General features: G+C 38.5%; 2 protein-coding genes across 3 annotated transcripts; both read right to left on the reverse strand.

Moving 5' to 3' along the window:
- Positions 1 to 8,977: 8,977 nt before the first annotated feature.
- cd82b (CD82 molecule b) lies at positions 8,978 to 43,986 on the reverse strand. Its single transcript, XM_036561671.1, has 9 exons — positions 43,846 to 43,986; positions 29,576 to 29,651; positions 26,106 to 26,178; positions 19,328 to 19,452; positions 18,417 to 18,491; positions 14,872 to 14,970; positions 14,350 to 14,523; positions 13,252 to 13,335; positions 8,978 to 10,982 (listed from the first exon to the last, which is right to left on the reverse strand). The coding sequence occupies exons 2-9, from the start codon at positions 29,636 to 29,638 to the stop codon at positions 10,905 to 10,907; spliced, it is 771 nt and encodes a 256-aa protein (XP_036417564.1). The 5' UTR covers positions 29,639 to 29,651; positions 43,846 to 43,986; the 3' UTR covers positions 8,978 to 10,904.
- A 14,611-nt stretch (positions 43,987 to 58,597) lies between these two features.
- Positions 58,598 to 121,263, reverse strand: tp53i11b (tumor protein p53 inducible protein 11b). 2 transcript variants are annotated; one of them, XM_036561619.1, is made up of 7 exons: positions 121,120 to 121,263; positions 76,187 to 76,324; positions 69,557 to 69,615; positions 67,998 to 68,046; positions 66,491 to 66,587; positions 64,935 to 65,036; positions 58,598 to 61,717 (listed from the first exon to the last, which is right to left on the reverse strand). In XM_036561619.1, the coding sequence occupies exons 2-7, from the start codon at positions 76,313 to 76,315 to the stop codon at positions 61,584 to 61,586; spliced, it is 570 nt and encodes a 189-aa protein (XP_036417512.1). In that variant the 5' UTR covers positions 76,316 to 76,324; positions 121,120 to 121,263; the 3' UTR covers positions 58,598 to 61,583. The 2 variants fall into 2 exon arrangements, with proteins under 2 accessions (XP_036417512.1, XP_036417513.1); XM_036561620.1 differs by lacking the exon at positions 121,120 to 121,263 and adding an exon at positions 120,170 to 120,318.
- Positions 121,264 to 121,896: the final 633 nt, after the last annotated feature.

A 121,896-nucleotide genomic window follows, 5' to 3' on the forward strand; every position in this document is an offset into this window, starting at 1 on the left:
CAGTTTGTGTTGGTCATCCTCTAGTCCTTCATCAGTGGTCACAGGACGCTGCCCACAGGACACTGTTAGCTGGATATTTTTGGTTGGTGGACTATTCTCAGCCCAGCAGTGACACTGAGGTGTTTAAAAACTCCAGCAGCACTGCTGTGTCTGATCCAGCACAACACACACTAACACATCACCACCACATCAGTGTTACTGCAGTGCTGAGAATGATGCACCACCCAAATAGTACCTGCTCTGTGAGAGTCCATGGCAAGTATATGTATCTGCAGCCCAGAGAACCAGTGGGCGTAACGAATGGGCGGAGGCACTGTCAATCATTTCTGGCATCGGCCAATCTTATAACAGAGATGGACTGTCAATCAAAACTTGCATTGGCCAATCACAAGAGTGAATTACCTGTCTCTCGTTTTATGCATCAGCCAATGGTTTGAAGGAAAGTGCAAAAGGCGTTCCATACTGTTCAGGCATGCGGAAGTGGGAAGATAGTTTGAAGCTTTGAAGTTGCCTTAAATATCACCTAATTTCTTATTTCAGATCAATACATTATTATAAGTATTGTTTCACCTATATGTATGTATATATATATATATATATATATATATATATATATATATATATATATATATATATATATATATGCACACACACACACATGTAATTCCTTGCTGTACTTAATTAGTTTTTTCATGTATCTTTACTGAAGTGTTTCTATTTTGGATTTTTTACTACATTTCAAAGTCACATATCTTATTTTTCAATCCACTACACAGTGTGAAATCTGTCGTTCCTTTTGTCCTATCTGTGCATGTGTACATGCTTATATGTACATGCTTAGGTCTCTTTGGCAGATAAAGCAGGACGGAGTTCATGCAAACACTGACTGACCATCACACATAAAAGCATCAGTAAACTGATAGAACATGTTCTTCCTGACTTTGTGGGTAAATACATGAACACAATATAGAAATATGTGCGCATATACCGTTCTGACTGGCGTGTCTTTTTCTGAGTTTATTCAAACACTGATTCCACCTAAACTTTGCTTGTTCACAAAAAGTTATTTCATAGCCACTTGGTTCCTAATTGGAACTTTGCCTTCAGTGTTTTGTGCTTATGATAATTTTAGGTCTCGGGTCTGCAGTATTCTCCATCTCACAACATCTGGATTACACGGTAACGTTTGGCTGCTTCTGCTTAGCAATTTCATCACTTAATCCATTTATCGTCCAGAACACGGCTAGAGAACTACATTAATTTACCTACCAGTTGAAAAAAGTCATACAACCCATTAAAAGTGTCTGTCGGTTCCTGGTGGTTTTCAGTAGTCTAATGGTGTTCTGGGTTGATATCACAGGGATTCAGATCATTTGATCAGCTGTTCTAGGACTGATTCCATATACAGTTGTTCGGTTCCTAAAGTTCTCTAACGGCAACCATCAAGCCAATTCCCGAAGCAGAACCATCAGGTTTTATTCCTAACGGCTCTAATCATCTTCAGTCTGGCTTTCCTGAGTTTCAGCAGTAGTCTGTGTTCCTGCGAATGAACCCGACATTATGTTTTATCGTCGTGGCTTTATTTTGAAAGTTTCCATATTTACTTATCACTATGAGAACGTTAATATACATTCAGTGTAACTCTTGTTGCCCAGCAGTTCGTGTTTCACTGTTTTTCCCTCATAAAACCATCAGAAACTCGTGTCAGAGCAGCGCTGATGCCATTATCAGGCTGGCGGTGCAGGTCAGGCTGAGAGTGCAGGTCTGCAGACAGACCCTTAGATTGGCTAATGCAAAAAATGACGGACAGCTCGTTCTAATCTGCGGTTGGCCAAGGCAAAATGTGATTGACGGCCAAGAGTAGTTATTTAATTGGTTTATGCTAAAAATGATTGACAGACTCCCGCCCCCAGTTACCTCCCCTTTAGGGCTCCTGCAGCATTCTCCTTCTCGTCCATGGGGGTCCTGACCACTGAAGATCAGGGTAAAAGGGGGCTAACAAAGTATGCAGAGAAACAGATGGACTACAGTCTGTAATTGTAGAACTACAAAGTGCACCTATATAGTAAGTGGAGCTGCTAAAATGGACAATGAGCGCAGAAACAAGGAGGTTGTCATAATGTTATGCCTGTTCGGTGTATTTTTTGATTTCCTGCAGATGACAAATTCAAAAAGCTGTTAAATTTGAGTGTATTTTTGTGATAAAAGGTCAAAGTTAGTGACTGATTCTATTTTTATTCTTTAAAAATAGTGAGCTCCCACCTGTAGTTATACTGGTACTCAACAGATTAAAGCTTTATTGTTCCTGTAAAATCTTGATGGTAATAGGTACAATTATGTCCAAACCTCATGAAATCACATACACATTTAATGTAATTTATCAGCTGTTTTGTGGCTGAGAGTTTCTCTGTCTAATTCACTTATTTGAATAATTTTTACTTTAATATATTTTAAAATTGTCATAATGTGTTTATCTTCTTGTTTCCCAGCTGAAGATCGGGGGCATGTAGATGAGAGGCTCCCCACATTTCATCACACCTGTCAGGGTCTTCAGAGAAGAAGGACTTTAACAATCAAATTTAACCACAAATGTAGTGCAGACTTCAGGCATCATAATGTCTGTTACACTGTTGTGTTCAAGACTTTTGTGCTACCTGTAAGACATATGAGGCCCTATGACCAATTCAAAAGGGTTCTAATAGAAACTTTATAACTAGGCCAAGAAATGAATACTATGTCAACAAATGCCAGCAACTGACTGTTTTTAAGATTAGATTACAACCTAAATGTTTAGCACCACCTGCTACTGTTTATTGTTCTGTTAAAGAAACACATTTCCTAATGTGTAATACATTTCCAAGATCTTTCCATGTTTGAAAAGAGAAATTAGTCAAGTAAACAAACACTATTGTTTCATGGCAGCACTGTTGAACGATTATAAAAGACAAATAAATGATTTGGAAATAAATCTTGCACATTTCAGATTATTTACATGTGGCGTTTCATTTCTAGATGGCTGGCTAATTTTTGTCTCGTCTCACAAACATTTTGTTGCCCAGAACTCTGAGAAGCAGAGTTAAAATCTTTATCCATGTGGCTTCACTGTTAGTCACAACAAATAAACATTTAAAATGCATTCATTGTTGGTGTTAAACTGATTAAACCCTTGAAACACAATGTTGGTGTCTAGGGTCCTTGATTTAGTACATAGTTCAATACAGCTAAATAAATGTCTCGCCTGTAGGACTGGAAAGAAGTGGAAATAAAAGCATTTTACCTGTAAATGTATGTAAATACAAGTTTGTTTACACCAAACCTTTTTTTTTTACATGATATAAGTTGGATACTGACAAGTATAGATCCTTTACAAGAACTTGTGCACCATACAGCAAGTATAGCAGTAATGTTAGACCCATATCTCTCATTTTCAACTGTCACCATCTCTCTTTAACTCTATAAGTAATGGTTATTGGTGAAAATGAATTACATTTCATCAGAAGCATCAATCCCTCATAAAATAACAAGACATATCTGTTAAAGAAAACCACAAAATTCAGTTTAAGATGGTATTTGTATCCATTTAATTGCTGATGCAAAATAAGTGTTAAAAATGGGATTGTGAACTTGTCAACCTTAATTTTTAGTGTATCATCCTGTATTTAGCCAAACTATTGTACATCTAAATAGCAGGTAAAAACAAATGTATGGTGAACCTGATGAGCTGATTTGTGTCGATATGTACCAAGTGCAGAGGAGCCGGAACAGAATGTGTCCTCCTTGCAACTCACCCCATTCTTGTCATTTTTGAGAACACCAACAGAGTCAGGCCTGGATCATCAAATTATTGGCCCCTGGGCACAAATGTCTGGTGGGCCCCCCACCTCACTACATTCTTTAGAGGCTGGGAATAAACAAGAATAAACAAACATCTCTTCATATATTACATATTTTTGTCATTCTTGTCATTTTATGATCTGTGAAGCAGCTCCACTTGTTATGAAAGTATGTCAAATCGCATTTATTTCAACAAACCTTGTTTATGTAAACATGGCTTTATAACACTGATTTCCTTTTATTATACCATGTGCAGTAATTGTGCACTGTTTATAATTATTATTATTTTTTTTTTACTTCTCAAATTATAGTGGGGTTTCTTTACTGATTACTTTCTGGAAAAAGAAACTTCACAAATTATCCAAAACCTTTGACAAAAATGGGAAAACAGTTTTTTTCTTCTCATTTCTTACAATATATTTATGTAACTATATATTAGGGGTGGGTATCTCTAGGCACCTCATGATTCGATTCAATTACGATTCAGAGGCTGCGATGCGATTATAAACGATTATCTTGATGCATCTTTTATATATATATATATATATATATATATATATATATATATACAGGATTTCTATTTTCCTACTGTCTGAGGACTTGGTAGTTTTAAAGCAAAGTATTTGTAATGATCCATAATGAATTTACTTTCAATATCTTTTATTAATAAATCAACCGGAAGCAATATGCCAGGTTAACTGGAAGGCTCTCATTTCATTGCTGTTTGGAGCACGAGACGCTGCTGCCACTCATCTGCGTTAAAATGCGCCGCTACGGTGAAATAAGATCCTGTGGCAATGGATGTCCACGCAGCAGATTACAGCTATTCTATCCGTTTTTCCTCAGTGATTCTAGCTATAACTGCGGTTTTGGTCTCGTTGTGAAGAGTGTGGGGTGGTCGCTGTGTCAGTAAAATATGTTCGAGACGGGACGCTGTATCTCGGCTCCAACGTGTGCAACATAGCGCGAAAGCCCTCTTTCTCAACGACTGAGAACGGATGCAAATCCTTGCCAATAAAAGTTGCGATAGAGAGTGTGGTTCGCTTCGTCCTTTCCGAGTTTGGTGGAAGTTTTGACATAGCTTACTTGATGGTCCTTTGGTTGGCAGTAACTACAACCGGGCGGAAAATGGGTGGAAACGTAATATGGTTTTCCTCAACTCCATATAAGCCAAAGTGCTTCCTTATTCTGGCTCAAGGGTCGGCAACCTGCGGCTCCCCATCAGAATTAGATTTCTAGGTAAAATAAAATAATCCTCCTCTGCAGTAAAATAAAGCTCTGTTGATCGTTCAAACACAGTTTTAACAATAAATGATATTAAACGCTGAAATGAACGTAGCCTATAACTGCTAGTTCACCTAGCTAGTAGCTAACGAAAAGGCAAGAGAGAGATTGAAGACGAACATCGATAATTTGGAGATGTGATGATGACTACGACCGAGTCACCATCACCAGACACGTTCTGCAAGGCCACACCTCCTCAGAGGAAAAGAGAACTGACAACGGACTTGACATGACGAAGTATAAGGACGTGATTATTCGTTTAAATGTCTCCGTGAAGAGAGTGTACATATCGGAGCGGGCGGCATAAACTTTCACTTTTAAAACACGTGAAATGACAAAATTCAAACATCTAACTTGGTACACACAACACACAAAAGAGGACGATAAAAAAAAACCGTATACTTATCTTCAGACCCCGGGGAAAGAAATTCAAAAGGACACGCGCGCGCTGAGCACCGTCCTATGTGGGGGGGAGTAGAAACCACCCGTTTTCCGCCAGGGGGGAGCGGTTTGGTTTTCCGCAGCTCTCAATACGAAGTGGCAAACGAGCAAGGAGATTATCACCGCTGGGTGGTACAGTCCGATCACGTTTGGCGGGGAGAAGAGTGCATAAAAGCGACAGAGCTTAACTTAGAAGGAGAGGGCTTGCTCGAAGCTGAAAGGAGGTGGACTGAGCGGACCAAGTCTTCCTTAAGTGTCCTGCAGACAAACAACGGCAGCTGTTGTGAGAGGACAAAATCTATAGACTAAAGCCAGAAGTTATCGCCGTCAAGCCCTAAGTCGTGGGGATAAATAACTTGTATTAAGGCTGCATTGAGCCTCATTTATTGTGTAAATTTATTTCAGTTTTTGTTTGCTTTTTTTCTCTTTCGTTTACTCTCATCACTTGTAAATAGTGCACGTAGTTGGTGGGTTCAGAGAACTAATAAAAGGCGTGGCCGTTAAACTGGAACTCCTAGTGTCCTGGCTTCCCTAGCACCTCCCCTTGGGCGCTATGACCACACGCTAAAAGTACCACCGGAGACGAATAGACTTATTTGCATCTATAATCACTCCAGCTGGTTTCCTGATACGTTTAATCTACAACGAGAAACTGTCAAACACTAAACAAACAGGTGAAACTGAAGTCAGTTTCCCATTCCACCTTAAATGGTGCAGCAGTTACATTCTGGCGCCTCAGGCACCATTTAAGGTGGAACGGGAAAATTCGAACGAGAAGCTGGAAAATGAGAACTTCAGCCTCGTAAAAAATACATTGAGAGACGTTTTACAAGAAACTTTTCTACTTTTCTGGTGAAAGGTTTCCAGCTGGTGATGCAAGAAAAGCAGCTGCAGCTGAGCTAAAGCTTTAAGCAGAGCAGAGTGAGTCTGCGTTTTTGTTTGTATTAACATTTTTAGCCTGTACTAGGACATTAGCACGTACAGAGACACGTACAACCAAGATGGTAAATTGGACTCAAAAGGTTGTGGCTCCCAAGGTGGTTTGATTTTTGATGAAAGGACAAAATGACCCTTACTAACATTTAGGTTGTGATCCCTGCACTAGCTTTTAATATAGTGCGCCGCCACAGATTGTCCGTGCGCTGCACTTCCGCACTTTGCAAAGTTGCGCTTTCTTGCGTTCTGTCAATATTACGTTATCAATTAAAATTTAGAAAATCGATTTTTGACATTTGTGCATCGATTCAGAATCGTCCACGTCTGCATCGCGATGCATCTAAGAATCGATTTTCCCCCCACCCCTACTATATATATATATATATAACACTGTAAAATAAATAATAATATATTTATATATTTATATTTATATAATTATGTATGATACCTATGCTGCTGCAGGACAGGCTCGAACTATGTAATTATAACCAATGCTTCACGGGGTTCATTTTAGGACATTCTCAGACGTCAAGAACGGCATCATTCTTCGTACTAAAAGACTTTGAGTCTCGAGAAAAACCATCGTTATGTCTCAGATCTGGTGTAACTGAACATCAGGTGTAACCTCGCCTAGTGTTAATTAACATATATTTACATGTTGGTCAACATGAAAACGAACAAGCAAAGGTGGAAGTGAAAAGTAAATCACCAGCAGGTGGCGCCTGTGTTCATTTCCGTTTGCCTTTTTATTCTGACACAGCGCGTCCACACCGAAAACTGAATCGCAAACTATCACTTCGCTGTTAATTTATCCGTTTTACATTTTTATGTTGTCAGATATGCAGACTATTGCTATGAAAAAGAAATAACAATGTAAAAATTGCATTTTTAATTTTAGTTTTGACCCGTATTTTGCATTTCATGAAGAAAAGGCAACGCCAAAGTGAAGCTTGGATTTTCTTTTCTCTATTAGCTTTTCCCTGTGATGGACTGGTGACCTGTCCAGGGTGTATCCTGCCTTCTGCCCAATGACAGCTGGGATAGGCTACAGCACCCCCGCGACCCACAAGGATAAGCACTTTAGAAAGTGTGTGTGTGTATTAGCTTTTCCATTTTAGATATGACCATGAAATACCACAATAATGACTAAAATGAAATATAAATAGCTGTTGTACATTTATTTTTATTTTTGTCACAAATGACTCGTGCTTATGTGAAAAATGAAACTGCAAATGTAGGTATTTCAGTTAATTTTTGAATTTGGCAGGATATTCGCATAGATGCTTGGAAAAAGAAATAGCAAACAGAGGTTTGCATGTGTGTGCAATTGTATGCCTTTGTCAGCAACAGGTGGGAGAAGTCACCGATTGGAAGGGGTGTCGATACGTCTGGACAGTGCATGCCAATGGAGTTTAGACAAAAGACTGTATTTTGGCGAGCAGTAGAGATTTTAGAGAGAGAGGGAGTCTCTGCATTATTCATTGTAAACTGAATTTGGGTCATGGGCTTAGCAGTGTAGCAGACATAAGAAATTGTCTGGAAACAGACAAAACTCAGTGTTGGTGACACAGAACCTCAAATCTAAATTCTGTCATACATTCTGAGATATTGCACTCTTAATTGGATGAATATATCCTGACATTTTCATTTTTCTCTCGGTGATTTATTCATCCAGTGTTGTCTGTTCTTGTGCCTATTTTTCAAAACTAGAGACAATAAAAGGGCAGATTCTTAAATTTATTCAAGCACTTCTACCCAGATTGTTTAATCAAATAAAGCAAGCAGACCACAAAACTACACATCTGCACTCGGTAACAGCCACAGGCAGGTAACAAGGAACAAGAAGGCTGGTGGCACTCAGTGGTAAAACACCCCAGATCTCTCAGGCATCTCTCATACAGTTGATCCTAATATTAACAGTAGTACTTCAACCTTCCTCTCTTCGCTTGGTGACTTTCAGCTGGCCATGGCATTTATTGATCTAAATAGCTCAAGGGTTGGAATTCTACTTACAATAATACAGAATACAGAATTCGTCTTTGACATTCATGGTCTGAGAAAGAAATGGCAGGAACACAACTCAATACTTTCAGTGCCTCTTTTGCATTGCCCTCTACTGGTTACTGCCGAAACTGCAGTTTTTGCAATTTCCACAAACATGAAAAAAGTTTTGGCAGTTCTGATCAAATCACATTTTGGACTTGTACTCTTACTTAATTTCCAACAGAAAAAACCCACACATTTTCACTTTCACGTTTTCATTTAGACCTTCACAGAACTCAAAGGACATATGTTTTTTCTTTTACAATTTTTCACTTTTTCTGATCAGTCGAGTTTCATGTAACTTTTACCAAAGCTATGTTATAATATCTCTGTTCGTTGTCACTGTTGATATTACAGAAAAATCTCAGCGTAAAACATGAACATTAAAACAATTGAGATTACTTTTACACAAGAGGAAATATCACACATTACAGCATGATGACTTTAACAAACTCTGTTTAATTGTTCGGCATAAATACTTTTGGAGTGGATGTAAAAAAATACATTGATTATTAACAAACTGGGTTCCATAAAAAGCAAAAATTCCAATTAAAAAGTAAAAGTAAAAAGCCTTCATCTTCACTGTCGTAAGTCCAACAGAAATGTACAGCAATTTTGTAAATAGTGCTATATCATCAACTTCTTACAGGGCATTTTAATAAAGACAATTCCAGCCAAGCATATATAGACACACCTCAGTGTGATTAAAAGTGATGTTTTCACAGACCTGGACACCAAAAACATGAACAGACAAGACCAAACAAGAGAACAGGAGAAGTCTTTTTCTGAAGTGTTCTCAGATAAATTTACTTAAAATAACTGCCTAGTAAAAGCACTGAGGTTGCATTTTTGTGCAAATGCAAGAGAAAACAGCTCACACAGTCAGACATGTATAACTCCTGAATATGTTTAGATGAATTTCTGTCCAACATTCCTGCTTATGTTCCAAAGTTGTTAGAGTGAATTTAAAAAAAGAACAAATTAGAGACACTAAGAGAGAGGAACAAGTAGCTGAAAGCAGTTTTCTCTGCAAAAGACTCCATGGCTCTGTTCATGTTTAGTACAGAGTTGCTTTCACTTTCCTCCCGGGGTTAAGCAAATACTGAAATCTGCAGCAGTCATGTTTTAAGCAGGACACTTTCATCTGCAGAACTATAATTTAGCTCAATAAATTCTTGTTAGACTAAACTCAGTAAAGGTGTATGTGTTTTTTCCACTCTATTTGACCAGGGCTATAGTCCTAATCACCACCTTATGTTTTTCAGCTTCTGAAAAGCATAGCCTATCACAATGACTTAAAATAGAAAACAGCAATAAAGTCAATCGATTTTTTTAAAACAATGACCATCTTAAGTAAGCCAATCTATCTTCAAATATTCCATTAAATAATCCATAAGTCTGAGGGAAGGGGTCTTTGGAGGGGTTACTGTGGTCATGATTAATTTATATGCTACACCACAGTGGAGTCAAAATGTTTAAGACGGATAAAGTAAACCCTACTTTTTTTGTGGCAACTGAAGACTGTAACTGGTCAGACACTAGTTCTGGCAATTTCCCATCAATACCTTGCTATGCTTAAAATATAATGCATTAAATTTATACTATTAATACAATGAAAAATATTAACAGAATCTATTAATGTGGGAAGGATGTACATTTTTTTTCCATGTGTTTTATTTATTTTTTTATTTTACCTTTATTTAACCAGGGTAGTCACACTGAGATGAAAAATCTCATGTGCTCAATATATCGTGCTCACAGAATGTCTGTGCCCTTCAGTGTCATCTGACCCCACCCATAGGAAACCTTTCCCACCCTGGCATTATCATACAGCTCCCTCTGGAAACCTGCCAGGAGCGTTTGCAAACATGGACACCCCAATTAAGTGCTCTACTACATGCAGTTTCTAATCATTTAAATGACCTGAACATATTGAGACCACCCTGACATGACAATTTTCAGGATATATCGCAAGACTGGCTTTGCATAGCTTTCAGTACATTTATGGTTAAGGAGGACCGTATCACAGTCTACACTTCCCTTACAATAAGTGCTCCTGAATGGAAACACATGGAAAAACTAAAAACCTGAAAAAAAAAAACATACATAATACAAAGCACACAGAGCAATTACAGCAACAAAACAAAACAAAAAATCATTCCAACTAACACAAGTTTCTAACACAAACACAAAATAATCTATCTTGCACAGGGAATAAAACTGAAATGAAAAGCAAGAGGGTAATAATACATGGACTGTTATAACTATTTGTTTTATTGTGGCAAAATGCTCTGCCAAAGTAGGGAGTGTATTTGCTTGTTTGTTTGTGTGTCTATGTGTGTGTGTTGTGTGTGTGGTCTTTACTCTCAGTACTTGGGTACTTTGGTGTAGACCTCCTGATGGACACTCTTGCATAAGCACATGGACAGCACCATTCCCAGTAGCTGGAAAAAGAACAGAGCTGTGAGTAGTCCCTTTCTCTGCCCCTTACACATACACAGTCGAGTCACATTATTATGACCACTTCATGTCCACCAGTTGGTGATGGCAGCATTATGGACTGGGGAATGTTTTCTTGGCCCACTCATCCATATGGCACAAGGCACTCTCAACTGATTTGGGTATAAATCCATCCTTGCAGATCGGGTACACCCATACATGCTCATTGTCTTCCCTGGGGCAGATGAGATCTTCCAGCAAGACAATGCGACGTGTCACACAGCTAGAAATGTCCAACATTGGTTAGAAGAGCACGACCTTCCAAGTACTACCCTGGCCCCCTAATTCCCCAGACTTGAACCCAATTGAGCATTGTGGGACCACCTTGATTGTCGTTTTCGCTCTATGGATCCTCCCCCACACACCCTCCAGCAGCTGTGGGATGCACTGCAGTCAGCATGGCTCCAGATACCTGTCACAACCTACCCGGACCTTATTAAGTCACTCCCAGCCCGTCCCAGCTGTCTGTGCTGCACGCGGTGGTTACTCTGGATATTAGCTGGTGGTCATAATAATGAGACTCGACTGTGTACATGCAGTATTTCTTTATCAAAATAAACAGAGGTATGTTACCTTTCAAAATTTTGGAATCACCATTCAAAACTTCGAAATCACTTTTCATTCATATAAAATCAATTTGTTAAACATCTAAAATTTTACTATGAAGATATGATACTACTCTGAATCTTAACAGGTTTCAATCATTTGTAGGAATCCAAAATGGTTTTAGAATGCAGGCTGAATAGGCAGGTTTTGTCATTTAAGCTGAGGAATGTTTTTGAATTGTACACATGAGGGCGCAACAGGGAGTGCACAGCTAGAACTAAGTGTTTGGGAGCATTTTTCAAAAGCATGATAGCTACTACAACAATATATCACACAAATGACAAGATGGAAAAACGTTTCGTCCATGTTCTCACAAAAGTGTGATGCATGAGGGTGTGAATAAATCACATGTGGGTGTGTAAAACTATAGCAAAGTGTGTTATCAATGGCCAGTGCTTTCCAGAGATTGTGAGATACAACGAGCATGGCTTCATACCTGCCTAAAATTTCAGAACTGGAAGTATCCTTTTTAGAACTGATGTAATGATTAATTGCATGACTAATGATGATTATCGGTCAAAAGTATTTGCCCAATTTTGCATTCCTAGATTCTATAATAATTGAGAAAGCCGGCAGAGCATCAATAATGTAGTTAAATAAAACATCCAAAATACCTCAGCTTAGAAGATTGGTGATTAAATCTTAAGGCACATAATTGATCAAGAAACTACGATAAACAGATAATTGCAGTATATATACAGTGGATGTTCATTTAAGCACCTCAGTATTGCCCAAAATAGTGTCTAGTGCATAATACAATCATCTTATAATATGAACAACACAATTACTAACATAGCAAATGATTCCAATTTTTTACTGGTAGTGTGTATATAGAAATATGTGATGCACATTTGCAAGCACTGCAAATTAGAGTCATGCTGAATTAAATATGCACACAAAAGCACTTAAGAAGGTGATGCTGAGTTGGCTTTACATGTAACTTTTGTGAAACATGATCAAGCTACTCGTGCTAGCATTTGTTCAGTGTTTTTAGGCTGCTACACGATGATCCTAGCAATGTTATTGATTTTCTCCTTTCTTGACAAGATGCTAATAGGCTAAATAACTACGACAGATGAGAGTATATAGCAAAAACAATACAAATATTGCTAATTTGTAGAGTAATCAAATGAGTTGTACAGAACTTTCATTATTTTTGATGTGCTTTGTGTAAATGGAAGATTTAGCGAGTTCTGCCAGGAAGACTCGAATGCTGCATCATTACATTTGACCAAGCGCTGGCCTACACCTGTCTTTAAAACGACTCAATTTATAAAACTATTGTGCTGCTTTTAGGTGCCAATGTTACAACGTTCCCTCCTTCCTCCCCACCACCACCAGTTGTCCGGGGGTAGTCTCCACCTCTGCCATCTTGATCCGACAGGATCTGTGAGGGTCTTGACTCTCCAAGACCTGGACCGAAGACGGGGCCTACACCAAAGACGGTTTAGTTTATACTGAATTGTTATGTCAACTTGTAAAATCCCTTCGAGAATTAAAACTGTCTCCTGCCTCCCGAGTCTTCCTGGTAGAATTGCTGAGTTGCACAGAAATTATGATACAGGCAACTTGTAACCGGCTGCCTACACAAGAGCTCTTTAGATGTACCTCAATCACTGCCACTCCAATGCAGACTCCCAAAATAACACCACAGTTACTCAGGAGCCAGTCCTCCACACTGGATATGCAACCCTACACACAAAACATGAAGACAGTAAGAAGGAAGCACAAATAAGAGCAATATGAACAAAGAGAAATGGAGATGATCCTGAATGGGCAAAATGCAAGTCTTGCCAGAAACACCTGTTCTTTAGGAATACTCAAACTAAACAGAAAAGACCACAGAAAAGGAAAAGTTCCTGGAAAACACTCAGTGGCACAGCTTAAATCAGCTGTAGATTCTGGGTAAAACAAGGCTTGTTTAAACAGCATGTTCGCCTGGCAAACAATTAGCTCAGGAAAGGGCATGACGGTCAAAGACGGCTAAGCAGCATCTAATTATTACTTTTGTATGGCTGCCACTGATGTGAATGTAAGCAGGGAGTATGTATACTAGAGCTGCACTATATATTTTGCTTTTTAGTAGGAACGAAGACATTAGCCTCTGTCTAGCCAAAAATGACATGGCCTTGGCCCTGTACCTCAGCAGCATGAGTAAAATTAGTAAAATGTTGATTTAAACATTTAGTAGCATGTTTTTTTTTTGTGGATTTTTACTTAATTAGTCATTACCAGTTCCTATCGCTAGTATGGTCTCCTGAATCACACAAAGCTACCAAACTAGGAGGATGAAGGTTAGCATGTGCTTCCTCTGTGGGTTAGCATATGCTTCCTCCTTGTGGCATCACCAGGGATCAAATTCACAAGCTCCTGATGACAGGATTGACACTTCTAGATTTTAACCCTGATTTCTCCCTTTCCCAACAAATATTCACAATCTGAAGTGGCTTCCATGTCAGGAGCTTGGCTGGCAGCAACTGACAATGTAGATGACCTGGTAGTGTGAGAAGGGAAACAAGTCGATCTTTAGCCTGCCAATCTAACGCAGGTGCACCACATGGAAGCCCCATAAAATGTTCGGTTGAGATGATACAAAGTATTCACCATGGGTATATTAACATACTGGAAGGTATACTGTAACTGTAGCATCTAGCAATATAATTGCAGTATGGAATTTCTTCCAGATCATGCAGGTCTAGTGTGTACCTTAGTGTAGACAGGCCAATCGTGAACCAGACTCTGACACAGGCCTGTCTCCTGAACCTCTGTCCCAGGAATGGATGCATTCCTACAGGAGCATGGATACAGTATCTGTGTGCTGTTCCTTATCCACACATTCTCAGTCCAGTTAGATGGTCCAGTCCAACCACAGCACTGAATCTGAAGAGACATAGAGACAGTCAGACAGACAGACAAAGCGAGCAAGAATTATATTAATTATATTATATTAAGAATTATATGTGAAGGAAGGAGAACATAAATTTCACACATGGTAAACCTGCAGACTGAAAAAGTTAAAAAAATCTTACACTGTTTCAATGTGTTCAGCGTACATGCTGAATTAATAAATTAGCAAATCGAAATGTACGGGCTATAATAAAGGCCATCATGTATTAGGCATGCTGCAGATTTTCAGTATTTAAAAAAAATGAAAGAAAAAAATATGAAAAACCTAGGTTCATCCAGAATCAGAGACAATTGCTGGGGAAAAGGTCAGAAAAGGCTTACCGTTCTCTGCAGGTAATCCCATGCATGCTCGGATGTCTTGTTCTGACCTGTATAATTCACCAGAATTTTGTTCACAATGCTGGATATCTCATGCTTCAGCTGAGAGAAAGGAGAAAAACAGATGAATAAGCAGATAATACTGCTGTAGCCATAATGCAGAGTCTTTAACTACCACATAACAGCCTGATACCTACTGTAAAAGCCAAAATGATTATTATGTTTTGGAGAATTATTCCTGTGAATTCATTACATAACCTTACCCTGTTATGCTCAAATACAGTTTGCAAGGCAAAAAAAAGGTTCCAACAACTTAAACCTTTTGGGAAAACAACTTAATGACATAACCATGCATTTCATGGGAGCGATGAGGTAGAGTAAGAAAAGGAAAACGAACAGCTGGGCGTCCGTGCCGAGAGGAATGAAACCTCACCCTGTTCTTAAAAAAAGCACTGCCACCCTGCCCTGTGGTGAACCATAAATTGAGAAAAACAGAGCATGCCCAGGCAAAGGCCTGAGCTCCCTCCTCTATAAGACTGGTCATACAGGTAGTTTGTTTTGGAGGAGAATCATAACTTCTATAGCTTGTATTATTGCTCACAATTATCAGCATAATGGATTGGACCCTTCTTTCAGGATTGACATTTTCAAACTTTTTATTAAAGGCTGTGCAGGCCAAACTGAAACTGCTTTTTTCCCCACCCTTTTCCCTAACTCCATCTCTCTGTTAATGCCTATTGGAACCACAGGCAGGCACCAAAGGCAACAGTAAATACTAAAAGGTTAATAATATAAAGATTAAAATCATAATTAAAAACCACAACTTAATTGTACAGGTACTTGTGGACACTGTCAGGAAAGTCTGCAATGAATAGTCAGGATTTTCCCCTTGATCCGTGTTAAAAGAACACATTCAAGCAATGGGAAATTCATAGTTCTGTCCTGCACCCCAGAGAAGCGCTAACATAAGTGTTATGTTAATGAATAAAAGGTGTAGGTGGGTATGAAATAGGGGAGAATGTGCAAATTTTGATGCCCTGGAGCTGTAAGTCCAGGCGAGGATACCTATGTAAACCACATGATGGACCATTCTTATTCACCAAGCATTAATGGTGAGGAGTTCAGATAGTGTGTGTAATTACAGTTAGTATACACTCCCTCAACTACAACACTACTGCACCTTATCCCACTTACCAAAACCCCCCTAGAACAGATCAATATAGAGTTACTGTGGTCAATTAAACCACAATAAACAGCATATATAATGACTGACAACAGCAACCATTTGCACCATTTTGCATCAGTTTGAACCAGTTTGAAAAATGTGTAACTGAGCAGACAATATTACGACAATACTGTATCTGGAGTCTTATGTGCTTCACCAGCAGCTAACAGTGCGCTGATATCCAACTTTGTAATCCTTAAATTTTAAGGTCATCTATAAGCAAATGGCGGCTTTAGTCAAGGTAAAGACTTCCTTAAGAGTGCAGGCACAACACTATGGCCCTGTGTACATTTTGCATTAAAATGCCACCCCTTTCTGGATGTTATCCATATGTATTTGAAGAGTATCTGTGTGCGTGTAAACATTGTAATCAGACTGTGTTCAGCATGGCTACGTTCACAGTCTAACATCACAAGCACATATGAGCAAAATGTTTTGGCGGGGGGGGAATACAGTATAAAAGCCTGTCTGTTAGAATTGCTGTCAGACAGGGCTACTCCAGACTGATGGACAGCATGCTCTTGAATGAAGACCTCATCAACATCTCAAGTCTCCTGGCTCTCATCCTTGGCTATATATATTGGCCTATATATTCAAAGACAAGTTTAAACGCATGGTGAACTGAGAAAAGGGCAAGTCTAAACACCCTGCTGTAATCACAAATGCTTCACATGACATACCGCGTCTCATACAACAACTACAAAAGGTATGGGTTAATTTGTAAATGACTCTGGAACACAGAGTAGTGATAGATATGGCAGCTTTTCCCTGGAGGGAGAAACAGGTACATCAGACATGCATGCATGTTGGATCTTATAACTAAAGTGGCTCTTCAGTATTGAACATTCTCTCATATATGGGTTTCCCAAAACTAAACAAGAAGTAGTTAATAAATCTATGCCACAAGAAAGTGGTTTTACTAAGCTCTTTTGAGGGATGAACAGTCACAACGGTAGCGGGTGCCTTTGCAATTGATAAACAGAGATGGTGTTTTTATTACTGTTTCTGTCACTGCGCGCCTCCACAGGAGATGAGCGTGAATGTGTTTGCATGCCGTGGCATGAGGTAAAACAGTTTTCGAGCTTAAATTATTTGTCTGACTGCTCACGTCAGGTTTAGTCACGTTCAGAGGTCAAATATCTGTAGGGCTTAAGTTAGGCTCAAAATTTCACCTTTAGGTTCTCAGAGCCTGCATCTAACTATTTTATCCTGCTTTTCTCCTGCTTTATTTTTTCTCCACGCTTTATTCCGCTTCCCAAATTTCATTACCTTAAAACAGTTTTTTATCTGGCTTCAATGCTGGAGTCACACAGGCTTGTGAGAAAATAAATGTGCGAGATATAAACCAGCAAACTGATTTAGTAATTTTGCTGATTATTTTTAATACAGTATATAATGGTACATCATTTTTAAATTGATTTGATCATGACAACAGCTATAACTGATGCTACAAAGTAATTTAAACCATGCTGTTATTAGAAATATAGGTTTTTATTCAGCACTTTTGGTGATCACCGGCTGATTAGAGTCAGTTTCAAACAAAATTTTGTTGAACTCAGGTTAATTTCAGGTTGTTGTTTGGATCGAGTTTGATTTGGGTTTGGACTCAATATTTGGTGCTGTGGGTGGGGTCAGATCAGACTGGTTTGAACCAAAATTTCAGGTCTAATTAAGGGATCTACAAAGACTGCTACCTTTTTAGTTAATTTTATGCTTATGTGAATTTATGCTTATACCTTGTCACATGTATTTAATATGCAAACGAGGTGACAGATCCACTAAAATCAGTGCCATATCCAGTCGTGGAGGTGCCAGATTCAGATCCAATTTGTTTTGGCACAAATAACACCCTGGTCTTATTCAAATATAGCAACACATAACTGATCATTTAACTTTAAAAATACAGACACACACTCATTTATAGTTGCTAGAAAAAACGGTGGCATCATCTCCTCCACCTGCAACTAACCACTTCCCCCATGTCTAAACCTCAGTTTCTACCCTAACACATTCTGCACCCATCTGTTGAATCACTCACACTTACTGAACGGGCAGCATGTTGTGTTAAAGGCCTGGGATTTAGAGATTAAGTATATTGAGGCTTAGGGAAAAGGGCTGTTAACGAGTTTGCAGAAGTGCAGAAGAAATAGCTTGGTTGAACATGTCAGTCCACAGTCAGAAACAGTCAGTTAAAACGTCACATAATACATGTGAAATCATCACTTCTTAGCTTGCAATATTTATCTGCTCTTGAAGAGACAACTCAGAATAATGGCTCTTTCAGTCTCTACCCAGTCTAGCAGATTATGTCAATAATACTTACCAAGTCTCGCTGGAAGTAAATGAGCACAGCTGCTGTCACCTGGGCAATGAGGATCAGCAGGAGACAGGTGAAGTACTGTGAAATAAGGAAAGTCACACATGACATACGTTTCAATTAAGCATTCATCTTGTAGCTCATTTACAGCTTTGCATTTGACTCTTCTGCATGCTTGACATAATCATAACTACTTTAAAATGTTTATGCCTCCTTGACAGGGGAGCTTATCAATACAAAGCTGTGTTATCCCACACTTTATATACAGAGGGAACGACAGCTGGTCAACCAGTGCAAAGGCACTTATCAACTCCAAAGCTTATTTAACCCTCTAGAAGGTATGAGTTCCCCTCATGAAGCCCCTCTAAACCTCCCTGGCTTATCCCTGTCACCCCAGCTCAGCAAATCCACTTGCATCCTCAAAAACCCATTTCACACAACCTCTTTATCATGGTAACGGCACGGGGCTTTTATGAATGTCCCCCCAGCATCTATTCATTTCTGTTTTTGGATAGACTTTCTTCATGTTACCATCCTTGATATGATGACAAGCATAAATGTTTTACAGCAGAATTGTAAGCTTTTGGATCCAACTCAAACAAATTGTGATCATATTTGCAAATTTAACAGTCATGTGATGTCTTCTGCAAAGTTCAGTTCCTGTTAGGTTATAAAAGAAGCATTTCATCCAATTTTTTGTCTGAGTTGTCTGTCCGTAGTATTAGAGAGAAAATCATGTTAAATTTTTACCAAGACAGAATATGCTAATTTGCCAGGTTTGATTTTATAATTAATATTGAGTAAAAAAACATTAATTTGGGTCATTTGTTTCAGAAACTACATCCACTTGTCACATAAATGAAAATAAACTAATTTTAATCAACTTTTAAGCAACTTCATATTCTTCGCAACCTCACCAGTCCTAGTAGACAACGGATCTCGTAGATGGCCCCAATGCAACCAAGGAAGCCCATGAGCATGGAAAGAGAGCCCACGCCAATCAAGATGTAGGAGCCCACCTTCAGCGTGGTGGAAGATTCCTCTGCACACGCATGCAACAGAAAGACAACAGACAGATGTTAGCTTTGCGGGCGCACATCACACTTCCCACACCCGCCCACCTATCCACACACACAAAACAATCTTCCATATTACAAACCAAATACTAAGTACAGAAAGCTGGTTAGAAAGCTATTTTTTCAGCACACAAGTACCTTTTTTAAATGGCTATACTATATTATTTAGTTATATTCTTTTAGTAATATTGGCTATAGTCAATTCTTTCAATTATTATTCGCGTTTCAGCTTTGTGGGTGAGAAACTGGTTTGCTGACTTCCTTTTCTCGTTAAAGGCAGCAATCTGAGCAGAAGCCTATTTCAAATGCTGACAGAGTGATTTAATCTTTGGCTTTTACAGCATGTGAAGACTGTGCATTAGACCCACATAACCTCCAAAAAAAGCATGTTAACAATACGTAGAGGAAAGTTCTGGAACCAGATAAAGAAGACTATCAATGGGTGCAGAAGAAGGGAGGGCATGGTGCATTATTACAGTAGTACTCAGCTTTTTGCTTAGTTATCTTATTCTTATTAGTCTTATTCTCCAGTGGTATACAGACTTGCCAGTTTATTAGGTATACCCTGTCCCACCTTTCAATGGCTATATTATCAGGCACTCTTACCATATAAGTGCATTTTGTAGATATATAATTACTGATTGTAACCCGTCTGTTTCTATGCACAATTTGTCAGCCTCTGCCCCACTCATCCAAGGACAGGGACCATCACAGGACCACCTGCTGACTAGATATTACTTTTGGTGGTAGCCAGCATTAGGCAGAACACACAGTCCTGAATGTATTCAGCAATGTTTTCCATTACAATACATAAAAGGTCTTCTGTTGATATGTTTCACGAAAAAAATGCTTAGACCCGGAAACATAGTTACACAATTTTTCACTTAATAAAATTAATAAATAAATATTTTCTACAAACAATTCACAATATCCAAGTGACCAAAACTTGCAAATTTGATTATAAAGTGGGTAGGGTGATTTTTATATAATGAACATGGATGCTAAACTTATTATTTGTGAACACATCCACTACTGAGGAAACAGAGCAGTAGAGCAGTAATTCTGAGATAAATATTTAATGTTTAATGATAAATATTTAATATTTAATGCTTTAGCAGGAACTTCAGAGTTCGTAAAGACGCCATTGGTTGAGCATGAATGTCACACACAATGCGCTGATTTTAAAATGAATAAATCAATAAATACATTAATGGTGTTTCTTTTGAAGATGGTATATTCTGCTTTTGTTATTCAGTAAGTATTCTAAAAGTATTCTCCTAATTTTGAATATTCAGAATTGTACCCATGGACTGAATACAGATATTCAGTTTCTGAATTTTGAATACTTGTAATTTGTATATCTTAACCCCGGAGGTGGACCAATTTCAGCACTGCAATGACACTGACACGGTAGGTAAGTTAGTGAACACTAATTTTATATTACAGCAGTTAAACCCAATTCAGTGAAATCCAGCATTTGCTCATGTTTTGTAACATGTCCCACAGACCAAAGCTCATTAATTAAAGGAAAACTGCAGAACTTCTATGATGTACTTTTTTCACTCTGCTTATGAAATAGCAGAGTAACCTATAAAGTGTGGCTCCATTCAGCCTCATAGAAGATGTCCGTCTCTGTTTCAGAATTTAACCTACAGAGCATACCCAACCAATGCTATGTATAGCGCAGTACAAATCTGACGTTCTGTGATAATTAAAGGAAAGACTGGGGCTCAAAAGAGTAGAGAGCAGGGTCTGTAGGCTGGGTGTATATGACCTTTGAGGTTATAATTTAAATGAGAAATGAGGAGCTGTCTCTCAGTAGCTCCTGGTTCTGTGTTCTAATGTTGGTAAAACTCTCGAGCAGAGAGTGTGAAGAGCAAAGAGAATGCTTTCATCCTCCAGCTACACATGCGCATTTAGTGGCTGTGACAGCCCACCACAAACAGATGTTCAACTTCATCGGTGGGGCGGAGCAGCAGAAGTGTGTCTCTGTAACCACATCATCTGTAAACCTGTATAAACATTTAGCCCTTACCGCATGCCTGTTAAAAGTCAGTAAAATGATGAAATAAAGCTGCTTACGTGTAAACGTACATTTGATCCATACTGTCTTGCTCAAGTTCATTTGTTTGGCTAATTTTCACTTAGTCTAATACTTGACTTAAGGCACAGTGTATGAAAAGAATATGCCCAAAACTGGAGAGTAGATGTATGATTAGCCATAATAATGGTGCACTAATGCTATTTGTGAGGTTTGTCTTACTCAAGTGAGGCTTATTGGAACACTGGGCTGCATTGTGGTATCTAAAAGAGCCATACATATTAGGCTGAACGTCTTACAAATAGCATTTCCAAGGTTTTCAACAGATACAGTGGTGTGAAAAAGTGTTTGCCCCCCTTCCTGATTTCTTATTCTTTTGCATGTTTGTCACACTTAAATGTTTAAGATCACCAAACAAATTTAAATATTAGACAAAGAAAACACAAGTAAACACAAAATGCAGTTTATAAATGAAGGTCTTTATTGTTAAGGGAAAAAGAAATCCAAACCTACAGGGCCCTGTGTGAAAAAGTGATTGCCCCCCCATTAAAACATAAATTAACTGTGGTTTATCACATCTTTGGAAAGCTGAGTTCAATTTCCCTAGCCACACCAAGGCCTGATTACTGCCACACCTGTTCTCAATCAAGAAATCTCTTACATAGGACCTGTCTGACAAAGTGAAGTAGACCAAAAGATCCTCAAAAGCTAGGATATCATGCTGCGATCCAAAGAAATTCAGGAACAAATGAGAAACAAAGTAATTGAGATATATCAGTCTGGAAAAGGTTATAAAGCCATTTCTAAAGCTTTGTGACTCCAGTGAACCACAGTGAGAGCCATTATCCACAAATGGCAAAAACATGGAACAGTGGTGAACCTTCCCAGGAGTGGCCGGCCGACCAAAATTACCCCAAGAGCGCCTCGACGACTCATCCAAGAGGTCACAAAAGACCCCACAACAACATCCAAAGAACTGCAGGCCTCACTTGCCTCAGTTAAGGTCAGTGTTCATGACTCCACCATAAGAAAGAGACTGGGCAAAAATGGCCTGCATGGCAGAGTTCCAAGACGAAAACCACTGCTGAGCAAAAAGAACATAAAGGCTTGTCTCAGTTTTGCCAGAAAACATCTTGATGATCCCCAAGGCTTTTAAGAGAATACTCTGTGGACTGACGAGACAAAAGTTGAACTTTCTGGAAGGTGTATGTCCCATTACATCTGGTGTAGAAGTAACACAGCATTTCAGATGGTGGTAGTGTGATGGTCTGGGGCTGTTTTGCTGCTTCAGGACCTGGAAGACTTGCTGTGGTAAATGGAACCATGAATTCTGCTGTCTACCAAAAAGTCCTGAAGAAGAATGTCCGGCCATCTGTTCGTGACCTCAAGCTGGACCGCACTTGGGTTCTGCAGCAGGACAATGATCCAAAACACACCAGCAAGTCCACCTCTGAATGGCTTAAGAACAACAAAATTAAGGCTTTGGAGTGGCGTAGTCAAAGTTCTGACCTGAATCCGATTGAGATGCTGTGGCATGACATTAAAAAAAAAAAATCCTCCACAGCTCTGTAAAAAACTCATTGCCAGTTATCACAAACGCTTGATTGCAGTTGTTGCTGCTAAGGGTGACCCAACCAGTTATTAGGTTTAGGGGGCAATCACTTTTTCACACAGGGCCCTGTAGGTTTGGGCTTCTTTTTCCTTTAATAGTAAAGATCTTCATTTATAAACTGCATTTTGTGTTTACTTGTGTTATCTTTGTCTAATATTTACATTTGTTTGGTGATCTGAAACATTTAAGTGTGACAAACATGCAAAAGAATAAGAAATCAGGAAGGGGGCAAACACTTTTTCACACCACTGTATATCAACAGGACAAAGACTTTTAGCAAACTTATTTTACCACTGCCTACCCAACATTTTCAACATTAAACTGTTGAGAATGAAATGGGGGTGATGTTTTTTCAGCTAACTACCAACAGGAAATACCAATATATTCATTTTTAATATGGCATTTAGATGACATTGCTAAAGAATTTATGAGTGTAACATGGGGGGAAAAATACCCTACATAAGGAACGAGCAAATCAAATGAGAGCTTCATGTGCCTCTTACCAATTTCTGGCCTAGACTCAAAATACTCTCATGAATAAGACAAATAATGCTTAGAGCTCACTGCCATCTGCTATCCTGCAGAAAAGCCATTCACCAAAAGAGTGTCACTAAGCTTGACAGCTTTGGCTTGTATTTCAAGACCAAGAGTGACCTGCCCTGGCCTTTATTCCTAACTATAACCTTGACCTAACCTCTCTACATAGTTTATAATGTTTTACTGTACAATATCACTGGATGACTTGAAAGGCACTTAAAAATAAAATTTTATTATTGGATCATTATAGTCTGTACTCTTATCAAACCTCAGATGTCTTTTAAAACAATCATCCAGTGGTCTCCACCAGTGTACTGTAAGTCAATGTTGGTCACTAATTTTATTAATACTAATACTATTAATATATTTATTAATATACACACATTTACTACACTGATGAGAACAATATTGCCATGTAAGTTTCAGTGCTGTTTTTCCTGAAAAATATTCTTTTAAAGTCTGCTTTTATTTTTTGGAAATATCTAGCAGCAATGTGTTTGTCTTTCCCAGGAATGAAAAGCGCCTGTGAGAAAATGTTCTGAAGGGCCCCTTTTATCATGACTGTTTTAGAAAGCTATTGTTTTTAGTATCCAACTGTCCCTCTAGAGATAGCAGAGACTCTGGCTCTTGCTCAACTTCAGTACCATGAGGATATCCTCATACTTGGGGTGGCCTTGCTCCGACCCCATGTCTCTGGGCAGGGTCCTCTGTTCTACCACTACAGGGGCTGGACCCTGCTACGCTTCGCCCCTGTAGTGCTGTATGTGGAGGCCTGTCTGTTTATTGACTTAAGCGGTCTTCGCTCTGAGCTTCCATTAAGTTCGGCCAAAAACAGGATCTCTGTGTGTTCTCAGTTTCCATGTTGCGTTTTCTTCCCCTGCTTTTGGTCACGGCCTTATTTATAGAGTGTCTCGCAGCTACACGAAAGAGAATTTCATTAATAACACTTCTTTTTGGTTGTAATCTCTACTGCAGTTTTCTTTATAACTTCACTTACATGTCAATAGTACATTTGTCTGCATCACAGTACATTTTATCCATAAATACACTAAAACATACATCACTGTTAACACAGAGAGTTTGGAATTTGAGAATGGAAACTATGAGTGTACAATGAGTGACAAAACACAGATATTCATATTCACTAACTAGAAAACTGACACTTCATTCACAGTCAAATGAAATTCAGTCAGCACTTGCTTAGTGTGTTACAATAATTACATTAAACTTTAATCAGAGTAGTCAACAAAATAATTCTGATAGGGTTTGTGCTATTTGCCCTTCAGTAGATTCAGACTTCTATTACTCACTGTTATAACTAAATAATAATTCTATCATGCTGCACTGTTTTCCATTAAGTTACTAAATAACAGGGCTTAGAATGTAGGTGGCTAAGAACATTAAAGGGTTTAAAACATTTCCTTGATAATGGAAGGAAGCTAAACGGTGAACAAACTAATGTCCCAGTCGCATGCAAAGGAGCAGGAAATGGGATGTGGCAAGAAATCTCGGCACCTACTTTCCTGGTCCTATACCTAATCTCCAGTGTTGTGGTAAACACAGCATGCATGTACTGGAATACATTGTACAGAGGAAAAAAAGTTTTTGACTATTACATGAAAATATAGCGGAAGGGGAAAGGCTGGTGTAGATCTGGTTTAGTATACTGTTTTAAAACTGGTCCGCCTTAGTCAAACTCTTCCTCCCAATGCTTACACAGTTTATGCTATATATAGACTTATCAACCAACTTTAAAAGGTGACTGACTGCATGTCCCAAGGAGAATATGTGTTAATGGAGGAATGTATAATTTCAATCTACTGATCCAAATCAACTGAGGAATTACATACTACCAGGATGTGGATCTCCTCACTAAGAAAAGAATAAAAAGGTTGTGGAGGATTTCCAAAGTCTCCAAAATACAAGTTGGAAAATGCTTTATTGAGTCAGTCACACATATAAGCTTAGACTTCACCACTACTGCTTGGAGCTGTGGTTAGTAGCAAAAAAGGAACTCCCTACTAGTTAAAAAAGCAGGCACATCAGAGCTAAATAGAGAAAGCTGCAATCATAAACATCACAGAAACAGGGACAGAAAAAACAGAGACAGAGAGCAACTTCCCACAGCACACTATCCCTCATCGCCTTGCCAGAGGAAGTGCTGAGCTATGAATCTTTTTCTGAGAGACAGGACAAGCTATATGGTTTTCTACTGAGGGTCACATGTTAAAGCCTTTTCCCTCGAGTACTCAGGAATGGAATCAGCCACCAGAACAGCACATCTGAAAATCGAACAGCCTCAGGCTTCTGCTCCAAAGAGGTTATATTCATTTGTCATGAAATATATCCTGACATTGACTCTGAGGGCTCTATGACATGAAAGTATAAAAAAACAGGGAAGGACAAGATTCGTCAGTTTTTGCACTTACGCAGAACTGCAATAAAACTCTGGTTATCCAGAAGAACCCACAATCCAAAGCCCATGATCAGAGCGCCAAAAATCTAGAAAGCAAGAAAAAGATTAATTAATACACACGCCACACAGGTTCCATGTTGATATTTCTGTGCCTAGCAGGATTTAGAAACGGAAAGAGTGAAAAAAAAGGTACGAGAGAGAGAAAAACTGACTACAGACAGACTCACAAAAAGAACATTTTCTTAGTGTCTGAAACTTGCCAGCCCCCATGCCATATTAAACCTGGGCCTGAGCTACCCCACTCCCTGCATCCCCTCAAGTACACAAGAATGGAATCAGCTGCCAGAACAGCACAACTGAAAACCGAACAGCTTCTAGGTTTTACACGGTGAAACCTTCACACAAATAGTAGCAAATCTGAATCTTAACCATCCAATAGACCATCTTCTGTTTATTTTCTAGCCCATTATGTATCAATTAACACCACTCTGTAAAAATAAAATCTGTTTGATGTCATTACAGGTTAGGTAGTCTGTGTTTTCATTAGTGGTTTTATAAAACATGTTTCAAAGTAAAGATGTAGTGCTGTAGTACTCTAGTCCAGTCTTAGTTTTGAGAACGGTCTTAAAACCGGTCTTGAAATCCCAGTCCTATCTCAGCATTGACATCATTTTTACTTGACCTTTTCTTGGTCTCGGGGTAAGGTGGACTTTGTACTCGAGAACAGCCAAATGCAATGCCTCCATCTGAGGTAAGTAGAGACTGAACTTTTTTCCATGATTACTGAATGTCAATATCAGTAATACCTTTAAACAGAATGAATCAGTGCTTTCTCTCTATGTTTAAATAAAGTCTGTTTGCAGCTAGTTGAGGATCTAATTGATCCTTTTCATGACAGCTTAACTGGGCATTATTTGCTTGCTGATGTTCACTGGATCCAAAATTCAAACATCCTCTGAGGGCAGATCATAATGTTATTATTGCTTTGTTTTCATTTAATAATTAAAATGGATGTATGTTGTTTGGTTTAGGGGATGATTCTGAATTTTAAAGAAAAAAGAAAGAGAATAACCTTACCATTATTGGCATCCAAATGTTACAATCTAAAGTTGAACTAAGACTCTAACATAATAAAAAATAATTATTTTTTGCTATATACTGTATTATTGAATGTTACATTTTACAAACCTATTATTAAATATAAAGTACAGTTTAAAATTATTTATTAATATGTGTCATTTATAATGAATGATAATGAACATAAAATGTTATGTTCATTATCAGAGTCATGAATGAGTTTCAGTTTTTTCCCCTTTCCCCTTTCTTCTTTTATTTTTATATTCTGAAAAAATCTTAATCTGGTTTTGGTCTTGTCTCTCCTGGGCCTGGTCTTGTCTCAGACTACACTACTACAAAGCCATGGTCTTGATTCGAACATGATGTGTCCAGGTCTCAGTCTTGACTCTTAGTGGTGCTGAGACGTACACTGAGTTTCTTTAAGTAGATTTATGACAGTGTGTTGAGCAGTGAATCAGTTTGGTTTGGTTCTTTTGTCATTACTACCAGCTTTTACTATGCCCATTGCATTAAATGTGAAACATTCCCCAACATGGTGGAGCACATTATGTGAAATGTAGTACTGTATTGTACTTGTACTGGACTGTTCATTTTAAATGTTACCAATAACATTTAAATGTTTCCAATATGTTAATTTAATTCTTAATACATTACATATTTGACTCCTGTGCAAAATGATATATTTTGCAACCTAAAGTATATAAGGTATACTTAATTATTAGCTGTTTTGCTATCATTCCCATGTGCAGTTTTTTTTTAGCAGAGAATGCTGACTGTAGGCACTTAGAATTAACAGATTAATTGTAGAGGTTTAAAGACAGATAGACATTGTTGATTTAGTTTGATCAATACAGAAGGGAATGAAGCTGACAGTCTGTTTGGTCAGGCTGTTCTGAAAGCTATGAAAGCTGTTATTTACATTTTTTAATCCACAGAAACACAGAATTTTCTCCTGTCCAATCCAGTTAGTTAGCTATTAAAGTAGTTAAGGGAGAATGAGGCAAGTCATTATTTTAGTAACTTTAATTAAATTGTTTGTACTGATATCAATTAACAAATCTGAAAAAAGTTAGTCCCTGCAATCTGAAAAAAAAATGTCTTTTGGCACACATTGAGCTGACAAGCAGAGTAAGTTGAGCCAGCTGGAGTAAAATGAGTGAAAAATAAATACATGTTAATTAAACATACAATTAATAGACATTTCTAAACACAATAACCTATTTTAGGCCTAGATATGTGACTGTGAAACAACACTGTCAAAGAACTCCAGAGGTGTGCTTAACGAAAGTTGTGGTTCTTGCCTATAATATTGCATGACAGGTAGTAACATCCCATGAAAGAAATCATTTCCTGTTAAAATGTAGGTTAAGCAAAACCAACTTTACACAATTTCCTCCATTACTTCTACGCAGTTAATCACTTAAGAAAAATTTTCTGCTTCTTTAGATTTGAACTGGAGCTATACCATACTGTTATCTTTAAAATCAGGCTTCTATTGCTGTTTTTAGTCATTTTAACCTTTCTTCACAGATAACAGATATACAGAGTAAGACACCTTCAAATCTGTGATTACTAAACATTTTACCTTTGACAAAAAATGTAAAAAAGACTAAATAATTTTAATTTGCACATGACTGTTAAGCAGTTAATTTTGACAATAAATACATTTTGCTATACATTTATATGGTTTTATTACACACTTCTATGAGAATAAGAATAGCTCCATTAGTTTACATTGAAATCCTTGTAGTTACTGAATAACAAGCCTTTGTATGAAACAAACCTGGAATGTTAAGGGGTGTTAAGGGAATGTTTCATGATGTAAAGCCAGCCTAAGTAATCAGAATTCAATCAGACAAGCTGCATTCAGCGTCTCAGTCTGACTACGGTCTCTGATGTCTGTAGGTTTGGCTTGTGGGGGGCTGCCACTGTGGTAGGAGAGGCAGTAAAGCACAGGCGTGCCGGGTAATTAAAGGCCTCTGCCCTTGCAAGACAGACAGACATCAGAGACACACATGCGCACACACCCTTCAACACTGTTCATTAGCCTTTGGGTGAGGCTGCTTATCATCCTTTTTTACTAACAGGTCTAATTAGCCAAGAGTGACAGCAGGCCAAACCTATGCTTTACTTGTTCCATCAAGTGTCTGGGACATATTTCTTAGACAGATCTGGCTTTTGTCTTTAATTCATTTCTGATTAAAATGTCTTGAATCTCATGCTAGCGTTCAATTTCTCTGCTGAAAACTACAGTAGAAATCTAGATTTCTATTACAATTTCTACAGATATTATAATCTGTACTAGCCTTGCATCCTTTAGCAGACACTAATTAGCTGCAGGATGTAACATGGCTGATGAAACGACTGGGCCTTATGTTAAGGAGGTGAGAGAGTGTGTACACTTACAAAGAAGAGGAGGTTGAACAAGAACAGTAAGTACTTGGTAGCTGTAATGCATCCTTTCCCCATAGCTGCTGCAACTCTGTGAGGAAGAGAGACACCAGTGATCAGTACTTAATAGTTTCTGAAACATGAGTCATTATTTGTTGAAAGCTTGATTTTAATATGTATTTTTCAACGCTTTAGGATGAGGCTAGGCACCAGTTAGCCGGCTAGCCCTATAGCATCGCATAGGTTTTACTTTTCTTACACTTTCACGGCAAAAGCAAGAGAAAATGACTTCAGGAAAAAAAAGTTATTGTTAAAATAAATCTGTGTACGAGCGTAACAGCCTAACGTGTGTGAACAAGAGATGGACTCTGTGTGTCTGTGCACCCTCACCATCCTGAACTGCCTCGCAACAGAAACTTTAGAAAGCATGCAAATACTGCCAAATCTTTAAACCACCTCACTCGTATTAACATGAACACAGGTTAGCAGTGGGGGAGGGAAAACATGCTATAATTGATTAGTATAATTTTTCCTTGCTGCTGGAACACAGTGATGCAACCAAACTTGAGACGGCATTTAAAGGTGAGCAAAATTCACTAGACTTCAATGAAAGATTGAGGAAAATAAGAACTTTGTCTTTTAAATGATGGGACACAATGGATTGTGCTTAAAATGATCAAGCACAAGAACTAACACAGAAAAAAAAGGTCCATTTGGATGATTTCAGCTTGACTTTCAATCAGTTTAATCAAGCAAACATGAGAGCCTTAATTCTATTGAAAAGCAAAAGCATGACAGCCATAGAATAAGTATCAACAAGCAGATACACTATTAAAAAATTAAATCTTTCTGCATTTAAATAACTGCAAAGACCAAAACTGTTGTAATGTAGGCCTGTCACAATCATGACATTTTAGCTGACAGTTATTTGCCATACAAATAACTGTGATTAACAATTTGTGTTTTTTTCAGTGTAACTTATCAGTGTAAATTATCAGCCGCTCTCATCTGTCCATCTAATCCTACTGAGCTAGATGCTATGACCAAGCTCTTAGAGAATAGTTTTCGATCTACTCTAGATAGTGTGGCCCCATTAAAAAGTAAAATAGTAAGGCAGAAAAAAACTCGCCCCCTGGTATAATGACAACACTCGGGCTTTAAAACAGAACGCCAGACAACTTGAGCGTAAATGGCGCCTGACTAAGCTAGAAGTGTTCCAGTCCGCCTGGAAGGAGAGCCTTACAGACTATAGACAAGCACTTGCTACAGCACGCTCAGCTTATCTCTCCTCTCTCATAGAAAACAATAAGAATAATCCTAGATTACTTTTCAGCACAATCTCTAAACTAACAGAGAACAAAACAGTTAGTGAACCCCAGATGCCATCAGCCTATAGCAGCAACGATTTTATGAATTTCTTTAGTGATAAAATTGAAAAAATTAGGCAGAAATTTCAGAATACGCAATTAAACTCTAGAAACCTGCTTCCCCATAATGCCAGCCTCAACCTTGAAAATATTATAATTCCTGCAGAGAGGCTGGAATCGTTTACCTTACTCCAAGAAAATGAACTATTTAAAATAGTCTCTTCCGCGAAATCATCTACCTGTATGCTAGATCCGATTCCTACAGGTTTACTCAAGGAAATTCTGCCAGAAATAACCAAGCCTATTCTGTCAATAATAAACTCTTCTCTTAGCCTTGGGTACATCCCAAAATCTCTTAAACTAGCAGTAATTAGACCGCTGATTAAGAAAGCTAACCTCGATCCATGCGAACTTTCAAATTATAGACCCATCTCGAATCTCTCCTTTATATCTAAGATCTTGGAAAAAGTTGTAGCAAAACAGTTAAGCTCCTTTTTACATAGGAATCAAATACATGAAAAATTCCAATCTGGTTTTAGGCCACATCATAGTACAGAAACAGCACTAGTAAAAATTGTAAATGATCTATTATTATTTTCTGACCAAGATCATGTGTCCTTGTTAGTCCTCCTCGATCTTAGTGCGGCATTTGACACAATAGACCACACTATCTTACTAGACAGACTAGAAAACCTTGTAGGGGTAACAGGAACAGCTCTTTCCTGGTTCCGGTCCTACCTCACTGATCGGTATCAGTTTGTTAATATAAACGGTGAATCATCTGTTCTCACAAAAGTAAAATATGGTGTTCCACAAGGCTCTGTTTTAGGACCTGTATTATTCACTTTATATATGCTACCACTGGGCACCATTATCAGTAGACACGGCATAAACTTCCACTGCTATGCCGATGACACTCAGTTATATTTAGCAAGCGACCCAGATGATAGAATTAACCTTAGCAAGATTGAAGACTGTATACAAGACATAAAGGACTGGATGTCGAGTAACTTTCTCCTTCTAAACTCAGATAAAACAGAGGTTCTGCTTCTTGGTCCAAAAGCAGCTAGAAACAAACTGTCTAATTTAACACTTAAACTTAACAATTTCTCAGTTGCATCAAGCTCATATGTAAAAAACCTTGGTGTCATTATAGACCCTGATCTGTCCTTCGACACACATATAACTAATATTACTAGAACAGCCTTCCTGCATCTTCGCAATATTGCTAAATTGAGAAATGCATTATCTCTACAGGATGCAGAAAAGTTAGTTCATGCATTTATTACTTCAAGGCTAGATTACTGTAATGCCCTGCTGGCTGGATGTCCCAGCAAAAGCATTAACAAGCTTCAGCTAGTCCAGAACACTGCAGCCAGAGTTCTTACAAGAACCAGAAAGTTTGACCATATCAGCCCAGTTTTATCAGCCTTACACTGGTTGCCAGTAAAATTTCGGATTGATTATAAAATTCTCTTGCTGACTTATAAAGCACTAAACGGACTCGCCCCGCTGTACCTGAGTGAACTTCTCTCTCACTATGAACCATCCAGCCTACTTAGATCACAAGGTGCTGGCTTACTATTAGTACCCAGAATTAATAAAGTTACGTCAGGGGGGAGAGCTTTCTCATACAAAGCCCCCCAGCTTTGGAATAGTCTTCCTGTTAATGTTCGGGACTCAGACACAGCCTCAGTGTTTAAGTCTAAGCTAAAAACTTACTTGTATATTCAAGCCTTTGGTAATTAGTTTTCCCTGTTAGTTCTATACCTGCCAGAGTCTCTGCTAACACTGTAATTTGTGATCGGTCACCCATTACAGAACTAACTCTGTGTGTTTTCCTCTCTGTGTGTTTTCCTTTCTTTTCTTCGCCGAGTTGAACAGCTGCCCATCCTGTGCGTCTGATGCTGCTGCCTTTTCTGCCTCGATCGGGTGCCACTGCTCGCCAGCCCTCTGGACCGGGTTACCAACATTGAGCCTCCTGCTTACAATGTAAGGCAGGCTGACAACTCAAATGCTGTGGCAATACTACATTAAAAACTAATTTTTTCTTTTAACACCCTCACCCTCATTTAGTCACTTTCACGCTCATTTTATTCATACAGAAAAGGGTCTGCCCTTCCTCCAAAATCAACTCCAAACAGGAAACGGGGTAGGCCAAAAAAGTCCACAGTGCCAAGCTTACTAGACTTGATTTCTTCTAAGTATACTGCAGGGAGCTATAAACCAAAGAGCCACTAGTCTGCACTTTTCAGTACTGAAAGCTGTATTTTATCTAACAGCAGTATGGTTATGAAAACTGAGAACATGGCCTGGATCTTTTTTCCACTGCAAAAGACGCCTGAGGACTTTATCCAGGCATTATCCAGAGCATTGTGAAACTGAGTCTGAGAAAAACCTATGTGGAAGACAAAATAGCAACATAAGTAAGTTTCACTGTTTCTAATTTCTGCTTTACCCTTAGCTGACTGAAAAGGGGTCACAGACAACATAGAAAAAGGAGAACACACTCAAGCCAGCTGCCCCAGTCTCATGATCACTTTTGATCAAATACGCATGGAGAATATGTTGCTTGCCTGCTGTTCAAAGGAAGATGACTGCCCACTGGCATTTACCTGAAAGCTCTAGTAGTCCATGAGCTCAACAGTGTTACAAGAAGTTCTATTGTACATCAGATCCCTCTACTTCACACGTCTACCTGATGTTACAAGTTACAAATTACCACTGCTGAAAAATGATAATCCATTTCCATAAGAAAGGGCAAAGTAAAAAAAAAGTGCATGACCTGGCAGACCTCCCAAATTGCCACAATCAGATAAACAGTACTTAGAGCTTTTGTCTCTTAGAGACATGAGAAAATCAAGCTCCACTTTTGCTTCAGATCTGAAAAAAAAACATTATTCTACTGTGAGAAGACTACACAATAAAAAAGAAAAACATTTGCGAATCAAACAAAGAAGGTGGTGGTGTTTTCAGAACAACAGACTGACCACACCAGAACCCAGAGCCAGAAAATGAAATGTGTTTGGGATTACTTAAATCATGAAGCAGAAAACGCAACAAACTTTTAAGAGTAAACTTTGAAGATGCAGAAAAATATCCCTTGAAAAACTGAAAGCAAGTCTTCTGGAAAGAAAAGAAGCTGTAATAAAGACAGGTGAGCAAACTAAATTCTGAAAATGTTGACATTTAGTTGTTGAGGCTTCTGTGCACTTTTTTGTTAAAGAGAACCTATTAAGCTAATTTTCAATCTTGATCATTTTATTTCTGGGGTCTGTACATCTCTATTCACCCTGTCTGAAATGTTCTGTTAGAGTTCCTGTGTCTTTAAGCCCCCCTCCCAAAAAGCCCAGTGTGCTCTGATTGGTCAGCTCGTCCTCTCTGTTCTGATTGGTCAACCACCAGAGTTCCACCCCTACGCGTTCCGGCCCTGTCTTGTAGGCTGCAGATCCTTCTCTCCTGATGTAAACACTGCTGTGGTTATTCTTACAATGGTGTCAGTTCTGCCGTATCAGTTTGAGCCAGAGTCTGATCCTGAAAGTCAGAACAAATTCTTCCCGGCCTCCAGCAGCGGCTGTGCGTTGTGTGAGGGCGTGCAATGAGGATTGTATTATGAGACTAAGTCATCTTATGACAAAGGAGAAGGGCTGGAATTCCAATGAAGTGCTTCAGGCAGCTGAGAAAACTGGTTTCTGCGGGAGAGAGTTACTCCCTCTGGTGTGTACTTTGGGCTTTGTAACTTTGCAGACCGTTAACATATATAAAAAGCTACAAAACACACCAAAAGAAAGGATGAAAACAGAAAAGCATAATAGGTCTCCTTTAAATGCATGTTTTCTGCCTTTTTCCTGGTTATATGTTTTTATGCACAGTAGTGGTGCAACGATTATTCGACTTAGTCGACTAAAACCAACGACCAAATTAGTTAGCAACTAATTTAGTACTCGATTAGTTGGAGACGTCATTACGCGTCTTTCTCACGCTCACTAGGAGAGTTTTGACAATGCCGCTCACTGGAGAGTTACCAACAGCGCGATGGCTGCCTCAAGAACAAAATCCTCAAAAGTGCGGAGCTAAGCTTAGAAAAAAAAACGTTATCAGTTGTGCTTTTTGTAAGCCGACCTTAGCTGACATGGGAGCACATCCTCCGTACTGTAGCATCTGAAGAGGAAACTTGGCTCACTGGATGAAGAAGATTCATTTCAGTAAGATACGCCGCGTCCCAAACCGCATACTAGCACACAAATAGTGTGTAAAAATAGCGCATATACCATTAGAAGTGCACTTATTGGTGTAATGAGTGAAGTATACAAGTGTGTGGTTTGGGATGCGGCGATAGTTGTGCTAGCGAGCTAGTTAGCTAATGTTAATGCTAAAAGCCGTCCTACTTCCTGCTGTGAACCGAGCTGTAACATTTTCTATTTCGAAATGCATTTTCTCTGGAATTGTTAACGGAGTTGGAACAGAGGAGCAAGTAACTATTATTCACAGCGACCCTGTTCACGTTCCAGATAACGTTTACAGTTTTAAACAATGCATCGTCGTCTTAACGTCGAGGCTGCCGGCGCGTTCCGTTTCGGCGAACACAGGAGAGCGTTTCCAAACAGGTTTCTGTTCTCCGCGAATGTTTAGCTCCACTCGCTAACAGTTTCAGGAGGTAGTTCTCCATGAACACACAGGGTAGCTGGACAAAAGGTTACCGTTGAAATGAAGCGTTTAGACTAAAATCGTTCATATTTAACTGTTCATAGAGAAGAGGTTTTCCACAAACGTTCGCCACTTTCCCATCGGGGCGGGGAGTATCCCCTCTCAGAGGAGAGCAAGAATCTCTCAGGAGCACGGAGAGATGCTGATTTTCCTCCGTTTCAATAAAAACCTGTGATTGTAGAATGTAGTTGCAGCAAAGTGTAGACAGACAGCAGAATGCACAGATCACAGACTGCATTGTTTATATTTAACATTTAAATTGAGATTTTTTTATTTATTTGATTAAAGAAAAATTATTTAGTTTTGTTATATTGTATTGCTGCTACTTTGCACATCCTTCGTTATAAATTTTGACAGGAAAAATACATTGGAGTTTTTTTTATCTTCTGTATTAGCAGGAAAGATCATTAAAATAGTGAATTCTTGAATGTTATTTATCTTTATTGTCTTCATTGATAGTTAGCAAATGTATAAAACAACCTCAAGCTAAATTTAAAAGCTAAAAACTACATAAAAGTTATTTGGTAATGTAGTGATTCATAATCCGAATAATCGATTATTCACTTTAGCGATCGACAGATTATTCGACTATCAAATTAGTCGTTTGTTGCAGACCTAATGCACAGTAGACTTCTATCTGGCCAAGAGGTGATACAGCAGTTATTCTCAATCCTCATGTATGCATTCTGTTTAAACATCTTCATATCTCTTTAATCTCTTTCAGCACATCTATTACAGTGTGCCTAAATCCCACACTAGCAAAGCACCCAAAATATTAATGGCATGTTATTCCACCATACAAATTATCTACAGTGGCAAACTGGTAAACACAACACAAACGAAATCAAGGAAGTTTTATCCAAAGGTCTAAAGAAACATAAACAGTGAAACAATCAACCAGACTGAATTTCAGATGAGCTGCATTAAGATTTGAGTAAAAATGTTCTGAGAAAAACTCAGACGGGCTCTGTGCTCCAGCATGAGTTGAGCAATGTTTACAAACACAGTTTATATGAGACTCTAAACAATGGATGTCCAATCTTACCCACAAAGGGCTGGTGTGGCTGCAGGTTTTCTTTCCAATCAAGCACATCTGATTCAACTTGTTTAATCAGCTGGTTTTAGTCTTCAAGTGACTGATCATGTGTGCTACTGCTCTGCTGGAATTCAAATCTGCAGCTACACTGGCCCTTTGCAGATAAGATTGGACACTAAAACTATAATCCTGAATTTCAACAAAACATAATGGTAGCCATGCCCTAAAGAAGTGTGTTGCTGACATGTCGTAACCCAAGCTCTTCAAAAGTTATGTTTAAAAGCTATTTTTGGTAGTGCTGCAGATCAGATTTCTGCCATTATCAGTTGCTTTTGCTTAATGTTTGACAAGAAAGAGACATTTTAACAACATGTAAAACAATTAATCAATGTGTAGGAGCAGACAATTGTCAAAACAACAAAAATCAACTAAATCAGTTGGTAAGCATGGGCACATGAGGACACATGAGAATCTCATTTACTAGCCAAAGAAAACTACTGCATTAGTTTTAAAGACATAATCCATAATCTTTTCCTGAAAGCCTTACTGTTACCACTGTGTGCAGATGAGCATGGAAGTACGTACACAGGGCTGCAACAAACAAAACCCTGACAGTTGTGGCCATCTTTGCGAACAATAAATATACAAAGGTAACCGTGAAGAGCAAAGATTAAATAGACCATTTACAGAATGTATAATTTTTAATGTATAATTTTCTGGCATGCTCAATTATTACAGGGCCTAGATTTTAGGACTGCTCACACCTCACACTGAGTTGCTCAATCTGCAGTTACTTTTCAACAGTCACTCCAGGGGTTAAATTTTTCACATGCAATACTGATGATGGCTTTAGGTTTTAGTTCATGTACAGAACAACAATACATACGTACACTCCTGAGGACTGAGTTGTGTCTTAAAATGTTTTCTGCCTTGTCTTAAGGCTTCTATAGATATTTAAAATGGAACTTAATGATAGGCTTTGCAATTTCAAATCAAACAAACAAAATGTAACGCCAGTTTCTGTAATTTAAGTACGTGTTGGCTCTGTATTTATGATATGTTACATCAAGTACATTTCAACTTGGTGTGAAAGTTTTCTTAAAATATAAAAACTAACAACAGAACAACTAAATAATTAAAATAATGTATAGCAGGACTCCAAAGCTTCTCTAACATACAACAAGGAATAGGTGTACAAAAGTATTTTAAGACACATCTTGAGATGTCTTGGGCAAATCAGTAAGCATCTTAGATGGCATCTTAAAACATCAATCACCAAAACAATCAACAAGTGTCCAAGACATTTAGACATTCTTTGTGAATTGAGAGCCATATAAAGACTTTCTAAAAACATATATTAGCGCTGTTTAAGTTTATTAAGTTTATTTCCCACTCAAGTGCAATCACATTTTTGTGAAGTTCCATACTTCACAGGTATAAATGAGAAATTATTCATTAAAGTGTCAAGTAATTCCTTCTGTCTAGTGGAAAAAAAAACATAAGCCTCCCTAAATCTACATAAACAAAAAAACATTAATCTCTTTTTTAATGTAATCAAGCTAGATTGATATTATTTTCTTTTAAAAACATGATGAAAGATGAAATATCTAGACTGGGCCTAAAAGGGCCCTTTCAGACAATTTTCAACATTTTATACATTCAACCTACAGCTGTTCCTTCTGTGTTGATGAGCTGATATTGATGAGCTGGTGAAACATATTGGCAGTCTACTAGTCACATTTACTTTGTTATTTATGTAATCACATATTTATTTATTTGTACAAAGCTGTAGGTATTTGGACCAAGTAGCTAGTGAGTCTCTATAAGTTTAAGTTGTTCCACTTTCATACGTTGTTCATTGGCGTTGGTCATGCAATGAAAAGAAAAAAAAAAGTCAACAAGTCATAGAAATCATTCATGTAGTACACTTTAAGATGTATAGAGATGATTTTGAGAAGCTAGAATAAACTTTGCATTCTGTAGTTTACTTATGGCTTCTGTAGTTCTACTGTCCAAATTTTTTGTTAGCTCACCATCGAAATAATCACCGATACTTAAAGACACATTAAAAAACTGACTGCACATAATGAGTCAAAATAGAGCTGGAATGCTGCATTAGTAATGATTAACACCCCAAAATGCTATTGTTCATGTGACTTCTGTCCAGAGACAACCAGAGACATAACGATACACTTAGGCCATATTTGATTAATGACACTGGGTTCATGATTCAATATTCTCACAATATTCTTAATAGAAAATACTAAGCAGATGCTGAATTCAATCAGTAAAATTTTATGTGGAGATGGCATGATGTTTCCCCAACTGATGCCGATACCAACACTGAAAGCTTGAGTATCAGCTACACCTGTCACAATTATTACATATTCACCTGATTACAAGTATTTGAGCCCATTGCAGTTATTTCACACAATTGTTAGCTTTCAACATCATATGTTTACATTGCAATAAGCAGAATGTTAATTGGGTGCTTTTTCCATCAGTTCAGTTGAAGTAATAAAATAAAGCAGAAAATAAAAATAAATAAAATAAGCAGTAAATACATTTAATAAGACACGACATGGGTCTTACAAAAACAATTAAAATTTTAACTTTTGACTTGGTGCCATATGTATAGAAGGCAGCAGCGAGTAACGTGTTTATTTGAGTTTCTGTCTTCAGCTGGAATCTATCAAGTATTGACAGCTAGACAGCAAGATAGCTAATCAGCCAATTTGGTCATTTTAAGTTTGAACATTAATATTTGCATACACAGCATAAAGGACGAAATATACAGGTAACTACATGACATCACGATATGTGAGTATACGCTACTTCAGGTTAGATTTGTTCACAGGATTCGATTGTCTATTTTTACAGCATGGTATCAGATCTGTGCCATCTCTACTTTTACGCAAAACACATTTTTGAGGAACACTTTAATTCTTCAGTCAAATATATTTGTAAATTAATCTGTAAGTCTGTATAATAATGTGGTAATTAATGATATGATACAGACGTGGCAGACTGAGGTTAGGTTAAACTAATCGCTGGAGTATTCCTTTAACAGTATGTGACTTACTCTCCACTGAACTTTGGCTAGTGCTAGATCAGTATAGGAATCCGTAATGTATGATTTGGAATGCAAAATAAGAATTATCCAGTTACACAACCAAACAGGAGCACATGCAACAAATTCTGCCAGAGATTTAGCCATCAACACTACACAGCCTCCTTCTGATATAATCTCATTATGAGGCTCATTGACCCCATATTTACAATATAAAGGCCATTATACAACAGTTAGTTCCGGCCACAGAAGCTGATTGGTTGAGAAGCATTCTAACCGTGCTGTTATTTTGCCATAACATCAGGGGATTTTCACAAACACTGTATCACTGTATCTCTCTCAACGCTGAGACGCTGTTGCTAAGCAATGACATTGACAGCTGTTGGAGACGCTCAAGCCATTTGAATGTTGTTACTTCTTAGTTTGCTCACAAACAGAAAATGGATACTTTTAAGATTACATCTGACCTACAGCCGATTTGGTCAGACTCTGAAGATGAGACTACGCTAAATTCTCAAACTGGAGAACAAACTGCTGGCTGTGCAGCGAGTGAGCGGAGCTCGTTACTCTGATGTAGCAACAAGCTGCTTGTTGAGGAACTATAATTTTGTGGAAGGAATTGCTACATTAAAACATATTAAATGCCACGTTCACGGCCCAATTTATTTATTTATTACTTTATTTATTTAACTGTTATATAAAAGCAATAGAATACTAGAGGTTGTGTGTTATCACGAATAACATCACAGCTGTGCGACCAAATCACAGCCGTGATGTTATTTCGTGATAACACACTCCCTCTCGTGTTCTGTTGTTTGAATGCAAACTTCTAAAGCAACTGCACACACAATTATACCAGACCAAACTGTCTTGACAAGTTGCTTTGGTGTGTTATGAATGTGAGCATTAGAATGTGACTGTTGGCTTATATTTTTTTCTTGCTTCAGTTCTTCTTTCTCTTCAGTAATAATAATTCAGTTAATCTCTCTTTTCATCTATTGCTATGAATCAAAGGAATCAATTTTTGCCTATCCTTCAAGTTCTTACAGAAGTATGTGTGTTATGCAGCGTAAAGCACAGTATAATCATATACAAGTATAACTGTAACTAATGTAAATGTGCTGATGTTACTTTTTGCTTAAAAATTAGTGGAAAAAACTAATGTCAAACCTGCTCACAAACTAGAACTTCCAGATCTATAAAAGTTCGTTGGGATCAGCACTGAGGTGGCGTATGCAAATGTCAACCTCTATAGGTGCAACTAGTTTGAAGCATAAGTGTGAATATTCTCACGAAGATTTCTTGCTTAACCCTTTAAACTGCAATTTTTTATTCAGTTATTAGGCTAATCTTAAGACTTAATATTCAGTAACTACAATAAATTACTCAGTAACTACTATAAAACAAATATGTAAAGTCTATAGTTATAAAAGTCAGAAATAAAAGTGTGGGGCCACATAGACTGAGGCACATTAATGATGTCTATTTGTGTTCTGCTTCCTAGTTACTAATCTGTGTGTTATATACATCCTTAAAATGGTTCTTCAAAGGTTTTTAGTAAAGCAAAGTTTATATATAGAACTGTGAATACTCAAAGAACTATTTGAATGCATAAATGGCTCTTTGCATGGTTAAACATCTTCTTCTCTATGAAGAAATGGTTCTTCCTTATTGTAAATGGTTGTTTAGAGAAACTGTTAAGAGGATTTTCAAAGGAGGATCCCCCACTGACAATGTAATTCCAAACCTAGGTGTAATCTGTTTGTCCCTGAAGCCTAAATTTGCTATCTAGTCATTATAACTGTAAAAGATTTCGATTTTCATTTTACCACGATCAGTTGTGACAGATAGTTCTCAATACCACAAATGAACGATGCTAGTATTAGTACAGAGTGCAAACAAGCAAAGGACTTAAAGGGGAATTTCACCAGTTTTTCAAAATTTCTGCTGAGATGTAAACAAAGTCATTCAGATGGGTTTGATGTCAAATTGTGCATTGTAAAGAAACTTATGCAGATTTATTTACAATTCTGGTAACAGGAAATGAGATTGAGATTGAATGAGGTTTTATGTAATGTTGATGACGGTAAAATAGTGGTAAAACTTTTTGCCTTACAATGTCCTACATGTACATCAACCGTAAACAATCGTAAAACAACGTTTCAGTCATGAGGCAATGCATTCATAAAGATTTTTTGTAAAACTTTGTGAAGTACCTTTTTGTAAAAGCTTCTGGCATCTGGTTGCTATCACCACCACTGTAAACAATTCTCACTCTGTGAATGTCTCTAGAATTATTTATTTTACATCAAAACACTCTGAATGACTGTTTACATCTTAACGATTTTTACATTTTAAAGTGTTGGTGGAATTTAATTCTGAGGAAGCCAAAGCATCTTTTTGTTCTACAAAGGTACCACCCAGTCAGCCAAGAGTACCTTCAGACCCCATTTGCCTGCAAAACCACAGTCAAGTCTGATGGGTTCTGAGTTCCAAGGAGAACACAGAATACACACTGATAGCACCAATCAGTGAGCAATGAAAACAATCATCTATCACCAACTCCACAGTGATTATTGCATAAGGAAATATGAAAATAGAATAAAATACTCATTATCTCTTCTAGGAAGTCCTGGTGACAGGCTTATGTAGTAAAGACAAGACGGATCTACAGATACCAAAACAGAGATTTCCTGATGCACATCGAAACAGACTGTTAAGAAATATATGAGACAATATATATTATAGGGCTGTGATTAATACAATATCACTGGCTGTATACATATATATATCAGACTTTCCTTCAACTTTCCTTCAAGAGGGGCTTTACTGGAAACAGCAGCAAAGTGGGAAATGGAAAAATAAAGAAAAACTAAAAGTATACGGCTTTGAGCTCTGTTGTGAGTCGATGAACTGTTATCTACAACATAGCTACGTCTTCGACTCGACAGCCTTGCCAGCTAGATTTATTTCAGAGTAAAAGCCTGGAAAATGAATATCAGACGTTTTCTCAACCAGGGACAAGAGAGTAATGGTGGTCATTTTTGTTGTACTGCTATTTGACATGTGGATCGCAGTTATATATTCTTTAATGAATGGCTGCTACTTCTGTTGTATATTTTTGGTGTTTATCTGCATGTTTTGAAAAGGCCTGAACTGAACTACTCAGTGTTTGCAGGAATGCATGCACAATGTTTGAACTTGGGACAGAAGATTCATTTTGTGGCCTGGTGGCCTAAATAAAACTCGTTAATATTTATTTTTTCCCCTCTACTTCGTTTTCAACGTGGACCGTCCAGTCTGTCACACACTGGATCACCAGCTTATTCTAAACCAAAATTATATATCGTCAGACTTCACGACTTCCAGAAAGTTAGCGTGTTTACAAAAAGCCTGACCTATTTCTCAATCTGCCCCTTAATTACAGGATATCACAGACATGGCATTGGAACCACACCAAGCATCTAAACTGCCTCAGGGAAAGGATGGTGTGTTTCAACGCCATTAGCACAGAATCTGTTAAAAGCTCCCTGTAAATGTGGTCTTTTCTCTACCTCACACTGTAAAACTCGAAGAGTCTGGAGATTTTACCGTTCGAATACACACAGAACGAGTAGTTCATGACTTATAAATGTCACTGTTACTCATTAATCTACAAGTTACAAAGACGCCCTATAGCAACAGGCTGAGCTAAATTAACAACGGTTTATCTAACAGAAAATAACAGTGCCCGAAAAAGCGAAGTTAGCAACGATGAACATCCAGAAGAGAACATAAATAAAGCCTCAGCGCGAAGCACACACAACCAAAACGCCACATCAGCATGTGTACAGTAAAGCCGATCCATAATACTGTCCGAACAGGATCTCTGGCTATTCAGAAAGTAAACGAATCCGCTATGAAGGAGCTAGCTAGCCAACCCGCCGTACGTAATACTGTGAAATTGTTAAGATTACTCAAGAGAGTCAGACGAATGGTTTATTTCCACTTGCTAGCAACGCGTTCAACTTGCTCTTCAGCGCGTTACCAAACAACTCGTAACGTGTAATACTTCTATAATAACTAGCCTATAATCGTTTTAAATAAACGAAGAGTGAGAACTTACCCTTTCAGTATAGCTAAAAGAAGAAGAAAACCACTCTGAACAGCTGTCAGTCAGTCCGCGCTCTGCTCTCAGCCAGGGAACAAAAGTTGTGAGGTGCAGTGTGAACACGTTGAGGAGCTTCGACAGACTGCCGGAGAGAAAGAACCAGCCAGGAAGAGGAGAGAAACACGCCTGCTGCGTCTCCCCTCCTACACTGGCAGCAGTATGCTAAAATAAACTCGTTGACTTATTGCCTCGAAATAATGACTTGTGTTCTCGACTATATGGCTTTGTATCTCAAAATATTGGCTTGTTTTCTCGAGATGTTGAGATAATAAGCCATTATTACAGAATACGAAGTCGTTATTTTCGACGTCATTATTTAGTAATTACTCATTTAGAGTGAATCAGTATTTTGAGAAAATAATTAGAGATAGCAAATCAATAAACTGAGAAAATAAGTAATTGTTTCGAGACATTAAGACATAATCTTGATTTTCTGCTGCCAGAAACAGAGAAGGAAGAACATGGGTGATTTTTTTTTGTCCTCTACCTGGTGGAAATGGGCTTCCGTAGCCTACTAAGTTACATAGTGACCTGTGAGACGTTTTCACTGTATGCCCACAAGTTGTCCAACATATTGCAGATTTTAGATGTAGGCTATCTGGAGGGCTATCTCCTTCTTAATATAGCAAAAAACAACAGATGTATTCCCCAGACCTCTATGCATTCTTTTCCACGTGGTAGGCGGGTCTTTAAACAAGCACCAAACAGAATTAAGTCATTTTTACTACATCCCCATTTCCAAAAAAGTTGGGACGCTGTGCAGAATATAAATAAAAATAGAATGCAATCATGTGCAAATCAGGTAAACCATAATTTTAAAGGAAAATAGTACAAATACAACATATCAAATGTTGAAACAGAGAAATGTTATTGTTTTTTAAAAAATATATGCCCATTTTGAATTTGATGCCAACAACACGTTCCAAAAAAGTTGGGACGGGGACATGTTTACCACTGTGTTTCATCACCTCTTCTTTTAACAATACTTGGCGTTTGGGAACTGAGGCTGTAGTTTTGAAAGGGAAATGTATTCTCATTCATCCCTCAACATAGAATTTCACCTGCTCTTCAGTTCAGGGTCTCCTTTGTCGTGTTTTTCATTTCATAATGTGCCAAATGTTTTCAGTGGTGACAGGTCTGGACTTCAGGCAGGCCAGTTTAGCGCCTAGACTCTTTTAATATGGAGCCATGCTGTTGTAATATGTACAGAATGTGGTTTTGCATTGTCTTGCTGAAATAGTAAAGGCCTTCCCTGAAAAAGACGTCATCTGGATGGCAGCATATTTTGCCAAAACATGTATATATCATTCAATTAATGGTGCCTTCACAGATGTGCGCATCACCCATACCATGTGCACTAATGCCCCCCATACCATCATGAATGCTGGCTTTTGAACTGTGCACTGATAACAAGCTGAGTGGTTTTTAGCCTGGAGGACACAGTATCCATGATTTCCAAAAAGAATTTCAAATGTTGATTCATCAGACCACAGGACACTTTTCCACTTCCCTTCAGTCCATTTTAAATGAGCTTCGACCCAGAGAAGGTGGGTCCAGAGAAGAAAATAAGAACTACTCATGCCATGTGTACCATGACTCAACCTCAAACCAGTGATGCCATATAGAAGACTACTAGAGTGATGTTACTAGAATGAGGTTGTGCATCATTTTGTAGTCATCAAGACTGCTCAGATAAAGATCTCTGGGTCTAAACCAGTTCTTTCTCTATAGGAAAAAAATGTGTTTTTAAAAATCGCATCTATCACAGCCTGTTATAAACAATTTTTTTTCAAAGCCAGTACATTTTTCTGTACAGTTGTTTTTCTCCAAATGTCACTGGATCCTTTGAGTATAGACAAGATCGTAATCACAATATATATTTAGGGGGGGATACGTCCCCCTAATATTCAGATATGCTTAAATGCATACTGCTGTAGGAAATATAAATAAAATATTCTGTTCACTACCTTTGCATAATGTTACACACTTAAAAATGATGGTTCTCTAAGGGTTCTTTAGTAAAGAAAATGGTTCTATATATAACCATGAACGCTCAGATAACCCTTTGCATGATTAAAGGGTTCTTTGCATCATGAAAGGGTTCTTCTGTGTTAAAAAGAGTTCTTCTATTGTTACAGTGTCAAGCTTGTAATAATAGAAGAACCCTTTATGGTGCTATATTGAACAGAAAGGTTTCAGAAAGGTTCTATATGGAACCATATTCAACACATTCTCCATCAATCTGAAGAACCATTTCATGATGCAAAGATCCCTTTAATCATGCAAAGGGTTTCTTTGAGTGTTCATGGTTCTATATAGAACCATTTTGTTTACTAAAGAACCCTTGAAGAACTGTCATTTTTTTAGTGTGTAGAATCTGTCAGTCTTCTCATCAGTTGTTGATGGGACATCTATTATTGTAACAAAATACTACCATACCAGCACTTCACTGCAGCAAAGTCTTTATAAGGTCTCTGACTTGCATGTATAATTGTGGAAATAATAAATATTTTGCTGAAAAATGTTGGTAATTGTATGAAGTGGAAATTTTTTGGTGAAAATGGGCCAATTTGTGAGTGCTAACCAATCAACCATCACTAACGTTAGCTATCATAGCTAACACCACATTTACACCTGGTCATTTCATGCTTGAGTGTCTTGAGTATCAGGATTACTCTGGAAAAGGCCAAGCCACCGAATAATGCAAGTGTAAACACACCAAGATGCATTTGTAACAGATACAAATCCGGTCGCTTAAAACCACTTCAGGAGGTGATCTGAGACACATTTGAGCCACATGTTATAGCAATGTAAACACAGCTGTCTCTCCAAGACACATTTGATGACTAAACCCCCCAGCACAACCAAAACTCCTCCCCATGGGGCATGTGATGCCTAATAGCATGTGGACAGATACTACTTTGCAAAACAAACGGCAGACAAAGGGGCTGAATGGATAAACATTTGGTAACTGGTTCCCATGTAACGAGCAGATTTGCATCTTTCATCCCACACAACTATTGTATTTCAGTCTGAATAACCAGAGATGCATTTGACTACCAGGTGTATATGCATGTGGCTAAAATCTTATTGGGTTACAATGCAGGATACATAACAGGTGTAAATGGGGTATAAGTTACCTGGAAAGTTAATTAGCTACACATTCACACAGTGACCAACAACGGTCACGGACATGTTCAACTAATTAAATAAGAGCTTTCATTTACTGCATATTCATGAAGTATCCTGCGTAGTGGTACTTGCTTATGATAAAGAGCATTACTATTGTTTGTTTGATTAAAGTGCTTTACAATGAGCCATCATAAGCAAGAGGAAAAGTGGCAGTGATATTCATCAGTTTTTTTGGACAGACTCCGAAAAAAAAAGTAAAGTAAAAAAAAAAGAAAAGTAAGTTGAGAGCAGTAGGAAAATGAGTACTAGTAAGAAGACAGAGGCTTACAGCAGTACCAGAGATGAGTCAGTGTTTCTTGATATTGTGACGACTTGGCAAAGAATCATGGTTTTCAAGGAAGGCTCAGCAGAGAAAACTGCTGCACAGGACTACTGAACAGCTGGAATAACAGACGACAATAACCACACACCTCAACGGGAAAGTAGGGACTAGCACTGCACAACTACTCCATAACCCAGCAGAGACACAGCCCAACATGTACATATATACAGTGATTAAGCCGTGACTACAACTATTTATATGTTTTAATTCTCTCTTTCTTCCTGTCTGGTGCTCTCTCAGAGAGCTCTGTGATTGTTGCTCCACATGGCCACGCCACAGCCGAACAAGCCAGTAGCAGGATGCTACACAGCACCCCTCTTAAAAAGAGCTGCCTGAGTGACCCCACAAAGTCCAAAGAGTCACTCCCCTGCAATCTCTCCACAGCAGGGGCTTCGGACTGTATGCTATTTCAACAAAAACACATACCATGGGCCTGCTCTCTCAGCCACACACGCTGTCAGTCCTCCCCCTAGGGTCATGCTCTCCTGCCCGGAGCACCAGAGGAGAGACTGAGTGCTGCATCCTCCTTCCCATGGCGGCAGAACTCCTTGCAGCTCGTGGCGTCAATACTTGTGCTACGACTACAGTCACGGCTCCGCTTCCTCCTCCACCCACCACGTACATCAACGCAAGTGAGAGAGCTGCATGTGTTTGCTAGAGACCTGGCTCAAAGCCTTGGCAATCCATGCCGCCGGCACCTGCTCACAGCATCACTGGAAGGCCCCAGCCACTGCCACCAGGCCACCACTCCATTCCTCTGTCAGGCCCTCGCTGACCGCCGTCCTCTGTCCTCTGGCCGAACTCCTGCTGGGCCTCCTGTGCTGCTTCCGCTGCAGTCCCTGCCTTGCTGCCTCACAGTCTTCTTGTTTGGGCTTGGTCCAACCACTCATCCTTTTGAGCTCATAGTAGCACTGCTCTTAAGTAGTGGGAAGTCCCACTTCTGATCACCAATGTGATGACTTGTCAAAGAAAGAGACACGGGAGTCATAGCACTTTTTTAGTGAAGGCACTATTCTTGAACATTCAGCAGAAAAACCTACCGCCAAGCATTACTAAACGGCTGGGATAGCAGCCAGGTCATCAATAACCAAACACCTCAATAGAATGGTAGGTCAGGTCAAGTCAAGTCAAAGTTTGTTTATATAGTGCTTTTTACAACAGGCATTGTCACAAAGCAGCTTTACAGAAAAATCTGTGTCCAAGCCCCCATGAGCAAGCCAATTGCGAAAAACTCCCTAAGAGCAAGAGAAAGAAACCATCAGAAAAAACAAGTCTCAAAAGGGGGACCCATCCTCTTCTGGTTGACACCAGATAGTAAAACAACAACACGAGCAATATGAACAGAGAATAAGGTTTTATTTATTATTATATATTATAAGTATTAAAAAAGCAGAAAAGGGGAAATGCAGGTGAAGCAATGGCTATGATTAAATAGTTTGTGTCTGTGCTGGCAGCAGTATCATCAGGAGGGCCAGTTCATGCAGGTGAGGTTTGCACAGCGTTGTACAGCAGAAAGCTCCATGGTGGTCAAACTGGCCTAGAAGGCAGGCGAGCAGTGGCACCCAATCAAGGCAGATGAAACAACAGCATCAGACTGCACAGGATGGACAGATGTTCAGCTCTGCAAACAAACACACAGTAAGTTAGTTATGTTAAGAGTAATTAATTATAGTATACAGTATTAACAGAGAGCAGCAGAGACTTTAGCAGGTCTACCTATTAGAAGGTAACAAAGGTATGAAAGACATGAGGGCTCCCTGAGATGTCAGCACCCCTCCACTCCACCGTCTTGAGTAAATGCATGAGGGGGCTTTGTATTAAAAGGCTCTACCTCCTGATGTAGCTTTGTCAATTCTAGGAACTAATAGTAAGCCAGCACCTTGTGATTTTTGAGCACCTTGATCTTGCACCTTGAGAAACTTGTACTCAATGTGGAATTTATCTGACAACCCATGGACTTTTGATAAAACTGGGCTTATATGGTCAAACTCTCTAGTTCTTGTGAGGACTTTGACTGCAGCATTCTGGACTAAGTGAAACTTACATCCAGACAGCAGGGCATTGCAGTTATCCAGCCTTGAAGCAAAAAAGGCATGAACTAGCTTTTCTGCATCGTGTAGAGACAGTGCATTTCTTAATTTGTCAATACTGCGAAGATAAAGGAAAGCTGTTCTAGTAATATTGGTTAAATCTGCATTTAAGGACAGATCAGAATCTTGACACCAAAGTCTTTTACAGATGCACCTGATAAAACTCAGAAACTAAGTGTTAAATTAGATAGTTTGTTTCTAGCAGCTTTTGGACCAAGAAGCAGAACCTCTTTTTTATCTGAGTTCAGCAGGAGGAAGTTACTCGACATCCGGTCTTTCATGTTTTTTATACAGTCCTCAATCTTATGAAGTTGAAGTTTGTCATCTGGTTTGGTTGATATATACAATTGTGTGTGATTATCGCAGCAGTGGAAATTAATGCCTGACAATGGTACCCAGCATATATAATGTGAATAATACTGGTCTTAAAACAGAGCCTTGTGGAACACAATACTTTACTTTTGCAAGAACAGATGATTCACTGTTTACATTCATAAACTGAGAGCGATCACTCAGGTAAGAACCAGGAAAGAGCTATTCATGTTACTCCTACGAGGTTTTCTAGCCTACCTATAAGATAGAGTGGTCTATCATATCAAATCCTGCACTAAGATCAAGCAGACCCAGCAAAGATATGTTTCCTTGGTCAGAGAATAATAAGCGATCATTTGCAATTTTCACTAGTGCTGTCTGTGTAATATGATGTGGCCTAAAACCAGACTAAAATATTTCATATACACTATATTGCCAAAAGTATTCACTCACCCATCCAAATCATTGAATTCAGGTGTTCCAATCACTTCCATGGCCACAGGTGTATAAAACCAAGCACCTAGGCATGCAGACTGCTTCTGCAAACATTTGTGAAAGAATGGGTCGCTCTCAGGAGCTCAGTGAATTCCAGCGTAGTACCGTGGTAGGATGCCACCTGTGCAACAAGTCTAGTCGTAAAATTTCCTCGCTACTAAATATTCCACAGTCAACTGTCAGTGATATTATAACAAAGTGGAAGTGATTGGGAACGACAGCAACTCAGCCACGAAGTGGTAGGCCACGTAAAATGACAGAGCAGGGTCAGTGGATGCTGAAGTGCATAGGTCGGCAACTTTCTGCAGAGTCAATCACTACAGACCTCCACACTTCATGTGGGCTTCAAATTAGCTCAAGAACAGCGTAGAGAGCTTCATGGAACGGGTTTCCATGGCCGAGCAGCTGCATCCAAGCCTTACATCACCAAGCGCAATGCAAAGTGTCAAATGCAGTGGTGTAAAGCGCGCCGCCACTTGACTCTAGAGCAGTGGAGACGTGTTCTCTGGAGTGACGAATCACTCTTCTCCATCTGGCAATCCGATGGATGAGTCTGGGTTTGGCGGTTGCCAGGACAACGGTACTTGTCTGACTGCATTGTACCAAGTGTAAAGTTTGGTGGAGGGGGGATTATGGTGTGGGGTTGTTTTTCGGGAGTTGGGCTCGGCCCCTTAGTTCCAGTGAAAGGAACTCTTAATGCATCAGCAGACCAAGAGATTTTAGACAATTTCTTGCTCCCAAATTTGTGGGAACAGTTTGGGGACGGCCCCTTCCTGTTCCAACATGACTGCGCACCAGTGCACAAAGCAAGGTCCATCAAGACATGGGTGAGCGAGTTTGGTGTGGAAGAACTTGACTGGCCTGCACAGAGTCCTGACCTCAGCCCGATAGAACACCTTTGGGATGAATTAGAGCGGAGACTGTGAGCCAGGCCTTCTCGTCCAACGTCAGTGTCTGACCTCCCAAATGCACTTCTGGAAGAATGGTCAACAATTCCCATAAACACACTCCTAAACCTTGTGGAAAGCCTTCCCAGAAGAGTTGAAGCTGTTATAGCTGCAAAGGGTGGGCCGACATCATATTAAACCCTATGGATTAAGAATGGGATGTCACTCAAGTTCATATGCGTGTGAAGGCAGACAAGTGAATACTTTGGCAGTATAGTGTATGTGATTTCTATGCATATAGGAACTTAGTTGTTGTGCCACAGCTTTTTCCAAAATACTTGATATAAAGGGAATCTGAGATAGGTCTATAATTTAAAAGCTTGCAGGGATGAAGATCAGGTTTCTTAATCAGAGGTCTAATTATTGCTTGAGCTTTTGATATATATATATCCAAGGCTAAGAGAGGAGTTTAATGACAGAAGAGTCTTGGTTATTTATGGCAAAATTTCTTTGAATAAACTTGTTGGAATTGAAGCTAATATGCAAGCAGAACAGTTTGTGGAGGAAATCAGTTTAACTACTTTGTTGAAGTTAGGCAAATGGTTCTACCCTCTCTGCTGCAGTTACAATGTACTCAAGATCTGGATTAACTTTGCAGGGCAGCAGGTTTGTGGAGGTTAACAGTGCATTTAGACATTTTTGCTTAAATATTCAATTTCATTATTAAAGAAATTCATAAAATCATTGCTGCTGTAAGCTGATTGCAACTGGGGTTCAGTAGCTGTTTGGTTCTTAGTCAGACACCAAGTATCGATATTTTTCTTTATGAACTGCGAAAATGAATTTTTTTTTTTTTGGTACTAGAATAATAGAATCCATTGCCTTTTCTTGTCTACTAGATGGTACTATTTTTTTTCTGGTGAGGTCAGCAGAGGGACAAAAGACATTGATACGACATATGCAAGGGGTGTCGCATGAAAGTAAAATACTCTGGAAATACCACGAGCATGAGGGCTCACCTCACATGCCACCATACAGAGACAACATTAACCAATGACAGCAAACATGGCTGAGGTCAGTTTTCTAGATTAATTGAATCAGGTGTGCTTGAGACAAATGTGTGCTTTTATGAGGGATTCTGTTCTCTGGGTTGAATAATTCTGAGACTGCAGTAGTTGTTAAAAGTGACATTTTGTGTTGAATTTTGAGAAACCACTTGCTATATTAGTTCTGTTGAGCTATTTAAATTGTTGTTTTTTGATTAGTTTATTGCGAAACAGCTGAAAGCTGATAAATTTAGCTAATAAACCTAATTTGCAACGGGGGGTTGAATAATTCTGATTGCAGCTGTATGTATATATTTATGTATATATGCAAATCAGCCCACCACAAAGTGTAACTGTATTTCTCCTACTACACACACAAACACACATACACAGCATTGCCTTTGTCCAAAATAACTTTTTCTAAAATCTGCGCATTTTTATGTTGTTAATTTCTTTCTCTAATTCATTATTTATATGCCACACTTAGACAACCACTATGGTTAGTGATAGAATGAAAACTGGCAAAAGCTTTTATCTTCAATGTTACATAATTTTGACAGTCAATATGCTATAAACTAATGCTAGTTAATAAATTAAGGTTAGTATTTCTCACTGCCCACCTGCTCAGATATGTCCTCCTCCTCCTTTTTAGCGTTTTCATTCTTGTGTTCTTGCTGCCACACTGAGTTTTTGCAGTTCTTGCCTTTGTTACAGCTACATCGGTAATGGAAAAAAATTAATGAAATATGCCTTCTGTATCAGTCCGTACCAGATTCGGTTCACTTATCTCTCACGGCTGATGTTAATTTATTTATTTTGTTGTCATTTTTTGCTGATTGTAACTCGTACAGTGGAATGAAATTAGAAGCAGTTTAGGTTAGCTTCTTATTCTCATTTCCCGTTCCACCTTATATCTCCACAATTTGAGTGATCTCGAGCTGCTCTCTCACTTGGCACGCTTCTTCCTGGACTTTCTCTACATTATCCAGGGCTTGACTGTTTACATGGACTGTGTTCTGTAGCGTATCAAAATAAAATAAACCATTAAAATAAAATAATAAAACCCACAAGTGTTAAGCTTGTAAATGTGAACACAATGTCGCAAATTTAAATCATAAGAATTGAATAAAACTCGGTGTAGTTCCTCGGTCAAGCGCTAGATGGCTTCCTGCGCTGGGAGAGTTCCGTTCATTTCACTGATTCAGTGAATCGAACATCCTGTGGTTCATTTTCCTCCAAGGAGCCGAGTCTCTGCACTGTTTGCTGATACAGCCCACTGGGGTAATAGGGAGCTTTTTGTTCTCATTTTCAGCTCCTTATTCGAATTTTCGCGTTCTACCTTAAATGGTGCGGAAAGCAACAGCTGTGCTATTTAAGATGGACCGAGAAAATTCGAACAAGATGCTGCTTTTGCCTTGTAATTGAGAGCAAAGCCAACGTACGTTTTTTGTATTGCAAATCACAGAATGCGATCTTATATTACTTTAATCCCCATCTTGTTGCCTACAACGCAGCACCGTTTTGAACCATGTAACTCACAGCAAGTGCTCGCTGGGCTTAAATACTGCCTCCGTACTGCGGGCTCAGTTGTTACACGGCGTTACAACTAAGCCACCTTTAGTAAACAAATACAAAAAGTCATTTCTTCTCTCATATAAAAGAAAAACAACAAATTTCATATAACTTCTTTGGGTGAAGTGGGAGAGATCTGTCTTTCGTGATGGGTGGGCACATGATCAGAACAAAAAATAAATCTGTCATTGTTGACACAGTCTCATGTCAGTGTTCATATACAATTTGATGTGTGTGTGTGTGTATCTGTCAGATGATCTATCTGTCTTATAGGTAGATAAATATATAATGCAGCATGGGTGGAAAATATTTGTTTCATTCATGGCATTGACTTGACGTTCCTATGTGACTATAACACTTCATTATCTCACCACTGCTGTCTCACATTCTCCAAACTAGAGCAGTACATGAAAGTTACACTGGGGCAACATTGCAGACCTCCTGCAAAATGTAGCACAAGAATAGGAGACTGCCAACAAAAAACTGGTGGCTGTATTTGTAGTTGAAAAAGGTAACAGATCGCAATATATGTTATCACAATACTCAACATATCGCAATATGTTTAAAGTCTTAATAATATCATATTGTGACTTAAGTATCACGATAATATCATATAGTGGGGCCTTTTGGCGATTCCCACCCCTATTGTTTACTGATAATATCTCTTTCATGTTCACTCTGTGTGTTCAGGTGACCTGGAGGTGAGTGAGAAAAGGATCAAATTCTGTTGGTTAAGACCATCACTCTAAAACTCACTAATCCTAGTGTACAGACTCCTGATGGCCTCCACATATATATTGGCATTTTTTCAGCAGAGGAAAAGAGAGAAGAGACAGCAGAAGAGAGCAGGGGGGGGGGAGAAAAGAGATGACTGAAAAAGAGATTAGAACATAGGAATAGAGTAGAGAGGGCTGAAGCAGAGAAGATTAAGGGAAGGTTAAGAGGAGAAAATGAGAGGAGGAAAATGAGAAATGTCCCTGCTGCCCACCCACGTAAGCAAGCAAGCAAAGTTTATTTATATAGCTCTTTTCACAACAGGCGTTTTCACAAAGCAGCTTTACAGAAAAATCAGCATTACAGAAAAAGAAAAGAAAATCAGCATTACAGAAGTATATAAACAACAATTCCTAAACCTTGGTCATAATACCTGGACTTGTCTTCATTTAACAATGCATAGATTTCTGTTTATATGATTATGATGATGGTTGTACTTTATTAATCCCTGATTTTGCCATTACAATACACTATTAGCCTTTATTGTAAAGAAATTTAAAATAAAAAGTTCATCCAGTGTGTGTAGAATAGCAGGAATTGAGCTCTGAAGTGGTCTTCATGGCCTGCTGTTCCTGCTGTGAAAGGCAAAGATACGAAGTGACACAAAATTGTTTTGACGTTAAAAGAGAATTCCACCAATTTTCCAAAATGTCTGTACAATTAAATAGTTAAGCTATTTAAAGAGAGAGTCATTCAGTGGTTTGATGTGTAATGCTCTGTCCTAGAGAAACTTACTGAGTCAGAATTATTGTGGTTGTGATAGGAACCAGATATTCAAAGTACATAACACCTCTAAAAGTTACATCACAGAAGTTATTTCATGAAATGGTTACAAATATGTTACTTGATGTCGGAGACATTGTTTTATGATAGTTTTGCGATATGTCTTTGGCCTAAAGCCATAACAGCAATTATTTTCATTAATCACAAGAATTGCAGTAGACAGAACACTGTAAAGTATTTTTTGGATTCAGTGCTATGTGACCATTATAAATATTACACATTAAATCTAGAATACACATGTAGGTTCTAGTTTTAGAATAACAAAGAAAAAAGCAACGTTCATGTTGTAGACATTAAGACCCCTGGTTCCAGTCCCCATCATTGTAAAGAAATTCACAGTATGTTTCCTTACAATACACATTTCATGTCAGATCACTCTAAATGACTTTACATCTTACCCATTTCATTTTTTAAAAAATGTGGAATTCCCCTTTAATGATTCCAGCAATGCTTATAAAATCCCTGCTATGACAATACATTAAAATACACAATACAAAACCCTGGTCATGGAATTTGTGCCCATTTGGTCAAAAGAGCATTTGTGAGATCAGGCAATGATGTTGGATGAGCAGGCCTGGCTCACACTTAGTGTTCCAGTCCATCCCAAAGGTGTTCCATCCCAATGACCACACTGGTCAAACCATGTCTTTATGGGCCTCGCTTTGTGCACAAGGGCACAGTAATGCTGGAAAAGGAAAGGGCCTTCCCCAAACTTGCCCCAAAGTTAAAAGCATATAGCTGTGTAAAATGTATCTAAATGCTGTGGCATTAACCGGCCTTCACTGGAACTAAGGGGCCGAGACCGAATCCTGGAAAACAGCGCTAGACCATAATCCCTCATTTTTTGGGATTCTTTGTATGTGCACTCTAAGCCTCACCAGTTGTTTATTTTTTGCTGGATTGGGTAGAAATTTTTACTGAACATCTTAGAAACCCTAAAGATAATGTGCAACATGTATTTATGTAAATAGTTTTTGCTGAATGTTTCACAGTAAACAAGTTATTGAAATATTTTTTACTTGAACAAAAATCTTCAATTTTCAAAAATATCTCTGCAAGATTTCACTGTCTTGCAACCAGATTTTGATTCTGTGTAGTATAAATATAATTCTACAACATCTAGAAGTTATTTTGTCCTGCATAAACAAACTGAAAAACAGATCTTGTTAGTTATAGTTTCAGAGCCATAACCCACATTTTTTTAGATATTTTGACTGTATATTTTCCCAAGGAATATTTGAAGTTGTGTGAAACTTTTCTCATGGGGAGGTGTTAATATTCACTGCAGATATATACAGAAAAATTTAATTCATTATATTACGCCATCATTTAATAATTTAATGAAAATAGCTAATAATATTACGTTCAGTGGTTTTATCTCATAGGTAGATATTTGTACAATGTTGACTTCAAGGTTTTCTCTCTGTGTGTGATACCTGTTGAGCCTGTGTTTCACTAGGTTTGGGAAAATTTGTAATGGCTTCATTTGTTGCATACTAGATGATGTTATTTTGCTCCGTGCATGGACACTTAGCTATACACAGGAAAAGATGTTAAATCCTTTATGCTATTGGTTAGGGACTTCCCAAGTACAAGTACTTGCACTATCAGATGCAAGTACTTATACCTAACAGTATAGCCACAACAGGGTGCACTACGTCAATTACACTGGAACTTAACAATACTAGCAACAACAAAGACGCCTTTGTGAGCATTTCATAGGGGCTGTCAAGTGGGCACCTTCCTTCATCGGTGTCTCCTGGAATTAAGCCCACAGTACCTCCATAAAGCTCCACAGGGGTGTCTGGTGTCCCGGACCCACCTCCCTCCATACTCTAATGGGTTAGGACATGTCAATATCTGACACACAAAAACAGAAACACCTCAAGATACACCCAATCATTACTGAGAGATTTCTCCACAACAAGCATGTATGAATGCCATCTGGGTTCTTCAGCTATACTTAGGCCTATTTGCTATTGGATTTAAGTATGCCATCTTCAGCCATTCTTATGCCCCATGGACTTAGATGGCTTTAAGTATGGCAATCACATACTACTTGGGTACATGCGACTTTACGTGTATTTCATGAAGAAGTCTGTTGTAAGATATTTAGGAAGTTGGTTTGCAGGCATACTTTGACATATTTTACAAGATATTCTGGATTTTGGCATAACTAGAGCCTGCATCAGCATGGCATGAGTATATGTAGAGGCCAGACCCCACAGTGATCTTAGGCTTGTGTGTTTCATGAAGCTCTCAAGGTGCAGTTCTTGTAATAATGTTGCTTCCAGAGGCAGTTTGGAACTCTGTAGTGAGTGATGGAACACAGGATAGGTCGTTTTTATTTATTACACACTTGAGCTTGGTGAGTCTTCTGTTGCAATAACTGCAACAACTTCTATAACAATAACAGTAATAACAGTACAACATAACAGTTCACAAGGGCCGAAATTTCACAAACTGACTTGTGGCAAACATACGTCGTCAACTTTCTTACAACATTGTCATACATTATGACTACCTATTGGCAATTTAGCAAAATTCCATGGAGTTCCAGGCTCAACATAATGGAACTTACAAGGGTTCTAGGAGGTTATGACAACTTACTGACAATGTTGTCAGATGTCTCAACTTTGTGAGGAATTACATTTCAATGTTGTGGGCACCAAAACAATAGGTTGTCACAATGTAACTGTGTTTACATTGAGCTCTTCAGTACGACTCATTCTGCTGCCTAATGTCTAATGTTTGACTATTGAGACTACATGACTATGTAGTTTGTTTTTATACACCTTTTAGCAATGAGAAGGTCCCAACACTTTTGGACATACGTTACCCACCTAGATTAGAGAAATTTGGTAAGCAACTCCAGTTATGAACATTCCTGTGTATGTGGGTATGTTGTACCCGCAAACAGTGAAGATTGTACACAGAGGGAAAAAAAGGGAGATAAGTATTAATAAAGCTTCATTAAATTCTATAGAATAGGTCCAGTATTACCTCAGCATTACCACACTGCTGTTCCACAACCAACAAAGCCCACTGCTGAGTAGCTTCACTTGGAAAATTAGGCAAGTGTGAGTAATGATGTCCTCTTTAGGATGTTAGAAACCTATATGTGAAACCTAGAAAAGATGATACAATGTCATGCAATAAGGGTTTAAGCCTTTATACGTACATGTATGAACATAATTATAGGCATAGGTCATGTAAAAGATACCACATATCAGATTTCAGTCCTTAGAACATTTCTTTATTCCAAAAAAAGAACAATGCAGTTCTATAACTATGCTCACATATGCATTTAAAAAGAACACAAATCCTTGTGATGCTGAAGATACCATCTAAAGAACAGCTGTAAACCCACATAAATGTCTGTGTTTGTGCTGAATGAAAATTTAGTCCCTTCAGTTCCTTCAGGAAACAGGCTATTAGAATTTGCCATATAGCCCTATTCAAGTAGGATTAGTATTACCTGGGGACGTGCTGTAATTGAAGTGAGTATGGACAAGCTCAGCGATTTTGATTCAGTATAAATCTGCCATGTTCATAGTTTTTACAAGTTTCCTAAGTAATATTTCCGGAGTGAATTACCTCCTATAATTCGCCAAACTCAGAGCTTTTCAGCAATAGCAGACCTGCTCAAATCGACATCTCATCGCTCCAACATGGTAGACACACGGACGCATCGCCTCAGATAGAGAACAACACAACGTGGCTTCTGTGAGTGTATTTTGATGGTTTTTCTTGGCGTAAACGTCTGCACGATGATGTTTTGATCTAGGCTATTTGGTGCAATTTGGAGAAATTATTCACGAGAATGTTTATCCTGTACAAATCGGCCAGTCAGATCACGCACAAATTACATTACCGAACCTCCTCTGGTAAAACTAATCCAGTTTAAATACAGCTTATGAACGACAAACAGGTTCAGGTTCATCCCAGTAAAGGGTAAAGGAGAGTATCAATACCTTATCAATAAGATATTAAGGACAACATTTAAGAATGTTGCTGGTTAAACATGTAATATTTATGCTTTTCTTTTTTTGTCAGTGTTTTAAAACATGCTTGGGAAGAAAACATGCTTGATCAATGTTAATATCCCTTAATGGTATTTTTACTGGAACAGTAATACTACTCAGAAACTGTCAAATAAATAAGGTTTAAGCACAAAATGCTTCATTTAAGAATCAAAAACATAGACTTCTTCTGCACAATCCAGAGACCCATATATAATATTGGCAGCGAATCATCATGTGGACATATGGCTGCTGACTACTTTAAGGCAATATAAGAGATATAAGGGAAAGTTCTGCTACATTGTAAATTAATATGAAGCAAATGTCTTTTTGCTACTCTGCCCTGGATCTTCATTATAGAGACATTACTGGTAAACACTTTCTCTTTATCTTCTAGGCAATCTAATCTTAAATACTTTACTAGTCATTCTTTAACAATCATTTTAATAGTAATTTAATACTACTTTGTCATTCCATTGGCCAGTGCAAGGCCATCAAAAACAAACTTTGCCACTTTTCTTTTAATTATTAAAATTCTACATACTAGCCAGTTATATTCCAACTGATTCTGAAGTAAAAAATCTTCAGATGATCAAGAGAGTGCATTTTTTTCATAAAGTTTGGGAACATCTGCTTTAACCCCTTTATTTTTACAAAGATCAGGTGAGCAGATGAAAGGCAGACAAGCTGAGCTGACTAACCATAATCCAAGGCTTTTTTTTTTTTAAATCCCTGATAAATGCAAAACAATCTGGCTACCACTGGAGGCTTTCAGTCTGCATAAACATTTGAGAAAAAAAGTAGTCTGTTAAAACAAAGTTCTATGACTACAGACAGAAACGATATTTAATAAGAAGAAATAAGAAGAAATTAATTCAGTTTGCTGAAAAATGCACTCAAAATACATATACTTTAGGTGAAGACGTCCTTAAATAAACATAATTCTGGGCCAGTGAATGTACTGATTTCTGTACCCCAACTAACAGAGAACTGTTCTCTGATCATCCTTGTTTTGCAGATTAAACTTTAAAATGCTTCAAAGCTAGGTTGGACGTTTGTCACCGCGCAAAACTTCAGAGCCAGTACCTCTACTACTCACACAAACCAATCTGCACTTGAAAGAGAGAAAGAAATATTAGAAGAAGGCCTTTGGCCTAGGTAGTTTGTTTGTTTCTCTTTCTTTCTTAAAACCAGTCTCATGAATAGGGAATCTTGGTCCTCAAGGATGAGCAGCAGGAAGTCATGTTTGTAGAAGACTAACACTTTTCCAATAATGAGAGTCTCTAAAAAAAAACAAACAAAACAAAAAGCCTTGATTGTACATAAAAAACACACATTCTAGTGTTAACTGCCCACTCTTACACCAACACGAGTCACATGTGTAGGAGCTAAGAGGTCTCTGGAATTATAAAAAGAACTTTTATATTGTCATTTATTCCATTTCTACAAACAACAACCCCAGCATTCCAAGCTGAGCTATGGTGTGCAAAAACATGACAAACTCTGCTTCAGGAATAGCTACATAGTAACTGCACAGTCCAAAAAAAAAAATTCACGTTACAACGGTGCGAGTTTCTCAGAGTAAAAAAGAAAAAAAAACAAAGAAGAAATATACATGTTAAAGCCATGTTCCCATGTTGTGTTTAAGTTGGATATTGGAAGAATAAGGAAATTTAGTGGCACAGAGGAGAACCATACTGTTTGGATTCAGGGTTAAATTCCAGATGTGCCACACACCTTCTGTGGCCAGGAGCCAGGGCAGATGACACCGTTCTTACCAGGACGAAAGCATGGCAGGATCACCTCCTTTCCTGTTGCTAAGCAATGCACCAGCCAATGGGTTGTCTACATCGTCCCATGAGTATAGCACTGCTTGACTAATGGTTTTAAAACATGCAGTGGCATGCCTCACATACGTTGAAGGAAGCGTGCACAACTTTCATCTTTCTACACTGACGTGTGAAAGGAGATAGAGGTATACTTGGAATCAACTACAAACAATATAGGGCAAAAATAAATTAAAACCAAAAAATCTGCAAAACGAGAGTTAGATCTGATCAGTAGTCAAGTGTGAGGATCCATGCCAAAGCATGTTGGTAAAGTTGATCGTATCAGTGTTTAAAGCTTCTTGCTAAAACTCAGATGTGGCCCCACCTCCCACATACACCACCCTCTCTTAGACGGTGGGGATGGGATCTTTAGATCTTTTTAGGCCGACGTCCCAGGTGGTAGTAGTACGAGAGGGTGATGGTGAGGAAGAGTATGCGGCTGAGGAGGAGGAGGATGGCAGGGTTTGACAACAGGCCCAGCTCCACCAGAGTGACGGAGGTTACTGAAACAAAGATTTGAAAACAATGATGAAATTATAGTGAACTGACTGAACCATGTAGCATTATTAAATAATATTTTACAAAATATACAGTGAGATGCACAAATATTGTGCTTCTCACTGTATACACGGTTATTTTTTAAAAATTATATTGCTGCTGTCGGAAGAAAACCTCATATCTCCAAAATAACTTTACAGGAAAAGGAAAAAACCTACTTTACTTTTAATGTAAGTCAATGGAACCAGAATGTTTTCCAAGTCATTTGGGGCCGTTTATTTTGGTCCATTCATCATAAAATTTACATACAATGTAAAGGGTAAAAGGCATTTTCAAATTATATCAAAAACTGAAAAACGGACATACAAGGTTTTCTTCCGACAGCAGTGATATATTCATAAAATTGGTATTCCAGATCAAAAGATTGGTATTTTAGCCTTTACTTCTGGCCAGTGTTTTCCATACAACATAAACCACAGTTTTTTTTTTCATATGCTCACCAATTTCAGTTGAGCATAAGTATTGAGACAAATGAAAAGTGATTCTGACTGCTCAGGTGTCCCACATTTCGTTAATGGTAAAATGCATAAAAATGCCATGAATGTGTAGGTTTGATTGTTATCATTAGGGGTCATGTTTTGATGTAAAAGCAAGCAGTTTTGAACATGAGATTAAAGTGAACACCAATCAGAACTGTTGTAGAACATCTGGTCATTCCAAAAACAGTGAAAATTTTGAAAACTACTGGAGGTGTAAGCAATTTGTGACAATCAGGCCATTCTAGAAAGACCTTAGCAGCATTACAGAAACACTGTCAGAGCTGTCCACACCAGGTTATTTGAGAAGCATGGAGGTGGCAGTGTCAAGGTTTGACCCAGCATGACTGCTTCTTTAACTGGATCATTTGTCTTCACTGACGATGTAACTGGTGATGACCGCTGCAGAATGCATTCTAATGTGTACAAAACATCTTCAGTGTGGTCCAATCAGGAGGCAGCTATCTAAGTAGGCAGCATTTTAAGGCAGCAATTGCTGCTCCCGAGACTGATTTGATTGATTGTTGTATTTGTGTAAAGTATTGAACATATTTGTGTTTGTAAAAATGTGGTGAAATTTTGGCAGTTCGCTTGTCTAACACAATCAGGCTCCGTGTGTAGCTAGCTAAGCTAACTTGTCAGGTGAAGCTAACGTTGGTTAGCTTAGATAGTGGGCTAGCTGTGTAAATGCGCTGGCTCTCAAAACCAAGAGAGTTCAGTCTAAAATATTGTCTGTTTACTGTTTAGTAGCGCTTTTATATGTAAATCATTTATCAGTGTAATTCTATACTCAGAGATTTTTTTCTGTACTCTAACGTAATAGAAGCAGAGAGGCGCTGGCTGTGGAAGAGAAGCTGTTACAGGGAGGAAACTGCGCAGAACAACTGAAAACAGTTCACTTTTCGAGCAAACGTGGGAGAAAACACGGCAGAACCAACACTGACCACTGACGTTCTCCCTGAATGATGAAAAACACTTCCACTTAGTAATCGATCGTAAATAATTAAAAAAATAAATAAATAAATACCACAAATGCTCATTTTTGCCTGCTCTGCTTATCTATTATTGCTATGCTTCTCACAGTCACAACAGTGGACAGCTACATTTCAGACTATAAGCTCAAATCAGGTGAGAATGCATTAAATAAAATGCATATTAGCCAGCTTAACAGATGGTGTGCACTCCTTTCTTCTGAGAGCACTTTGTACAAAATTATGAGTAGTTTTTATCCTGTGTGTGCTAGAAATAAAGCAGATTCTTTAAGGTGGATGAGGACAGTGAATGAACTGAAATGATTCATAAACGAGTAGTCATGATTATCCGTATTCATCTGGGGTGCCGAGTCAAGTATATCACGACACATATGACTCCTTAAAGCAGCCTGTTTTTCATACACAATAATTTCCCACAACAGCGTCAATGCAGGAAAACAGCTGCCGCAGATTCGGGAGCCGTACTTATTCACTGAGGTGATCCACCTTTACAGTCAGATCTGAGTGTAACCAGCAACTGCAAGTAAACAGATAAAACGTGTACAGTGCAGTAAAACTTTTGACATATGATGGTTCTGAATACAATGCCTGCTAAGGTTCCTTTCTGAAAGAGAGAGGTGCCTTTGAAGACAGCGACTAGTTAGGCAGTTGGCTCCTCCAGAATGGAACGCACCAATTGCCTTCCCATTTCCACACCTTAAATGCTTCCTCCAAATGCCTCTAAACGCACTGGACAAAATGCTAACTTTAAACAACTTCGATCTACTTTAAATTAATTTGTCTCACTACTTATGCTCAGCTGAAATATGTGTAAACACATCAATCAGTGCATATACATGCTCTCATGATGCAATCATAATCGGATTTCTGCAGTTATCTGATTATTAAGATGGTCATGTAAACACCATATTCCGATCTAGAAATCCGATAACGAGAGCTGGATTTTAGCTCAGTGATCAGATTTCTCAGTGTCTGCGCATGCGCGAGAATAGACGGTGGATGGCTGCAAAACACTTTTGGAGAGGTGCTAAAACCAAATACGAGACAAAGGATTAAAATATTCTTCATCTTCTAAATGATATATGTTCATATTTTCGGGTAAAGTGCCGCAATGTATTTTTTTTGCGGCATGAAGTTTGAGTTTTACGGTACGTTTGCGTCGCAAGAGTTTATTGGCTGGTTGCAAAGTAGAAATGTGATTACTATCCGAGTCATGTAGACCCAGAGTTTCCCATTATCTGATTACTCAAGAGCATGTAAACGTGTTGATTGGATTACTGACAAAATCACATTTTCTGCAGTTATCGGATTATTAAGTGCATGTAAACACACTCAAATGGATTACTGACAAAATTTTTTTCCTGTATGGTCTATGTTTATGGACAACATTGGCCAGAGATAAAAACTGACACTGTGCTTTAATCTCATTCTGATCTTCTGATCTGGAATACAAAGTTTATCAATTTTATAAATATATAACAAATGACCCATTTCACACCACTGTCCTAATATTTTTGCTTCTTAGTATATAATGCTTTTTGTACTGAAAGATTTTGAATATCTTTTTAAGGGATAAAAAGTCTTGTGCTGTGGGTTAACTACCAGAAGAGGGCACTGCTGATCTAGACAGATACAATAGCACCACAGTGGATATTGAAAACCACCACACATGACAAACCTAAAGGTAAGCACACCTAAAAACTGGATGGCAAAGTAGCACGCTTCACTAAGCAGAGTCCACTGGATGATAACTTTCTCAGCAGTGTACAGACCGTTCCACATGATTAGAGAGAGACCTACAAAGAAAGAGAGAGATGGGAAATGAAACATTTATAAAGAACAAGAAGACACACTTTTCCTTCATATCCTAGAATTTAATCCACTGCTTCAGTCAAGTTGGGGAGGGATATGAAGCTGAAATATTGTCCAATGAGCTGTGAGAACAGATGCACACACAGCTCACTTTTGTGTTCTTTGTTTGCTACCAGTGGCAGAGAGAATGAGGCTTAGTGTGTAATTTAATGACTGAGTGGCGGGGAGTATCTAATTCCCAAGAAAATATTCCTGCTTTCACATTCCAGTATCCACCCACTCACTCCTTTCAAATGACACACACATATGTGGGCACACACACACACACACACACACACACACACACACACACACACACAATATCTAGAATTATCTGTGTGAGAGAGTGCACAGATGTGTGTGAAACAGCAGACAGTTCTATTTTGGTGGAATCTGACTAACATGAAGCATACTGAAAACGGTTAATATGGTTCATCACTTTAGTCAGTACAATACATACTGTGCAAAGAAGTCAGAGACCACCCTTTATTTTATTTCCAATCAAAATGGCCATCAAGCACAAGTTGTTCTTTTTTTGGCACCAGGGAAAAAAGCAGATACAGTTAACTGTAGTTAACTATAGTTAACATGAAAATTACATAGCTTCAATATAATATCAATGTTTTCAGTATTCAGTGTCTCCACCCTTTACTTTTATTACATTGTCCATCAGTTTGGTAGACTTGCTTGCAGACAAATCTGCAGGGATATTTTTCCACACCTCCAAAGTTCAGTCTTAGAAATTGGTTGCATTTTCTGCGTCCCATGATCCAAATAATCCCAAACACATTAAGTGATATTGAGGTCTGGACTGTGTCTTCCTTGTTTGATCTGCATTTTTTTCCCTCTTTTCTCTGTAATGGCTTTATCATAGCTACACATCCTTTTAGACTCATAGCACTGAGTTGCATTCTCACAGTTGAAGGATGGACAGAAACACCTGTGGATTTTCTTTTTCTAATCTGAAGCAAGAGTGGAGCTTGATTTTCTACTATTTCTCAAAAATGTAGGGCTTAACTACTGTTTATCTGATGCTGACAGTCTTGGTGGTTTAAATGGTGTTGCATGGTTGTTAGGAGTCCCATCTCTACATCTTTTAATAAAAAACTCCAGTTTTGGAAACTCCCTTTTTTTCCCCACTTTTTTCCCTTGGAATCCCCCTTCCTTTTGCATCTTAAGAAATTAAGAAATTTCTCCTGAAAAATTCATAACTTGTACTTCCAGGCAATTTATCTGGAAATGAAATGAAGGGAGGTCCCTGACTTTTGCACAGAACCGTGGCATGTATTTTTATACTGCAATGCCAGCATTTTTGGAAGGATGAGATGCAGTAACACATAGCAAAACAGCAACAACTGCAGAGAGAAAAGAGAGAAGAGTGGAATACAGCAAGACTTACTCAGCAATGCCCCTCCATACAGACGTATAGAGACACTGGTGGCTGTTTGCTCCTGGTCGAATACGACTTCATAAAGCTGATTAGGGAATGCCAAGGCCTAGAAGCCACAGACATCAAAGACAGGACATGCCAGTAACATAACTGTAAATGCACTGCATTCCGGTGTGAACAGGCTAAAAGATTAAGGAACCCTTGCTTCTGCTAATTCTACTCATTTTGGTACTTACAGAAAACTTGTCAGTACTGTTTAATGTTTCCGGGTTTCTGGCCGAAAAGTGAGTAGAAAATGTGTTTTAGGCATTCATTGATGTTTAGTATCGATTTTTTCCCCAGTTCTTTTGTCACTCACTTACTCTAAAGAATTTGGATACCTCTGAGATTAAAACACTTGTGTTATCAGCAAATTAAATCTTGACAGCTTGATAAAAACACTGGATGGATAATCAATGTATGCAAGAAGTAATAATGGCCTTATGGCATAACACATTTTGCATTTGAGAGGAGACAATCTGTCTTTCAAAGCTTACAAATGATTTCCTAATTTCAGCTGCTTAACAACAAAACCTGGTGACACATTAAATATTGAGCTTTATCATGAAAGAGCTAAAATAATACCACTGAACCAACTAAATTGCAGTGAACCAAAATTACAAATTGACAGAAATACTAAAAAGGAATTAATAAGTAGTGTGTAAAAATTTATTTGTGTGAAATACTATTAAAGGTTAACTTGAAAATGCAGAGTTTCCAATAACTCTACGTATTTGTTGACAATATCCTCATTTGTGGTTAGTATTGGGCTGAGAATATCTAGATTCATTATAGGGAAAATTGGCCATCTTCTCAAACTTTCTGCACAATTAAATGATTAAGGTATAAACACAGTCATTCATGTGAAATGTACCATTCTAAAGAAGCTTGAGTCTGAATTGTATAACTCCTCTAAAAGCTACTTTACGAGGAGCTGTTACATGAAGTGATATTAATACGCTGCTTAATGACAGTTAGATAGATAATGTTTTGGTTTAAAACATTTCTTAAAAAATATTCATTGGGGAGAGACACATGCAGGGCACTGTAAGGCAAAGTAGTACCTTTTTCCAGACGTACCACAACTTTACCATTATCAACATTACATATAAAAACTCAGCAGACACATTTAGGGTAATTTTGGATAGCAAATGAAGTGGCAATATTTGCGCTGTACATTAAGATCCCTGGTTCCTACCATCACCACTCAAAAATACAGAGTAGGTAAGTTTCTCTACAATGCAGTATTTCCCTTCAAACCACTCTGAATGACTGAATTATGCAGAAATTCTGAAAAATATTTATAAATCGTGGAACTCTCCTTTAAATAGTTCACACACACCGCACATGATTTATCATATAACTACAAATTTATGCCATATTCTTCTCTTGCCAATTAATTTCTTTTCCCCAACAGCCTCAAATAGGCATCTGAAATATTTCTAATAATAGTGTTCTCTTTACTGGTGGTACTCACCATTAAGGCCATCACTGTGAAGACCACTGCTGAGAACAGGATCCATATTCTGTAGCAGAGAAAAATATTAAAGTGACTGGAAAAAGATAATCTTTGCTGAGGAGGCAGAATTAAAAGCATATAAAAACTCAGATATAACAGAAATCTATAAAATTCATACTATATGTAAATTCTGCAGATTGTCCTCCATGATCATTGAAGGCATATTAAAATATCTTTGAATATGTTGAGCTTGAAAGTGAACAATCTAGAACAATTCACACAAGCTCAAGAAAAAACCTCACATGGAGTTACAAGTAGAGCGGCATGTAATAATAATTCATAACACTGCTTGACTCAACCTTCTCAAAACTGTATTAAAGTTTAACTCTTGTGCACCATAAATCAGTGAATGAGAACTAATGAAAAGAAGCATTGCTACTTTGTGTGTCAATAAATAATTTATATCTTGTCATCAAAAATGTTGCCATACTCATTTTATGCTTTGCATACAAAAATAATAGCTCAATTAATAGTGATTGGTATGGCCAAAAATTTATAACATGGTTCAAGTAAATATTTTGGACTGTTTTGATATATATATATTGCAGTACATTTTTTTTCAATGGCTTATTATTATGAAACGTCCATTTACTTTTTAATTAAAACCATTTTTAACAACCAAAGTAAATCTGAAATATGTTTATTGTGCAAAATAGTAACAACAAAACTGAACAATATCTAAATAGGTATCTATGTCAACATTGCTTTCTAACACTAGCTCTGCTGGCCTGGTTTTTTGCTAAACATTGTTTTCTCATCTGAATTTCTACAAGTCTGAAGTTGCTGAAGTATTTGGCAGCTGTTTGCTCGAATTTTCCTTTACACCTTAAATGGAACAACAGTTACGTTTTGGCATCTGTATTGGTTAATGCGTTAGGCTAAGGCTAACCCCAAAAGACCAGCCATTCATTTATGTTCACTGCCTTAAAAACAAAGTAGACTACTTCAGATGCGATAGCTAGGCAGCAGGTGATTAAAGGTGTACTGTGTTTTCATTTTCTTCTAGAATGTGACAAACATCCATGACTCAGCCATCTACCTCAGTGTGCCAACGACAGCAAGTTTACTACAGCTTTTGCGTCATATTATCTGCCGGTTGTGGCATACTAGTATAACGGTTATAACAATACCCATATCTGTTCAAGATTTTTTAACCAGTATTCTGCCTCACTGCTAAACTGAATAGTATTTTCTGATCTATGTACTTAAGGCCAAACTGTTGAACCCTAGTTAGAAAGAGCCCTGTAAACACCTTCACAATGCATCATTCCAACACAGTTTCACTTTTCATTTGTACAGCTGTGGCATCTTTCACCAAAACAGTGTTGAAACTTTTATAAAACAGAACAGAAATAAAGAAAAAAAAACAATAAACAGAAAGTACTAGTTTGCAGTCCAGCCACAGAACTATGAAATATCCACTGGAATACAATATATTATAAGGGCTAAAATAAACAGAGATAGAACTTGCTTTGTTTTAGAACCTTTAGCACTGAGCTCATTCATTGTTCTCTTACCTCAAACCCACAGGCTCACGCACAGCAAACTTAATCTCATTACCCAGCATTTGACTGATCTGGGAGAGAGACAGAGAGAGACGAGTGAGAGGGAGTTAGTTATGGCATACAGAGACAAGAACAGAAGAGAAAAAAAAAAACACTCGATGGCAACATTTTTTGAGGTAGGAAAGGCATTAAAAATCATGTTTAAGTACATAAAATAGATATGCCATCAATCATTCATGATTATGACAAATAGGAACATCTAGATCAGTCCAAAGTGTGGCAAGTTTGCATGATGTGTTAGCCACTGGAAGAATGCAAACTGGCTGATTTGCATCAAGTCAACAGCGCAACTGCAGCCTGTGTGTGATGGACAGATTAATAAAATATCTATATTTAGCATAAAATCTGATTTGGTAACAATTAGCCAATATAGCCTCCCACACACTGAGTCTGACAGTTCTCACATATTCACAGAGTGAAGTTCACAGCTAACGTTCTGCATATCCACCCACATTCAACAATTTCAAGCTGGTGAAAACACCACATGACTTCAGTTACTCTACAATAAGATTTTCATGCCAGCTCATCTTTCACCCATATAATCACTGCTTTGCAGCCATACATTTTAACGATCTCAGTGACACTGTGGCAAATACTTATCCTCTTTCTGGTTTATTGTACTATTTTTTTATTGTATTTTTCTGCATATTCCACCAGTTTCATTTGTTCAGTTCTTTTACTAGGTTGTAGGAAAAGATGCTCTTTTTGTTGGTTCAGGTACTTTCATATTTGTGAAAAAGTCTTTATGTAAAGGTACCGTTTTTTAGGGCTGTGCAGTCATTCCCAGCATTCTTACAGGGAGTAGAACAATACTGCATATTCTATAGCGGGAAAATGTGCTCCATAAGCAATGTGTAAAACGGGCCTTAAGTAGCAAAAAGGTCTTGAGCTAAAGCGTTACTCCATCATCAGAAAGACACTGAGAAGGAGCAAACAGCTTTAAAGTACTAACAGTGCTGTGAGCAGCTTACATAACAACCACAAAAGCCAAGTTTAGTAAGTTTGCGGTTTCTGAGGCTAATGCAAAGCAGATTAGCATCAAAGTAGATTGGCTATTTTTACAAACACAAAGTAGGCACACTACATCAAGTAGCAGAAGCAGTCATTTTGGCTCCCAGTTCAGTTTGCACAAAAGGGTCACTGCTATTACATTATGTAACTGAGGATGAAAACATCAAGGCCCATTCTTGAGTGTCCTTTTAACTTCTTTTTGCATACAATCACAAGTGCAAGCAAACGCCACTTTGTCAGCCATCCTTCGCCTCTGGCTAGCAGAGCAGCTTTCTGATGAGGCTGCAGTCACATATTTGAAGGACTTTTGTTTATTGATGTGAAGAGGAGACCTTTTTCCTATGAGTCACATGTCCAGATACGGTGCAATAACTTATCCATACTAGGTAGTTCTGAGTGGGGCGTATGTGTGCTAACGACAGCTTTCTGTCAATGTGCTCACGAAGGTAGCAGCAACAGAAGCAGAGCAAAAGGGTGTGAAGAACAAAGAAAAAAAGGAGAAAAAGAATCTTGGAAAATCTTTCTTTCGCCCTGGTCAAATTATGTTTTACAGATTTTCAAAAAAAGGGGAAAATAAATGCACATCCTCTACAGAGAACACACTTCTGCCCATTTTAATGCACTTCTACTGTTTGCTGAATTTAACATATTGGGAAGAAACTAAAAGACAATTTAGAGTCTGTGCACACTTTATATTTGATATTTTTCCAATATGTTAAACTCAGCAAATATATACAGAAATTGTACAATAATGTTGGCAGAAAAATGTCATGTTTAAGTTTATTCTCTGTAGAACATGTTAGTTTATTCTCACTTACAAAATCAACAAAACATGCAATTTACAACAACAAAATCTGAAATAATATGCATGTGTGTATGTATTTGCAATTTCACATATAACCAAATAGCTAAACTAGAAAACCATAAATGTGGAAAAGATTTCTTACACCCCTGTACCGTCTCCCTGTCTGCTTAAACACACATGCCCACACCCACACCCACACCTCTCCTGGAGTATATTCTTCAGTCATAGGTGGGAAATTCTGTTTATAAAGGAATGAAATAGTACAGCGCAAAGGGAAAAAACACTGCAGGTAAAAAAAAGCAGACAGGCACAGACTTGTTTGATGGTTGCCAGTTTCCTGACTGCAAACACGTCCAGAGAAAATCAGTTTTCTGCATGAGAAAGCACAAAAAGTCCCAGAGAATAAAATGATTCATCATACTTGCAACATTTTCTTCCGAGGGCGCACCTGTTCAAAAACTGCTGGGCAATGTTCAGGTGGTGGATCATTCTCAGCACTGCAGTAACACTGATGTGGTGGTGATGTGTTAGTGTGTATTGCGCTGGTCTGAGAGGATCAGACACAGCAGTGCTGCTGGAGTTTTTAAACACCTCAGTGTCACTGCTGGACTGAGAATAGTCCACCAACCAAAAATATCCAGCCAACAGCGTCCTCTGACCACTGATGAAGGACTAGAGGATGACCAACACAAACTGTGCAGCAGCAGATGAGCTATCATCTCTGACTTTACATCTACAAGGTGGACTGACAAGGTAGGAGTGTCAAATAGAGTGGACAGTGAGTGGACACTGTGTTTGAAAAATCCAGCAGCACTGCTGTGTCTGATCCACTCAGACCAGCGCAACACACACTAACACACCACCACCACCACCACCACATCAGTGTTACTGCAGTGCTGAGAATGATCCACCACCTAAATAGTACCTGCTCTGTGAGGGTCCATGGTGGTCTTGACCACTGAAGAACAGGGTAAAAGGGGGCTAACAAAGTATGCAGGAAAACAGATGAACTACAGTCTGTAATTGTAGAACTACAAAGTGCACCTATATAGTAAGTGGAGCTGATAAAATGGACAATGAGCATAGAAACAAGGATCATAATGTTATGCCTGATTGGTGTATGTTTCCTAACTAAAGGTTCTGAAAATGTTCCCTTGAGGGTACCAACCCAGTGACAAGAGGGGTACTGTCCCAGTGACAATTTAGTACCCTTTTTTGAGTGTAAGAAGCCGATAATATAGTGAATTACTAAACTAGACAGGTTTACACAGTTTTATATACATAGACAATCTGGTTTCAAGCATGTGCATTGATGGGTAGTGCATGTTCTGTTTAAAAACTCGCTGCATTATCTTAAGGTTTACACAGTGAAAGTGGACCACTGTAGAAAGACGGTGACCACCATATAAACAGCATAAAGCAGTACTGTTAATATTTGTCTCTTCGTCCCTTTTATCTGTCTGTGTAACTATCTGGAAGCTGCTGCACACTGAGGCCTCTCCAGTCATCAGTATGAATACTGCTGTTCAATGCCAGAAATGGCAAGACATTTACAAGGAGATACTTGAAGACTTGGAGAGGAAACAGAGACCTCTGACATTCAAGAGGGTGTCCACGTCATGAGAGGAAATGGGGAGATTAGAGGCTCAACATGGGGGAAAACTGAGGATTTCTCTTTCCATCTCCTACTCGTGCTTTCACAAGGATTTTGTGTAAAGGGATTTTATTGAAGATGTGACTGCACTGACGCTTTGCCTGCATCGGTTCCTGTTGGTTGCTCGATATATTGTTTGCTAGTTGTTATCACGTCAAGATAACAGCCTTTATAATATTGGTATGTGCAATGTGCGAATAAGTCCACTCACTGTTGACACAGGCGTTCAATTGTGCAAAACAAAGGCAATAGAATGGGACGTTCTCGATCAGGCACCCATGAGCCTAAGGTCGTGCTCAATGCCAAACGTAGGCTAGAGAAGTATTAAGCTCCCCAACATTGAGCTACGGAGCAGTGCACATACATTCTTTGGAGCGATGGATTTCCATCCAATACCTCTGGGAGTCAGGGTGGCATTTCTAATCCAGAACTAAGCATTCAACATCTGTACTGACCTCTCTAATGTTCTTATGGCTGAATGCAACTGAATCCCAACAGCAATGTTCCAACATCTAGTGTGAAGCCTTCCCAGAAGAGTAGAGGCAGTACTGTGGGGGGCAGGCAAAGTCCCTATTAATACCCTATGCTGGATGTGCGGGTGTCTACAAACTTTTGGACATAATCATATTACTACATGTCCAAAGGTCACAAAAGATATTCCAACTCATCCCAAAAGGTATTGGATTGATCTCCATCACTCCAGAGAACACAACTCCACTGCTCTATACCCCTTAGGCGGATGCTTGGCATTGGGCATAATGACCTGAGGCTCATGTGCTGCTCCAGAACACCCTATTTTATTGTCAGTGGTTTTCTATGGAGATTACACGATTTTCTATGGAGATTATACAAGCTGTTTATGCACAACCAAGCATAGTGTGACTGTAAAATGGAATTTTGTCCAAAATATTGAACTGCTTCCTTGTTGTATTCTGCAATAAAACAGCTCCGTGATTTTTTTCTTCCTCAATATTATTCAGTACTGCTCACAAAGGTGACCTCTGGCAGCTGTTCTAACGTTAGTGAATCATGTTATCACATCGACATTTAGCAAAGCTGCTGTTCCAGGAAAAAGCCCTCAACAAGAGAGTTGACATCACAAGCAAGGGACATAGTTGGCAGAGAGGGGCAGACCAGCAGTGAGAGAGAGAGAGAGGGGAGACAGGAAAAAGCAGGAACAAACAAGGTTTTGGAGGGAATACTCAGGCGTGTTTAACTGCCAACCCACTCATCCATCAGACAATAAAATGCACGCACAGACATAGTCTGCTTTTTTGCGACTAAAAGCGGATGTGGGTGTGGGGCTAGAAATAAAAATGAAGTAAAATGCAGAAATCCATTGTGAGAGCATGCCGTTCAAATTTTTCTCTCCATCTTCTGGTGCTGCCACATGCTTTGTTATTGAACTGAAACTAAATAATTAATCTCCACAGTGAACAGAGGGAAGCAGGAGGATGTTTGAACTGCTGCACCAAAGGCCCTGTAGCAGTAGCATAAATATAAAACAAGAAATCATCTTCATGACAAAGCTTCCACCAAATCCCTACATGATCCAAAATTCTCTTTTCATAAACAAGACTCTAGTAGCTCAACCTTCTCAGAGAAAACAAGTTTTTCCATCCTGAGAGTCTTCCCTAGCAGGAAGGAGTGAATGGAGGGGAAAAGTACTTCCTCCTTTTGTGTTTGGTAATAAAACCTAGCCACATGAGCTCTCATATGAACCTACAGCAAGGACAATGCGGCATTTTTCTTAGTCAAAAAAAACTTGTTACTATAGTATTCCATACTATTCCAAAGTTTGGTACTACCACTGGAAAGATTGGAATCACTGTTTTCATTAATATTAAATCAATTTGTTGAAGATACATGTTTGAATGATTCTATTATGGTGCTACTACTCTACATACAAAGGTTTTTTCCTCTCTGTTCAGGATGATTAACAAACGTGTAGATGATTCTTTAATGACAGGAATGCTATAAAACACTGAAGCATTATTAAAATAAAATTAAAACTTAGAATGCCTCATGTTTTACACAGTGGTGATCAAATCTTGAAGCAGATAATAACCAAGAAATTTGTATAAATAGATCATTAAAGCACATTATTATTTAATAACTTTATAGTGTTCCCACAAAACTTAAATGAATAAATAAAAATATTAAATAAAACATCTTAAAGTACCTTCTGGTGTTTAAGGTAGTGTTGAATAAAAGAACAGCAGTTATAAATATGAAAAGTGATTCCAAACTTTTGACCAGTGGTGTACAAATGAAGACAACTCTGTGTCTAATCTAAACTATGTAATCTAAATCATGTACCCTGACCTTAACTGAGCCAAGTGAGGCCTGCAGTTCTTTAGATGTTTGTTTGGGTTCTTCTGTGACCTCCTGGATGAGTCCGCGATGCGCTTTTGGTGAAATTTTGGTAGGCTTGCCACTCCTGGGAAGGTTCTCCACTGTTACAAGTTTTCTCCATTTGTGAAAATTGGCTGTTGTCTGCTGGAGTCCCAGAGCCTTAGCAATGATTTTGTAATCCTTTTCAGACTGATAGATTTCAATTACTTTGTTTTGCGTCTGTATTTAAATCTCTTTAGAACGTGGCATCATGCGCTGCTTTTTAAGACCTTCCAGCCTGCTTCACATTGCCAAATAGGTTCTATTTAAGTGATGTTTAGATTCGACAGGTCTGGCAGTAATCATGTCAGGTAGATTTAGTAGCTAAGGGGGCAATTACTTTTTCACATAGGTCCAGGCTGATTTAAAAACAGCATTTTGTGTTTAGTTGGATTATCTTTGTCTAATACTAAAGTAGTAGTTTGATGATCTGAAACATTCAAGTGTGACAAATATGCAAAAAAAAAAGAAATTGGGAAGGGGCAAATACTTTTACACAGCACTGTAAATTAAGACAAATGTCAGCCGCTTGGTTTTGGCCTGATCCTCTCCTTGAGCATCAACACATTATTAATTAATCAATTAAATTCTGTGAGGAACGTCACATTTCTAAATATCCTAACGTGTAACTATGCTCTTTGTCGACAGGATTACAAAGCAGAGAGAGGTGTGACACAATGATATTTAGCTGTTCAGCACAAACACAAAAGAAGCTGACCTTTGACCTGTGCACCTCTCCATCGTCATCCTCTCCTCCAACTCCCAAGATTTTGCGGGTCTTGAGCCGACTCACTAGATCAGTCTGACTGTGCTTTTTCATTAGTGGTGGATGAGGTTTAGCAGCCATTCTTGTAGCCTAAATGGAGGAGGAGTATAGCGAGCGAGAGAGAGAGAGAGAGAGAGAGAGAGAGAGAGAGAGAGAGAGAGAGAGAGAGAATTTCATGAGAGAAAAAAATTTAAGGAGGAATAAAATTAACTGAATTTCACAGAAATCCACATGATAAAGCAGTAAGGCTACTGAGAATAACAACTTTTTATTAAACTCTACACTGTTTTGAAGGAAGCATTTACACCCTCTCTTACCTCTCCTCTGTGAGGGGTTCACTTCAGAAACTTTGGTGCCCAAGCTTTGGTGTTGATTTATTTGATCAAAATAACAACAAAAAGGTAAGTACATTCCTAGTCATATGCATGCTTGCTCAACATGGTAGGACTTACAGAAACTTAAACACTAAAAATTTTCAGGTGGTAGTGAATGTTTTTTACATATCAAAATATATGTGGCAACATGGAGAAACCATGTTGCTAAACAGATTAAAGGCCAGAAACAGCCAGATTTTTGCCTCCGCACTAAAGAATTTGCCCTCTGTGTTCTTGTCCTTGCATGTGTAACATACATCGATAAAGTGATTCAGATTCTGGATTGCAAACCTTGCATTACGTAGCCTCCTTCTGGCTATTTGACAAGCAGAATGGAAATTAGAAAGCAGAAATTAGAAATGGAAAGCAGACTAATATTTTTTAATAGATGTAATCAAATAAAATCTTTTTCTTTGCTATCAGATTGACTAGGACACTGCTGGCACTCTGAGTGTGAACTGTTCTGAACTCTGTTGAACTGCCAGCGAGCAATGGGAGGTGAAAGGGGAGGAGTCAGAACCCCCTGCTGTGAAAACAAGTCACACCTCTCCACAAAGATGGCCATGCTGAGATGAAATGAACAGCATAGCTGCGGCTTTCTTTGTATCAAAAAAAAAAAAAATCATGTATGTCAACTGCCATAATAAATTGTACTTAAACACTTTTCTAAACGTTGACTTGCTTGCTCATGTATGAAAACAACAAACCAGTTAGCTTCCAATTTTGTAAATCATACACATTTCCATCGAAATATATTCCATGAGTGTTACCGAATAATAATACACACACACACAACAACTGCACAGTTCAACTGAGGGACCTCCAAAATGTCATTTTATGGCTACTTTGAAAAAGGATTAACTAAACACACTAAATTGATCTACTCCATATTGCCCATATTCCTTATATCACACCATCATTCCACATAATCATGTTCCGACTCTTCCAAAGCTTGCAAGCAGGTTGAAATGAAATGAGAAACCCACAGCACCAGGTTGCATCTTCAAAGCTCAAACAAGGACAGGGCGATTCCCTTTCGCTGCACGTACTGAGTGGGCTTGCTTTGTTTGCAGACGAGGAGCCAGCTGGTCTCTCCTCATCATGGGGAGAGAGGAGCTCAGTGTCAAAATTCAATAAAGGAGAGGACGAGGCAGCATCTGACACCCTGGCACTCCCAAGCCTAGAGGGGCTGAGAGAACGTGGGGGCCAGAGAGTCATCCTTCCAGCTCTGCACACCTGAGATATAACACAAGTGACTACCCAGCAACCGACCGCCTAGGACCAAGCTTCCCGCATACAGACTGAGGGTTCATTACGACAATCCTCATAAATGAATGAATTTCCAAATTTCCAACAAGGAAGTTGCTCATGAAGAGCTGACAAAGTTGGAAATTGCGGATGCACCATCTGAACTGGCCAGATTCGGAATTGGTAGATTTTTGCTCCAAACACCCAATTGGCAATTGGCCACGCTTGCGCGATGCTTGAACACTGCTGCTACAGCTTTTCCAAAATGTTACAGTATAACTATGCACAAGTCATTCTGCTAAATAGTCAGTTGCCTCTTACTTTTGATGTAGCACTTTATTTGATCCGTTATTTAAATTAGCAACTAATTTTACACATCTGAGATGCCAGTTTGAATTCAAGAGAAAATAATGTTTATATTGTATAATGTTATTTAGATTTTTGTGTGTTTGTGTTCATTTAGCTCACTCAGTGTGTGCTTCAGGTAAAAAATAAATAAATAAAAATAAATGCTAGTAAAAAGTCAAAACATTCATTGGCCAATATGCCTGTAAATAAACAGAAATCGGGATTAGCCATAAATATTCATGCTTGGTGCATCCTTACTGTAAATACCAGTGATGAACTCCAGCGAGTTCCAGTCAGTACATTCTCTGTTATCACGTGTCACCACAGTAGACCAATTTCGAGAAGGCCATTTGTGTAATAATTAGGGCGGTCACACGATTAAATTGAAAAAAAAAATTATTATTTTGTGTAGTTTTGTGTAATTTATGTTAGTGTAGTTCATCTCGATTTTTACAATGTTTAATAAATAACATTATTTTGATGATGTGAAAATAGTTGGAGGTGGACCTAAACATAAATCACACGAACACAAGTTGAACACGAAAACAAAGTGAACAGTTTCTGATTTTCATCACAAACACCTAGCGAAAGCAACAACAGCTACATGTTTCAAACAGCTCTCATAAGACTTTGTTGCTTTTGTTTGCTGCTTGTTGATGTATCCATGCTTCTCCTGCCATCACTGTCCAGTGCAGACTGCTGAAGGTGTCCTTCAAATATCACTGATATTTCTGATATTGCCAGCATCAGACCCCGCGTCCTTCAGTGAGAAATACATTCAACATGGCAGTAGCTAGAAATAAAGTTGGTTTTATCAAGAGAGCATGAGCAGCTGGGCTTCAGGGAGGAACTACAGAAGGAACTTAGACACCACTAGTAATGTGTGTAAATAATTGTAAATTTAGGGCTACCTGTGATTAGGCAAGCCCTCTCACTAAATAAGCAAATATAACTATATTTTTTGCAGTGCAAGATATCGTCAGTCCATACGACGATATCCAAGCACATATGTGTACTGTTCACATGAAATGTGCCATGAACACCCAAACACAAACACAACAGTTATGATTTGGAGACACTGGTAACAAAAACTGGTACAATTTTCAACTTTATAAGCTGACAATATCTGCTCGAATGCTTTATCAGCTGAACACTTGCACCACCACACTAGAATCATGTGTTCTTCCAATCTAGCAAGACTGCAAGAGCCAATTTAGATAGTTAACTAAACTCAATATGAAATGAAGTCTCTAAGATTAACAACAACAAAAAGTCTTGCAGCATTATGCCTCGTCAAATCCCCACTGTACCCATTGTCCATGGTTAAGAAAGTTCTGTAGACAGCAAGAATTAAAATTTACAAAATAATCTGTTATTAATTTAAAAATGTAATCTGCAATTTTAGTAGCGCTGAAACTAGCTCCAATCAAGTTTAGACAATAACTCTGTTTAACTCTTTTTATCCACCACAACACAGTAATTATGCAAAACCCTGTTTCCAGAGGACTAGTGAAATCAGTCTGGTTTCCCTTTATAATGGATCTTTATTTGGGAGATATTGCTGTGAGGACTGGGAGGACTGATGGAAAGAAACACATAGTTAGGAAGGAAATGAGTTCAATCACACAAACACACACACACACGTACATGTATATATATGATCTAAACTGCTTATCCTTCTGGGTCACGGGGGGAGCTGGAGCCTATCCCAGCCGTCATTGGACAGAAGGCAGGATACACCCTGGACAGGTTGCCAGTCCATCACAGGACAGAAAAGTTATAATAATAATAACAATAATAATAATAATAATAATAATAATAATAATAATAATAAATGACAAGCATGTTGTACTTTACTGATACAGAGAAGCCTTGATCAATTTGGTCACCATCTATCGTGGATTCCTTCAGAGTAGATATAGTCATTTTTGAACCAGTGCCTGACACAGAATTGGCCACAGCCAGAATTAATAATGTTAACACATTTTCTCCTGAGTCATGGAGACAGATTTGTTTTGATGTGATGAAAAGATTGCAACAAATGTTACGATGTACATTCTACAGGCTAACATCCTTTTTTCAAATTAAAAAAAATATATATTTTCATTAACTCTTATTTAGTAAACAGAAACACACGTACAGAAAAAGGGGATGGACAGACCAGTGAGATGGGGAGGGATAGGGAGGGAAAGGGGGTTGTTTGATTTCCTTCAATTCTGTGTTATTGTGATAAAGAGCTGCTTGATAAACAAAAAATAAAACCAAAAACTGATCAAAAAAAACCAAAAAAAAAACCCACATATTTAATGATTGTGTGGCCACATGACCCTGTCTGGGTGGTTAAAATTGATTATCCAGTTCAAACGTGAAAAGATTTGCAGCCTTCCTAAATATGATGATGACTTTAATTTTATGCTGTAAATTATATGACTGTAAAAACCTCATGAGCATCAAAAAAGGGGTTGAGGTGATTTGTACATGTACAGAGGTTATGGGCTTTACAACTGGCCTGTTATGAACATTCTAAATGCTATGGAACTTTTGTTGTAGGCTTGTTGCTCCCTGGATTGATTACTGCAGAAAAACATCCAAACAACAGGATTTCCTCCTTACTCCATTCTTGCACTGCACACACTAAGGATGTGGTTCTGACAGAGAGATCACACACTGCACATCTGCATCTGGCCTTAAATCCTCCTCTGTCATGTAACATTATAAATGTCACTTATGTACTATCTATTGCGTGAAGTACATGGAGCTGGATGAGTAAAAATAATTGGCAGTCATTACTGTATGTGCACTAGCCAGACACTAAAAGACAACACTTAAAGAACACTTAGTTGGGTTTAAGAAAAATAGTTTTAGCAATTACATAGTGTCATCGGTCACACCTTGAACGCAAATTCCACAATCACATCTACATAGCGAGTTTGCCTAGTAGAGCTTTACAATCTCTGTTATTCATTTTTATGTCTTTATAACAGTCTTAGATCAAATTCCTAGCTGAACAAGCAGGATGTCAGCTGACTGACTGTTGTTGTTTTTCTATTCAGAAGACTTGCTGCCAGTCTCATTCTTGGCATAGATTCATAGCATCTGGAGCAGCGGACTGGACTGGACGAATGGATAAGCTGTTGTCTATGTCACATTAAATCATTGTGCAAAACTAATTACTTAGAAAAACTAAATGCTAACAAACGTCAATCCCTGAGATTGCACAGCATTAAAAGCGGGCTTGTGTGATGGAGATGAGATTTGGGAATACAAACTGTTGTCAATGAACATTGCTACTGCATAAACAAATGTAAGACTGCACTATGTTCAGGAGAATCTATAAGTCAACAAAGTCCCGAAACGCCACCAACCCGTTAATCTGAAATGGACTGGTGCACAGAGGAAACATGTATTGTGGTCTGACCTGACAAGTCAACCTTTCAGAATGTTTGTTTTAGATTGCAATGGATGTGGTTCTTTTGCCAAAGAAGAAAAGGACCATCTAGGTTCAAGGTTCACATAGTAAAACCTCACATTTCAGGTTTTTGTATTGTTTTTCAATTTAATACAGGCCAGACAGAATGTACTAGTCACTGCATTCTGTTTTTAATTAGCATTTCACATATTGTCCCAAATTGATATTGACATTGAGGTTTGTAGTAAATTTACTGTAACACACCCATTGTGTTTCCTATTGAATGTTTAAGAGACACTGCCGCTAAAAGTCTCTGAATTACTTTATATGGTGTTAGGTACTGTGTTTTTCATATGTTTAATTTAGATGTGTGTTATTTAGACTTTACTGCAATTTTAAGTGCCCCATCAACCATTTGAAAATGTTGCCCTGCTCTGGTGACCATCTGTATTTGCAAATAAACCACATTTTCTTCAGTCCAAGAGCTGTCGGCATTTACTGCAGAGTTCCTGAAAAACTAACAGCCAGCCAGGAGCAAAAATATCCCATTTTTGGACCAAGAGAAGTCAACTCAAAGGGTGAGTACATTTTAACAAAGTTAAAATACCCTCTTAAGGTTAGCTACTGACTTCATTTGGGCCAATGTGGGTGACCCTGGAACCTGGTAATAAACATTTTAATGTGGTAGACGGGAATTCTGTAGAAAAATGCTGATGCATTTCTAGAATGTTTTTTGATGCAGTCAGTACAGATTCACTCATGGGTGGTGTTTTGGCCTGCTGTGATGTGGTGATGTTTGATTATTTACAAAGGTTTGCCATGATAGCAGTGATAGATGGACTGGCATAGTATAGTCAGAGATGATTTTGGTCATGCAGGTGGTTTAAGAAAGGGTGAACAGCTATAGGTGAGTTGCTCTGTGGTTTAGTCATAGATGAGATTACGCTTTAACAGGGTCAGTGTTGTGGAAAACTTACTGGAAAGGGCGTGAGGGTGAGGGTTCGATCCCAGTGCAGTAGGACAAGTTTTTGTTTGTTATGACACAGCTTGTGTCTGATCAAGGGTGTGGTGGTGTTTGGCTTGTAGGAATAAACACAGGCTAACTGTGTGATGTTTCACTTTTTGGTGTAAAGTGAAGTTCGGTGGCATTTGTTGTAGAAGGTTAAGTACACATCTCTGATTATTCTCAATTGATGATCCAAAAGGTTTAAGCAGACTTGTTTAAATCAGTCACAGTGCTCAATCAACAAGGTATTTAGGCTAGATATTTATTGTTATTAGGCCTCTTTGGGGCAAGGAGAGTTGTGCAGCAATTTTTACACCTATGTGTAAGCAGGGGCTTCCTGTATAGTGTAGGAACCTCTATGAGAACAGGGCAAAATTTTATAGAGCAGTGACTAAAACAACACATATACATAAGGCACATCCACACATGGTGGAAGTGATATTGTTACGTGTCCGGCCTGGATAAGGGGTGTCTGGCCGGTATATTTCTCTCTCTCCCGCTTGCCCGTTCGCTCTCTCTCTCTTTTTCCCTCTCTGTTCCGTATGTCTCCTCCCTCGGTTGCTCCCTATCTCTGCTACAGGTTGGCTGCGGTGTCGGTCGTCGTTAGGGGCTTGACGTATACCACTTGACGGCAAATCATCATGCAGAGTTCCGGCCCTGGATTAGGGACTTGAACTTTAAAAGCAGCCCGGCAAAGCTCGTGAGGAGGCTGGCGTTACCCCTGTGACACCTTAGGAAAGGGGCGGGCGCCAACTCATGTATTTGTGTTATGCCGTAGGGAAGCCTAGAGTAGATAGGTTTTTTTTGTCTACTAGGTGAGGATTTCAATTAAAGAGCTAGGGTAGTTTATTTTTGTTTGTTTTGTTAATTTCTTTCCCTTAGCGCCGTCCGGGTCCAGAATCCCGCTCTTTTTGACAGCAAGCATATTTGCCATTTTTTTTTCCTGTAAATATTACTGGAGGTCTCACTCGGGTCATAGCCTGAGTGTGCTTTGTCCTCTACCCCTGGCGTGTAATAAACAAGAAAAGAAGCTATCCTATTTGTGTCTTGCTCCTTCCTGGTTCGTGCTGCAACCGTCACATTTAAACCATATGTTACTGACCCCATTATCCCCTAGGCTTTCTTGTGGGGTCGTAACAATATAAAGCAGTGATTAAAGTATACACTCCCATAGATGAATGGGAAAACAAAGCAGCCACAGAAGGTAAGACTGTGGTATTACTGATAGCTGTTAGTCAGGATTTATGAGAGAGACTCCAAGGAAACCTTTGAACTGAAAGGAAATTCTAACATGCAGCAACCAGAGCAGAAAACGAACTGTGGACAGAGAATTGTGGTAAATTGAGCAGATAATATTTGGGAATGCCCAGGAGAAACAGAAACTTCTGCAGAGTTAATTTACAATACTTGGCATCCACAGCTAAACACTTACACCTATGTGTGCAGGTGTGCTGCATGTGCCTGGCATGAACCTGAACCACAATCTAGAGAAAATAAAAACATCTACAGCCATGCAGCTATTAGAACGGTAATGAGTATATATAGTAAGTCAAATATCTGTATATACTGTAATTAATTGTAAGGGGACAAACTAAGTACTAGTAATCATAGCTTTGGTGTTCACAACTGCCTTTGACACAGTGGCTGATGTTGCTAAAGTACAACAGACCAAGATTATTTCAAGATGGGGCCTACCATACTCCATTCTGTCCTTCCATACATACTCTGGGCATACATTCTTCAGTATTCAAAATAGCTACCCAAAGCTGGAACTTTAAGTTTTACCCACAGAACTTTCATTACTGGTGACCCATACAACACCCATCACTGTCTAATGTATGAAAATGTTGGCTGGTCATCTCTGTCTGTGTGCCGGGAGACACGTTGGCTTTTTTTTATCTCTAAAGCACTTACTGGCCATATGCCATTGTACATCACAGAACTGCTCAATGTAAATAATGCATCTTACCAGACTCGTTCTAGTGATTGGATTATCCTTCAGCTGCTTTTACTAAACTAGGAAAATCTGCTTTTAGCTACAGTGCACCAGTGAACTGGAATTCATTACTGGAATCCCTTAAGCTTCGCCCTCTGGCGTCACATGAACATTTTAAACTTTTAGTCTCTAACCACCTTCACTCAGCCTGCAATTGTTTTACTTGATTTTAGTTGATTTTAAAGTGATTTTAGGTATGTTTTAAGATATTGTTTCATTTTTATTATTGTGTTCTTATTTATTTTAAATGACGCCAAGCTATTGTTTTGCATTTTATTTCTTTATTTTTCATGGACTATATTTTTTATGCATCCTTATTTTATTTCATTTAGTTACTACATCATTGTAATTTAATTTAATACTATGCATATTACTTTTTAGCATTTGTTATGTTTTTACTATTTAACTTCTCAATCCCTGTTTTCTGTATTGGCTCGGCTACATTGTAAATGAGGGTCTCCCTCAATGTACTCAGAATTTAAATACAGGTTGATTGATTGATTGATTGATTGAGGCCAAGTCAAGTGAGCAAATCAGAGTTAAAACAGCTTAACAAAACAGCTTTTCAGTTACCAGCTAGGATCGTAAGATCCCTAAGAGCAGAACCAACTAACACAGGGCATCTAACTCGCTTTCAAATGTTATTAGATCACCCCTGTGGTGACCACAAAGAATGTGTGTCTTGTGCTCAGAGATCAACACACAAATAGCAATCATTTGCTTAAGTACTGCAAGCCATTGTTTCAGTGTGTCTTGTAGTACTCTAGGTCGGACCCCAACCAAATACTGACCCACAAGAGCAGTGTGCTGTGGAACCTGACAATAAGGGCCTGCCACAGAAGTGCTGTGTAACCTGAAGATGAGGCCCTACCCCAAGAATGCTTTGCTGTGGAACCTGAAGACAAGGTCCTACCACAAGAGTGCTGTGGTGTAGAACGCTGAAGCATTGAAGTATTAAAAGTCCTGGTGAAGTCGTTCCAGAGGAAGACGTTTTCTCCCAGTGGGACTGGCCTACACACATGGTCTTCTTCACAGCAGGTCAACTAACAAGAATTCCAACATAGACTGATTCAACATGTCTGAAGAAATACTGGAATGGGGCTTAACACGAGGCACAATATTCCTCCCCTATTCCTCAGAGCTCCTAGGTAATCTACTTCTTGGTGTACAACAGGCTGCTAACTATGGATGCAACTTCAAATAGACAATTTTGTTCAACCTTGCTGGATAGAAATTGATCCAGTGCAACATTAGCCACTGGCAGATCTTGTACTGTGAGGTGTGGGGTAGTTTAGCAGTTGCATAGTAGTGGGTCCGAAGTATTAATGTTGAAAGGCTTCTGTTTAGTCTGATATTGCAGCCTTGGAAGGGGCCAGTAGTCTTACAGCAAAAACATTTCTCTAGTTATAAATTCTAATAAATGTGATTTGTTAGGAAAATGTATTATCAATAGATAAAACAGCAGTGGCAAAGGGAAGACCCAACAAACAAAGCTAACAAAGCTGCCTGCTATCAGGTTTCTTCATGCTACAAGGAAAATAACTGTTGTGCTGCATCATCAAAAGGAAAACTTCTAAATATACAATGCAGCAATGATCAGTGCAGTTTCTTAGTGTTCACATGTTTTCCAAGGTGAATGGGAATATAACAGCCAAAACCAACTCAACTACAGGGTGTAGGTTCAGGCCTTTCTTCTTCACAAAACATCTGTCTAACTCCTAACAATTCTTTCTGTATCAACCCCACTGACACTTCTTGTACTGGTAGACCCCCAGTGTCACTGCTGAAACCTTTAATCTAGGAACTGGATCCAGACCAATCGCTAGCCTATATGGTCACAAATATTTTATAACAGTAAAATCTGGCGCCAAATTTGAACAAGCATCTATAACTATTACAGCAGCAATCAATGCAGTCTGACAAACTGGCTACAGCTAAAAAGGCTACTTCTGTGACTCAGTGACTAACATGTTCTAGTATTTCAGGGAATGGGATTCCTTATGGTTTCATTTGGGTTATAGTTTCTCAGTGTATATGGGGATGCTGCATTGTTACTCTGTTCATAGTGAACGGTATGTATTGCACATTTAAGAAAACCCTGAACCTTTTCTAAAATGAAGCAGTAGTAGAAATATTACATAAATCTTTTTTTCACAAAGGGTGTACCAGTGATCCTGCTAAACATTCACTGCCTAGCAGAGGAGTGTATGCCTCCCCACTAGAGTCTCTCCCAAGGTTTCTTCAATAATACAGAAGAATAAACATGATATGGAGTTTTTTCTTGCCACTGTTCCCATTGGCTTGCTCTTTGGGGTATCAGGCATGTGATGAAATATCATTGCCAAGTAACCAGCATGTCAAGTAACTAATTTATACTGTAGTGAGTAGAGCATGTCTCTCTTATCATCAATACAAAACATGGGACTTTTAGATTCTGTGTTTTTCATGTATGTCATTTAGATAAATGTTATTTCAACTTTAGGACAAATTGGAATTCTAATTGCCCCATCAACCATTTGGAAATTTGCCATCTGTCCTCACATCACAGTTCCTTGAATCCACATTTACTGTTGAATCATCTAGACGGTCTGGGTCTTGACTTTACACCTAGCCACAATGCCTTTGTTAGATCTGTGCATGTATAAAGTCTTTACTTCTAATTCTGCTCCACAGCATCAGAGCTGGAAGGTGTTCTCTCGGGAAGATATCTGTATTAGCAAATATGTGACATGCGGGACAGTTAGAAGATGCAGATTTTGGTGTTCCTGCGTTATGTTTGTCAGACCTAAGGGGTTAAAGTCCTTGGGAACACAGTCTAATAAGCTTGAGTCTTACAATAAGCATCCAGCATACTGAAGGAAAAAAACAAGATAGAAATATGATAACACACTTATCATCCTAATATTGTAACAAGCATGGGTTATTGACATCATCCTGTCCAAGACTCCCAGCCTGCAAAACAGTAGCATGCCAAACTAACCAGAGTAATCCAAACAGGGAGAAATGAGCAAAACAGGCACGACACATGCAGGTAGTGTAGACGAGGACTGATACACTATACAGGACTGTGTGTGTCCATGGACGTGACAAAATCTTAAAGAAAAAAACTTATATGCTTATATGAGCTTTGCTCAAGATTAGAAATGCCCCAGTTAGAAAGTGCAGAGTTTTGGCAAAATATATCAGGCATTTATTGGATATTGGAAAGTTGTTCATAGGGCATACTTTGAACATGTGTATGAGTAACCTATTTAGAAAGAGAACATGTGGTCTAAAATACATAAGTGAGAAACTTCACTATGTAAAGTGCAAATTATTATACAGTATCATTATTACACAGCAAAACCCCTAGTCCTTAATTAACACCTTTAGTGTTCGTTTAAGTCCAGCTTGACTCAAAAAGAACAATGTAACCGAATATCCAAAACTAGGGATTTTGTTGAATAGAAAAATTTGTCATTGGTTTAGAGTCTGTGGCCTTGCAAAACAGTGTGCCCCCAGCATATAGTAAACTTTAGTAAGTAAACTTTATTTATATATCACTTTTCTAAGACAAAGCTACAAAGTGCTTCACAATAAGTAATTAAATAAAAAAATTAAAATAATAAGAAGAAATTTAACACACACAGTTAAGCACATTACCTATGATCACAACTCAAAAAAAACTACAGAATAAAAGTGAGTTTTTAGGCGCTTCTTAAAAGAAGATGCGGACTCCACAATTTAGGAGCACACACAGCAAAATCTCCCTTTCGCTTCAGCTTAGTTCTAGAAACAACAAGAAGCCCTTTATTAGAGGATCTGGTACTTGTACAAGAAACTAACAGTTCACAAATGTACACAGGCGCTTCACCGTGCAGAGCCTTATAAGTAAGAACCAGTACTTTGCCAGTGAAATTCAGGATTGATTTTAAACAATAAAGAGAGGCGAGCACTGGGCTGATGTGCTCCCTACGTCCAGTTTTCGTTAAAAGCCAAGCAGCTGCATTTTGGACCAACTGAAGTCTTGCCAAAGCTCTTTGACTAAGGCAAGTACATAAGGCATTGCAATAGTCTAAACAAGATAAGACAAATGCATGAATAATTGTCCTGTCCTGAAAAAGTCCTGAAAAGACAAAAAACATCTGATCTTTGCAATATTTCTTAGTTGGAAAAACATGATTGAACAAGTTTCTTAATATGCACTGAAAATTGAAAATGAGAAAAAAAAAACCAAATTCTCTGAGTAAACCAAATGTTGTCGAGACCAATGACCAGAACCTCTGTTTTGTCCTCATTTGACTTAAGAAAGTTACGGTTCATCCAGCCCTTAATAGCCTCAATGCACTCAATTAGATTTGCTACTCTACTAAAACCATTACAATTTATGGAAAGATACAACTGTGCATCATCCACATAAAAAGGGAAAGATATATTAAACTTCCGATTAAAACTCCAGGAGGAAGCATATAAAGTGAAAATAAAATAGGGCCAAGAATGGAACCATGTTTTTTTTTTTTTTCCCCATTTTTACCCTACATGTACAAATCAGCCACAGAAGACACTATATTTTCAACAGACACTGAAAATTTTCTATTAGATAAATAAGAACAAATCCAATCTAGCGAAGTTCCTGATATGCCAACCCGTTCACTAGGCCTATTAGTGAGTACTTATTATATGACCATTAAAATACCTCTCTTGGTCTTTCTGAGGCATCACTACCACATGGAAAAGAGAGAATGGAAGGAATGTACCACCTCTGATACAAAATTCACATCAGTTATTCCACTAATGTTTATCATACTGTGCATGTGACAAAATGACTCATTTCTCTTTCTACTAAGCCATGCAGGCCCGCATTTCTGTCCGTGCGCACAACTTCAGTGCGACCCAATCATCACGGGTGTGAGAGAAGCAATGGGGCATGCTTCAATCAATGTCCTACAAATCAAACACCACAGCAATTCAGACACCTATTCAACAGCGCCAATCTGCTTCTTGCCTACTGGAGTGATACTGATGCAGTTGCCTAGCAACCCCCCAGATTGCATTTGGCACACACTCTTATTATTCAAAGTATATTCCTTGATGATGCTCCTTTCCTCCAGACGACACACTTCTCCTTTGTTGTTCTAATGATGCTTGTAAATGATGCTTTTGAAGGCAGTTAAAAGACCACTAACTATTACAGTCTCACTGTTCAAATAAGTCAGGTCATCTTGAAGTGAGCAACGAATTTAATGAGGCTAAATGGGAGAACCTGAGGAGAGGCTATGTGGACGTTAAAGACATCTTTCATGAATTATAGATGATGAAGCTTCATCACTCAACCTAAGGCTGAAGAACAACAGTGTAACCACCACCTACACAGAAAGACACACCCGTAGACTTGGCCTTTACACTAAGCTGGCTAGATAAATCAGAATGGACAAACTACATCAATGATTCATTTAATAACTGTCTGAAACTGCAGAGAAACTGAAAGGCAAGCACTGCAGCATATCAGGTCCCATCCATGAAAAGAAAAACTGAAAGCATTCCTCTACCCATACTGGCAGAGCTAGCCTGGGGGCACTGCCTTGGTTAGCGCTCCCACAGAGACCTACAGCCAGTCACAGAGAGAATATGTGAAGTGCAGCCTCGCTCTAATGAGAGCATATGGTTATGTCTGGGTCTGAATGCCTTGTACTACTTCCTATTAGTAGGCTATTCCCAGTGAGCAAGCATAAACAGATCTGCAGTAGGCAGACATGCCGTAAACCCATTGAATATCACATACTATATCATATACTATAGTCATTATTAGGTATATTCGGTAACACTTTATTTGAAGGCTACCTACATAGAGACTACATAACACATGCATAAGAACTGAATAACATTTTATGAAGCAATATTTGAGTATTTATGTGTAGCCTACGCTAGTCACTACAAGATGAGATGAGATGTTCTGTGAAGTAAATGACATTGCTTTGACATAAAAGATCTTAAACCAAAATGATGGGCATCATAACACCATTATGAAGCATCATTCTCAAGTAACAGAACTTAGGTCTAGTTTAGAAGTTTATAACAGTTCTACATGAGTTAAAGTACCAAACACTTATGTTAATACAATGTCAATTACCACAGCTTATAAATGAATGCCCAAATTTCTTCGCCTCCAAACAACAGTACAGATGTTTCAGCTCAGTTTCTGAATATACTTTATGGTGCCTTGAAGACATTTGTCTTGGGCTCAGAGCATCAATATATATTTGATTTTCAAAGTAAAATTAACTTCTGCACATTTTAACGCACAATTTATAAAGCGATTACGGGCTAGTTTGGCCTGAAAGCAGTGTTGAAGAGGATCAGGAATGACGCAACAACCAAAGTGCCCCAGAAATGTTAACGTTTATGTTACAAGTTTCTGGGTTTGTTTTTTTTTGCCAAAAATACATTAGGAGACAGACAAATGCTTTACAAATGAAAAAAAGTTTCAGTTCCTTATTTCCTTCCTATAAATACCTTCCAAGCCATAAATTTTTATGGCCATTTTATGGCCTAAAGTAGATAGCTAAGATAGGTTATAAACTCAGTAATAACAGGAAAAATAATTAAAAAAAAACAAAATGTAATATTTCGATAATAGAGAATTCATTTATTTATTCATCCATCCATTTGTTTGTGTCAAGTTTTTTTGCAAATTATCTTTCACCTTTTGTCATTCCAATCATATTTTTAGTTAAAAATAGGAAAACTTTATCACCTAAAACAAAACAAAGAAAAAAACATTAAAGACGTCTTTATTCAAAAAAATAAAATTAAGCTAAAGCCACTCAACATGTCCCTAGCAGCGTCAAAGGACCAACAGCTGTGTCATTCCAGCGGAGACTTTACTTTTACTACACTAAATTAAAGTCATAAGAAAGCCACAGTAGATCACATGTGGCTTATATAGAAAATGGCAGTCAGTTTTTTAGACAAACAGACAAATGTTAAATGGTAAGTTACCTCAGCTAACATTACTATCCTAGCCTTTTTTTAGCTCGAAAACAGCTAGTTTGTGAAGAGGTAGTAAACTGATGCCAGGCATGATAAGTGATGCTAAACATTTTATTTCATTCAATTTAGACAAGTAAAAATTGTAAAAAATTGTAAAAATGAACTTGAATCTAACTTTCTATCCAGCATTCTCTTGCAGCACTCTGCTATGTGACGCTACACTACACGACGCTGTGCGTCCGGTGCGCACACAGGACTCACGGGACTCACCTCAGATGTCCAAATATGGCAAAGCTAATGAATGTCACATTATCATCAATGAGCTTGTGAACATGAGTAGCTACCATGTTGTATAACTCCAGTAGAGCTACATCAGAAAAATAACATTACCACTAATGAAAATGAATAGCACTAAATGAAAAGCATTACCCCTAATTTTACACTTGTGTTATAATCGCACTTATGAAGTGTCTTGTCTCTTCGTGTATTTGTGTATCTGTGGAAGCACCCTTCGCTATAACATTAAGAGTCATTGAGCAAGACTCCTAACACTACCTTCACCTACCTCTGTAAAAATGATCAAAACTGAAAGGTGTTCTGGATAAGATCTTCTGCCAAATGACATAAATGTAATGTATATAGACATCAGCACTGACCCTTTTTCTGGCATTATAGTATCTTAGCTCAAGTTACTCTGAATAACAATGTCTGCTTAATGTAATGTACGTTGTTCACTGTCCACTTGATACTGCCTTAGCACAGTGGACTTTCCTGTGCATTCATTCATCTGACTACTGCTCCTGTGCAAGAACAGTGCCTGCTGCAAATTACAGGAGCTCTCTACTGTGACTATAGCCAAATGAGTGTTGTAAAACTATATATAATTACAATTTGAGCTATTAGTGTTATCCTCTAAGTTACTGCTGCAATTGTTCACTTGTGTTAGCTGAGGCAGGGAGCCCTGTGGGAGCAGGACAGCAAATCCAAAAGGCCAGCAGAAACAGATTGCTATTAAATAGGCTGTGACAGTTCTCATTAAACACAGGACGCAAGCACAGCCAGAGGATTCTCCTCTTGATGCTAACCAGGCACCAGTGCTGGCACAGGGCAAGTGGAAAGGAGATGCCACAGAGATAAGGAGGTGGATATTTGGCTTCTATTTCCTTTACTTCCAAACGGAAAATGAGGCAGACTGCCAGAGAACTGCTGAACGTTTTGCACTCTGACTGAGAGCACAGGTCATTTAGTCCCATGCTGATCTTCCCATTTTCAACCAACAAATGCTTTTAGCTTGTCATTACACTTATTCTAGAAGGTTCATTTGACTTTCATTACCATGCTTTTAACCTTTAAAGAGATTCTGATGGTTCAGTAGGACTATTCTAACTTTCCATTACACTAGCCAAAATGACCCACATAAATTTCTTATGGAAACTCTAGGCCGGGGTGGTGAACTGCTGCCCTGGAGGGCTGGTGTCCAGCGCAGTTTAGTGACTTTCCTGCCCTAACTCACCTACAAAACCTGGCAATTAGCTCCTGAGTCATGTCTGAGTAGGAAAATCACCAAACTGCTGGATTCCCTCCAGGACTGGAGTTTGCCACCCCTGCTCTAGGCAAAAGTTATTTGTTAGCATATGGCACCGTTCTCAGGAATATGCAGCCATGGTATGTTATGTAACATCATTAAAAATTCATTTACATTCCAGGGGCTTAATAGACCTTTTCAGTGTTGTGAAAGAATTCAGTGTGTTAACAGTACAGGCTATTCTCTATTCTCACAAATGAAATTTATTTGTTATGTAGGAATGTCCCAAACCGAAGCAACTGTTTAACAGCATGCGCAAAACCGAGAGAAAGGAGCTACTGCAAACGACCACTATAAAATGGTTATTTCATATAAGTAAGTTCAGAGTGAATACCACTATGCACATATCAAATATAAAGTGATTTCACTGTAGCATTTTAAAGCAAGTGATTGCCAAAATCATCAAGGACCCAATCAAGGATGCCAAAAACAAATAAAAACACAGTGAATATGAAGTAATTTTACTAGGTTATTAATTAACAAATTTGCATTTGCATTACATAATTTAACTAAATTGTGGGCGTGTATTATCTATACAAATACAAACACTGGATTGGATTAATTCTGGCTGAAACTCAACATTAAGGTGTGTAGATCAGACGAAAGGGCATAGGGCAAATGCAATGGCTTCCGTCTAACTGAAAAAAAAAAATTATATATATATATATATATATATATATATATATATATATATATATATATATATATATATATATATATATATCACATCATCAAGGTTTATACTTCAAGAAACACTACATTTGCATTCCACCTTGGTAGAGTATTAGTAAATTGGATTTGTCTCTCTCGACAAGAAGCTGATCCCAACAGCAGCACAAACTAAGAATGTACCATAAACTAGAACAAAGCCTACAAGAACTCATCGATATTTATTCTCTAAAAACGTTTTCTTTGTCATTGTCATGTAGGTCAGTGTTTAATTTCAGACTGAAACATGAACATGTACAGATAAGAGATTCTTATGCAAAAAAAACAGGCATATAAACAAGTAAGAACAACATTACCAAAAAAAAGGAATTTAACTAGCTCAGAGGCTCCAAAGTGCAGCAGTACAGCTGTACTCCTAAACTAGTATCAATTTGACCAGTCCATTAATAAGGCAAGGTAACCCCAATTTTCTCATTTGCAAAAAAAACCTTGACAAGCTGTACAAGTCTTAACCATCATAAATAAATATATATATATATATATATATATATATATATATATATATATATATATACATAAAAATGTATATAGAAGCTTGAAAGTAGTTATTGCACACAAACTTTATCCTTGAAACCCAGTGAAAATCAACTATGGCAACACAGGACTGTAAAATTGGAAAAATTGCTTTTGTTACATTTCCATCCAGTTTTCCTCCAAAGCTGAAAGCACACATCGACTGAAACCTTGGCTCTTGTGGAGCCAGTCTTCCACATCTGTCTCAGAAGACAGGAAATATAAAAACACAGGCTAATAATGCATATTCACACTGCTGCTGGTCAGGTCTTCAATTCACTGAAGGCTTGACATTCTTGACTTGACTTTTTATTTTGTCCTCACTGACATAAAAGTCAACATGAAGGTAAAATTCAAACAAATTAAGCCTCCAAACATCCATCAAGACTCAAAGAGAGAGAAGGGGAGGTTGGGATCTATTCACTGGGAGAATGAAGTCCAAAGTTCTCCTCAGTGTAGAGCAATGTAACATGGGCTTTTGCTGAATGATGCAATTCCAAGCAAGAGTAGAAATTTTAACAGTGGAGTATAAAGGAAACAGGGGCAGTTTTCACCTTAAGCCAAACATGCAAGTATTTACACCTATGCTTTAAATACTCCATCTGAACATGCTTGCAGGACACACACAATGTTATCACTCCAGCACTAGATGCACTACTCACTTTCTTAGCACATGCAACTGTCCAATCATCACTTTAATACAGGCACAAATAAAACATGAGCAAAGTTTTTTACTACAGTGAAAATGTGATACAACATTTTGCTCCCTGCACAGCGGCCTTTACACACACTCTCTATTCTGATCGTCTGGTCTATCTTGTGCCTCAAAAAGCAGAATGGACTGAAATACTCCATCATCATGAATAGGTGAGTTTACCTGTTTTCGCTTGAACAGAATATATTTTGCTTTTCATGATATATGATTATATATGCTGTTTTGTGATGTCACAAAAACAAACACACTTACACACTTGGCTTATTTAGCCAACACTAGTTTAGCCCTGTCTGTTCACAATGAAGGTATGGAGTATTTCAGTACTCATTACTCATTATTCATTACTTTTGAATGAGGCACAACACAGGGCACCCAATCAAAACAGAGCTAATTTACATATAATCAGTCTTAAAGACACAGTAACAACCTGTTTCATTCTTTCAAAGATAAACATCTCAAAATCCTCCTTCACAGCACAAAATGTACATGAGTAGTAATTAAGCCATATGATACACAAATATTCTAAATATTATTAAAACCCAATTCTTAGATGCATCGCGATGTAGACGTGGATGATACTGAATCGATTCACAAATGTCAAAAATCATTTTCTAAATATTAATTGATAACATAATGTGGACAGAACGCAAAAGGCAGAACTTGGAAGTGCGAAAGTGCAGCGCACGGACAGTCTGTCGCGGCACACTACATTAAAAGCTAGTGCAGGGGTCGCAACCCAAATGTTAATAAGAGACATTTTTTCCTTTCAACAAAAATCAAACCACTTTGAGAGCCACAACTTTTGAATCCATTTTACCGTCTTGGCTGTACATATGTCTCAGTACGTGCTAATGTCGTAGTGTAGGGTAAAAATACAATACAAACAAAAACACAGACTCCGTTCTGCTTTAAGCTTTAGCTCAGCCGTAGCCACTTGTCTTGTATCACCAGCAGGAAACCTTTCCACAAAAGTAAAACAGTTTCTTGTAAAATGTCTCTCAAATGTTCTATTTTTTTTTATGAGGCTGAGGCACCAGAATGTAACTGCTGCACCATTTAAGGTGGAACGGGACAATTCAAACAAGAAACCGGAGAACGAGAAACTGACTTCAGCTTAACGTTTTTTAGTGTTTGACAGTTTCTCGTTGCAGATTAAACGTATCAGGAAACCAGCTGGAGTGATTTATAAACTTATTTGCATTTATTCGTCTTCATTTCCGATGTTTGTCTTAAATCTTTCTCTTTGCCTTTTCATTAGCTACTAGCTAGGTGAACTAGCACTTTGACTTCTATGAAGTTGAAGGAAAAAAGACCTGGACAAGAGCCAGACTAAATGCAAGTTGTGTCACACTAAACCAAAATATTTTGTAAACACGCCAAAAATGGCTGGCGAAGCGAATTACAAACTCTATCGCAACTTTTATTGCCAAGGATTCGCGTCCGTACTCAGTCGTTGAGAACCAGGGCTTTTGCTAAAACCAAAGTTATGGAATCACTGAAGAAAACGGGTAGGGCAGCTGTAACGTGATTTGTGGACATCTACTGCCACAGAATCTTATTTCACCATAACAGCACGTTTTATCGCAGATGAGTGTCAGCCTGCGTCTCATGTGCTCCAAATAAGGGCAGTAAATGAGAGCCTCCCAACTGACTTGCCTCACCGCTTCCGTTTGTTTTATTAAGTTGCCAAGAACTTGCTGTTAACAACGTGATTAAGAAGGCAGAGATGGGGGTGTTATCTAGGTTAGCTAGAACCAAAACAATGAAAAGGTATTTCTCTGTTCTCAGTGTTACTTTGACATGTTTTAAAAGGTACATTACAATGAACAGCTACATTTTCATTTGTATTACTGATCTTTTTAGCATGCTAGCACTAGTGGAGCAGTTTACCATGTGCGTGTATAATTTTAACATTAGGCAAAATGTCATTTTTTCCTCTGTGCTCAAACAAATATCCATTCATTAAGTTACAAAATACTCAAAAATAAAAATGCTTTTGATCCATGCAGATAAAAACCAACTCAGTAATCAAAATCTCTCAGTTTTAATACACACAAAATACAAACAAGTGCAAACAAAATAGCTGGTGTACGTGTTGTCCATTTATATAAGCTGGCCCCAGTAGATTAGCCACATAAGACCCAAACTGGTGTTGTAGAAGATCACAGTTTTCCCGCACAACCACACCATTTTACGGTGTGTCAAAGGAGCTTACTGTGAGTGACAGCCCAAAAGAGTGGAACGGTCCTGGAAGCACCCAGCTGAGTCTTTGGTCCCCCTGCAATACACCACTGCAAAACAGCTGCTGCCCAACACACTCACACAAGAGGACTGCAGACTAAATAAGACTAAATAAGGTAGCTCATTTTCGGTTGTGAGAAAAAGTGCTTGAGCCCCTTGGAATTATCTGTGTTTATGCATTTATGCCTCTGACTTTCATCAAGTCATAATACTAAATACAGACAGTCTTGCTTAACAAAAAGTGCACAGCATATTTTACAGTGTCATATGTTTACTGAACAAAAGGTTTAAATACTCAAACTCACTGAGATATTTTGACAAATTTCACTGTACAAAACTTTCAGCTGATGTATATTTTTGGATGTGTTCCTTCTCCAGCCCACTCCAGATCATGCCACATTCCTCTTTCTAGTTCGCCCACACCTAAAGAGAGCAGGACCTGTGCTGAATTCCTCTGTGACATCTTCCTGACTCGACTGATGGTTTTTCGATATCCTTTCATAACCCTTTACAGTCTTATTCAAGACTTCAGCAACTTTTCTTCTGAGTTCCTCTGAAATCTCTTTTGATTGGCTCATATTGCACTTCAGTAGAATTATGTTGTAAAGAACAGGGAATCAATAGCGTTTATAAGGCAGGCTCAATCAAACCCTTGTCTAAATTGATTTGAAGACTCCAATTATCTACTTTAGTTTTTTAGGTCATTATTCTATTATTCTATAGGCTCACATTCTTCTGTTCAACAAAAATATTGCATTGTAAAATTTGGGCACGTTTGTTAAGTAAGACTACCAAGACTTGGATAAATATCAGACCACATTTTAGGAGTAATTAATGCAGAAACCCAGAAATTAAAGCAGAAATCCAGAAATCCAACTTGAATAGATGACCACATCAGCCGGCCAACACTTCAAACTGCTGCTCAGTTGATTAAAGTATCAGCATCAGTTTATTAGAACACATACATAACCAATAACACTTCACCCAGAAAGGGCTTTTAAAATACAGAGATGATGGTGTGATGTAGCACATGTCCCTGCAAAGTCATCTGTCATCACAGTCAGTGGCTTGAGGAGGACTGATGTTAGTCACTGCCAGCTTTGCAATCACCTTGCACATATATGCGTCTTCCACTTAGAAAAGTACCACACTTTTAAAACTACTACTTTCAAAGTTAGCTAGAGGTTGCAGGGGAATCATGAAACAGAGAGGCTCTACTCTTGCTATTCAGCTGTCCTAATCTGAATGTTTGAAACAGAAGGCAAGTTGACTGATAACAGTCTGAAGCAAACTACACCACTGAGAGTGTGCTACACATATTTTCCAAGTTCACAGTGGAGATGAAGAGGCAGGTAAATATATTTGAAATATTAAATCTATCAAGCAGAAAGAGAAGACACTGGACGACAGGATAATGCATGCTGTCAGCACTAACTTTAATAATGTTCCAGTTTTCTATCAACCAGATAAACAATAAGAGAGGGATGACATGGTTAGCTAATGTTAGCTGGCAGTAACGGTACTTAATTTCGTGACAAGGTAAAGACTGACAGTGGGTCACTGCTAAAGCTTTATCTACTGATTCAAGGATTTAATATGCTAATTTTAAAACAGCACCTGGACAGCATTTGTGGGGTTTACTCTACCTTCAGCTGGTCTCAGTGACACATACACAACTTAATCTATCAAACAAGCATCAGATGGTGTGATTGTTGTTCCCCCATCAGATAGTGAGGCTTGAGGGAAAGGAATTAGTTCTGAATGGTAAAATTCACACCATGATCATTATGTCTGGATAATAAACGATCAATATGCCCGATTTAACTTAAATACATGGTACTTTATACAGTCAGCTTTCAAGACCAAAAAGGAAATGGCTTTAATGGCAACTATAGCATGCTGTAAACATTTAATGTTTAGTCATAATGTTAATCAATAGGCCCATCGCTAGTATTTCATTTAGCTAATTTACAAATTTTCAATGTATAACGTAAATGTTTCATGTATAAGAGCTTTTTTTAAATTATTTCATTTTTTCAAACTAAGCAAGTCAAAATACTATTTTCATAAAATGTAGTGCTGCACAACTCCAGTTCTGGAGGGTACAGTGCTGGAGGGTCAAGCACAGTCTGGTGATTTACCTGCTCAAGGGGCAACTGATTCGACTCACCTTTTCATTTTCAGGAGGTTTAGTAGGTGTATTTGAGTAGGGGAACTACAAAATTGTGCTGGACACCATCCCTCCAGGACCAGACATTAACTTCTCTCATGTATGCATTTTCATTTTTTCTTATGGATTAATATGTCACCACTTTTTTGCTTGCAGTGTGCTCCTGTGTTAATTAGTGTAGCCTGTTATACCAGCTGCATGCGCAAGCAGCAGAAACAAACAAAGAGCAATTTTAAGTCTGGAGTGTATTTTCTGCCACTTGCCACAAGCACCATTCCTTTAGCAGCATGTACAAAAACACTAATACGGGGTATTAAAACCAGGTTGTGTTTGCCCAATATATTATGCTTGTAGGCTGCTAATTTGTATTCATTAACACACTGCATGGAGTAGACTAGCCATAGTTTAAGTTAGTGTCAAATTAAGATAGGTGCATTTTTTTTAGACACATTAAACACATTAAACGGTACTATCACACATAACTGATCTAAGAAACCCAAACAGAGTGCTGTTGAAAATTTGCCACCTCAACATCTTTAACACACAGCACTCCCTCCAAGATGACTCTTTGGGGTTTCACTGCAGGACAGATACAGTGAGGGGAAACAAGCATTCAGACACTTTTGTTTTTGTTATTTAATGTACTTTCAGTGTCTTCTGACATAGTACTTATAATTATAAAGATAAAAATATGCATTCAAAAGCATAAACAAATGTGGGTTTAAACAACAGAAGTGAAATTTTAAACATCAGAAACTTAGCCATAATTAGCCATTTGTTCGGTCCATTACTCTTGGCAATTCAGTTGCCAAAGATGATGATACCATTTACGTTCATTGCTTATTATTCTGTGTAACTGTTGTTCTCCCTGCCTTCAGGTAATTCTGCAACTCTATACGAATGACTGCTGGTTTCACTCTTACCTTCTTTTTCATTAGAATGAATACATACTTACAGTTCAATTACAAAGTCAAAAGACATTTTGTGAGTAAATCTGAAGCAGATGTTTGCACTGGAACTATCAAGTAACAAAAACATGAACAATTTTGGGCTAAATGTAGGTGGGAACATAGAATTACTATGGTGAGAATAAAAATGAATGTGAAATTACTAAATCAATCCAACTCCTTGTAAAGACTGAGCTCAAAGTAGGAGATGATGGTGCACTTGTCAACACTGTCTGACAAATAGCAAGCTGCAATATGTAACATAGGTTAGCATGGCTTAAAGGTACCTCTCCAAAAACTCCTTTAATGAAGACTTTAATGCACTGCTTCCTCTCTGAAGGCTATCTTCCAGCTCAATTGCACAGGAATGCTCAGCAATGTTCTGCTTAAAGACACAAATTCCGAAATGTAAAATTTCCTATACAAAACATGAGTCATCAAACCAAGAAAGGAGACTCAAAGAGACTAGAACACTTGCAATGTTACCACAACCAACCCTCACAGTCTTACTCAAAATGCAGTTTTTCTCTAACATGTTTGATTATACTTATGACCTATACTTACAACCTAATAATTAAACAGTTTATTAGCTTAAGTCTGCGTGACCAGGAAAAAGAGCTGTCTGTCAAATTCATGGTAAAACCAAAATGAGCACTTTAGGTCAGCTGACAGTCAATCCGAGCGTTCTCTGAGAAAGCTTATCTTTCTGTGGAGCTCATGATCAATAAAGCTACTGTGGCTTAGAGTGAGTGACAGGCAAGCAGTAGGTCTCCAGAGAGAAGGTGACATTATACCAACAGGAATAATATCATTGCCTCCATCACCAGCCTTCCCTGTAGTTTCACTGACAGGTAATCCATCAGCAGTGGCTTGAGAAAGTTTGGACAACTGTGACTTACTGTGACAGGAGGATTCATTACTGATGTTGACAAACAGAATCTGAGTGTAATCAAGCACTAAACTAAGTAAGATCACAGAAATAAATCACACACAGTCCAAGTACCATTTGGATGGGATTAGTTTTACATGGGGATGTGGGATAATGTAATCATTACCAGTGATTTTAGTCCTGCCCAAATCCTCCATGTCAATATTTTTTATGGATTGCACACTCCGGTGTCAGTAAAGATTCTGGTGACGTTTACCTACTGTAAAACGAACTGTAAAAAAAAATAAATAATTTTCAAACTGCCATGTCTGCAAATATTCCATTATATAAAAATGGAAAATGAGTTTTTCTTAAGTATGGAGGCATACTTGTTAAACCTTGTCCATTTTTTAGTTTATGACTCCCATCTCTATAATTCTTACCGATATTTTTTTGGGTGCAAACTGGTCATAAACATTATGGACTTCGTGTGGTAAAGTTATATTTTTCCTCCCCATGGAAAATAATTCTCATCCAAATTGTACTTTAGGTGGGAAAACACTTCACACAGTGTCTTTTCAACACATTTCAGTTGGACTATTACTGGCCAGTCCTGTTTCTCAAAAGGCCACAAAGTTCTTGATATGTTCAGTATGCAGTATTTCAAAATCTTCATAGTACCATAACACACACAACGGGAGCTGTCGGTGCATAGCCATGGTATTTACTTGCCAGTGCTCTAAAGAACAAGAACCTACTAACCACCTAATGTGACTCATAGTGCTAAAGGCAGTCACACACACACACACACACCACACACACACACACCACACACACACACACACACACACATACTTGCTCAGGGACACAAGTAAGCCTTTTAAGCTGGAGGTGCTGAAATTTTAAGCAGCATGTACACAGGGCTGTACAATGTAATGTCAAAACTATCTAACTGAACTGTTTGGATAATTTACATCAAACAGAGCATATCTTGAGGAAATCATGGTGAGTGGATTAATGATATTTATAATCGGGATTGTGGCTAATGCAGTGCAAAGCAAAATGGTACAGTAATGCAACCAGGGGTGGCGCCACACAATTGTATTGTTTCAAAAAACGCAAAAAACAAACAAACAAACAAACAGTTGGCTGAAAGACGACCAGGCCAATAATTAAAACCACCCTATGACAGTCAGTATAAATCTATTCACGAGCTGGGTCAGTGTTTGTTTCTGTTTGGACCCTGTGCTTCACTGGATTCAGTCTCAGACAGCAAACTGCTAGCTAAGACCTCTGAAGAACATCAGGCTGTTTTTAAACCCAGTTCATTTTCCGAAGTCTGCACCAATTTTGCACAAAAGCAAGTGCTCTGTTACTCTCCTGTTTGCTACCATAAAAATAGAAAATAGAGATGGTTATCGTCTATGTGCATCAGTCAGCAGTAGTAATCAGCCCTACTTAATATCAGACTCTTTATGATACATTCAGATTGGTAAACCAGTCAGGCCACTGCTTGGCCAATACTAAATACGTGTTCACACCCCAAAACAAACCAAACTAAAGAAAATGCTTGACAAGTCCGCACCAACCAGAGCAGGTTTGAAAGCGATCTTAGTTTAGCAGTAGCAGTAAGAAATATTCTAATAGGCATTAGTAATACACAGTGTTTTAAAATAAACTGTGACCCAGAGCATTAGTTCTTGTATCACAGCATAAGATTTTTCTAGGATTAAGGAGCTGCAGCTCCTCTCACTGAACGCAAAATCATGAAGGCTTTACTGTTTGGGAAATGTCCTGCCTCCCAGCTGAAATGGAAATTGATTGGTTCTGCCGCTGAAATGTTGATTCTGATTGGTTCTGTCACCGAGTTTGACTCTGTCAGCGGTCAGCGCAGTTTAGGGAAAGCGGAGGTTTTTACTTTTTATGTAAGCTTCCTGAACTCAGTCAAATGGTGGGTCGTTGACCCAGTACTTTAAAAAGGGGTGGGTCAAATGCCCACTCGCCCCATGGTTCTGGCAGCCCTGAATGCAACTGCTGTTCCCTGTTATATTGTAATACACAGTTTGTATTGTTTTACACAATAAATGTAAAACGAAACGTCCTAAGAAAACCATTCCCACACCATTACACCACCTCCACTAGCCTGGACTGTTGACACAAGGCAGGTTGGATTCTTGCTGTTTGCGCCAAATTCTGCCTCTACCATTTGTGCACGTCAGCAGAAATTGAGATTCCAGTCTTCAACTGTCCAGTTTGGTGAGCCTGTGCCCACTGCAGCCTCAGATTTGTTCTTGAGTGAAAGAAGAGAAATCCAATATGGTCTTCTGCTGTTGTAGCCCATCCACCTTAGTGTTTGATGTGCTGTGAATTTGGGATGCTTTTCTGCTCACCACAACTGTCCAGAGTGGTTGTCTAAGTTACCGTAGCTTTTCTGTCAGCTCAAACCAGTCTGGCCATTCTCTGATGACCTCTCTCATCAACAAGGCATTTCCATCTGCAGAAATGCCACTCACTGGATGTTTCTTTATTGCACCAATCTGAGTAATCTATAGAGTGTTGTGTGTGAAAATCCCAGGTGATCAGTAGCAGAAATACCCATCTGGCACCAACAATCACGCCACATTCAAAATCACTGAGACCACATTTTCCCCCCCCATACTGAGCGCTGATGTGAACATTACTTGAAGCAGTTGGCCCCCATCTTCATGATTTTATGCACTGCAATGCTGCCAGATGATTGGCTGATAAGATAATTCAATGAATAAGTAGATGTACAGGTGTTCTTAATAAAGAGTTCGGTGAGTGTATATACACCGATCAGGAATAACATGATGACCACTTCCTTGTTTCTACGCTCATTGTCCATTTTATCAGCTCCACTTACTATATAGGTGCACTTTGTAGTTCTACAATTACAGACTGTAGTCCATCTGTTTCTCTGCATACTTTGTTAGCCCCCTTTTACCCCGTTCTTCAGTGGTCAGGAACCCCATGGACCCTCACAGAGCAGGTACTATTTGGGTGGTGGATCATTCTCAGCACTGCAGTAACACTGACTTACTGTCATATTTTGGAAAAGATGTTGATTTTGAGTCATAGTTTGAATGGTTCAGTTTATCATGTCAGGTGGTATGATCTCAGAAAAACCATGAAAATGTGCAATTATTAGATGTTTATTTATGTAAATAATGTAAGCATAACTTCAAGTTCAAGTACAAAGGCTTCTAGGGATGTCTAAATAGATGCTTTTTTAAAATCTGAAATTAGTCTGAAAAGTGAGGTGGCACAACTGAAAAGTCAATTGGTACAACCAGACCATCCATCCATCCATCCATCATCTAAACCGCTTATCCTTCTGGGTCGCGGTGGGGCGCTGGAGCCCATCCCAGCTGTCATTGGGCGGAAGGCAGGACAGGTCTGGACAGGTCGCCAGTCCATCGCAGGGCAGACAGACATACACATTCACACACATACACTCACACCTAGGGGCAATTTAGCACATCCAATTGGCCTGACTGCATGTTTTTGGACTGTGGGAGGAAACCGGAGTACCCGGAGGAAACCCACGCAGACACGGGGAGAACATGCAAACTCCACACAGAAACGACCCTGGTCACCCGGCCGGGAATTGAACCCAGGCCCTTCTTGCTGTGAGGCGACAGCGCTACCCACTGCACCACCGTGCCGCCCACAACCAGACCAGTACAGTTTAAATAACTGAAATAAGCAATTGAAAGCTTTGATGACACTAACTATATTTAAGATATAAAATACACAGATATAAGTACAAACACATATGCAGATATAAAAATGCACGTCTTTTTAAGATTTTTTAAATTGTAATTTTTTAAAACTCATTGACCTATATATGTCTTATTCAAATGTTTCAAACTGAAATTTGCTGCACCCGATCAGGTGCTCATAATTAGAACAACACCAGAGAATATCTTGGAGAAACCAGTCTTATTTAAACCTCAGATACCTGGTCTGGTTTGCTCTTTGTTGTTGCGGTTTGGGTTATCATCAGGCCGAGATCAAGAGCTTTCTGAAGCCCTTCAGAAAGAAGGTTGTAGGCGCTTATGAATCTGGCAAAAAGTTTTAGAAGGGTTTCCAAAATATGAAAAATGAATCCACTGTCCAGAAGATCATCTTCAAGCACAGAAGATTTAAAACCACTGCCAAAATGTCCAGACCAGGCCGCTCCAACAAATTTAAGTTCAAATTTTAAGGGCAGACTGTAAGATGCAAGTAACTCTAGCCACTGTACATGTCAAAGCGCATGCATCTACCATTAGAACGAGCCTGCACAAATTTGTGGAGATGCGTCAGGAGGAATCCTTTAAAGAACATCAGGGCAAGACTAAAGTTTGCTAATGAATATCCAAGCAAGGATCAGGACTTCTTGAACAATGGGCTGTGGACAGGCGAGTCAAAGATAGAGCTGTCTGGCCACAGTACCAGAAGCCATGTTTGGCAAAAACCAAAGACTGCATTTGTTTAGAAAAAGCTCATACAAACTGTAAGCATGGAGGTGAAAATGTTATGGTTTTGGGCTGCTGTGCTGCCTCAGGGTCTGACCAACTTGCAGTCAGAGAATGTGAGACCATCTGCCAAAAAGTTGAAGCTGAAGAAGTGGACCTTCTAACAGGATAAAGATCCCAAACATAAAAGTAAATCCACCAAGGATGGTTCAACAGGGAAGAAATGGAGGGTTGTAGAATGGCCTAGTCAAAGTCCAAATCTGAATGGGTGGATTTGAAACAGGCTGCAAAAAAAACCCTCTAGTATTGCAATTCTGCATGAAGGAGTGAGCAAAATGACTCCCAGTAGACATGAAACAGTTACAATTATTAGGATAAAGTCATTTCTGTCAAAAGGGGCAACACCAGTTAGTGGAGCCAGGAGTGACCTGAGAAGGCATGTCAGTTAATTTATTTTTAAATAATAATTGCAAAGTCAAATTTCATTTGTTTTTGTTCTATTATAACATTTATCTTTACACCTTGTTTAGCCAGTGATAAACACTACAAAAACTAGTGATACTGCCTGTCGAAATATGTCTATTTTTTCTACCTAAGGCTTCATGTTACATTAATTTCAGTATTTTATCTACACATGGTTAGCTAGGCAGTTAGTTACTTAACTAACCTGGTCACATACCCTGGAGCAGACATATGTGTCAGGTTTAATTGGTAATGTGATCCTCTACACTGCTTCAGATCCTACGCCTCTTTGGTTTAAGAAATGGGTTTCACTCTTTGCTCTACATAGGGATGAATTATTCGAGGAAAATATCTATTTGCAATTTCGATTTCAATATGAAAAAAAAAACATTCAGCCCAAGCGCCACAATCCAACTTTCCAAATCCAAATCCAACTATCCATACTTTCAATGTCAGGTATTCAATCCAGGTGGGCTATCCTACAAACAATGCTGCAGCATAAAGTTCTGAGCACAGATGTTCCTGCGCCTAGTTAACAGTTACTCAAACTTGACAATCCGTATTTACGGGAGGAGGTTAGCAAAGGATCACTGAGGTCTTCAAATCCAGACCTTTAATCTAGTTTCTGGTCCTAGATTTTGTCATTACTGGTAGGGATGACCTCAGGTGGCCAATCAGTTACGTCAGCAGTTCACTGAACTACTAGCGATTACAAAATCCAGGGGAGTAATTCTATCAAAACAGGACAATTTACATCCCTTACATTAAGACAACAATTTAGCAAATAAAACAGGGCACATTTCTATAAACTTTTCAAACCATCAGGATAAAATCCTTTACACATTTAGGTCAAACCAACAAAACTATTTTATGAACGCATTTAGAAATCATTTACATTGATGATCATTCATTTCACTGATCACTGATTTGTCCCCCACGTCTACCACTGCACCTTGTAATGGACAATTTACAGAATAATTTAATAATTTTCAATCTAATTAAAAACTATTATTGATTTTAAACAATAAATTGCCCTCTGTTGCTATGAAAAACTGAATTTAACAGTAGTATCTGAGAATTTAGTGAAGTCAGTATGTCTTTTTATAAGTTCCCCAAATGACATTGATCTGATAAAGATGTTGGAATGTAAAAAAAAAAGTTGGAATGTGGAATGTAAAAAAAAAAAAATGTTTTCCTCATTGTTTCCTCCTCCAATTGTTCCTTCAATTACAGCTGATTTAAGCAGCAAAACTAAACTCTGTTACCATCAGCGGTGATACTGATCTACAGTTAATAGGGCTGACAATCTCACAGAATAGGAATGCAAATTGTCCATTTTTTTGTAGAACCACAAATGAAAATTAAAAAGACAGTTTAATGCAGCTGAAAATATATGACCTAAATAATACATGTATGTATTATCTGCTTTTCAACATTAGCCAGCTGCCAATATTTATAGATCTCCAACTTAAATCCTGCTGACTGCAACCATGAGATTGATCTGTCTATCTTATGACTGACTAGAGCAGAAGAATGTTAAAAAAAAAAAACAAAATAAAAAAAATTAAAAAAAAAGTATTCAGCATCCTGTTGATATACATGATAGTCAAATAAAGCACATATAGACATTGGACCCTGACCGCTCAGATTACGTGGCAGCAGTTCACTAAGGTTTAGTTCTTTCTAAAGCAATGAAAGTGCACACAGCAAAGATGTTTAATGCACTCACCACCTCCCCATCTCACAGTGGCCCTCAAAAGGTCCCACTGTCCCCAGCCATTCCTGTCTCTTGCTGTCATTCCACCTGGTTGCTAAGCAGCTGCATGGTTGACATCCGAAAAAGCACTGGGACGTGCGTCAACCAGGGGGCACTCCTCATCAGGGGGATTAATTGCCTGATAAAGGTCAAAGACACGACTACAAGATTTGTGCCTTGTTCTTATTCTGTAGATGGCTCAATGCAAGTGGCAACTTTTTCGCTTACTGTGGAAAAGACGTTTCCACTTCAGATTGCCGCATGGCTGTGCTCCCCTGGGAGAGCTTACTTTCGGCACATTGAAAGCTGTACAAAGCCTTGCATTGCTTCCCTGAGGGAGGCCGTGGCATTATTTAATATGAGCATTTCTATTGCTCTATGTTTGTCCTGTTCGTGCCACACGTCCCACTGGAAGTCATTAGCAGGCGAGATTTCATATCCATTGGGCTGTCAATCAGAGAACCTCTTTGAGTCATGTGGCTAACATCACGGTGCGATGCTGTGAAAAGAGACAATTATAATTCCTGCCAGGGTAAAGAAGCATATCATGTCCTAGTAATTGGAGGCCAGATTTCTATGTTTCTTGTAAAAATGTTTCTTGTGAAGTAGTAGGTCCAAAAATAGAAGAAATGTGCCACAGACCAAATGCTAGAAAGCGAAATGGTACATATGCTTTCTTCAGGATGTCCCCAGGATGACCGGTATAAGAATGAAACTTAATTTGAAACTTCCCAGAAGAAAGCTTCTTTCATTACAAGAACAATTCTTAAATCAGCTGTGGCTACTAAGTCGTGTAAAATTTGAAACAGTTCACTACTAAGGCTTTAACTGTTCTCAACCATCACTAATTGCATTATTCCTGCTGACAGCATTTTCACAAATGATATTTGGGCTTCTGTAGCAGCTGCAGACAGGCTGCACAGACTCAGTTTGAAAATCTGGCACACTGACAATGTCTTTTCTCCTAATCTCACTTCTCTCACATACACACACACACACACACACACACACACACTCCTATACATCCTGCAGCCTGTGTACTGTGCAATTTATCCCTTGTTGCCTCTACATGGCACATTGATTAGATACTAATGAAACAAGAAAATTTGCACTGTACCTTCTTCTATGTTTGAAAACCCATTAAACCTTTCAAAGTTCCTCTGAAAGGTAACTGCAGGATTTGATGCACCTGAAATTCCTGCTTCACCAAGGATATATGGTCTACCATACTGTATTTAGACTAGATGGCAGTTAATGTCATCTGAGCTGTGCGGTAATCAAATTAGAACAGCCGACTGTCCTTTGGGAATGCATTACATCCCATCACGGAAACGCTCCATCCTCAGAGGAGTCAGACTTGCATTGAGACTGCATGTACAAGATCTAGAAATGCCCTTGTGTATTTTGGTATCTCCTTTCTCCTAAAATAACATAAAAGCATGTTATCTTGCAGATGAACAACATTCCCACCCCCAGGAGCAACCAAAGCTTTTCCTGAGCAACTCTGAGTGAATCCTTTGATTTGGAATGTGGGTATCTCCATAGTAGGTCAGGCACTGAGAGACTTGAAGACGAACAGTTTAAAAAAAAAGAAACAAACAAAAACATAAAACGTAGGTACTTACTTGGATGAACATAATACTGAAACAGCTGCTGTGACTCTACATATGTTCTGAGAGTTTCAAACAACACTACTCTTTCTTTCTCTCTATTTTTTTTCAAATTATGAAGTGCCACAAAGGGTTCTTTGAGCAATGTCATAGTAGAACCACTTCTGGTTCCCTAAAACATGTTTAAAAAAGAGATTTGTAAAGGTTAATGTAAAGGGTTCTTTACCAGTTCTTCCTAGAAACTTTCATTATGGAGTTGTTCTTTAAACATTAAAAACTTCTTCATACTATCTGTGTTTACATGCAAAAATTTTTGCCAATCCAATTGAATACATTCCAATTATAGATTAAGACTGAGGTGTTTACATGCTCACTCTACTCAACATTTTGATGAAAATCTCCGTTTACATGCACACTACAAATAATTTGATCGAAACTTGCACATTTGTACAGTACCATCTTAGTGTAGACGTTACCACGACGACGAGCATCACGTGAGTCAAGTCAGAGTCTAGTCAGAGTAAGCAGCGCTTGCATTTTTAATAACTTTACAACTTTTAATAAAATTATGTCAGACACAGGAAAATGGACTTCACATTTACTTATTAAAGAAGGCTGAGAGGAAGATGTCATGTTCTGAGACACATAAGCTGGACGCCCGTCCCACCGCAGTCTTTTAAAATTAAAAGTTAAACTTCGTCTTCTCTGCAGACTAGTTTCTGCCCCTGCCATGTTTAATGTTATAAACTTTCGCTAACTGTCGAACACATGTGCAGAACGTACTTACAGGATCCGATTAGAAATGTAATCAGATAAAGGCATTTACATGGCTATTATCCTTCTATTTAACAGATTATTTATAGGATTGCCCAGCTTGTTCAATTTGATAGAAACTGTATTCCAAATGGCCTCAATCAGACTAGTCTACTCCGTTTTAGGTGTTTACATGGATGTATTGTATTCTGATTGAGCCATTAGTCCGATTATTAATGGATTATTAGGTGGCATGTAAACATGGCTATTCATGCACCTTACTTACAATAAATGGTTTGGGAAGAACCATCCAATGAAACGTTCTTTAGGGAATTAAAAGTGGTTCTTTGATGGCATTGTGCATAGAATTTTTGGCAGCTTTATTTTTAGGAGGGTTGAAAACTGTACAACTATGATGTCTGATTAACCAGTTAATTGTAATGAACTGTTTGCCCATTACATTTATTTATCTAGAAGGCAATAATCAGGATCAAAAATGAAACGCAACTAACAAGAATAAAAGAATTGACTGATTTTGTTACAGGGGCAAATGCTCCCTAAAACACTCTCCTATATGGACATGTTTGTGCCATGGTCAGTTTTCTGCAATGAATAGTCGGTCTAAATGTTATGTTTCAATATAAGCTGTGGCTTTTAATGCCACAAGGCAACTAGTAATCAGTATTAACAGATGAAGTTAACTCAAGAAAACTCTTACATCTGAGTAGGATCAAAGAACTGCAATAGTCCATTTGCAAAGCTCATTTGTTCAATTTAACTTTAATTTCGCACAGACATAGTATAATTAAACACAGTGAGTATAATAACCATGATAATCATTGCATCAATCTCTCTATAAATCATAGAAGGCCATCACGCCAAGAAGCAGAGTCAATTAATTAAAGAAAAGGCTAAAACACGCTATAAACCCTGCCTCTGAAACGGTATGCTTCATAGGGGTGCTTTAAGGAACTCTAACTCTTTGTTTCACCAAAGAGAGCAATTTTCTAGAAATGAAAATGACACCCATGCTGCTCTAGTGTCTCTCCATCCATACAAAGCATTGCAAGCCTTTTTGCAGCATAAAATATGAAGGAACGGTTAAAGTAGAAATAAAAATATCTAAAAGATCAAAAACCTATAGAAATAGCTCAAAGTGCACCAAACTTTCAGTGGCATAATGACCCTGGCAGTTATGATAGGTGTATATGGGAAGATGAGGGAAGATCACTAACCCAGAACAGTGGCCATGTTACAGAAACAGGCTAACTTGTTTAGTAATCTGTTCAGTTGCCAAGACAACTTCAGTTAGGATTGACTTTAGACAGGTATCTACAGGATCACATTTTAGGCTCATATTGTTATTTCCAAATAAGAAAAAAGTATTAGAGAAGCATCCCAACTTTCCAAAATTTCTCACATACTGTCATAACTTTTGGGGTAATCTCAATTTAAAGCTTCCATTTTAACTATTATTCATTTTATTGAAAAGAAAATGTTATCATTTTCAAGAAATTGTGACCAATATCATATGTTCTTGTCTTAATTGGCCTTAATTGAGTAATTAAGGATTTCCTTACTTGATATAAGCAGCCAAGCAGCCAACAACATGGCATTTGATTTACACTGTTCCTCCCTGTTAACGGTTGTCAGTTTTCTTCTTGCACTTATTGTGCTAATACAGTTTATGAAAAATTCCTCATTTAAATGAAGTTCCAAAAATTCTTAACTTTTGTTTTCTCGCTCACGGCTTGCTTCAGTACATCGGTACTAAGCTTATCACTCGCAAACATGTCTACTACTAAGGAGATTATTAGTTTGACCATCTCATGAGATTAATAACTGGCTCATCACCTTGATTTATAAGTCTACTCAGACTGTAGTGGGGACCTTGGTTTGTAAAGAAGCCGTTAATTGAGGACCTCTTTATTCACAGTGTAGGTGACTGGAACCGTCTAAAGCATTTAATGCCTCTTAAAGCTACAGTGCACGATGTTAAATGGTCATAAATATGCAGCCTGATGCGCAAGATGAAAAAGTTTACCACCTGCAACTTTACATATAAAACTCAACAGAAGTGCAGATTCACTATTCATTTGGGACAGCATTTAAATTGGCTGTACTTGTATTGTAGACATCATGAGCCCTAGTCCCTATCACCAACACTGGGGGGAAAAAAACAACAAAAAAAAAAAAACCAAACAATTCAATGCACCATTTTACATTAAACCACTCTGTATGACGTTTACATCTCAAAAACTGAATTACACAGAAATGAACAATTCAGAGGAATTCCCCTTTAAGGCTTTTCACCAGTATGCATTCTGTGGCTATTTATTTTAAAAAGTAGAACATGTTTAACTCTGCCTCTTAGTTATTTCCTGCCATCACTCCAATATTTAATTTCACCATTTTTTATTAACATTAGCATACGGAGGGTAATGAGAAGGAATTCAGGAGAACCGGTCTGCCTTTTTAAACTACAGAGTCTGAAAACAAAAAAAAACATCACTCTTGCAAGTGAAACCACTGTTTACAATATGAATAAATGTAACAGCAAATTATGCTAGCTTTTGCTAACCTTTTCTCCCGGTCACAGTTGCCTAAAAACCATAGATATACATACCTACATGCCGTGTTGGGTGCAGCCAGGCAGGGCAAGGATGCCATCAACATCGCTGCTGAACTTCATTCAGTACCATTACAGAGCAGGAGTTTAAGAAAGACACTGTCCAGAATTACACTATTTCAAGAATATTGGACTCAGAAAGTGGGATAGGATTATATAACATAGGGGGAAAATCACAAGATAATGAAGCTATCTGTCCAAAATTCAATCCTGACTAGAGTTCACTACACTCACAATACAAAACTCACAATACTCCAACCTGAGGCCACACGTGAAATAACGTAAGAAGCAGATCGGCCACTTCTGTTGCCTTTTTATTGCATGGCACACACTTCATTCTGATCAATAATTTCCAGTGCAACCTCTACTTAGCACAGCTGTTTAAATGGCAGAAGACAAACAACATGACTGGCTGGTAAGACACAAACTAATCACGACATACTCCTACTTATGTTCAGGCTCACCGAACGTTTACCAACGTTATATTCAAGAAAAATATGTAAACACAATTTAATAGTAGATAAATGCTGCAAAAATGCCTGGGGACTGTGCCTGCTCTTAGAGAGCAAAATGACTGACAGCGGTGTCTCCTAGGCTGTGTAATCATCCCAGCGCCAGTGGCAGTAGTTCAGCCCTACACATTGGAGGTCCCACATAAAAACGGACCCTTTCGCTCTTCATGGTTGGTGAATGGTGAGTAAAAAGTGCAAAACAGAGAACAAGCTGTCTAATGGTCATTTAAAAGATCTAACCACATTTTGCAGCTAATATTTGAGAACTCATGCTTTCATCTCATGATGAGTAGATCACGGACATATTGTGTCCGACATCTGAACACTCAGCAGCACTAACGCCAAATCTGTAACCTATATCTAGCTAGATAACTGCTGGGCAGTGCTCCTGAAACGGAGATCACACAAGCTCTGATTCTAAGTCACCATGGTCATATCTGTGCACAGTAAAATTTCTCATTGTGCATATATACATATATATTTATAACTACAGCACTCTCGTCAGTGAAGTTAAAAACTTACAGTAGGATCCTGTAACAGGTAGCTGACAAGTTGGAAGCAGTGTTTAGCTATGTTACAAACAAAGGTGCAATACATCTTCATAACAAGTGCTGTTAATAGATTTAGGGAAACTTTACCAAGTTACGCTCTGTGAGTTTTGGCTGAGACTATAGTTACTTTACCTGAGGGAGAGGAATGCTAGTAGCTGTCGTATACATATTGCTAACTCTGGTACTTTGGCAGATCTGGCGTCACCTGGGCCAAATTTAGTCCCACCCAACTAAAAACTGAACACAAGAAAACAGCAGAAAAAGTCATTTGAAATCTTTCAACAGAAATTCTTTATCTCCCAGGTCATTGACAAATCGCAAAAACTATAGATAATAGTAGAAGAATATCATGAAAGTTAAAAAAAAATCATAAAAATAAGTAGACAGGGTCTTTAAAAAAAAAGAAAGAGAACCGCTCCTCTTCCTCTACAGTTTGTTAGTAATTCCACTCACAAAACAGGCTGCAGATGCAATATGTTCAGTCACTTACTGTCATGCATACTTGAATGCAAATGTATGCTGTGTGTCAGGAAACTAGTCGTCACATAGCTCAAATTCCTCCCAGTTCACTGTATGGATAAACAGGAAACAGCAGGACTCCAACAGTACACAGAGTTGCCCCACAGCCAACCATTAAGAGCTGAGGGTTCCTAACAGCACAATAGTGCATGTCACTGCCACAACACATTTGTAAGGCACTGTTGGTTAAGAAATGCAATGCACAAATACAAACAATACTAAATACTAATACTAAAGCCTTCTTTATTCACGTTTTCTCACGGTCAGTTTCTGTTAGGTCAGACACAATACTTATTCAAAATGTGTTGAATGATCACTATAAAGCAAAATGACAATCAATCTGTGTTGCCTTTTTATGGTTATTTGTGAGGCTCAAAGCCTTCTAAAAACTAAATTGGTAGAGAGTTCTTACTAAAAATTAGCTGTAGTAATAGTGAAAGTGCAAGATTGCGTAATGATCTTGCTGTGGAACGTAATAGTCCTAGGTCTGATATTAGGTAGTAACACTTGTTTGTTTTGGCTGTGCAGCCAGTGACACAATCAAAAGTGTTAAAGTAAAATCACTGCTACTGTCTTTATAGACAGACAATCTGTCATCTGAAAAAGGATTTAAAGCACACCTTTTACACTACCTACACTGTTTTTGCTCACATTTAAAGAAAACCTATTAAATTCACATGTAAAGAGATGCTGAACAAGATACAAACTGTTCTCAAACTTCAACTGTTATCAAAAATTCTCTTCATTCTGGTGCAGATCGTGTGACGCACATACTGCCTAGCCCTATCACTTACACCAAACAGGCAAAAGGGCAGTTCATAAAGAGCCTTTGCTACCTAGGTTTGTAATCTAGCCTGAGAAATCCAGGGGAGGACATCTGCTCATGTTGAGGAAGAGTGGTGCCATGCTGACACAACAGCACTGGAGGAAATTAAACTGGAAACTGCAGAGAGAAACAACCCCTGCCCCAATTTTTCCACCCACGCTATCCACCTAAGCTCTATACACACAATAAGTGCAAGCTCACAGCTCTTAAGTCTGGTGGCTAAGCTGGTCCAAATAATTAGTTTTAAAAAAAAATCTGCCTATTTTTGTGCAGGAAATAAACTGAATGCCTCTCTGTGATGATTTGTATATAGCAGTTCTGGAAACCAGAACCAGTGGGTATTAAGCCATGTCTTGTGGGCAGGTATGCAAAATTAAACCTTTTTTCATTAACTACTATGGAGATATAATTTCAAGGAAACTGGAAAGAGCAGCCATCATACTGACAAGAATAATTTACTTCTGAATTACACTTTGTTATATTTCTACTGAACAAACATGAAATATTACAAACCCAAATCCAAAAATGTTGGGACAGTATGAAATGCAGATAAAAACAGAAAACGGTGATTTATAAATCTGCTATGTATCTATTTGACCAAAAATGTACAAAGACAAGATATTTATTGGTTTACGTTATCAGCTTCATTGTTTTCTTTTTGTAAATATACACTCATTCTCAAAAAATGCCTGCAACATGTTCCACAAAAACTGTGACAAGAGCAACTTAATACTAGGAACATTGTGAAATATTCAAAGAACATCCTAAATAGGTGATACAATCAAGCCTTTTGTGAGCAAGGATGGGTCCAGGCTCAGCACTTTGCCAAAATACAGCAGGAAAAGTCCCACAGTTAAAAAATTAAAGTTCATCAGCATGCAACTGCAAAGATTTTAGATATTTTACTCTCTACACTGCATGGTACACTGTTAGAAATAAAGGTTCTGTGCAGGTACATTTTTCATTCATTAAAGGTACAAACAATGTAAACGTCCCTCAAAAGTACAACAGTGGTTTTAGGGTCCAGTTGTGTACCCTAAATAAGTTGTTCTTAGGTGAAAAGTATGTATTTGTACCTTTTCATAGCCTAATGTTTTAAAACAGAACAATAAAATAAAAAGCCTGGAGACGAGACAGGGCGTGTGGAGTCAATACAACTTAAGACAACATAATTTCAATGGATTATGGTACAGTTATGTTCCCTGACTAAAGGTACTGAGACGTGCCCTTAAGGGTACCACCCCAGTGACAAGAGGGGTACTGCCCCAGTGACAGTTTGGTACATTTTATTCTGAGAGTGTTTCAACAACAGATTCAGGGAATCCTGAGAAATCTCTGTGCTTAAAAAGCAAGGTCAAAACCCACAGCTGAATGCCTGTGACCGCTGATCCCTCAGACAGCACTGCTTTAAAAACTGACACACTTCTGGAAACACATACTGAGGAGTCAGCCTCTCAGATAAAGAACAATGTGGTCTCTAACCGAATGAAGAACAGGACCATCCAGATTGTTACCAGCATAAAGTTCAAAATCCAGGATCTGTTAAAACAGCATGGCTGCCTAATCAGTGCGGGTGCTAGACTGGCCTTCTTGCAGTCCAGACCTGTCTTTCATCAAAAACGTGTGCAAAACGCAACAAGGAAAGACGGTTGTACAGCTGAAAACTTGAGTAAATGAAAAATGGCAAAAAATTCTGCTTTCAAAACCAGATCAGCTTTTGTCTTCAGTCCCCAAATTATTATTAAGTGTTGTTAAAAGGAAACTGCTGTCCTTTTTTGGAACATGTTTCTGGTATCAAATTTGCAATGACCATATATTTACGAAGAACAATGAGCCTCATTTGCCAACATCTTCCTAAGTTTTTCTTAAATCTGTTCTTGAGAAGGAGTCCTACAAAAAAAAGCCTACGTCAGATTCATGACATGTTCTTAAACCGCAGAATGGTTCTCACCTTAGTGCTCTTCAGTGTGCATAGATTCTGTTCTTACCTAAAGACAAATCCCCCCCAAAAAAAAAACACTGGTGAATGTCAGAATCTTCATGAAAATAGTTTAAGTGGGTTTTAAGAAGAAATTTCTTCTTAAGATTGTCTGGTGAATGAAGCCCACTGAAGTTAAAAAATGAAGGTAAAACAAGACATTTTTGTGTTTTTGTACATGTTTTTGAACTACTTACAATTTAAGACTGGTCAAACAATTTATTAATCACTGCTTTCAGTTTTTATTAGCATTTCGCATACTGTCCCAACTTTTTTGGAATTAGATTTGTACACCACATTCCGGTGCTACTCATTTGACACATACTCTGAGGTTCCTCACAAGTATTTATTCTTCCTTTATTTTCCAGAAAATAGGTACTCAAGGCCAAGTACAGTAAATTCAAAGAAAACAGGAGAAAGTATTGATGATGTGTCACTTCACTGGAAAATAGGTCTCTTCTATGATTGGGTATTTGGGCATGACATAAGCCTCGCATTTTTTACAGGACAGTGCATGACAAATCAACTCAGTGATGAGTTAAGATGGAACAGAAAGCAGGTCACCATCTGCTTGTGCTATCCAGAGTGCAGTGCTCTCTGGGACTAGTGCAAGGGCTGTGTGTCCCTCAGAATTGTCTCTTGATACCCACTCATCATGATCATCAACATCCCTGAGCAAGACCACTAATACTTCACAGACAATCTATGTTTTCAACATGTTGATCACTGTCTGAAAATCTATTTCATCATAAAAATGCTAAGGGAGAGAGAGAGAGAGAGAAGTCAATAATACACACTATGGTCAAACTGTATGTGTATATCGGAACAAAACCTTGTTTTTGACATAAACTGGAAGTGCAAAAACAGCCCAAATGACATGGAAAAATGTCTAGTTCCACTGACTTTCATTAAAAGTAAAGTAGGTTTTTTCTTTCTCCTGTAAAGTTACTATTTTTGAGATACAAGGTTCTGATCCAACAGCAGCTATATGTGTGTATGTATATATATAGGTAGGTAAGCTCTAGACCCGACGGTCAGCTTCTTTTAAAACACTGTGTTTCAGCATTGTGCAAGGTAACTGCTCCTGGTGAATGAGATGGTGAAAGCTGCTGTTTTGGTATGCAACAGGAATCATGTACTGACACAGGTCACCTAGCATATGAGCTCATCAGTATAAGTCAAAGAGATGCATTTACATTTCCAGCGCTCTTCTGTCAAACACACACAAAAGAGACCATTTAGAGGCAATTAATGGCAAATCATGGAACTGTTTCACACTCTTCAACAAAGACATCTCTTCAAATAAATCAGCAGCAAGCCTCTCCAAACAACAGAACATAATCAAGCATTTCGTCCTTGAGGGCAAAACAGCATGGCAGGTATGTGTCACAAAGCATTTCAAATAAGAGACTTTCCTTATAAGATTGCAAATTGAGCTTGAACACTGTAGCTTTTTAATGCCTCTGTCTCCCGTGCACCTTTCCATATCTGCGAATGTGTGCTTCATGTAGAGTCCCACAACGCTGGGAGGGGTTGTATAATGCCACTTCTGCCAATTCTGAATCACTTTATCTTGCCCCTGGCAATCTTTATTATTAATCCAAATCTTAAGGGTTGTCAGCCATACAGTACAGTACTCAGAACATATCTTCCCCTTTGGCTAACAGCACCATTCCATTCCTCCGAGTCTTGGCTGGAGGCTGATGAAAACACACAGCAACTACCGCTGTGATAATTATGCTTTGATAATATACATGAGTCGACCCCTGAAGGGAAAAATTGTCTTTGGAGGTGGGGGAGCCAAAGCCTCTCTTTTGCAAAACCAGTGAAACTAGCATGGCATGTGATAATGAACAGGCAAAACAGCTGGAGGATCACAGAGTGTATTAGTTCCTCGGTGTGTGGCTTAGCCATTTAAGCCTGAGATAATGTCATGGTTTATTCAGACTGAGCTAAGCTACAAAAGACAAGAGAAGATAGTACAGGGAAAACAGTAACATTTCCAACTTTGTGTGTGTGTTTGTGGGTACAAAAACGTTCATTAACAACAAAGGCATGATTCACGTGGAATTCACGCCGAAAGACCTGTGCCTGACCTACAGCTGAGCACTCGCTTTTCTTTCTGAATTTCTCGTGTTCTATTTTTTTCTCTATTCTCTTTGCTTCTGTAAAATTTTGGTATGAAACCACAGACTGACAGGTGCAGTCCAACAGGCTTTCTCTGACATGCAGTCATCCATCTGATTGTCAGGTGAGATATATGAGGCAGCTACAAGCAAGAAATAAGTAGGGAATAAGTATTGTCCCAAGCAGTCCACATACTTCCTAAAACTGCTAACCAACTTCCAAATTATTTATATAGAACAACTGGAATATTTATCGTCCATTATTTTCACAACCGTATCGGTCAGCTAACATGCTAACACTGTGTTTTCACACATTTAAGAGAAAAATGTTTGTGGGCGTATTTCAAACATTTCGCGGGCGAAAGTGGCTATATTTGTGAATTACAAGGACGTTTTTGTAAACGAGAGGAAAACACAGTCATGGTGAAACATAGCTAACGGAATTAAGTAACCCGAGCGCTGAGTAGTTTAGGGTCACACACTGAACAATGCTCCCGGGATTTTGTCCCAACTGCCTGACTTCTGTCATGAGCTCAAACCGACAGCTGAGTTGTCCAGGCAGTTGGAACAAAATCCTACGGAAGATTTTTACTTTCTTGGCGTTAATTTCTTACCTTTACCGTCACAAAAACAAGTCAGGAAGACCGGAAGTAAAATTATAGCCACGCCGTCTACAAAAGTAGAGGAAACGAGGCGTATAAACAGGTCGTGATAATCAATCTTCAGTAGGTCCAGGTAACCCGTACCCCACCCGTATTCCGGAAATCCCCGCCTCCTGCGCTCGGATTGGCTGTAGAGTCCCGCCTCCCTGCTCGGATTGGATATTTAGAGAAGTCGTTGCTTGGCGGCCTGCTCGTACCAACCAATGGCAAAACAGGAGGGCGGGAGTTGTCGGAATACAGGCGGAGAAAAAGCAAGCGTAGCACTCGGGTGTTTCTGGAAGAAGAGATATGCTGAATTTACTGCAGCACAGTGCGCGTAGTGCGCGTAGTGTTCAGTCTCAGTCCAGGTACTACTACAACAGCAAGCCATGTAATGATAACAGAAACTTCAACGACTTGTGATCGAGAACATGTGGTTAAACTGAACTAATAAAAACGCCTCGTTACATTTTAACAGCGTGACGGGCAACTTTTCAAACACAACGTTGAATTATTAACGATACCCGTGGGTTTGGCAGGGGCTGGCAAAAAGTATCCATACCGCTGGATTCAAGTACTCAGACAAGCCAGTGAAGAACATGCGCAAAGCATGTATTAATTAATTTTCCCTTAAGCAGCGTTTGAAACTGAACCCGACTCGGTTACGCTACTGCCATGTGCGTAACGTTAATAATATTTCCTGAAAACCAAAACCTTTTGTCTCTGGCAAGCAGAAAAGGACAGGTTCAGAAAAAACAGGCCAGCGTGCGTTGATCCTCAAATCGTACGTAAAGCCTGAAAGCAGCAGTACGGCGTAAATAAAGTATGTAGCTGTGTATAACTATGTGAGGTGCGGATCAGTGTCAAACGCAGTCCTGAAAAATGTAGCGAATATTATTGTAAATCTAAAAAGCATCACTTACCGATTCAGTTAAAAGAGCGAGGTGACCCTGAAACTTCTCCTTGTGTTGTTTGGTCTGGCGTTACAGCATGCTGTTCATACTGCTAAGAAATTTACATGGCAGTGTTCTTCGGGTTTGCAAACAGCCAGGACTCAGACAGTTGTATGAACTTACCGTAATGTAGCAAATACGCAGAACGTGTGCTACCGTATTGTGTAGAGTAGCTGTTTCAACTTGTTCCCCTTGGGAGACCGGCTTTACAATGAAATGTCGACGTTGATAGATATCAGCAGCAAACATAAAATGAAAAATGTAATATGATAAATGGTAAACCACTGATATCCTTGAATTTTTTACTCACATAAAAAGGAATTCCTAAAAGGAATTTCTGAATGAAAAAAAATGAATGGAGTTTTTGAAAAATGTCCCTGTTGCATCCGTGGTAATCAAAAATGTTCCAAAACTGATACGTTTTGTCCTATGATCATTTTTCCCTCGAATATCACTGGATCAACGAGGTCCTTTAAAAGTTGAAATATGCTACATGTAAGCGAATGCTACTGTGCACTGAATTGACATCACTAGACTTGCAGCCTCCTTAAACAACAACACATACCAGCACACTTTGCTAGTGTGGTAGCCCTACAAGCTGACCCGCACTCAGGCCAGAAAACTTGTAGAGAGGAGAATAATCACTCTGAAATGTCTTCCAGGTTTCTCAAATGCTATAGGGCGCTCCCGAGTGAGTCCAAAATGAATGGGTTAAGATGGAGCATTTGAGCAAAATCATAGTTTATA

Source organism: Colossoma macropomum, unplaced genomic scaffold (assembly GCF_904425465.1).
Source record: "Colossoma macropomum unplaced genomic scaffold, Colossoma_macropomum, whole genome shotgun sequence".
Taxonomy (NCBI): domain Eukaryota; kingdom Metazoa; phylum Chordata; class Actinopteri; order Characiformes; family Serrasalmidae; genus Colossoma; species Colossoma macropomum.

Coding starts and splice junctions, on each gene's coding strand:
- tp53i11b (XM_036561619.1), bottom strand. CDS start 76,315: ATGGCTGCTAAACCTCATCCACCACTAATGAAAAAGCACAGTCAGACT. Junction 69,616..76,186: donor GAGAGGTGCACAGGTCAAAG/GTCAGCTTCTTT, acceptor TCTCTCTCCCAG/ATCAGTCAAATGCTGGGTAA. Junction 65,037..66,490: donor GTATGGAGGGGCATTGCTGA/GTAAGTCTTGCT, acceptor CTTTCTTTGTAG/GTCTCTCTCTAATCATGTGG.
- cd82b (XM_036561671.1), bottom strand. CDS start 29,638: ATGGGGAAAGGATGCATTACAGCTACCAAGTACTTACTGTTCTTGTTC. Junction 19,453..26,105: donor GAGTTTTATTGCAGTTCTGC/GTAAGTGCAAAA, acceptor ATGCGTGTGCAG/AGGAATCTTCCACCACGCTG. Junction 14,971..18,416: donor TTTACTTCCAGCGAGACTTG/GTAAGTATTATT, acceptor CCTTTCTCTCAG/CTGAAGCATGAGATATCCAG.